Source organism: Mustelus asterias, chromosome 14, assembly GCF_964213995.1.
Source record: "Mustelus asterias chromosome 14, sMusAst1.hap1.1, whole genome shotgun sequence".
Taxonomy (NCBI): Eukaryota; Metazoa; Chordata; class Chondrichthyes; order Carcharhiniformes; family Triakidae; genus Mustelus; species Mustelus asterias.
The window spans coordinates 107,404,869-107,522,276 of record NC_135814.1 but is presented as its reverse complement, the minus strand read 5'-3'; the positions used below and the strand labels follow the sequence as shown (position 1 = coordinate 107,522,276).

General features: G+C 49.2%; 1 protein-coding gene across 3 annotated transcripts; it reads right to left on the bottom strand.

Moving 5' to 3' along the window:
- Positions 1–34,086: 34,086 nt before the first annotated feature.
- On the bottom strand, positions 34,087–70,429 carry LOC144504105 (secreted phosphoprotein 24-like). Of its 3 annotated transcripts, XM_078229282.1 has the most exons (5): positions 70,331–70,429; positions 70,077–70,201; positions 48,743–48,865; positions 40,276–40,358; positions 34,102–35,212 (listed from the first exon to the last, which is right to left on the bottom strand). In XM_078229282.1, the coding sequence occupies exons 1-4, from the start codon at positions 70,380–70,382 to the stop codon at positions 40,278–40,280; spliced, it is 381 nt and encodes a 126-aa protein (XP_078085408.1). In that variant the 5' UTR covers positions 70,383–70,429; the 3' UTR covers positions 34,102–35,212; positions 40,276–40,277. The 3 variants fall into 3 exon arrangements, with proteins under 3 accessions (XP_078085407.1, XP_078085408.1, XP_078085409.1); XM_078229281.1 differs by lacking the exon at positions 40,276–40,358 and having other exon boundaries at positions 34,087–35,212; XM_078229283.1 differs by lacking the exons at positions 34,102–35,212; positions 40,276–40,358 and adding an exon at positions 45,439–45,568.
- Positions 70,430–117,408: the final 46,979 nt, after the last annotated feature.

The window sequence follows — 117,408 nt, the reverse complement described above, 5'->3', positions numbered from 1 at the left end:
ATTGCCAAGCAACTGAAAGGACTTCCTCATAGTGTGAGTACTGGGACCTAAGAGGAGGAGGGATGTCATAATGATCACAAAGTCTGTGAGGGATCATTAATAGATTTACCCATGAGTTTTGGGGAGTGCGAGATATCTTATTGAGTGTGTGTGGAGGCTTGACCAATGGAAAGCAATCTGCATTAAGCCTGTAACTTTAGCCGGACTGGGGTTGTAATCCCGAGGTGAAGACTACCCGACTATAAGCTGCAGGAATGGCTTTTTCCTTTGGTACACAATGTTGGTGAAGGAAGCCAATGTATGACTGAATATCTATAAAATAAAGACAAATTGGATCTGTGCAGCTGCAGGTCATTCATTTTCCATTGATTATGGACCAAATAACATTAACTATTAAAGGTTAGATTGTGGATGTGACAATAAAGTGACAGCTTACTCAAAAATTGACAACACGTTTCAGATGGGCAGCACGGTGGCACAGTGGTTAGCACTGCTGTCTCACAGCTCCAGGGACCTGGGTTCGATTCCCGGCTTGGGTCACTGTCTGTGCGGAATCTGCACGTTCTCCCCATGTCTGCATGGGTTTCCTCCGGGTGTCCCGGTTTCCTCCCACAGTCCAAAGATGTGTGGGTTAGGTTGATTGGCCAAGATAAATTGACCCTTAGTGTCGGGGGGATTAGCAGGGTAAATATGTGGGGTTAAGGGGATAGGGCCTGGGTGGGATTGTTGTGGATGCAGGCTCGATGAGCCGATGAGCCGATGTGGGGATTAAATGATTCCCTGCTGGTGTTTAGGCTCCAAACAAATCAGCTCTATTCCATCTAATCCTGTGAGCACCTCCTTCTATTCATTTCTCCCTCACACACTGTTCTCATCAACAGTGTCAGGCTCTGTAATTGAGGTCTGCCCTCAGATAATCAGCCATGGATATCTAAGGAAATAAAGGAGGGCATCAAATTGAAAGAAAATGCATACAAAGTGGCAAAGATTAGTGGGAAACTAGAGGATTGGGAAATCTTTAAAGGTCAACAGAAAGCCACGAAAAAAGCTATAAAGAAAAGTAAGATGGATTATGAAAGTAAACTAGCTCAGAATATAAAAACAGATAGCAAACGTTTCTACAAATATATGGAACAAAAAGAGTGGCTAAAGTAAACATTGGTCCTTTAGAAGATGGGAAGGGGGATGTAAAAACTGGAAATGAGGAAATGGCTGAGGCATTGAACAGGTATTTTGTGTCGGTCTTCACAGTGGAAAACACAAATAACATGCCAAAAATTGATGACAAGAAGACTATGGCAGGTGAAGACCTAGAAACTATCAATATCACAAAAGAGGTAGTGTTGGGCAAGCTAAGGGGCTAAAGGTAGACAAGTCTCCCGGTCCTGATGGAATGCACCCCGGGGCAAATAGCAAATGCACTAACGGTAATTTACCAAAATTCTCTGGACTCTGGCTTGGTTCCCGCAGATTGGAAAACAGCAAATGTGATGCCACTGTTTAAAACAGGAGGTGGACAAAAGGCGGGTAACTACAGGCTGGTTAGGTTAACTTCTGTAGGCTAACTTCTGCAGGGAAAATACTTGAATCTATCATCAAGGAAGAAATAGCAAGACATCTGGATATAAATTGTCCCATTGGGAAGACGCAGCATGGGTTCATGACAGGCAGATCATGTTTGACTAATTTATTGGAATTCTTTGAAAACATTATGTGCACAGTGGACAACGGGAAACCTGTGGATGTGGTGTATCTGGATTCCCAGAAGGCATTTCACAAGGTGCCACACCAAAGACTGCTACATAAGATAAAGGTGCACGGTGTTACGGCTAATGTATTAGCATGGATAGAGGATTGGTTACCTAACAGAAAGCAAAGAGTGGGGGTAAATGGGTGCTTTCTGGTTGGCGATCAGTGACTAGTGGTATGCCTCAGGGATCAGTGTTGGGGCTGCAATTGTTTACGATTTACATCGATGATTTAGAACATAGAACATAGAACATAGAACATTACAGCGCAGAACAGGCCCTTCGGCCCACGATGTTGCACCGACCAGTTAAAAAAAAAAACTGTGACCCTCCAACCTAAACCAATTTCTTTTCGTCCATGAACCTATCTACGGATCTCTTAAACGCCCCCAAACTAGGCGCATTTACTACTGATGCTGGCAGGGCATTCCAATCCCTCACCACCCTCTGGGTAAAGAACCTACCCCTGACATCGGTTCTATAACTACCCCCCCTCAATTTAAAGCCATGCCCCCTCGTGCTGGATTTCTCCATCAGAGGAAAAAGGCTATCACTATCCACCCTATCTAAACCTCTAATCATCTTATATGTTTCAATAAGATCCCCTCTTAGCCGCCGCCTTTCCAGCGAAAACAATCCCAAATCCCTCAGCCTCTCCTCATAGGATCTCCCCTCCATACCAGGCAACATCCTGGTAAACCTCCTCTGCACCCTCTCCAAAGCCTCCACATCCTTCCTGTAATGTGGGGACCAGAACTGCACACAGTACTCCAAGTGCGGCCGCACCAGAGTTGTGTACAGTTGCAACATTTGGAGTTGGGGACCAAGTGTAGTGTGTCAAAATTCGCAGATGACACTAAGATGAGTGGCAGAGCAAAGTGTGCAGAGGACGCTGAAAGTCTGCAAAGGGATATAGATAGTCTAAGTGAGTGGGCAAGGGTCTGGCAGATGGAGTACAATGTTGGTAAATGTGAGGCCATCCATTTTGGTAGGAACAGCAAAATGGGCTATTATTTAAATGGTAAAAAATTGCAGCATGCTGCTGTGCAGAGGGACCTGGGTGTCCTTGTGCAGGAATCACAAAAAGTTGGTTTGCAGGTGAAGCAGGTAATTAAGAAGGCAAATGGAATTTTCTCCTTCATTGCCAGAGGGATGGAGTTTAAAAACAGTGAGATTATGTTGCAGCTGTATAAGGTGCTGGTGAGGCCACACCTGGAGTACTGTGTACAGTTTTGGTCTCCTTACTTGAGAAAGGATATACTGGCACTGGAGGGGGTGATTCCGGAGTTGAGAGGGTTGGCTTATGAGGAGAGACTGAGTAGACTGGGATTATACTCATTGGAATTCAGAAGAATGAGGGGAGATCTTATAGAAACAGATAAGATGATGAAGAGAATAGGTAAGATAGAAGCAGGGAGGTTGTTTCCACTGGTAGGTGAAACTAGAACTAGAGGACATGGCCTCAAAATAAGGGGGAGCAGTTTTAGGACTGAGTTGAGGAGGAACTTCTTCACACAAAGGGTTGTGAATCTGTGGAATTCCCTGCCCAGTGAAGCAGTTGAGGCTACCTCATTGAATGTTTTTAAGGCAAGGATAGATGGATTTTTGAACAGTAAAGGAATTAAGGGTTATGTTGAGCAGGCGGGTAAGTGGAGCTGAGTCCACAAAAAGATCAGCCATGGGCTAATGGTAAGATACTTGGTAGTGTGGATGAACAGAGGGATCTGGGTGTCCATGTGCATAGATCCCTGAAAGTTGGCACCCAGTTTGATAGTGTTGTTAAGAAGGCGTACGGTGTGTTAGTTTTTATTGGTAGAGGGATTGAGTTTCGGAGCCAGGAGGTCATGCTGCAACTGTACAAAACTCTGGTGCGGCCGCATTTGGAGTATTGCGTACAGTTCTGGTCGCCGTATTATAGGAAAGATGTGGAAGTGTTGGAAAGGGTGCAGAGGAGATTTACCAAAATGTTGCCTGGTATGGTGGGAAAATCGTATGAGGAAAGGCTGAGGGGCTTGAGGTTGTTTTCGTTAGAGAGAAGAAAGTTAAGAGGTGACTTAATAGAGGCATACAAGATGATCAGAGGATTAGATAGGGTGGATAGTGAGAGACTTTTTCCTCAGATGGTGATGGCTAGCACGAGGGGACATAGCTTTAAATTGAGGGGTGAGAGATATAGGACAGATGTTAGAGGTAGGTTCTTTACTCAGAGAGTAGTAAGGGCGTGGAATGCCCTGCCTGCAGCAGTAGTGGACTTGTCATCATTAAGAGCATTCAAATGGTTATTGGATAAACATATGGATGATATTGGAATAGTGTAGATTAGAGGGGCTTTAGATTGGTTCCATTGGTCGGCGCAACATCGAGGGCCGAAGGGCCTGTACTGCACTGTAATGTTCTATGTTCTATGATCTTCTTGAATGGCAGAGCAGGCTCGAGGAACCAGGTGGCCTATTCCTGCTCCCAGTTCTTATGTTCTGATTAAATCCTGTTCGTTTTTTTCAATGGGATTTTCAAATGAATCTCCCACACTCTGTGCGCTGCAGAGTGCCTCAGCGTGAAGCATGTGAAAAGTCCGTGGGCGGGACCTATTTCAGCTGGAGCCCAGCATAGAGCATAGCGCTGAGCGGGCCATTGCACATATGCCCACCTGTCAGCACTGAGATTGGTGCATGCGCAGTAGCCCCGCACTGCTGGCTTCCTGATCGGTGACCAGTACAGCAACCCCCCATTGCTGGCCCTGCAGCTCCTCCCACCACCTGATCACTGGCCCTTCAGATGTGTTCCGGCCAGCCTCAAACCCCCCAAGCCCACCTCAATCCCCCCCCCAACCACCCCCCCCCCAACCACCCCCCCCCCCACCCCCTCACTCCACCACCGCCCCCCCCCCCCCCCCCCCCCCCCGCCGGGCAGCCCTGATTAACGGATCCCCCCCAACCCTCCCTCTCCCAGCAGTCCCAACCCTCCTCCTGGCAGGCCGACCCTCCCACTCCAATGGCCAGTCCCAATCGCTGGCCCGCCCCCTTATTGGCCCTGTCCCATTAGGCCCTGTCTCCTTGGCATTTCTTTTCCGGGTCTTTTTCCGGCTGGAGGTCTGTGACCGGTGGTGTTCCGCAGGGCTCCGTACTTGGACCTCTGCTATTTGTGATATATATAAATGATTTGGAAGAAGGTGTAACTGGTGTAATCAGCAAGTTTGCGGATGACACGAAGATGGCTGGACTTGCGGATAGCGAAGAGCATTGTCGGGCAATACAGCAGGATATAGATAGGCTGGAAAATTGGGCGGAGAAATGGCAGATGGAATTTAATCCAGATAAATACGAAGTGATGCATTTTGGAGGAACTAATGTAGGGGGGAGTTATACAATAAATGGCAGAGTCATCAGGAGTATAGAAACACAGAGGGACCTAGGTGTGCAAGTCCACAAATCCTTAAAGGTGGCAACACAGGTGGAGAAGGTGGTGAAGAAGGCTTGCCTTTATAGGACAGGGTATAGAGTATAAAAGCTGGAGTCTGATGATGCAGCTGTATAGAATGGTGGTTCGGTCACATTTGGAGTACTGTGTCCAGTTCTGGTCGCCGCACTACCAGAAGGACGTGGAGGCGTTAGAGAGAGTGCAGAGAAGGTTTACCAGGATGTTGCCTGGTATGGAGGGTCTGAGCTATGAGGAGGGATTGGGTAAACTGGGGTTGTTCTTTCTGGAAAGACGGAGAATGAGGGGAGATCTAATAGAGGTGTACAAGATTATGAAGGGGATAGATAGGGTGAACGGTGGGATGCTTTTTCCCAGATCAGAAGTGACGATCACGAGGGGTCACGGGCTCAAGGTGAGAGGGGCGAAGTATAACTCAGATATTAGAGGGATGTTTTTTACACAGAGGGTGCTGGGGGCCTGGAATGCGCTGCCAAGTAGGGTGGTGGAGGCAGGCACGCTGACATCGTTTAAGACTTACCTGGATAGTCACATGAGCAGCCTGGGAATGGAGGGATACAAACGATTGGTCTAGTTGGACCAATGAGCGGCACAGGCTTGGAGGGCCGAAGGGCCTGTTTCCTGAGCTGTACTGTTCTTTGTTCTTTGTTCATTGCCCAGTGGGCAGTGCCAAGGTGCCCCTTGGGCATTGCCACTTTGCCCCTTGGGCAGTGCCAGGGGGCCAGGCTAGCACTGCCAGGCTGGCAATGTGCAGGGGTCACCGCCCCCCCCCCCTTACACCTGACCCCCTGGGGACCTCCATGTCCCCCCTTCACTCCAGTGGGGTCAGACCACCAGCTCCCCACAAGTGGGGAGCTATTGTAAACCCCGCTGGAGTGAGCCACTTCACTAAACCACTGGAGTGAAAGACTTCAGCCCCGGCCTGCTAATGACATTAAAATGGTCATTTCCTTAATTTATTCTGCTCCGTGGCAATTTCTGGTGCGAAGCTGACGATGCCAAAAATCTGGCGCCCGGAGACTCGCGGAGGCCACGGTGCCCAGCCGGAAGGCCTCAAAACGGCCGCCACTTGAGTCTCCCAGCCCGCAGCACTGGCTAAAGCAGCGCAGTGGGCTGAGAGAATCACCCCCAACAATCTGTCTGTCTACTGACACCATTCCTCTTTCGACTGAATAATGCCTCTGCTATTTCTTTTTAATATGTGGAGGCAATCTACTCAGGTGAGAGGTTTTATCTTAAACAGTTTGTTATTTTATTAATAGGGCAATCAATGCCGGTTTCAAAGTGCCCAGAGACTAACCCTCTGTCTGCTCATTATTCATGACCTCCTGGAGGCCTCCATGTCCCCCCTTCACTCCAGCGGGCTTGGGCAATCCAATAATCAATGCCGGCTAACCCTCCATCTGCTAGTTACTCATGGCAACAATGATTCTTTTTCAATTTAAATCACCCAAAACTTGATGCTGCATCATTGGCTCACATTGACTTACACAAACACACTCAGGAAAAGTTAAAGGGGTTCGAGACAGGACACGGTTACAACTTATCGGTCAATGGAAAGGGGACGTTCATCAGTTACTTGTCTGATGTGATCTGTAGATCAAGGTTGCAGGTGTGATGCGAGTCGAAGAGTTTGTTAAGGGATTGAAGAAGCATAGAAGATAGGAGCAGGAGGAGGCCATTCAGCCCATCCAGCCTGCTCTGCCATTCATCACTATCATGGCTGATCATCTAACTCAGTAGCCTGATGCTGCTTTCCCCCCATTTCCTTAGAGGTTTTACTAAATCTTCTTGAAGGATTGAAGTTGGCTTCAGGTAATTTTAAACCAATGAAAAGTTAGTCCTTGTGTAAGTTGATGTCCAGATAGGCAAGTTGGTGAGGCAGAGAAAGACTCAGGGAGATTCAGGGAGGATCGATGTTACTCAGTGTCTCTGTCTTTGTGCATTTCTCTCTAATGACTCTGAGTGTTTCTTATTTAAAGTTTCGAAAGAACAAACATGGCTATTGTACCGTGTGAATCCTCACAGTTGTAGCTGTTTTACCAGGTAAGGTAGTGTCCTTGGATTGATGATTCACATCCTGCATTAGTTTCAGGATTTGTGTTGATCACGTGAATGAGTCAAAGCAATTATTTCAACAGGGCCAATCTGTTCAAGAATGTCTTCCGATGACTCTTCCAGATAAATGTAATTGAGACCTTTTAGGCAGGAATAGCGTTTATCCTTGTGAGACTTGAGAGTCTGAGTCAGTTCCTTGGCTTGATTGTGGATTCCACACAGCACTTTCTGATAAAAGCAAAAGACTGGAAATCTGAAATAAATTCAGAAAATGTTGGATAAATTCAGCAGGTCTGGCAGCTTCCTGTAAAAAGGAAGGATAGGAAAGGTAGGATTTGAGAGCCGTGGATAACCAGGGAAATTGAGGATCTGATCAAAAAGAAAAGGGAGGTGTACGTTAAGCCCAGGCAACTGAAAACAGATGGAGCTCTGGAGGAATTCAGAGAGAGTAGGAAAGAACTCAAACGGGGAGTTAGAAGGGCAAAAAGAGGTCACGAAATGTACTTGGCAGACAGGATTAAGGAGAATCCTAAGGCATTTTATTCATATGTTAGGAACAAAAGAGTTGTCAGGGAAAAAGTCGGACCTCTCAGGGACAAAGGAGGGGAATTATGCTTAGAACCCAAGGGAATAGGGGAGATCTTAAATGAATACTTTGCATCGGTATTCACAAAGGAGAGGGACGTGTTAACCGGGAGTGTCTCGGGGGGAGGTGTTGACGCATTAGAGAGAATCTCCATTACAAGGGAGGAAGTGTTAGGTTTTTTAGGTAACATTAAAACTGACAAATCCCCAGGGCCTGATGGCATCTATCCCAGCCTGCTCAGGGAGACAAGAGATGTAATTGCTGGGCCTCTGACAGAAATCTTTGTCTCCTCATTGGACACATTGGAGGATAGTTATTTAAGAAGGGTAGCAGGGATAACCCAGGAAATTATAGGCCGGTGAGCTTGATGTCCGTGGGAGGGAAGTTGTTGGAGAGGATTCTTAGAGAAAGGATGTATGTGCATTTAGAACGGAAGAATCTCATTAGTGACAGACAGCATGGTTTTGTAAGAGGGAGATCGTGCCTTACAAATTTGGTGGAGTTTTTTGAGGAAGTGACAAAAACGGTAAACGAAGAAAGGGACGTGGATGTCGTCTATATGGATTTCAGTAAGGCATTTGACAAAGTCCCTCATGGCAGGTTGGTTAAGAAGGTTAAGGCTCATGGGATACAAGGAGAGGTGGCGAGATGGGTAGAGAACTGGCTTGGCCACAGGAGACAGAGGGTAGCAGTCGAAGGGTCTTTTTCCGGCTGGAGGTCTGTGACCAGTGGTGTTCCGCAGGGCTCTGTACTGGGACCTCTGCTGTTTGTGATGCATATAAATGATTTGGAAGAAGGTGTAACTGGTGTTATCAGCAAGTTTGCGGATGACACGAAGATGGCTAGACTTGCTGATAGCGATGAACATTGTCGGACAATACAGCAGGATATAGATAGGCTGGAAAATTGGGCGGAGAAATGGCAGATGGAATTTAATTCAGATAAATACGAAGTGATGCATTTTGGAAGAACTAATGTAGGGGGGAGTTATACAATAAATGGCAGAGCCATCAAGAGTATAGAAACACAGAGGGACCTAGGTGTGCAAGTCCACAAATCCTTGAAGGTGGCAGCACAGGTGGAGAAGATGGTGAAGAAGGCATATGGTATGCTTGCCTTTATAGGACAGGGTATAGAGTATAAAAGCTGGAGTCTGATGATGCAGCTGTATAGAACACTGGTTAGGCCACATTTGGAGCACTGTGTCCAGTTCTGGTCGCCGCACTACCAGAAGGATGTGGAGGCTTTAGAGAGAGTGCAGAGAAGGTTTACCAGGATGTTGCCTGGTACGGAGGGTCTTAGCTATGAGGAGAGATTGGGTAAACTGGGCTTGTTCTCCCTGGAAAGACGGAGAATGACGGGAGACCTAATAGAGGTGTACAAAATTATGAAGGGTATAGATAGGGTGAACAGTGGGAAGCTTTTTCCCAGGTCGGAGATGACGATCACGAGGGGTCACGGGCTCAAGGTGAGAGGGGGCGAGGTATAACTCAGATATCAGAGGGACGTTTTTTACACAGAGAGTGATGGGGGCCTGGAATGCGCTGCCAAGTAGAGTGGCGGAGGCAGGCACGCTGACATCGTTTAAGACTTACCTGGATAGTCACATGAGCAGTCTGGGAATGGAGGGATACAAATGAATGGTCTAGTTGGATCAATGAGCGGCATAGGCTTGGAGGGCCGAAGGGCCTGTTTCCTGTGCTGTACTGTTCTTTGTTCTTCCGTGGAGTGAGAAACAGAGTTAGATACTTCGAGTCCGTGGGCAGGGTTTTACGGCCTGGCTCGAGCGAGACCGGAAATTCCCACCTGAGGTCAATAGACATTTCTGTTGTCTGCCCCTTGCCCGCTCCGATTCTGTGGCGGGCGAGGCGGTAGAATTCAGGCGCGTATGTCTGCAGAAGGATCACTCGAAACATTGGCCGAAATCTTCAGGCCGTTCACATTGCCAGATCTTCCTGTCCCAATGAGGGTGCATTCAGCCAGAAGATCCCGCTGTTGGCGAAGGGCAGGCCACCTCTGACACTGCAAAACACACAGCAGGGTGTATGGAAAGTTCCGCCCGTTAACTCTGTTTTTCTCTCCAGTTGTGCTGAGTTGATCCAGCATTTTCTGTTTTCTTTCAGCGCTGTCTGATGCTCAGTGACTATTTTGTGGACAGCGATCTTATTAAAACAGTAATTCTTCTGGTTTCTCTGTTCAATGTCCACATTGAATGAGGTCCTTCTTTTAATAATAAATACGCCTTGCCAAACAGAGACCCACAATTAAGACATGATTGTAAACAATAAACAGGACTTTCATGGAGTGCTCGGGGTCCTCATTTAAGTAAACGTTTTCTCAGTTCGGAACAGCTACACAGCCTTTTTTAATAATTTAAATGGTTTGGGAAATGTTAATGTGGAAAGGGAGCTGAGTGTCCTAGTACACCATTGCTGAATGCATGAATGTAGCTGCAGCAATCAGTTAGGTAGGCAAATTATAGGTTGGCCTTCATTGCAAGAGAACGTGAGTACAGGAGCAAGGATGTCTTATTAGAGCAGTACAGGGCCTTGGTGAGATCATACCAAGAGTATTGTGTGTGGTTTTGGTCTTCTCATCTAAGAAAGGATATACTTGCCACAGAGGGAGTGCAGTGGAGGTTCACCAGACTGATTCTTGGGTTGGCAGGATTGTCGTATGAGGATAGATTGGGAGACTGGGCCTGTATTCACTAGAGTTTAGAAGAATGAGAGCGGATCTAATTGAAACATATAAAATTCTGACAGGGTTAGAACAAAGAACAAAGAACAATACAGCACAGGAACAGGCCCTTCGGCCCTCCAAGCCCGCGCCGCTCCCCGGTCCAGGATTGAATCCTGAATCCAGGATCCCCGCCCAATTTTCCAGCCTATCTACATCCTAATATCCTATCCACCGAGCTGTCCCTCACAGCTACGATGCTTTGTTCATCACAACCTATTAACTCACCCCCACCCCCCCATTCCAGACCATGTGATCTCCAGGGAGAGACGAAAACCCAGAGTGAAAACCCCAGGGCCAATATGGGGAAAAAAAATCTGGGAAATTCCTCTCCGACCCCCTGAGGCGATCGAAACGAGTCCAGGAGATCACACTGGCCCTGATCGGAAAATGCTTCCCAACCCTAGTCATTTCCACTTCCACGAACACCATATGAATTCCCTGCTCCCGAGACAGGTTCCCAACTATCCGCAGTCTCGCTCTGTACTGGCACCAGCAAGATGATCATAGAATGAAGCCTTGAAACGAGAAACAAAGAACAATTAGCCCGCGCCGCTCCCTGGTCCAAACTAGACCACTCTTTTGTATCCCTCCATTCCCACTCCGTTCAAATAGCTGTCTAGATAAGTCTTAAACGTTCCCAGTGTGTCCGCCTCCACCACCTTGCCCGGCAACACATTCCAGGCCCCCACGACCCTCTGTGTAAAATATGTCCTTCTGATATCTGTGTTAAACCTCCCCCCCTTCACCTTGAACCTATGACCCCTCGTGAACGTCACCACCGACCCGGGGAAAAGCTTCCCACCGTTCACCCTATCTATGCCTTTCATAATTTTATACACCTCTATTAAGTCTCCCCTCATCCTCCGTCTTTCCAAGGAGAACAACTCCAGTTTCCCCAATCTCTCCTCATAACCAAGCCCCTCCATACCAGGCAACATCCTGGTAAACCTCCTCTGTACTCTCTCCAAAGCCTCCACGTCCTTCTGGTAGTGTGGCGACCAGAACTGGACGCAGTATTCCAAATGCGGCCGAACCAACGTTCTATACATCTGCAACATCAGACCCCAACTCTTATACTCTATGCCCCGTCCTATAAAGGCAAGCATGCCATATGCCTTCTTCACCACCTTCTCCACCTGTGACGTCACCTTCAAAGATCTGTGGACTTGCACACCCAGGTCCCTCTGCGTATCTACACCCTTTATGGTTCTTCCATTTATCGTGTAGCTCCTCCCTACATTATTCCCACCAAAATGCATCACTTCGCATTTTTCAGGATTGAACTCCATCTGCCATTTCCTTGCCCAAATTTCCAGCCTATCTATATCCTTCTGTAGCCTCTGACAATGTTCCTCACTATCTGCAAGTCCTGCCAGTTTTGTGTCGTCCGCAAACTTACTGATCACCCCAGTTACTCCTTCTTCCAGATCATTTATATAAATCACAAACAGCAGAGGTCCCAATACAGAGCCCTGCGGTACACCACTAGTCACAGGCCTCCAGCCGGAAAAAGACCCTTCCACTACCACCCTCTGTCTTCTATGACCAAGCCAGTTCTCCACCCATCTAGCCACCTCCCCCTTTATCCCATGAGATCCAACCTTTTTCACTAGCCTACCATGAGGGACTTTGTCAAACGCTTTACTAAAGTCCATATAGACAACATCCACGGCCCTTCCTTCGTCAACCATTTTGGTCACTTCTTCAAAAAACACCACCAGGTTAGTGAGGCATGACCTCCCTCTCACAAAACCATGCTGACTATCGTGAATGAGTTTATTCCTTTCTAAATGCGCATACATCCTATCTCTAAGAATCTTCTCCAACAACTTCCCCACCACGGACGTCAAGCTCACCGGCCTATAATTACCCGGGTTATCCTTCCTACCCTTCTTAAATAACGGGACCACATTGGCTATCCTCCAATCCTCTGGGACCTCACCTGTCATGATGTGGAGATGCCGGCGTTGGACTGGGCTAAACACCTGAAGAAGGGGCTTAGAGCTTCGAAAGCTTGTGCGGCTTTTGCTACCAAATAAACCTGTTGGACTTTAACCTGGTGTTGTTAAACTTCTTACTGACCTCACCTGTGTCCAGTGACGAGACAAAGATTTGCGTCAGAGGCCCAACGATTTCACCTCTCGTCTCCCTGAGCAGCCTTGGATAGATTCCATCAGGCCCTGGGTAGATTCCATCAGGCCCTGGGCCTGGATCTAGAACAAGAGGTAACAGCTTCAGGACAGAGGGTAGGTCATTTAGGATTGAGATGAGGAGATATTTCTTCACTCAAAAGGTGAACCTGTGGAATTCACTCCCACAGAAGACAAGTCACTCAATATATTTAAGAACGAAATAGCTAGATTTCTAGCCTATAAACGTGTGAAGGGGTGTGGAGAGAGCGGGAGTGTGGTGCTGAGATGGAAGATCAGCCATGATCATATTGATCATATGTGGTAGCAGGCACAAAGGGCATTGGGATAGTTTCAGGGGGAGATGGGATCTGTACAAGATGGGATCTGTATGAGCTGGATGGGTGACACCTGAACTGGACTGGGCCTAACATTCTCATGGGGAATTTGCAGGTGCTGTTGGGCAGATTTAAACTCAATTGGCAGGAGATGGGATCATGAAAAGTAGCTAAAGTTTGAAGTTTATTTATTAGTCACAAGTAAGGCTTACATTAACACTGCAATGAAGTTACTGTGAAATTCCCCTAGTTGCCACACTCTAGCATCTGTTCAGGTCAATGCATCTAACCCGCACGTCTTTCAGACTGTGGGAGGAAACTGGAGCACCCGGAGGAAACCCACGCAGACTTGGGAAGAATGCACAAATTCCACACAGACAGTGACCCAAGTTGGGAATTGAACCCGTGTCCCTGGCGCTGTGAGGGAGCAGTGAACCCGTGTCCCTGGCGCTGTGAGGGAGCAGTGAACCCGGGTCCCTGGCGCTGTGAGGCAGCAGTGAACCCGTGTCCCTGGCGCTGTGAGGCAGCAGTGCTAACCACTGCACCACCATGCAGCTCCAGCTGAGTGCTGCCCTGAGCTGAGTAGCTCAGGGCAGAGAGAAGCTGAGATAGAATTAGAGGTGAAAACACCAGTAAGTGAGTCTGGAAGGCAGAGAAAACATTAGCTAGATAAGAAAGAAGCGAGTCGAGCAAGGCTAAATGGAATATATTTTAATGCAAAGAACCTGAGGAATAAGACAGACGAGCTGAGGGCACAGATAGGCACGTGGGAGCATGATCAAGCTATGCCTGAGGTTTTGCTGAAAGACGGGCAGGATTGGCAGCTCAACATTCCCAATGGAAGGGTATTCAGGGGCGAGAGAGAGGGGGATAGAGGAGTGGTGGGGTGGGGGGGTGGGGGAGGGTTGCAATATTCATCAAGGAATCAATTATAGCAGAAAGGGGGGGGTGATATTCTGGAAGGGTCATCAAATGAAGTCATGTGGGTTGAATTAAAAAACACAAAAGGGGCAAACTTGTGAGTATGTACTTTAGACCCCCAAATAGCCAGGAAGAGATAGAGGGTCAAGTATGCAATCAAATTTCAATACAAGAAGGCAGTAATGGTAGGGGATTTTAACTAACCAAGTGCTAACTGGGATAGTTTAAACGTGCAATGTAAGGAGACAGCAATGTTCTTAAATTGCATCCAGAAGAACCTTTCTAGCCAGTACGTAGAAAGCCCAACAAGAAGGGGGCAGTTCTGGACCTAATATGTGGAAATGATCTCGGACAGGTAGAAGGTGTATCAGTAGGTGAACATTTTGGAGATATGGCCAGAATTTTACTCTGTTGGCCTCGTGTGGGATCTTACAAGCCTTGGGCGGACGAGACAGTAAAATTCTGGAAAGTGACCGTGTTTCAGCTATATTTAGGATAGTTATGGAAAAAGTTAAGGATGGGCCAGGAATAAAAGATCTTAACTGGGGAAAGGCTAATCTTACTATAAGGTGACTTTAACTTCCCCCATATTGACTAGGGCTCCCTTACAACCAGGGGCTCGGATGGAGAGCAATTTGTTGGATGTGTCCAGGAGGGCTTTTTGATACAATATGTTGACAATCCAACCAGGGAGGGGGCTATACTAGACTTGGTATTGTGGGGAATGAGCCGGGCCAGGTGATCGATGTTTCAGTGGGGGGGGGGGGCATTTTGGGCTAAGCGACCATAATTCCTTAAGATTTTGGGTAGTCATGGATAAGGACAAGAGTGGCCCCCGGGTGAGCGTGCTTAATTGGGTAAGGGCCAAATACATCCAAATTAGACAGGAACTGGGGAATGTGGATTGGGAGAGGCTATTTGAGGGTGAAGGAATAGGGCCTATAAAAGGTGAAGACGGGAAAATCAGTACGGAACCAGTAGAAATGGCAGAGGTGCTCAATGAGTATTTTGCCTCGGTTTTCACAGAGGAGAAGGACATGGGTGGATGTACTGTGGGCTTGCGGTGGACTGAAAAGATTGAGTATGTGGACTTTAACAAAGAGGTTGTGCTGGAATCTTTGAATGGCATCAAGATAGATAAGTCGCCGGGTCCGGATGGGATGTACCCCAGGTTACTGTGGGAGGCGAGGGAAGAGATTGCAGAGCCTCTGGCGATGATCTTTGCATTGTCGATGGAGGTGGGAGAGGTGCCGGAGGATTGGAGGATTGCGGATGTGGTTCCTATTTTCAAGAAGGGGAATAGGGATAGCCCAGGAAATTACCGACCGCAGGAAATTACCGACCGGTGAGTCTAACCTCAGTGGTTGGTAAACTGATGGAGAAGATCCTGAGGGACAAGATTTATGAGCATTTAGAGAGGTTTAGTATGCTCAAGAATACTCAGCATGGCTTTGTCAAAGGCAGATCGTGCCTAATGAGCCTGGTGGAGTTCTTTGAAAATGTGACTAAACACATTGACGAAGGGAAAGCGGTAGATGTGGTTCATATGGATTTTAGCAAGGTGTTCGATAAGGTCCTCCATGCAAGGCTTCGAGAAAAAGTGAGAGGGCATGGGATCCAAGGGGCTGCTGCCCGGTGGATCCAGAACTGGCTTGCCCAAAGGAGGCAGAGAGTGTGTATAGATGGGTCTTTTTCTAAATGGAGGTCGGTCACCAGTGGTGTGCCCCAGGGATCTGTTCTGGGACCCTTGCTGTTTGTCATTTTCATAAATGACCTGGATGAGGAAGTGGAGGGATGGGTTGGTAAGTTTGCCGATGACACGAAGGTTGGTGGGATTGTGGATAGTCTGGAGGGATGTCAGAAGTTACAGAGGGACATAGATAGGATGCAAGACTGGGCGGAGAAGTGGCAGATGGACTTCAACCCAGATAAATGCGTCGTGGTCCATTTTGGCAGGTCAAATGGGATGAAGGAGTACAATATAAAGGGAAAGACTCTTAGTACTGTAGAGGATCAGAAGGACCTTGGGGTCCGGGTCCATAGGACTCTAAAATCGGCCCCGCAGGTAGAGGAGGTGGTTAAGAAGGCGTATGGTGTGCTGGCCTTTATCAATCGAGGGATTGAGTTTAGGAGTCCGGGGGTAATGATGCAGCTATATAAGACCCTCGTCAGACCCCACTTAGGGTACTGTGCTCAGTTCTGGTCGCTTCATTAGACAAAGATAATTGAAGAGGGAAAGGTTGTGGATGTAATTTAGTAATGCATTTGACAAGGTCCCACATTGCAGACTGACACAAAAACTAAAATCACACAGGATTCGGGGCGGGCTGGCTAGATGGATACAGGACTGGCTTGGTCATAGAAGTGGAGATGCTGGCGTTGGACTGGGGTAAACACAGTAAGAGTTTTTAACCTGAGTGAGTTTTTAATTTTAACCTGGTGTTGTTAAAACTGTTACTTGGTTATAGAAGACAGAATAGCGGTGGAAGGGTGTTTTTCAGAATGGAGATCTGTAGCTAGTGGTGTTCCGCAGGGATCAGTTCTGGGACCCCTGTTGTTTATAGTATATATAAATGATCTGGAGGAAAATGTGGGTGGCCTAAATGGTAAGTTTGCGGATGACACTAAGATTGGTGGAGTTGCTGATAGTGCCCAGGATTGTCAGAGGATACAACAGGATAAAGATAGATTGGAGATTTGGGCACAGAAATGGCAGATGGAGTTTAATCTGGACAAATGCGAGGTGATGCATTTTGGAGGATCAAATTTAGGTGTGAATTATACTGTAAATGGCAGAACTCTTGGGAGCATTAACATACAGAGGGATCTGGATGTGCAGGTCCACGGTTCCCTAAAAGTGGCAACACAGGTGGCCAAGGTGATTAAGAAGGCGTATGGCATGCTCGCCTTCATCAGCCAGGGCATTGAGTGTAAAAGTTGGGAAATCATGTTGTAGCTACATAAAATCTTGGTTAGGCTGCATTTGGAATAATGTGTACAGTTCTCATCACCACACTACCATAAGGATGTGGAAGCTTTGGAGAGAGTGCAAAGAAGGTTCACCAGAATGTTGTCTGGTCTCGAGGGTGTTGGCTATGAGGAGAGGTTGAATAAACTAGGATTGTTTTCACTGGAAAGGAGGAGGCTGAGGGGAGACCTGATAGAGGTCTACAAAATTATGAGAGGCACAGACAGGGTGGATAGTCAGAGGCTTTTTCCCAGGGTGGAAGTGTCAATTACAAGGGGGCAGGTTCAAGGTGAGAGGGGGAAAGTTTAAGGGAGACATGCGGGTAATTATTTTATAATTATAACATTGACGAGACTTTTGGACAGGTACGTGGATAGGGAAAGGTTCAGAGGGACATGGACCAAACGCAGGCAAATGGGACTAGTTTAGTTTAGGAAACGTGGTTGGCATGGACGGGTTGGGCTGAAGGGCCTGTTTCCGTGTTGTATATCTCTATTGCTCGATGAAACTCACCTGAACTCATCTGGCTGGTCTGCCTAGCAGCTGGTCTTAATCTGTGTAGTCCTGCCCTCACAATAACGTGAATGGATTGTCTAACGGGCTGATGGTCAGCTGTAAAGGACAGATAATGCCACGCAAATTTATTTAAACCATATCCTCGACATTGGACATTAGGATTCCCATTACAGCACTGGCGGGGAGTGAGGACAATCGCATTGAGACTTTGCACTGAGGTAGAATGCGATTGGGGCCTCTCCTGAGATATTCAGCTCCCATCACCAAACCCACCTGAGATGAACAGGAGGGGAAAATCCAGGCCTGTGTCCTTTATGCTGAGGTGGTGCTGACTCATTGATCAGATCTTAAGGCTTATGTGTTTAAACATGAACACCTTTATTGAAAGGCTTTAACTATTTACATTCCAAGTACAGTTTTGCCTGATGTTTCACCATGAAGGCTAACTGTTACGTACATCACACTGCAGGAGGTGCCATGCTCCAGTCCCACATTAACCCTCGCTCTGCCAAGAACCTCAACTTAGGCGGCATGGTAGCACAGTGGTTAGCACAGCTGCTTCACAGCGCTAGGGACCCAGGTTCGATTCCCAGCGCGGGTCACTGTCTGTGTAGAATTTGCACATTCTCCCCGTGTCTGCGTGGGTTTCCTCCAGGTGCTCTGGTTTCCTCTCACATTCTGAAAGACGTGCTGATTAGGGTGCATTGACCCGAACAGGTGCCAGAGTGTGGCAACTAGGGGAATTTCACAGTAACTGCATAGCAGTGTTAATGTAAGCCTTACTTGTGATGAATAAATAAACCTTAAAAAAAAACTTTATGATTCATGCAAGCACAAGTGTGGCCTGATGGAAACTGGCTGCTGGTGGTGAGGACACAACTTGGTGAATGTGGAAGTGAGAGAGAGTGTGGTGCAATTTTCCTGCTGCGTTGCACCCAGTGCAGATTGCATTAGGGCCACGCGGATTTGGAAGATTGTGGGGAGGGACATAATTCATTTATTGCCGATGAGAGCTGCCTCAGCCCCCGGTACCCAGGCGTAATCTGGTTCCTGCCCTCACATATTTAAATATTCATTTAAATATGCTTTGTCTGTTTCAAGCCGGCTTCTCCCTGCATCTGGGATTCTCCAACCCTCAGATGCAGTGGGACTTTGGCACTGCCAATCTGGCACTGCCAACCTGGCATTGCCCTCGGCTACTTTCTATTTAAGTGAATAACTTTATTTTTCTCTCTATAACATATTTCCATCAACCAGCATGCCCCAATCCTCATTTTGAAAACCTTCTTTATATCTAGAAATTGAACCCATTTTTGTCTGCAGCAATAATTTTCTCAGCCAAATGAAATATGATGCTACAATGATTATTGATGTGAATTGAGGGTTGTTAGGACATGAAATCTTCTTGCTAGAAACAATGGCAGGAATAAACTCCATTGTACCTTTCATAGTGTTCATAATTCTATCTCCTTGACATTAGCATTGGAGAGAGATAGGATCAGACAAGTTAGAAAAGTGTTTAATTGGAGTAAGGGGAATTATGAGGCTATCAGGCAGGAAATTGGAGGCTTAATTGGAAAGAGGTTTTCTCAGGGAAATGTACAGAAGAAATGTGGCAAATTTTCAGGGAATATTTGTCTGGAGTTCTGCATAGCAACGTTCCAATGAGACAGGGAGGTTATGGTAGGTTACAGGAACCATAGTGTACAAAGGCTGTAATGAATCTAGTTAGGAAGAAAAGAAAAGCTTACAAAAGGTTCATGGAGCTAGGCAATGTTAGAGATCTAGAAGAGTATACGGCTAATAGGAAGGATCTTAAGAAGGAAATTAGGAGAGCCAGAAGGGGTCATGAGAAGGCCTTGGCAGGCAGGATTAAGGAAAACCCCAAGGCATCCTACAAGTATGTGAAGAGCAAGAGGATAAGACGTGAAAGAATAGGATCTATCAAGTGTGACGGTGGGAAAGTTTGTATGGAACTGGAAGAAATAGCAGACTTGCAGCGGACTGAAAAGCTTGAGCATGTAGATATTAAGAAAGAGGATGTGTTGGAGCTTTTGGAAAGCATCAAGATAGATAAGTCGCCGGGACCGGATGAGATGTACCCCAGGCTACTGTGGGAGGCAAGGGAGGAGATTGCTGAGCCTCTGGCGATGATCTTTGCATCATCAATGGAGCCGGGAGAGGTTCCAGAGAATTGGAGGATTGCGGACGTTGTTCCTTTATTCAAGAAAGGGAGTAGAGATAGCCCTGGAAATTATAGACCAGTGAGTCTAACCTCAGTGGTTGGTAAGTTGATGGAGAAGATCCTGAGAGGCAGGATTTATGAACATTTGGAGAGGTATAATATGATTAAGAATAGTCAGCATGGCTTTGTCAAAGGCAGATCATGCCTTACGAGCCTGATTGAATTTTTTGAGGATGTGACTAAACACATTGATGAAGGAAGAGCAGTAGATGTAGTATATATGGACTTCAGCAAGGCATTTGATAAGGTGCCCCATGCAAGGCTTATTGAGAAAGTGAGGGGGCATGGGATCCAAGGGGACATTGCTTTGTGGATCCAGAACTGGCTTGCCCACAGAAGGCAAAGAGTGGTTATAGATGGGTCATATTCTGAATGGAAGTCGGTCACCAGTGGAGTGCCCCAGGGATCTGTTCTGGGAGCCTTACTCTTTGTGATTTTTATAAATGACCTGGATGAGGAAGTGGAGGGATGGGTTGGTAAGTTTGCTGATGACACAAAGGTTGGAGGTGTTGTGGATAGTTTGGAGGGATGTCAGAAGTAGCAGCGAGACATAGATAAGATGCAAGACTGGGCGGAGAAGTGGCAGATGGAGTTTAACCCAGATAAGTGTGAGGTGGTTCATTTTGGCAGGTCAAATAGGATGGCGGAATATAATATTAATGGTAGGACTCTTGGCAGTGTGGAAGATCAGAAGGATCTTGGGGTCCGAGTTCATAGGACCCTCAAAGCAGCTGTGCAGGTTGAGGCTGTGGTTAAGAAGGCGTATGGTGTACTGGCCTTCATCAATCGAGGAATTGAGTTTAGGAGTCGTGAGATAATGTTGCAGCTATATAGGACCCTGGTCAGACCCCACTTGGAGTATTGTGCTCAGTTCTGGTCGCCTCATTACAGGAAGGATATGGAAGCCATAGAAAGCGTGCAGAGGAGATTTAAAAGGATGTTGCCTGGGTTGGGGGGCATGCCTTATGAGGATAGGTTGAGTGAGCTCGGCCTTTTCTCCTTGGAGAGACGAAGGATGAGGGGTGACCTGACAGAGGTGTATAAGATGTTGAGAGGTATTGATCGAGTGGACAGTCAGAGGCTTTTTCCGAGGGCTAAAATGGTTGCCACAAGAGGACACAGGTTTAAGGTGCTGAGGAGTAGGTACAGAGGAGATGTCAGGGATAAATTTTTCACTCAGAGGGTGGTGGGCGCGTGGAATGGGCTGCCAGCAACGGTGGTGGAGGCGGATTCGATAGGGTCTTTTAAGAGACTTTTAGATAAGTACATGGAACTTAGTAAGATAGAGGGTTATAGGTAAGCCGAGTAATCGCTAAGGTAGGGACATGTTCGGCACAACTTTGTGGGCTGAAGTGCCTGTGTGCTGTAGTTTTTCTGTTTCGATGTTCTATGTTTCTATATCTGAATTTATTTTAAAGAAGTATGGGGAAAATGTTCAGTCTGAGAGCTATGCTGTCACTATGATGGGCCAAATAGCTTCCCTCTGTGCTGGGAGATTCCATGGTTCCCACATGGAAATCAGATATCATCTCAGGAGCACTGCTATCGATTAAATCCATTACTTCCCAACATGTTGAGTAAGGAAAGAAATTCTTGCCTGTACCCACAATTATCTCTTCCCTGCCATGCTACCTATTGGATAAGGTAACACACCCTCATTTCTGACCAATTACCGTTGTTTTAGAGCTATTCTTAGGTATTATGGTTATGTTACAAACAGGATAAATGAAGCAATTGATATAACGCCTTAAGAAACCTGTTTATTCTGAGAGAATTTAGTCACGTGACCAAAGTCTTAATTCTTGTTAAATATTGATGAGGTTGGGAAGCCCTGGTGCTGAGATTCTATAATAGAGGCAATTGCATTGATTCTCTCCTGTACAAAGGAAGGTAGGGCATTAGTCAGATGGACTTCAACCCGGATAAGTGTGTAGTGATCCATTTTGGCAGATCCAATGGGATGAAGCAGCAGTATAATATGAAGGGTACCATTCTTAGCAGTGTAGAGGATCAGAAGGACCTTGGGGTCCGGGTCCATAGGACTCTTAAATCGGCCTCGCAGGTGGAGGATGCGGTCAAGAAGGCGTACGGCGTACTAGCCTTCATTAATCGAGGGATTGAGTTTAGGAGTCGGGAGATAATGCTGCAGCTTTATAGGACCCTGGTTAGACCCCACTTGGAGTACTGCGCGCAGTTCTGGTCACCTCATTACAGGAAAGATGTTGAAGCCATTGAAAGGGTGCAGAGGAGATTTACAAGGATGTTGCCTGGATTGGGGGGGCATGCCTTATGAGGATAGGTTGAGGGAGCTTGGTCTCTTCTCCCTGGAGAGACGAAGGATGAGAGGTGACCTGATAGAGGTTTACAAGATGTTGAGAGGTCTGGATAGGGTAGACTCTCAGAGGCTATTTCCAAGGGCTGAAATGGTTGCTACGAGGGGACACAGGTTTAAGGTGCTGGGGGGTAGGTACAGAGGAGATGTCAGGGGTAAGTTTTTCACTCAGAGGGTGGTGGGTGAGTGGAATCGGCTGACGTCGGTGGTGGTGGAGGCAAACTCGTTGGGGTCTTTTAAGAGACTTCTGGATGAGTACATGGGATTTAATGGGATTGAGGGCTATAGATAGGCCTAGAGGTAGGGATATGATCGGCGCAACTTGTGGGCCGAAGGGCCTGTTTGTGCTGTGGCTTTCTATGTTCTATGTTCTATGTTCTAGTCAAAAGCAGAATATATTGTTCTTTCTGAGGGAATGTCGGCTGAAAGTGGAGACTGACTAGGCCTGATCTCAGGGCCAGGGTGAGGGATTTCCCTGAAGAATTTGCTTCTCTCTCCGGGAAGGTTGATAGAAGTATAGAAACTAGAAGCAGAAGCAGGAGGAGGCCATTCGGCCCTCCGAACCTGCTCCACGATTCATTTTGATCATGGCTGATCATCCCAATTCAATATCCTGATCCCCCCCCCCCCTCCCATATCCCTTGATCCCTTTATCCCCAAAAGCTATATCTAATTTCTTCTTGAAATCAGACAATACTTTGGCCTCAACTACTTTCTGTGGGAGTGAATTCCACACATTCACCACCCTCTGGGTGAAGAAATTTCTCCTCATCTCTGTCCTAAAAGTTTTACCCCTTATCCTCAAACTATGACCCTGAGCTCTGGACTCCCCCACCATCGGGAACATTCTTTCTGAATCCACCCTGTCTAATCCTGCATTTAGTCTCTCCTCATATGACAGACGCACCATCCCAGGAATCAGCCTAGTAAACCTTCGCTGTACTCCCTCTATAGCAAGGATATTCTTCCTCAGATAAGGGCACCAAAACTGCACACAATACTCCAGGCGTGGCCTCATGAAGTGGGAAGTTTAAGTATTGAATGAATCATTGTTCACTTTAGCCGAAAGCAGGTTACCACAAGGTATGATGGTAAAGGTGAATAGCTCAGAACCAAAGGCCTGGGAACCCCATAGTTAGTGAAATTCATATGCGGGAACACATGTTGCAACATCATTCATTGCCTAGACTCAGGATAAGGACGTGCCTGGACTCAGGACCATGTGTTTATCCAGGTTGGCAATAATCTGGTGGGAACATCCACTTTGACCCCTGTAGCAAGCATCTAGGATAACCAGGCAACCAGGAAGTGACTTTAGCTAAGATGAGAGTTTGTGTCCGGATTAAATGGGCAAAGGAGATATCATTATACTGGATGGTAAAATGCAATTGGCTGAGGTGTATGTCAGGGATTATTATTGATGTGTGTGTACTAAATGCAATTGATTTTAAATTAATGTAAGGCAGGAATGATTGATAAGAAAATCTATAATTGATCTGTTTTAATTGTACACATTAGATTCATCAGAGAGGTTCTGTCACTCTATTCCAGAGCTACTTAACCCTCTTGGTGATCTCTAAGCAGCTGCTTGTTGTGTTTTTGTTTTAAATAAATGTTACGTCTTTATACAGAGATATCTGCCTCGTGAGTTTTGTATTGTCTGTAGTTAAAGGCACTACCGGCCATCTCAATTTACCCCAAAACACCTCACCAACGCCCAATGCAATTGCAGCAAAACATCCCTATCCCGATATTCAAATCCTCTCACTATGAAGGGCAACATATCATTTACCTTCTTTACTGCCTGCTGTACCTGCGCGCTTACTCTCAGCGACTGATGCAAGAGAACAACAAGGTCTCACAGAGTATTCACCTCTTTCAATTTACACCCATTCCAGTAATAATCTGTCTTCCTTTTATTGCTAACAAAGTGGATAACCTCACATTTATTCACATTTTACTGCATCTGCAATGCAGCTGCCCACACACTCAGCCTGTCCAAATCACGCTGAAGCATCTCCTCACAGCTCACCCTGCCACCCAACTTTGTATAATCTACAAATGTTGAGATAATACATTCAGTTCCCTCTTCCAAATCATTAATATATAATGTGAACAGTTGGGGTGCTAGCGGAACCCCACTAGTCACTGACTGCCAATCAGAAGTATTATTCCAACTCTTTGATTCCTATCTGCTAACCAGCTTTCTATCCATCTCAAGACATTACCTGCAATCCCATGTGTTTTAACTTTACATAGTAATCTGCTATGTGAGACACTGTCGAAAGCCTTCTGAAAGTCTAAATAAACCACATCCATCCACTGGTTCTCCTTGATCAACTCAACTAGTTACATCCTCAAAGAATTCCAATAGATTCGTCAAGTATGATTTCCTTATTGTAAGTCCATGCTGACTTTGTCTGATTATACCACTGCCTTCCAACTGCCGAGTTATTAATTCCTAGATAATAAACTCTAACAACTTCCCCAGCACTGATGGTGATGGTGAACTCGGCAGCTCCCTGGGTGGAAGCTGTGTGAGGATTGGCTGGCTCGCCATTGAAGGAGCCTGGATACAAACCAGCATGGATGGGTACATGGGACTGGGATATTATAGCAATTACTGAAACATGGCTAAGGTAGGGACAGGACTGGCAACTCAATGTTCCAGGGTACAGGTGCTATAGGAAAGATAGAACAGGAGGTAAGAGAGGAGGGGGAGTTGCATTTTTGATTAAGGAGAACATCACAGCAGTACTGAGAGAGGATATATCCAAGGGTTCGCCCACTGAGTCTATATGGGTAGAACTGAGAAATAAGAAGGGGGAAATCACTTTGATACGGTTGTACTATAGGCCCCCAAATAGTCAGTGGGAAATTGAGGAGCAAATATGTAAGGAGATTACAGAGCTCCAAGAAAAATAAGGTGGTAATAGTAGGGGATTTTAACTTTCTCAACATTGACTGGGACAGCCATAGTATTAGTGGGTTGGATGGAGAGAAATTGTTGGGCGTATTCAGGAGGAATTTCTCATTCAGTATGTGGATGGCCCGACTAGAGAGGGGGCAAAACTTGACCTCCTCTTGGGAAATAAGGAAGGGCAGGTGACAGAAGTGTTAGTGAGGGATCACTTTGGGACCAGAGACCATAATTCCAATAGTTTTAAGATAGCTATGGAGAATGATAAGTCTAGCCCAAAAGTTAAAATTCGAAATTGGGGCAAGGCCAATTTTGATGGTGTCAGGCAGAAATTTTCAATCGTTAGTTGGAGGAGTCCGTGGGAAGGCAAGGGGACGTCTGGTAAGTGGGAGGCTTTCAAAAGTGTGTTAACCAGGGTTCAGGGTAAGCACATTCCTCTTAGAGTGAAGGGCAAGGCTGGCAGAAGTAGGGAACCCTGGATGACTCGGAATATTGAGGCCCTTGTCAAGAAGAAGAAGGAGGCACATGACATGCATAAGCAGCTGGGATCAAGTGGATCCCTTGAAGAGTATAGGGAGTGTCGGAGTAGAGTTAAGAGAGAAATCAGGAGGGCAAAAAGGGGACACGATATTGTTTTGGCAGATAAGGAAAAGGAGAATCCAAAGAGCTTCTACACATACATAAAGGGCAAAAGAGTAACTAGGGAGAGAATGAGACCTCTTAAGAATCAACAAGGTCATCTATGTGTGGAGATGGGTGAGATCCTAAATGAATATTTCTCATCAGTATTTACTGTTGAGAAAAGCATGAATGTTAGGGAACTTGGGGGAATAAATAGTGATGTCTTGAGGAGTGTACATATAAAAGAGGAGGTGCTGGAGGTCTTAAAGCGCATCAAGGTAGATAAATCCCCGGAACCTGATGAAGTGTATCCCAGGACATTGTGGGAGGCTAGGGAGGAAATTGCAGGTCCCCGAGCAGAGATATTTGAATCATCGATAGTCACAGGTAAGATGCCTGAAGTTTGGAGGGTGGCAAATGTCATGCCTTTGTTTAAGAAGGGCTGCTGGGAAAAACCTGGGAATTACAGGCCGGTGAGCCTCACATCTGTTGTGGGTAAGTTGTTAGAAGGTATTTTGAGAGACCACGACTGACCACACTGGCAAACACCACTACTGACCGTGCGGGCAAATGGCGCTACTGACAACAAGGGCAAACACCACTACTGACCACACAGGCAAACACAACTACTGACCGCACGGGCAAACGGCTGCTACTGACCACATGGGCAAACACTACTGTTGACCGCATGGGCAAACACCATTACTGACCGCACGGGCAAACACCACTACTGACCGCATGGGCAAATGGCTGCTACTGGTGACACGGGCAAACATCACTACTGACCGTACGGGCAAACATTGCTACTGACCGCATGGGCAAACACCACTACTGACCACACACGCAAACACCACTACTCACCACACGAGCAAACACAACTACTGACCGGACGGGCAAACACAGCTACTGACTGCACAGGCAAATACCACAACTGACCACAAAGGCAAACGCCATTACTGATCGTGAGGGCAAACGACCTCTACTGACCGCATGGGGAAAACCACTACTGACCACACAGGCAAACACCACTACTGACCGCTCGGACAAACACCACTACTGACCGCATGGTCAAACACCACTACTGACCGCTCGGACAAACACCACTACTGACCGCATGAGCAAACACTGCTACTGACCGCACAGACAAACACCACTACTGACTGCACGCACAAACATGACTACTGACCGTACGGACAAACACCACGACTGATCACATGGACAAACACCAGTACTGACCGCACAGGCACACACCGCTACTGACCAGACGGACAAACACCGCGACTGACCGCATGGACAAACACCAAGACTGACCGCATGGACAAACACCAAGACTGACCGCATGGACAAACACCGCTACTGAATGCATGGACAAACACCACTACTGACCGCACGGGCAAACACCACTACTGACCGCATGGACAAACACCACGACTGACCGTGCGGACAAGCACCACTACTGACCGCGGGGACAAGCAACATGACTGACCACATGGACAAACCCCGCTGCTGACCTCCCAGACAAACACCACTACTGACCACACGGACAAACACTACTACTGACCACACGGACAAACACCGCTACTGATCACATGGACAAACACCACTACTGACCACACGGACAAACACCACTACAGACCACACGGTCAAACACCACTACTGACCACATGGACGAACACCGCTACTAATCACACGGACAAACACCACGACTGACCGCACAGAAAAAAACACAACTACTGAACGCACGGGCAAACACCGCTACTGACCGCATGGTCAAACACCGCTACTGACCGCATGGTCAAACACCGCTACTGACCGCATGGTCAAACACCACTACTGACCGCATGGTCAAACACCACTACTGACCGCATGGTCAAACACCGCTACTGACCGCATGGTCAAACACCGCTACTGACCGCATGGTCAAACACCACTACTGACCGCATGGTCAAACACCGCTACTGACTGCACGGACAAACACCACTACTGACCGCATGGACAAACACCACTACTGACCGCATGAACAATCGCCACTACAGACCACACGGACAAACACCACGACTGACCGCATGGACGAACACCGCTACTGACCACATGGACAAACACCACTACTGACCACACGGACAAAACCCAGTACTGACCGCACAGGCAAACACCGCTACTGACCACACAGACAAACACCGCTACTGACCACACGGACAAACACCGCGACTGACCGCACGGACAAACACCGCTACTGACCACATGGACAAACACCGCTACTGACCACACGGACAAACACCGCGACTGACCGCACGGACAAACACCAAGACTGACCACATGGACAAACACCGCTACTGACCACATGGACAAACACCGCTACTGAGCGCATGGACAAACACCACTACTGACCACATGGACAAACACCATGACTGACCGCACAGACAAACACCATGACTGACCACATGGACAAATACCACTACTGACCACATGGACAAACACCATGACTGACCGCACAGACAAACACCACGACTGACCGCATGGACAAATACCACTACTGACCACATGGACAAACACCATGACTGACCGCACAGACAAACACCACGACTGACCGCATGGACAAATACCACTACTGACCACACGGACAAACACCATGACTGACCACATGGACAAACACCGCTACTGACCACATGGACAAACACCATGACTGACCGCACAGACAAACACCACGACTGACCGCATGGACAAATACCACTACTGACCACACGGACAAACACCATGACTGACCACATGGACAAACACCACTACTGACCACACGGACAAACACCATGACTGACCACATGGACAAACACCACTACTGACCACACGGACAAATACCGCGACTGACCACACTGACAAACACCGTGACTGACCGCACAGACAAACACCACTACTGATCGCATGGACAAACACCACTACTGACCACACGGGCAAACACCACTACTGACCGCACGGACACACACCGCTACTGACCACACGGACAAACACCACTACTGACCACATGGACAAACGCCACTATTGACCGCATGAGCAAGCACCACTACTGACCACATGGACAAACACCACAACTGACCACATGTACAAATGCCACTACTGACCGCACAGGCAAACACTGCTACTGACCACATGGACAAACACCGCTACTGAGTGCATGGACAAACACCATGACTGACCGCATGGACAAACACCGCTACTGACCACACGGTCAAACACTGTGACTGACCGCACAGACAAACACCACGACTGAGCGCATGGACAAACACCACTACTGACCACACAGGCAAACACCACTACTGACCACACGGACAAACACCACTAGTAACCACACGGACAAATACCGCGACTGATCACATGGACAAACACCACTACTGACCACATGGACAAACACCACTACAGACCACACGGACAAACACCACGACTGACCGCATGGACGAACACCGCTACTGACCACATGGACAAACACCACTACTGACCACACGGACAAAACCCAGTACTGACCGCACAGGCAAACACCGCTACTGACCACACAGACAAACACCGCTACTGACCACACGGACAAACACCGCGACTGACCGCACGGACAAACACCGCTACTGACCACATGGACAAACACCGCTACTGACCACACGGACAAACACCGCGACTGACCGCACGGACAAACACCAAGACTGACCACATGGACAAACACCGCTACTGACCACATGGACAAACACCGCTACTGAGCGCATGGACAAACACCACTACTGACCACATGGACAAACACCATGACTGACCGCACAGACAAACACCATGACTGACCACATGGACAAATACCACTACTGACCACATGGACAAACACCATGACTGACCGCACAGACAAACACCACGACTGACCGCATGGACAAATACCACTACTGACCACATGGACAAACACCATGACTGACCGCACAGACAAACACCACGACTGACCGCATGGACAAATACCACTACTGACCACACGGACAAACACCATGACTGACCACATGGACAAACACCGCTACTGACCACATGGACAAACACCATGACTGACCGCACAGACAAACACCACGACTGACCGCATGGACAAATACCACTACTGACCACACGGACAAACACCATGACTGACCACATGGACAAACACCACTACTGACCACACGGACAAACACCATGACTGACCACATGGACAAACACCACTACTGACCACACGGACAAATACCGCGACTGACCACACTGACAAACACCGTGACTGACCGCACAGACAAACACCACTACTGATCGCATGGACAAACACCACTACTGACCACACGGGCAAACACCACTACTGACCGCACGGACACACACCGCTACTGACCACACGGACAAACACCACTACTGACCACATGGACAAACACCACTATTGACCGCATGAGCAAGCACCACTACTGACCACATGGACAAACACCACAACTGACCACATGTACAAATGCCACTACTGACCGCACAGGCAAACACTGCTACTGACCACATGGACAAACACCGCTACTGAGTGCATGGACAAACACCATGACTGACCGCATGGACAAACACCGCTACTGACCACACGGTCAAACACTGTGACTGACCGCACAGACAAACACCACGACTGAGCGCATGGACAAACACCACTACTGACCACACAGGCAAACACCACTACTGACCACACGGACAAACACCACTAGTAACCACACGGACAAATACCGCGACTGATCACATGGACAAACACCACTACTGACCACATGGACAAACACCACTACTGACCACACGGACAAACACCGTGACTGACCGCACAGACAAACACCACTACTGACCGCACGGGCAAACACCACGACTGACCGCACGGACAAATACCGCGACTGACCGCACGGACAAACACCGTGACTGACCGCACGGGCAAACACCACGACTTACCGCATGGACAAATACCGCTACTGATCACACGGACAAACACCACTACTGACCGCACGGGCAAACACCGTGACTGACCGCACGGGCAAACACCACTACTGACCGCACGGACAAATACCGCGACTGACCACACGGACAAACACCACTACTGACCGCATGGGCAAACACCACTACTGACCGCACGGACAAACACCACTGCTGACCGCATGGACAAACACCACTACTGACCGCACGGGCAAACACCGTGACTGACCGCACGGGCAAACACCACTACTGACCGCACGGACAAATACCGCGACTGACCACACGGACAAACACCACTACTGACCGCATGGGCAAACACCACTACTGACCGCACGGACAAACACCACTGCTGACCGCATGGGCAAACACCACTACTGACGGCATGGACAAACACCACTACTGACCGCACGGGCAAACGGCCGCTACTGACCACACGGACAAACACCACTACTGACCGCACGGACAAACACCACTACTGACCGCACAGGGAAACGGCCGCTACTGACCACACGGGCAAATGGCGCTGCTGAGCGGCACGGTGGCACAGTGGTTAGCACTGCTGCCTCACTGCGCCAGGGACCTGGGTTCAATTCCCGGCCCTGGGTCACTGTCTGTGTGGAGTTTGCACATTCTCCCCGTGTCTGCGTGGGTTTCCTCCGGGTTTTCCGGTTTCCTCCCACACTCAAAGATGTGCCGGTTAGTTTCATTGGCCATAGTAAATTGACCCTGGTGTCAAGGGGATTTTCAGGGTAAATACACTACTTTACGGGGATAGGGCCTGAGCACGGTGTGTCACTGTGTAAATCCTCCCCGGGGGCCCTGTGCCTGGGCACAGTGTGTCACTGTGTAAACCCTCCCCGGGGGCCCTGTGCCTGGGCACAGTGTGTCACTGTGTAAACCCTCCCCGGGGGCCCTGTGCCTGGGCACAGTGTGTCACTGTGTAAACCCTCCCCGGAGGCCCTGTGCCTGGGCACAGTGTGTCACTGTGTAAACCCTCCCCGGGGGCCCTGTGCCTGGGCACAGTGTGTCACTGTGTAAACCCTCCCCGGGGGCCCTGTGCCTGGGCACAGTGTGTCACTGTGTAAACCCTCCCCGGGGGCCCTGTGCCTGGGCACAGTGTGTCACTGTGTAAACCCTCCCCGGAGGCCCTGTGCCTGGGCACGGTGCGTCACTGTGTAAACCCTCCCCGGGGGCCCTGTGCCTGGGCACAGTGTGTCACTGTGTAAATCCTCCCCCCCGGGGGGGGGGGGGCCCTGTGTCTGGACATGGTGTGTCACTGTGTAAATCCTCCCCGGGGGCCCTGTGCCTGGGTACGGTGTGTCACTGTGTAAACCCTCCCCCGGGGGCCCTCTGTCTGGGCACGGTGTGAGAGAGAGTGTGTGTGTGTGTGAGAGAGTGAGGGAGTGTGTTTGTGAGGGAGTGAGTGAGTGAGAGAGTGATTGAGTGTGTTTGTGAGTGAGTGTGTTTGTGAGGGAGGGAGTGAGTGAGAGAGTGTGTGAGAGAGTGTGTGTGTGAGAGAGTGATTGAGTGTGTTTGTGAGTGAGTGTGTTTGTGAGGGAGGGAGTGAGTGAGAGAGTGATTGAGTGTGTTTGTGAGTGAGTGTGTTTGTGAGGGAGGGAGTGAGTGAGAGAGTGTGTGTGTGTGAGAGAGTGATTGAGTGTGTTGTGTGAGTGAGTGTGTGTGTGAGAGAGTGATTGAGTGTGTTTGTGAGTGAGTGTGTTTGTGAGGGCGTGAGTGAGAGAGTGTGTGAGAGAGAGTGTGTGTGAGAGAGTGATTGAGTGTGTTTGTGAGTGAGTGTGTTTGTGAGAGAGTGTGTGAGAGAGAGTGTGTGTGAGAGAGTGATTGAGTGTGTTTGTGAGTGAGTGTGTTTGTGAGGGAGTGAGTGAGAGAGTGTGTGTGAGAGAGTGATTGAGTGTGTTTGTGAGTGAGTGTGTTTGTGAGGGAGTGAGTGAGAGAGTGTGTGAGAGAGAGTGTGTGTGAGAGAGTGATTGAGTGTGTTTGTGAGTGAGTGAGTGTGTTTGTGAGGGAGGGAGTGAGTGAGTGTGTGAGAGAGAGTGTGTGTGAGAGAATGATTGAGTGTATTTGTGAGTGAGTGAGTGTGTGAGGGAGTGAGTGAGAGAGTGTGTGAGTGAGTGTGTGTGTGAGGGAGGGAGCAAGCGAGTACCCTGAGACTGAGAGTGAGTGACCCGGAAGTACACAGTTTAAATCTCTCACACGATAATGGTTATCTTTATGAACTACTCTTTACAAACCTCCTTCTGAAAGCAGAGAGGAGTCTCTCGTTGTCTGGCTCAATGGAGACTTTACTTTTATTTTAAATTCTCAATTCATTGCTTCATCTCTGTTCAGCACATTGCTGTTTATCTTCACAGCTCAACATTTTATTCATGTTGTGTTTATTGTTGCGCCAAACCTTTTTATTTCGATATTTGCTCTTCAGCCCCTTGAGTGAAAACAAATTGGAATGTGGTTCCTTACAGGGAAAGGACAGACAAGGCTGTGAATGATTGAAGACTTTATTTCCAAAATAGATCCAATACCTCTTTGCTTATTGAGTTGTTTCCGGAACATTCCAATGACTCGCCGCTGTTACTATCGGGCTCATTTGTTATGTCCGTGCCGGATATCTGGAAATTACGCTGGAAGAGGCGTAGGTCAAAGGAAGGGTATGGATAGGGCATGGGGAGGTAACAGAAGGGTATGGATAGGGCATGGGGAGGTAACAGAAGGGTATGGATAGGGCATGGGGAGGTAACAGAAGGGTATGGATAGGGCATGGGGAGGTAACAGAAGGGTATGGATAGGGCATGGGGAGGTAACAGAAGGGTATGGATAGGGCATGGGGAGGTAACAGAAGGGTATGGATAGGGCATGGGGAGGTAACAGAAGGGTATGGATAGGGCATGGGGAGATAACAAGGATATGGATAGGGCATGGGGAGGTAACAAGGGTATGGATAGGGCATGGGGTGGTAACAGAAGGATATGGATAGGGCGTGAGGAGGTAACAGAAGGATATGGATAGGGCGTGGGGAGGTAACAAGGATATGGATAGGGCGTGGGGAGGTAACAGAAGGGTATGGATAGGGCATGGGGAGGTAACAGAAGGATATGGAAGATATATGGTTGTACAGGAAACTTGGGGAATGGGGGATTTTGAAGAGCATGAGCCGGGCAGAGGGATATGAGCGGACTACATGGGGGATTGAGGATATAAGGGGACAGGAAGGGGATGTGGTGGTGGGGGTGAGGGCTGAGGGCCAGGTGGCCAAAAAAATCATATAGAGGACTGGGACGATGTCCCAGCAAATCGAAGTGGGCCTTCCGACATTCCATCCTCACACCAGCATGTATTTATCAGCTTGAGCTTGCTTCTTGGGTTGGGGTTCCTGACTCCATCCTTGCCCCAGCTCCCGGACTGTAGAATCCTGTGGGAGCTCCTCACATGTTAGAATTCGGGGACAGGATGTTGGGAAATGGCCCAAGTCATGAGGGGAAAATCCAGTTCCAATATCAGTTGTTTTTTCATGTTGTGTTACAGAATTGAAAGAACCCAGTGACACAGAAATAACAAGATTCAGTTTATGATTCAACTTCACATCGACATGGAATATATCAGTGATTTAATGAATTGTCACATTACTGAGCAGCGAGAATATCATCAACAGCAGAATAATAAACTACAGAATCAAACATTAACAATTAAACAGTAAATTAGAATTAAATGCAAAACAATGTTTTGAAGTGTGGAATTCTCTTCCTGTTTATCTCCTCCATTTACCCTGATGTCTCCGTTCATTCTTCAATTTTTCTCATAAAATTCATAATTTAATCAACAATGTTTGAATTTTCAGGATATCGAGTGATTTGGGAAATTAAGTCAAAGATTAGCCATGACCGTGTTGAACGATGGGGTAGCAGTGAGGGGCTGAATGGCCAATTTGTGGTATTAGTGGCAGTGGACAGGTTCCGTACAGCTTCCATAGATTCAATGTGAAAAATTATGACAATTTAACCAAGGTATAAAATAATCTTGAGCAATTTCCATGACATTTTATACCGAAATCAGCCATATTTACATTATTATTTCCACACCGGTCCTCAGCACTTTGCAGTTCTGCACTTCCTGGAAGAATAAATTTGTTACAAATTCTGTCATTTACCACACTAGTGGTTCTGTTACGATTCATTGCTATCTGACGATGATTCACTGCTTTCTGATGATGATGATGATGATGATGATGATGATGATGATGATGATGATGATGCCACTGGTGGTGGCCTTTTACGTCCTTTTGTTGTCGTCGTCGTTGTTGTTGTTGTCGTTGTTGGAGCTTTTGTTGTTGTTGTTGTCGTTGTTGGAGCTTTTGTTGTTGTTGTTGTTGGAGCTTTTGTTGTTGTTGGAGCTTCTGTTGTTGTTGTTGGAGCTTTTGTTGTTGTTGTAGGAGTTGTCGTTGCAATTGTTGTTGTTGCAATTGTTGTTGGGGTTGTTGTTGCAATTGTTGTTGTTGCAATTGTTGTTGCAATTGTTGTTGTTGTTGCAATTGTTGTTGTTGTTGTTGCAATTGTTGTTGGCGTTGTTGTTGCAATTGTTGTTGGCGTTGTTGTTGTGAAGTTTGTGTTGGTACATTCTACTGTAACACTAATAATCTTGGTGGAATCCAGCTTAACTGAACTGGTGCAAGTTGCAGTTTTCTACAGATAGAGTGAGAGTGTAACTCAGTTATAATCTCCAAAAGCACAGTAAATTTTGTAATAATGAGTGAGCTTCAACAGTAGAATATTGAACAAATGGTTACATACCTGAGTGCCAGAATATTGTAACATCAAAGCGTTTTATTAACACAGGATATTGGTTAATCATCAGGGTAAATTTTCATTGCACATTAATGTGATATTGTGATAGTTTTACAGAGAGGGAGAACTTTCTAACTGTTCAGTGTGGGAGATTGAATCGTGTTATTCCTTCAGTTTCCTGAACTGCACTGTCACAGGTGGGATTTTCCATTGGGAGCGATGGTTGGACTGCTCAAAGACAGATTGTAGGTTAGGGATGGGATTCTGTCTCTCTCCCAGACCTGGAGAACAGTTGCCGGTCAGACCACGCTGGAAACCGACGGGCAGGCAGGTAAGTAATTTGAATCTTTCTTTAATATGTTTTAATTATGTTTCGCAGTTCATTATCGGGAACTTTCAGGTCCTGATTGAATCTCCCACCCTGCCAGGAGCACGTCATTCCGGCAGGGTTCAGACTAGCTCCCCACGTTCGGGGAACTAGCGGGAGACCCCACCAGAATGAAGGGGGGCAATTGCGGCCCCCCCAGGGGGTCGGGCAGTGGGGGAGTGGTGCCCCCTGAGCATGGGCACCCTGGCAGTGCCAACCTGTGCCCCCGGCACTGCCCAAAGGGCAAAGTGCCCATACCCAAAGAGTACCTTGGCACTGCCCACTGGGCATTGGGCAGTGCCAATGGGGTGGGCCCTATTGTGGGCGTGATCGGTGGGGGTCCCTCTGCCATTCTGCATGGCGATCGGTCTGGGTGGAGGGAGGGCAGTGATTGGGGCAGGCTGGAGGGGGGTGGTCTGCCGGGGGGGGGGGGGGGGGGGGGGGGCGTGCCTGACCCCAGTGGGATCAGTGGGTGGGGATATGTCGGGGTGACGGGGGTGGCGGGATCGCCACTGCTGGAGGGGGTTGGGCTGTGCATCGTGGCGCTCCGGGACAGTGGGGGGATCAGGGCTGGCCCGGGAATTGTTGTGGGGGCCATGATCGGGCCGTGGAGGGGGCTAGAGGGGTCTGCACTGCAGGGGTCTCGGGCTCGTCAGTGATCGAGCTGGCCAGCAATCGGGGAGACTGAGATGGGGGCCACTGCGCATGCGCAGAGTTTCAGAGCTGTCAAACTGCGCTCGAATAGCCCCCCCCCCTGTGTTTTTAATGAGATTCACAACAGGGACCTCTGCAGTGCACAGAGTGCAGGGATTCAGGTCTGAAGTTGAACTGACAAAACAGTTGGGATTTAGAACAGTTTTAGAACATAGAACATAGAACATTACAGCGCAGAACAGGCCCTTCGGCCCACGATGTTGCACCGACCAGTTAAAAAAAAAACTGTGACCCTCCAACCTAAACCAATTTCTTTTCGTCCATGAACCTATCTACGGATCTCTTAAACGCCCCCAAACTAGGCGCATTTACTACTGATGCTGGCAGGGCATTCCAATCCCTCACCACCCTCTGGGTAAAGAACCTACCCCTGACATCGGTTCTATAACTACCCCCCCTCAATTTAAAGCCATGCCCCCTCGTGCTGGATTTCTCCATCAGAGGAAAAAGGCTATCACTATCCACCCTATCTAAACCTCTAATCATCTTATATGTTTCAATAAGATCCCCTCTTAGCCGCCGCCTTTCCAGCGAAAACAATCCCAAATCCCTCAGCCTCTCCTCATAGGATCTCCCCTCCATACCAGGCAACATCCTGGTAAACCTCCTCTGCACCCTCTCCAAAGCCTCCACATCCTTCCTGTAATGTGGGGACCAGAACTGCACACAGTACTCCAAGTGCGGCCGCACCAGAGTTGTGTACAGTTGCAACATAACGCTACGACTCCTAAATTCAATCCCCCTACCAATAAACGCCAAGACACCATATGCCTTCTTAACAACCTTATCTACTTGATTCCCAACTTTCAGGGATCTATGCACACATACACCTAGATCCCTCTGCTCCTCCACACTATTCAAAGTCCTCCCGTTAGCCCTATACTCAACACATCTGTTATTCCTACCAAAGTGAATTACCTCACACTTCTCCGCATTAAACTCCATCCGCCACCTCTCGGCCCAACTTTGCAACCTGTCTAAGTCTTCCTGCAAACTACGACACCCTTCCTCACTGTCTACCACACCACCGACTTTGGTGTCATCAGCAAATTTGCTAATCCACCCAACTATACCCTCATCCAGATCATTAATAAATATTACAAACAGCAGTGGCCCCAAAACAGATCCCTGAGGTACACCACTTGTAACCGCACTCCATGATGAATATTTACTATCAACCACCACCCTCTGTTTCCTATCCGCTAGCCAATTCCTGATCCAATTTCCTAGATCACCCCCAATCCCATACATCTGCATTTTCTGCAGAAGCCTACCATGGTGAACCTTATCAAACGCCTTACTAAAATCCATATATACCACGTCCACTGCCTTGCCCCCATCCACCTCCTTGGTCACTTTCTCAAAAAACTCAATAAGGTTAGTAAGGCACGACCTACCTGCCACAAAACCATGCTGACTATCACCTATCAATTCATTACTCTCCAAATAACTATAAATCCTATCCCTTATAATTTTTTCCAACATCTTGCCGACAACAGAAGTGAGACTCACCGGTCTATAATTCCCGGGAAGTCTCTGTTCCCCTTCTTAAACAATGGGACAACATTCGCTAACCTCCAATCTTCTGGTACTATACCAGAGGCCAACGACGACCTGAAGATCAGAGCCAGAGGCTCTGCAATCACTTCTCTTGCCTCCCAGAGAATCCTTGGATAAATCCCATCCGGACCAGGGGATTTATCTATTTTCAGACCCTCCAGAATATCCTGCACATCCTCCTTATCAACTGTAATACTGTCTATTCTACTCCCTTGCAACCCAGTGTCCTCCTCAGCTATATTCATGTCCCCTTGCGTGAACACCGAAGAGAAATATTGGTTCAATGCCTCACCAATCTCCTCCGGTTCCACACATAACTTCCCTCTGCCATCTATAACTGGCCCTAAACTTGCCCTAACCAACCTTCTGTTCTTGACATACCTATAGAACGCCTTAGGATTCTCTTTAACCCTATCCGCCAAAGTCTTCTCATGTCCCCTTTTAGCCCTTCTAAGCTCGCTCTTCAACTCCCTCTTAGCCAATCTAAAGCTTTCTAGTGCACTACCCGAGTGCTCACGTCTCATCCGAACATAAGCCTCCTTTTTCTTTTTAACCAACAAAGAAACTTTTTTGGTGCACCACGGTTCCCTAGCCCTACCAATTCCTCCTTGCCTGACAGGGACATACCTATCACAGACTCGCAGTAGCTGCTCCTTGAAAAAACTCCACATGTCGGACGTTCCCAGTCCCTGTAATCTCCTAGTCCAACCTATGTTTCCTAATTCTCTCCTAATAGCCTCATAATTACCCTTCCCCCAGCTAAAACCACTGGCCCGAGGTTCATGCCTATCCCTTTCCATCACTAAGGTGAACGTAACCGAATTGTGGTCACTATCACCAAAATGCACACCAACTTCCAAGTCTAGCACCTGGTCTGGCTCATTTCCCAGCACCAGATCCAATATAGCCTCACCTCTAGTTGGCCTGTCTACATACTGAGTCAAAAAACCTTCCTGCACGCTTTGAACAAAAACTGACCCCTCTAACGAGCTAGAGCTATAACAATTCCAGTCAATATTTGTCAAGTTAAAATCCCCCATAACAATTGCCCTATTACTTTCACTCCTAAGCAGGATTGACTCCGCAATCCTTTCCTCAACCTCTCTAGAACTTTTAGGAGGTCTATAAAAGACTCCCAACAGGGTGACCTCTCCTCTCCTATTTCTAATCTCCGCCCATACTACCTCAACAGATAAGTCCTCATCAAACCTCCTCTCTGACACTGTGATACAATCTCTGACCAATAATGCTACCCCTCCCCCTCTTCTACCTCCTTCCCTACTTCGACTAAAACATTTGAACCCCGGGACCTGCAGCATCCATTCCTGCCCCTGCTCTATCCATGTCTCTGAAATAGCCACAACATCGAAGTCCCAGGTACTGATCCACGCTGCAAGTTCACCCACTTTATTGCGAATACTCCTGGCATTGAAGTATACACATTTCAAACCCTGCTCCACCCCACCTCTGCAATGCCGTGCATTGCAGTCCCCATCCATGCATCCCTCACTTTCAGCCCCACTACTCAGGATCCCTCCCCCCCCCCGAATCAGTTTAAACCTCCCGCCAATTCAGCACTTTTGGGAGAATCATGTGCAGTTTTGAAGTTTTGGTCTCTTCATCTGAGGAAAGATGTTCTTGCTCTCGAGGGAGTGCAGCAAGGGTTTACCAGGCTGATCCCGGGGATGGCGGGACTGACATATGGGGAGAGATTGAGTTGATTAGGATTGTATTCGCTGGAGTTCAGAAGAATGAAGGGGATCTCATAGAAAGCTATAAAATTCTAACATGGTAGATGCAAGAAGGATATTCCCAATGGTGGGGTTGTCCAAAACCAGGGCTCAGTCCAAGGATACAGGGTAGATGATTTAGGACAGAGATGAGGAGACATTTCTTCATCCAGAGAGTGGTGAGCCTGTGGAATTCGCTGCCACAGAAAGCAGTTGAGGCCAAAACATTGAATGTTTCCAAGAAGGATTTAGAAATAACTCTTGAGGTGAAGGGACTCAAAGGATATGGGGAAAGGTGGGATCATGCCATTGTGTTGGATGATCAGCCATGATCATAATGAATGGCGGAGCAGGCTTGAAGGGCCGAATGGCCTCCTCCTGCCTCCTGTTTTCTATGTTTCACCCACACAACCATTGCCAGCATCCCCAGCTCCTACACCCGCTCCCAGTCACCACTGCAAAGAAATGGATCACGCCTTCCCCATGAGGCTCCCACTAGAGTCTGCCCTGACACAGCCCCCTGGCACAAGTTGGCAGTGGGAGAATGCCACTACCTGGTCATATTCCTCTCCCCCACAGCCTATACTTACCTTCATGCCCCTGTGGAGACCCCCACAACAGCTTCACGTCTGGGTGAACCTGATGCAAATCGCGCTGACATGACATCACGTTGCTGTGGTTTGAAAATACAGCAGTGGTGGGGTGAATATATGGCAAGGGGTTAGTTAATGATATTTCAGTACATTTAAATAAATGGGGGCTTGAACCTGATGACGCCGCCAGCAACAGGTAGGGAAAACCCAACTCCTCGATCTTGCCAGACCCGGGTCTCCCACCGGCATTCACACAACGGCAAGCGCGTGCTCAAGATCACCCCCATTGTGTCAGTGCCAGAACTTAGTTACTCGCAATCCCATCTTTTCCCCATAACCCTGGAAATATTTTTCATTTAGAAGCTTATCCAATTCCTTTCCAAAGCAATTACTGAGCCTTGTCTCTACCAGGGAGGTTGTGGCATCGTGGTGTTGTCACTGTATTAATAATCCAGAGACTCAGGTTGCAGAACATAGAGACCTAGGTTCAAATCCTACCACAACAGATAATGAAATTTAAATTTGTTAAAAACTTGGACTCGAATGTCAAATGATGACCACAGGAATTAGCTTTCAGCATTGATATTTTATTTGATTTATTATTGTCACATGTATTGGGATACAGTGAAAAGTATTCTTTTTTGCGCACTATACAGACAAAGCATACCGTTCATAGGGAAGGAAACAAGAGAGTGCAGAATGTAGTGTTACAGTTGTGGTTAGGGTGTAGAGAAAGATCAACTTATTACAAGGTAAGTCCATTCAAAAGCCTGACAGCAGCAGGGAAGAAGCTGTTCTTGAGTCGGTTGATACGTGACCTCAGACTTTTGTATCTTTTTCCCGAAGGAAGAAGGTGGAAGAGAGAATGTCCGGGGTGCATGGAGTCCTTAATTATGCTGGCTGCTTTGCCGAGGCAGCAGGAAGTGTAGACAGAGTCAATGGATGGGAGGCTGGTTTGCGTGATGGATTGGGCTACATTCACGACCTTTTGTAGTTCCTTGCAGTCTTGGGCAGAGCAGGAGCCATACCAAGCTGTGATACAACCAGAAAGAATGCTTTCTATGGTGCATCTGTAAAGGTTGGTGAGAGTTGCAGCTCACATTACAAATTTCTGAGAAAGTAGAGGCGTTGGTGGGCTTTCTTAACTATAGTGTCGGCATGGGGGGACCAGGACAGGTTGTTGGTGATCTGGACACCTAAAAACTTGAAGCTCTCGACACTTTCTACTTTGTCCCCGCTGATGTAGACAGGGGCATGTTCTCCTTTACGCTTCCTGAAGTCGATGACAATCTCCTTCGTTTTGTTGACATTGAGGGAGAGATTATTATTGCTGCACCAGTTCACCAGATTCTCTATCTCATTCCTGTACCCTCATCATTGTTTGAGATCCGACCCACTACAGTGGTGCCGTCAGCAAACTTGAAAATCGAATTGGAAGGGAATTTAGCCACACGGTCAGAGGTGTATAAGGAGTATAGCAGAGGGCTGAGAACACTGCCTTGTAGGGCACCGGTGTTGAGGATGATTGTGGAGGAGGTGTTAGAACATAGAACATAGAAAGCCACAGCACAAACAGGCCCTTCGGCCCACAAGTTGCGCTGATCATATCCCTACCTCTAGGCCTATCTATAGCCCTCAATCCCATTAAATCCCATGTACTCATCCAGAAGTCTCTTAAAAGACCCCAACGAGTTTGCCTCCACCACCACCGACGTCAGCCGATTCCACTCACCCACCACCCTCTGAGTGAAAAACTTACCCCTGACATCTCCTCTGTACCTACCCCCCAGCACCTTAAACCTGTGTCCCCTCGTAGCAACCATTTCAGCCCTTGGAAATAGCCTCTGAGAGTCTACCCTATCCAGACCTCTCAACATCTTGTAAACCTCTATCAGGTCACCTCTCATCCTTCGTCTCTCCAGGGAGAAGAGACCAAGCTCCCTCAACCTATCCTCATAAGGCATGCCCCCCAATCCAGGCAACATCCTTGTAAATCTCCTCTGCACCCTTTCAATGGCTTCAACATCTTTCCTGTAATGAGGTGACCAGAACTGCGCGTAGTACTCCAAGTGGGGTCTAACCAGGGTCCTATAAAGCTGCAGCATTATCTCCCGACTCCTAAACTCAATCCCTCGATTAATGAAGGCTAGTACGCCGTACGCCTTCTTGACCGCATCCTCCACCTGCGAGGCCGATTTAAGAGTCCTATGGACCCGGACCCCAAGGTCCTTCTGATCCTCTACACTGCTAAGAATGGTACCCTTCATATTATACTGCTGCTTCATCCCATTGGATCTGCCAAAATGGATCACTACACACTTATCCGGGTTGAAGTCCATCTGCCACTTCTCCGCCCAGTCTTGCATTCTATCTATGTCTCGCTGCAACTTCTGACATCCCTCCAAACTATCCACAACACCACCTACCTTGGTGTCGTCAGCAAACTTACCAACCCATCCCTCCACTTCCTCATCCAGGTCATTTATGAAAATGACAAACAGCAAGGGTCCCAGAACAGATCCCCGGGGCACTCCACTGGTCACTGACCTCCATGCAGAGAAAGACCCCTCCACAGCCACTCTCTGCCTTCTGCAGGCAAGCCAGTTCTGGATCCACAAGGCAACAGCCCCTTGGATCCCATGCCCTCTCACTTTCTCAAGAAGTCTTGCATGGGGGACCTTATCGAACGCCTTGCTGAAGTCCATATAGACCACATCCACCGCTCTTCCTTCGTCAATGTGTTTGGTCACATTTTCAAAGAACTCAACCAGGCTCGTAAGGCACGACCTGCCCTTGACAAAGCCGTGCTGACTACTTTTGATCATACTAAACTTCTCTAGATGATCATAAATCCTGTCTCTCAGGATCCTCTCCATCAACTTACCAACCACTGAGGTTAGACTCACCGGTCGGTAATTTCCCGGGCTGTCCCTGTTCCCTTTTTTGAATATAGGGACCACATCTGCAACCCTCCAATCCTCCGGAACCTCTCCCGTCTCCATCGACGATGCAAAGATCATCGCCAAAGGCTCCGCAATCTCCTCCCTCGCCTCCCACAGTAACCTGGGGTACATCCCATCCGGTCCCGGCGACTTACCAACCTTGATGCCATTCAATAGTTCCAACACATCCTCTTTCTTTATGTCCACATGCTCGATCCTTTCTGTCCACCGCAAACCAGCAGTACAACCACCCAGATCCCTTTCCACCGTGAATACCGAGGTAAAGTATTCATTAAGCACCTCCGCCATTTCTAACGGTTCCGCACAAACTTTTCCCCTTTCACCTTTTAAGGGTTCTATGCCTTCACATCTCATCCTTTTACTCTTGACATATTTGTAGAAAGCCTTGGGATTCTCCTTAATCTTACCCGCCAAGGTCTTCTCATGACCCCTTCTCGCTCTCCTAATTTCCTTCTTAAGCTCCTTCCTACATCCCATATACTCCTCTAAATCCTTAACACCTCCTAGCTCTCTGAACCTTCTGTACGCCTCTCTTTTCTTATTCACCAGGTTCATCACAACCTTCGTGCACCACGGTTCCCGTACCCTACCACCACCCCCCTGTCTCATCGGAACGTTGTCATGCAGAGCTCCAGACAAACATTCCTTGAAAATCCTCCACTTTCCTTCGGTACTTTTCCCCAAGAATGCCTCCTTCCAATTTACCCGTCTAATTTCCTCCCTGATGACACTGTATTTCCCTTTACTCCAGAGAAACACTTTCCTAGCCTGCCTGATCCTATCTCTTTCCAATGCTATCGTGAAGGAGATAGAATTATGATCGCTATCCCCAAGATGCTCACCCACCGAGAGATCCTCCACCTGTCCAGGTTCATTAGCCAGCACCAGATCAAGTACAGCCTCTCCTCTAGTAGGCTTATCCACATACTGTGTCAGGAAACTCTCCTGGACACACCTAACAAACTCCTCTCCATCCAAACCCCTAGCCCTAGGGATATTCCAATCTATGTTTGGGAAATTAAAATCTCCCATCACGACAACTCTGTTATTCCTACATCTCTCCAGGATCTGTTTCCCCATCTGCTCCTCAACATCTCTGTTACTATTGGGCGGCCTATAGAAAACACCCAGCAAAGTTACCGACCCCTTCCTGTTCCTAACCTCCACCCACAGAGACTCCGTAGTCAATCCCTCCACGGCGTCCACCTTCTCTACAGCCGTGACACTATCCCTGATCAACAGTGCCACTCCCCCCCCCTCTCTTGCCTCCCTCCCTGTCCTTCCTGAAACATCTAAAACCCGGCACCTGAAGCACCCAGTCCTGTCCCTGAGACATCCAAGTCTCCGTAATGGCCACCACATCACAATTCGAAGCAGCAATCCACGCTCTAAGCTCATCCACTTTATTCACTACACTCCTGGCATTAAAATAGACACATCTCAGACCTTCAGCCTGAGCACTTCCCTTCTCCATCACTCGTCTAACCTCCCTCTTACCCTGTCTACATTCCTTATCTATTTGCGAGCTAACCTCCTCGCTCTCAGTCCCCTCATTTCGATTCCCTCCCCCCAACCTTTCTAGTTTAAAGTCTCTCCAGTAGCCTTAGCCAACCTTCCCGCCAGGATATTGGTCCCCCTGGGATTCAAGTGCCACCCGTCTTTTTTAAACAGGTCACACCTGCCCCTAAAGAGGTCCCAATGATCCAAGTACCCAAATCCTTGTCCCTTGCTCCAGTCCCTCAGCCACGTTGTTGTCTATCCTTACTGATTGTGGTCTGTGGGTTAGGAAGTTCAGGATCCAGTCACATAGGGAGATGCCGAGGCCCAGACCACGGAGTTTGGAGATGAGTTTCATGGGAATAATAGTGTTGAAGGCTGAGCTGTAGTCAATAAATGGGAGTCTGACATTGGTATCCTTGTTATCTCGATATTCCAGGATTGAGTGCAGGGAAATGGCGTCTGCTGTGGATCTATTGCGGCGGTAGGCAAACTGTAATGGATCCAGATAGTCTGGGAGGCTGGAATTGATTCATGCCATGACTAATCTTTCGAAGTTTCATCAAAAATGACAAGAAGTAAGACTGAAGGTTTTTTTAAATAGGAGAAATTTTTAATTATTATTGGGTACTACTTCCAGCAGTTAAAACTGGCGTCAATGGGAATCAGGGGACAAACTCTCCACTGGTTGGAGTCATACCTGGTACAAAGGAAGATGGTTGTGGTGGTTGGAGGTCAATTATCTCAGCTCCAGGACATCTCTGCAGGAGTCCCTCAGGGTCGTGTCCCAGACCCAACCATCTTCAGCTGCTTCATCAATGACCTTCCCTCTGTCATAAGGTCAGAAGTGGAGACATTTGCCGATGATTGCACAATGTTCAGCACCATTCGTGACTCCTCAGACACTGAAGCAGTTCATGTTCAAATGCAACAAGACCCAGACAATATCCAGCTTGGGCTGACAAGTGGCAGCTAACATTCACGCCACAGAAGTGCCAAGCAATGATCATCTCCAGAAAGAGAGAATCTAATAATCGGCCCATGACAATGGCATTACTATCGCTGACTCCCCCACTGTCAACACCCTGGGGGTTACCATTCACCAGAAACTGGACTGGACTGGCCATCTAAATACTGTGGCTACTAGAGTAGGTCAAAGGCTAGGAATCCTGCAGTGAATAACTCACCTCCTGACTCTCCAAAGCTTGTCTCCCATCTACAAGATACAAGTCAAGAGCGCAATGGAATATTCTCCACTTACTTGGATCAGTACACCTCCAACAACACTCAAGAAGCTCGACACCATCCAGGACAGAGCAGTTTACTTGACTGCTACCCCGTCCACACCAATGCACAATGACAGCCATTTGTACCATTTACAAGGTGTACTGCAGAAGTTCACCTAGATTCCTTAGGTAGCACCTTCCAAACCCACAACCATTACCATCTAGAGGGACAAGAGAAGCAGATATAGATATAGAAACAGAAACTAGAAGCAGGAGAAGGCCATTCAGCCCTTCAGGCCTGCTCCACTATTCATTTTGATCATGGCAGATCATCAAATTCAATATCCTGATCCCGCCCCCTTCCCCCCCTATCCCTCGATCCCTTTCGCCCCAAGAGCTATAGCTAATTTCTTCTTGAAATCACACAACGTTTTGGCCTCAACTACTTTCTGTGGGAGTGAATTCCACACATTCACCACCCTTTGGGTGAAGAAATTTTTCCTCCCCTCAGTTCTAAAAGGTTTACCCCTTATCCTCAAACTATGACCCCTAGTGCTGGACTCCCCCACCATCGGGAACATTCTTTCTGAATCTACCCTGTCTAACCCTGTTAGAATTTTATAAGTTTCTATGAGATCCCCTCTCACTCTTCTAAACTTCAGTGAATATAATCCTAACCGACTTAATCTTTTCTCATATGACAGACCTGCCATCCCAGGAATCAGCCTGGTAAACCTTCGCTGTACTCCCTCTATAACAAGGACATCCTTCCTCAGATAAGGACACCAAAACTGCACACAATACTCCAGGTGTGGCCTCATCAACGCCCTATATAATTGCAGCAAAACATCCCTATCCCTGTACTCAAATCCTCTCGCTATGAAGGCCCACATACCATTTGCCTTCTTTACTGCCTGCTGTACCTGCGCGCTTACTTTCAGCGACTGATGCACGAGGACTCCAAGGTCTCGCTGAGTATTCACCTCTCTCAATTTACACCCATTCAAGTAATAATCTGTCTTCCTATTATTGCTACCAAAGTGGATAACCTCACATTTATCCACATTATACTGCATCTGCCATTCAGATGCCCACACATTCCTATAGGAATAGGAACCAGCTGTTCTCCTTGGTTGAGGGGTCAATTGTGAGGAGACATCCTCAACACTGGTGCCCCACAAGGCTGTGTTCTCAGCCCCCTACTATACTCCTTATACACCTGTGACTGTGTGGCCAAATTCCCCTCCAATTCGCTTTTCAAATTTGCTGATGACACCACCGTAGTGGGTCGGATCTCAAACAATAACGAGACAGAGTACAGGAGTGAGGTAGAGAATCTGGTGAACTGGTGCAGCAACAATAATCTCTCCCACAATGTCAACAAAATGAAGGAGACTGTCATCGACTTCAGGAAGCGTAAAGGAGAACATGCCCCTGTCCACATCAGCGGGGACGAAGTAGAAAGGGTCGAGAGCTTCAAGTTTTTAGGTGTCCAGATCACCAATAACCTGTCCTGGTCCCCCCCATGCCGACACTAGTTAAGAAAGCCCATCAACGCCTCTACTTTCTCAGAAGACTAAGGAAATTTGGCTGTCAACTACGACTCTCACCAACTTTTACAGATGCACCATAGAATGCATTCTTTCTGGTTGTATCACAGCTTGGTATGGCTCCTGCTCTGCCCAAGACTGCAAGGAACTACAAAAGGTTGTGAATGTAGCCCAATCCATCTCGCAAACCAGCCTCACATCCATTGACTCTGTCTGCACTTCCTGCTGCCTCGACAAAGCAGCCAGCATAATTAAGGACCCCACGCACCCCGGATATTCTCTCTTCCACCTTCTTCCTTCGGGAAAAAGATACAAAAGTCTGAGGTCACGTACCAACCGACTCAAGAACAGCTTCTTCCCTGCTGCTGTCAGACTTTTGAATGGACCTAACTCATATTAAGCTGATCTTTCTCTACACCCTAGCTATGACTGTAACACTGCATTCTGCACCCTCTCATTTCCTTCTCTATGAACGGTATTTTGTCTGTGTACTGCGCAAGAAACAATACTTTTCATTGTATACTAATGCAAGTGACAATAATAAATCAAATCAAATCAATTCAAATCAAAAAATATTCTTGGGTAAGGGGCAGGAGATTCAGGGTGGTGGGAATCTGGAATGCGCTGCCTGGGAAGGTAGTGGAGGCTGGAAACCTTACAACCTTTAAAAAGTATTTGGATGAGCACGTGAAACATCAAAACATTTAAGGATATTGGACAAGTGCTGGAAAATGGGATTAGCGCACATTTAGTGGTAGTTGTGTTGGTGCAGACTCAATGGGCCGAAAGGCCTTTTCTGTGCAGTACGACTCTATGTCTCTACAACCACCACCTGCAAGTTCCGCTCCAAGACACTCACCATTTTGACTTGCAAGAATATGACTGTTCCTTCACTGTCACTGGGTCAAAATCCTGGAGCTCACTCCCTAACTGCACAGTGGGTGAACCTACACCACATAGACTGCAGCGATTCAAGAAAGCGGCTCACCAGCACCTTCTCAGGGGCAGTTAGGAATGGGCAATAAATGCTGGCCTAGCCAATGATGCTCATGTCCCATAAATGAATCAAAAAATACTTTCAGCATGTAGATGTGGAAATGTTGGAAACAAAGGATGTATTTAAATGTTCCGTGGTAGGTCATTGTGCCATGATACTGTCACAGGAAAGCTCCCAGTGTTAGGATCAATTACAACAGAGAAAGCAAGTGACTAACAGTGTAATACTCACAGCTTCCGGGACGGGGATCAGTGTACAATTTGTCGGATCTGCTCCAGAGCTTTTGTTGCACACAGTTTCCTGGATCTCAATCGTTAAATTGACCTGGAATATACGTTCTCCAAAGTTGAGTCTCTAATGAAAGGATACAGTTACATTTAATGAAGGTGTCTGGGATAACATTTTGATGCGCATCAATTGGACACGAGGCTCAAAGCTTCGGTAAAAGAAGGCTTTTATTAACTAACAATGGAACTATCAGAACTTTAACACACTATCCCAGACTGAAGAGGTCCCATCCGAACAGGGGGTCTTATACCTCTCCCAGGAGGCGGAGCCCGACTGGGATGTGCCACAACAGTAACAACCACAGGTGTATCAATCCCACCCTAGCCCAACAACAACATTAGTACAATCCCACAGTGGGAACCAACGATGGTTCACCACACATTTACAAATAATAACATTGTGTCAGACAAAAATATTCAGATATCCTGCATATCATTATGCTTTTGGGAAATATATTGGGACATTTTATTTATGTTAGAACATAGAACATAGAACATAGAACAGTACAGCACAGAACAGGCCCTTCGGCCCACGATGTTGTGCCGAGCTTTATCTGAAACCAAGATCAAGCTATCCCACTCCCTATCATCCTGGTGTGCTCCATGTGCCTATCCAATAGCCGCTTAAATGTTCCTAAAGTGTCTGACTCCACTATCACTGCAGACAGTCCATTCCACATCCCAACCACTCTCTGCGTAAAGAACCTACCTCTGATATCCTTCCGAGATCTCCCACCATAAACCCTATAGTTATGCCCCCTTATAATAGCTCCATCCACCCGAGGAAATAGTCTTTGAACGTTCACTCTATCTATCCCCTTCAACATTTTATAAACCTCTATTAAGTCTCCCCTCAGCCTCCTCCGCTCCAGAGAGAACAGCCCTAGCTCCCTCAACCTTTCCTCATAAGACTTACCCTCCAAACCAGGCAGCATCCTTGTAAATCTCCTCTGCACTCTTTCCAGCGCTTCCACATCCTTCTTATAGTGAGGTGACCAGAACTGCACACAATATTCCAAATGTGGTCTCACCAAGCTCCTGTACAGTTGCAGCATAACCCCACGGCTCTTAAACTCCAACCCCCTGTTAATAAAAGCTAACACACTATAGGCCTTCTTCACAGCTCTATCCACTTGAGTGGCAACCTTCAGAGATCTGTGGATATGGACCCCAAGATCTCTCTGTTCCTCCACAGTCTTCAGAACCCTACCTTTGACCCTATAATCCACATTTAAATTTGTCCTACCAAAATGAATCACCTCACATTTATCAGGGTTAAACTCCATTTGCCATTTTTCAGCCCAGCTTTGCATCCTATCTATGCCTCTTTGCAGCCTACAACAGCCCTCCACCTCATCCACTACTCCACCAATCTTGGTGTCATCAGCAAATTTACTGATCCACCCTTCAGCCCCCTCCTCTAAGTCATTAATAAAAATCACAAAGAGCAGAGGACCAAGCACTGATCCCTGTGGCACTATGCTAGCAACCTGCCTCCAGTCCGAAAAGCTTCCATCCACCACCACCCTCTGTCTTTGATCAGATAGCCAGTTACCTATCCAATCGGCCAACTTTCCCTCTATCCCACACCTCCTTACTTTCATCAGAAGCCGACCATGGGGGACCTTATCAAACACCTTACTAAAATCCATGAATATGACATCAACTGCCCTACCTTCATCAACACACTTAGTCACCTCCTCAAAAAATTCTATCAAATTTGTGAGGCACGACTTGCCCTTCACGAATCCGTGCTGACTATCCCAGATTAATCCGCATCTTTCTAAATGGTCGTAAATCCCATCCCAAAGGACCTTTTTCATCAATTTACCAACCACCGAAGTAAGACTAACCGGTCTATAATTACCAGGGTCATTTCTATTCCCTTTCTTAAACAGAGGAACCACATTCACCACTCTCCAGTCCTCTGGCACCATCCCCGTGGACAGTGAGGACCCAAAGATCAAAGCCAAAGGCTCTGCAATCTCATCCCTTGCCTCCCAAAGAATCCTAGGATATATTTCATCAGGCCCAGGGGACTTATCGACCATCAGTTTATTCAAAACTGCCAGTACATCCTCCCTCCGAACATCTATTTCCTCCAGCCTATTAGCCTGTAACACCTTCTCTTCATCAAAAACATGGCCCCTCTCCTTGGTGAACACTGAAGAAAGGTGTTCATTCATCACCTCGCCTATCTCTCCTGACTCCATACACAAGTTCCCACTACTGTCCTTGACCGGCCCTAACCTCACCCTGGTCATTAGAAATCATAGAAACCCTACAGTGTAGAAGGAGGCCATTCGGCCCATCGAGTCTGCACCGACCACAATCCCACCCAGGCCCTACCCACACATATTTACCCGCTAATCCCTCTAACCTACGCATCTCAGGATTCTAAGGGGCAATTTTTTTTTTAACCTGGCCAATCAACCTAACCCGCACATCTTTGGACTGTGGGAGGAAACCGGAGCACCCGGAGGAAACCCACACATACACGAGGAGAATGTGCAAACTCCACACAGACAGTGACCCAAGCTGGGAATCGAACCCAGATCCCTGGAGCTGTGAAGCAGCAGTGCTAACCATTGTGCTACCGTGCCGCCCATTCTTTTATTCCTCACATAAGAGTAAAAAGTCTTGGGATTTTCCTTGATCCGACCCGCCAAAGACTTCTCATGCCCCTTCCAGCTCTCCTAAGCCCCTTTTTCAGCTCATTCCTTGCTAACTTGTAACCCTCAATCGAGCCATCTGAACCTTGTTTCCTCATCCCTACATAAGCTTCCCTCTTCCTTTTCACAAGACATTCCACCTCTTTCGTGAACCATGGTTCCCTCACTCGGCCATTTCCTCCCTGCCTGACAGGGACATACCTATCAAGGACACCCAGTATTTGTTCCTTGAAAAAGTTCCACTTTTCATTAGTGCCTTGAAATGTTAAAGTTATTATTCAATTAGTAGAAACACAAACTGAGATTTTGGGCATAGTTTTCCCCCCAAAAAGTGTCACAACAGTGAGAAAAGGCCATAGACGTCTGACAGGCACTCCGCACTGCAATCGTCCCACATCAGTCACTTTTTTGGAGAGTGGTTTCGTGCCGGTCGGGGGGCGGGGGGGGGGGGGGGGGGGGGGGGGGTGCAGGGGGGCAATTGGGGGGTTAAACATGGTATTGAGCCCAGCTGCAGAGCACACAGGCACCATTTCGCAATGCCCTCCTGTCTCACAGTGAACTGGAAGACCCCCCTCCCTAACCTCACAGACATCTCCCCCACCCCCCCCCCCCCCCACCCCGCTCCCACCCACCCCACCCCCCCTCATCAGCGGCATGTTCCTCCACCCCTCCTGACACAGGTCGCCGGCACTGGGGCACCGGGGCAGTCTCCATGGATCCCGCTGCCTGACACCCAACATGTCCTTCCATCATCACCCCCTTCATGGCCCAGCATGATCCACTTTGCACAGCCCCCCCATCATAGCCCCAAGGCAGATCTCCCCTACACAGCCCAATACCCCCCTGTCAAAACCCCCTCACTCATCTGTGGGGAAAGGGGGCTGAGTGGGAGTTCTGAAGAGGGAGGGGGCCTGTGTGGGGTGGGGTGGGGGGGGTGCGGGGTGGGGGATCTGAGCAGGAAGGAAGCCTGAGTGTGTATCTGAGGGGGGAGGGAGGCTGAGGAGGTTCAGGCCGGATCAGCCTCACATCCGTGTGGTGTGTGAGAGAGTGACCAATGAATAGAGTGGTGGGGAGGAGGATGCCTCGCTTATCAGAGGGGCTGGAGATGCTACCCTGGACCCTTGGTGTCCAGCACTCCATGTCCTCGCTTGTGGGTAGCAACAATAAAGCCCGCCTGGTGCCATTCCCACTGGGAGGCTGATTGGATTCAGAGTCCAGAGCGCTAACTATTACACCACGGAACCTGATAAGGATGTATTATGTAGGGAAGTTTCACTCGGTGTTCATGCATTGTTTGGCTATATCTCAAAACGCTGGAATATCAGCGCTTGTAAATATTCTTGTACCGGGATTGCATCCCGATCTGAAGAAAATGTTTGCAATGACTTGTGTTGAGTGGGAGGGAAGACAGGACCGACCCAAGCTTGTTGGAGCCGTCCAGCACTGTGAACGCTCCAATACCAGAAGCCAAAATCGAGAAGTAAAGTTACAGATAATGTATTATACGCCAGCCAGTTGGGGCGGAGGACGCGGGCTGGGGATAAGGCAGCCAGTTGGGGCGGAGGACGTGGGCTGGGGATAAGGCAGCCAGTTGGCCGAGGAAGCGACACAAGTGCCTGCTTCACCTGCGGTCTCCAGGAACACTGGTCCCGGGATCCTATCCAGAGACCTTCAGCCGTGCCACCCCCACCTCCCCCACCGCCTGCACCCCCAATAACTCCCTATACCATGCACCGGCATTTAATTTAGCCATAAATGTCAATATGTGACTGCTGCTTAAAATATTGTGGAATTTACTTGTATAATTTGCTATGAAATATTATTCCTGTGATAGGATTTTTTTGCTTTTTGCTTATTTTGATTTTCTTGACCTTGTGAAGCTTCAGTTTTGCTGTGTGGTTATCAGTTTGTGGAGATGCCGGCGTTGGACTGCGGTAAACACAGTAAGATATCAGTACCCAGTATTGTTTGGAATGTAATTTCCATTCGGTCGCTGCCAGCGAACGACGAAGTACCGACCTCCTCAGAAAACAAACACGGGACACGGTGGACAGAGTACCCTTCGTAGTCCAGTACTTCCCCAGAGCAGAGAAGCGACGGCATCTCCTCCGGAGCCTTCAACATGTCATTGATGAAGACGAACATCTCGCCAAGGCCATCCCCACACCCCCACTTCTTGCCTTCAAACAACCGCACAACCTCAAACAGACCATTGTCCGCAGCAAACTACCCAGCCTTCAGGAGAACAGTGACCACGACACCACACAACCCTGCCACAGCAACCTCTGCAAGACGTGCCGGATCATCGACACAGATGCCATCATCTCACGTGAGAACACCATCCACCAGGTACACGGAACATACACTTGCAACTCGGCCAACGTTGTCTACCTGATACGCTGCAGGAAAGGATGTCCCGAGGCATGGTACATTGGGGAAACTATGCAGATGCGACGACAACGGATGAATGAACACCGCTCGACAATCACCAGGCAAAACTGTTCTCTTCCTGTTGGGGAGCACTTCAGCGGTCACAGGCATTCGGCCTCTGATATTCGGGTAAGCGTTCTCCAAGGCGGCCTTCACGACACACGATGGCGCAGAGTCGCTGAGCAGAAACTGATAGTCAAGTTCCGCACATATGAGGACGGCCTCAACCGGGATATTGGGTTCATGTCACACTATTTGTAATCCCCACAGTCTGCCTGGACCTGCAGAGTTTCACTGGCTGTCCTGTCTAGAGACAATACATATCTTTTTAGCCTGTCTTGATGCTCTCTCCACTCACGTTGTTTGTATCTTAAAGACTTGATTAGTTGTAAGTATTCGCATTCCAACCATTATTCATGTAAATTGAGTCTGTGTCTTTATATGCCCTGATTGTGAACAGAATTCCCACTCACCTGAAGAAGGGGCTTGGAGCTCCGAAAGCTTGTGTGGCTTTTGCTACCAAATAAACCTGTTGGACTTTAACCTGGTGTTGTTAAACTTCTTACTGTGTTTACCCCAGTCCAACGCCGGCATCTCCACATCGTTACAGGGAAGACCATGCTTTAATGATTACAGTAAAAAATCTGCAGTCATTTGGGGGATGGCCAGTAAATTGGCTATTCAGATCCCCATGGGAATCATAATTGTATCCTAATCTTAAACATCAAACATAAACACAAAAATAAATCATCAGTAATAAATTAGTTTTAAAAGTATAACATCAATTAAATGGAAGACACCAAAATTAAGAGAAAATGCTTTGCATATCTGCATATCTGGTGTACATAAATAATAAGTACAATGACATAACACGAGGAACTCCGTACGAATGTGATAACATGATAAGTACAAATATTTAAGACAGTCATTTTCTTTTTCCTTTTGATGCTCGATATTGATAGATTGGGAGCAATTTGATTTTTGCCATTTGCCTAAAATGAGAGATTTAGATTTGCTGCTCATTTTATATCGCTCTCAGCATACTAAGAGTTAACCCTAATAGACAACCTTCTTGAGATCATCCAGGATCCACAACAAGAGCTGTATGGTGTTAATTGGAACTAACTTCAGTTGCCATAATGCTTATTAGGTTGTGTCAAAAGTTCAGAGAGGCTTCCGACTGCTACACAGATTCTACCAAATACAGATGTAGGTATTGTGGTGAACCATCGTTGGTTACCACTGTGGGGTTATTCCAATGTTACTGTTGGGTTAGGGTGTTGCCACTGTGGGGGTTGTTATAATGTTGTTGTTGGGTTAGGGTGTTTACACTGTGGGATTAATATACCTGTGGTGGATGTTGTTATGGCACATCCCGGTCGGGCCCCGCCTCCTGGGGAGAGGTATAAGACCCTCTGCTCAGGTGGGACCCCTCCAGTCTGGATTGGTGTACTCGTGTTAGATAGTTCCATTGTTTGTCAATAAAAGCCTTCAATCGCTGAAGCCTTGTACCTCGTGCTTGATTGTCACGCATCAATTTTATTGACAAACACAAAACTCTCAACAGTAAAGAGAGTATGGAGCAAATGCTGAAACCAGAGCGCCTGACGCTGGATCCACGTGCAGTCGGTGCCTCTAACACCTTCGACCACTGGCTGAAGTGTTTCGAGGACTACCTGGCGGCCTCTGCAGCAGTTACTACGGACGACGACAAACTCCAGGTCCTCCACGCGAGGGTAAGCGACACGGTCTATCTTGCGATTCGTGCGGCCACCACTTACCCGAGGGCCATCGAGCTCTTGAAGAAACGATACACGAGACCACCCAACGAGATTCACGCTCGTTACCTCCTCGCTACACGACGTCGGCAGTCGGGCGAAACCATGGAGGACTACGCCAATGAGCTCTTGCAGCTTGCCAGGGGCTGCGACTGCAAAGCTGTGTCAGCTGAGCAGTATATGTACGACCTCGCCCGAGATGCGTTTGTAGCAGGGGTAGGGTCCTCGTACATCCGGCTTAAGCTATTGGAGAAAGGGAACCTCAACTTGACCCAAGCGATGGAGATGGCTGAGATGCTGGAGGCAGCGTCGAAAAGCTTGGCTCTGTACCCCGAAGACCACGTGGAGGCAACGTGGCAGGAGCAAGCGCGGATCCCTCCTCGCCCCACGGGCTCGCGCTCCCATATCGACCCGACGACGGCGGCAGCTCCAGGCGGCCAGCGATGCTATTTTTGCGGAGGAGCCAAGCATCCACGGCAACAGTGTCCAGCAAAAACGGCGACCTGCAGTCAGTGCGGTAAAAAGGGCCACTATGCTAAAGTCTGCAGGTTGAAGCCCAAGAACGGCAGTGCAGCCTGTGACCCTCCAGAGCGGAGACAATCTCCTTCGGCGTCGCAGTACCCGCGAGGCCCGACCACGTGCGAATCCAGGACGGCGCCATCGTGGCTGACGGAGGAGGAGGATGACCACCAGGAGTCGCTACGCTTGGCGCCCTCACCCACGTGCGATTCATGGGGGCGGCCATCATGGTCGACGACGACCAGGAGCAACCAGCAGGGGTCCTCAGTATCAACCTCAGCTGCCTGCAGTGACGTCCAAGGGCCAACGGTGGCGTCGATCTCTCTGGACCAGACAAAGCATCACAGGCTTGACTGTTCGATGATGAACATCAAGGTAAATGGTCGTACTGTGTATTGTCTGTTTGACAGTGGGAGCACCGAGGGTTTTATTCACCCTGACACTGCAAAAAGGTGTGGACTCCGGGTTCTACCTGCCAAACAGACAATTTCTATGGCATCACAGTCCCGGTCTGTACCGATCCAAGGACGTTGTATGGTAACCCTGGAGGTGCAGGGCACAATTTACGAGCGATACAGGCTCCTTGTGTTGCCGCACCTTTGCGTGCCAATTCTCCTCGGACTAAACTTTATGGTCCACATGAAGAGTGTGATCCTACAGTACGGTGGGCCACTCCCTTCGCTGGCAGTAGGGAATTAGCCGCAGCCTCCAAATTGCCCAAAGCGCCCCGCATGCAATCTTTCCACACTAAAGATTACCACACCTTCTTTATTTAAGAATCTGGTACCAGGCTGCAAGCCCATCGCTACTAAAAGTAGGCGTTACAGCGCTGAAGACCGGATCTTTATCAGATCTGAGGTTCAGCGGCTCCTCAAAGAAGGGATCATACAGCACAGTGCTAGTCCGTGGAGAGCGCAGGTCGTGGTGGTTAAAAGCGGGAACAAACCCCGGATGGTCATCGACTACAGTCAGACCATTAACCGTTATACGCAGCTGGATGCGTATCCTCTCCCGCGCATATCTGATATGGTCAATCAGATTGCGCAGTACCGGGTGTTCTCCACCATAGACCTTAAGTCCGCCTACCACCAACTCCCCATCCGCCCAGAGGACCGACAATACACGGCTTTTGAGGCAGATGGTCGTCTATATCAGTTTCTTAGGGTTCCATTTGGTGTCACCAATGGGGTCTCGGTCTTCCAGCGTGCTATGGACCGAATGGTGGACCAGAACGGGTTGCGGGCTACCTTCCCGTACCTGGATAACGTCACCATCTGCGGCCATGACCAGCAGGACCATGACACGAATCTCCAAAACTTTCTGCGCACTGCATCTCGCCTGAATCTGACCTATAACAGGGAGAAGTGTGTATTCCGTACGCGCAGGTTAGCTATCCTTGGATACATGGTGGAAAACGGGGTCATCGGCCCTGATCCAGACCGTATGCGCCCCCTCACTGAACTTCCCTTGCCCGCTAGCGCAAAAGCACTGAGGAGATGCCTCGGCTTCTTTTCTTATTATGCGCAGTGGGTCCCCAACTACGCGGACAAAGCCCGTCCGCTCATCAAGTCCACGACCTTCCCACTCACGCCGGAGGCCCAATTGGCCTTCAAGGCTTTGAAAAGCGACATTGCGAAAGCCACGATGCATGCGGTGGATGAATCCATCCCTTTCCAGGTGGAAAGTGATGCATCGGATTTCGCCCTGGCCGCCACACTAAACCAGGCAGGCAGGCCCGTCGCGTTCTTTTCCCGCACCCTTCAAGGTCCCGAAATTCGGCATTCAGCGGTGGAGAAGGAGGCTCAGGCCATTGTGGAGGCCATCAGACACTGGCGCCATTACCTGGCGGGGAAGCGGTTCACCCTGATCACGGATCAACGATCCGTGGCGTTTATGTTCAGTAATATGCAGAGGGGCAAGATCAAGAATGATAAGATCTTGCGGTGGAGAATTGAGCTCTCCACCTATAATTACGATATTATGTATCGTCCAGGGAAGCTCAATGAGCCCTCGGATGCCCTCTCGCGCGGAACATGCGCTATCATGCAGGAGGACCGCTTGAAGGCCCTCCACAATGACCTGTGCCATCCTGGAGTCACTCGACTCTACCACTTCATAAAAGCCCACAACCTGCCCTACTCGGTGGAGGATGTCAGGTCAGTAACGAGAAGCTGTCGGATTTGCGTGGAATGCAAACCGCACTTTTATCGACCAGACCGGGCACAATTGGTCAAGGCCACTCGCCCCTTCGAGAGGCTGAGTGTGGATTTTAAGGGCCCCCTTCCCTCAACGGACCGGAATGTCTATTTTCTCAATATCATAGATGAATACTCCCGGTTCCCGTTTGTTGTACCCTTTGTGGACACGTCGACTGCCACAGTGATTAAGGCATTCAGTGATCTTTTTACCCTGTTCGGGTACCCCTGCTACATACATAGCGACAGGGGCTCGTCATTCATGAGTAACGACTTGAGGCAATTCCTGCTCTCATACGGGATTGCCTCTAGTAGAACCACGAGCTACAACCCTAGGGGTAATGGACAGGTGGAGAGGGAGAATGCTACAGTCTGGAACGCTGTCCTATTGGCGCTGAAGTCCAGGGGCCTTCCAGTCTCCCGTTGGCAAGAGGTCCTTCCAAATGCGCTTCATTCCATTCGCTCCCTCCTGTGTACGGCAACCAATGCTACTCCCCACGAGAGGATGTTCTCATTCCCTCGGAAGTCGTCCTCGGGGATCTCCTTACCAGCCTGGTTGACGTACCCAGGACCCGTCCTTCTGCGGCGACATGTGAGGGCCCGCAAGTCCGACCCCTTGGTCGAACCGGTCCAACTCCTCCACGCCAACCCTCAGTATGCCTATGTGGCATATCCTGACGGGCGAGAGGACACGGTCTCGATTCGAGACCTGGCGCCTGCAGGGGACGTAGCAACTCCTGTTGCTCCTATACCCCCTGTCACGAACCCCCTTTCACTTCTTTCTTCCCCAGACGTGGCGCGGTCAGCACCGGGACCAGTGCATAACAGTTATACTCCCATGTACAGCTTGCCTGAGACTCGGAGATCGGCGCCACCACAGAAGGTACCAGGATCCCCTGCACCACCGCCTCACCAGGGTCAACCGGCCCGGGAGTCCTCGAGGTGACAGCCGGACGCTGTTTTGGAGAGAACGCCACCGCAAGCACCTGCTCCGGTGTCGCAACCGGTGTTGAGGAGATCACAGCGACGGTGCGGTCCTCCAGACCGTCTGGACTTGTGAATTTTGTATATATGTGATCTGTTTTCGCACCCCGCCGGCCTTTGTTTTTAAAGGAGGGGTGAATGTGGTGAACCATCGTTGGTTACCACTGTGGGGTTATTCCAATGTTACTGTTGGGTTAGGGTGTTGCCACTGTGGGGGTTGTTATAATGTTACTGTTGGGTTAGGGTGTTGCCACTGTGGGGGTTGTTATAATGTTGTTGGGTTAGGGTGTTTACACTGTGGGATTAATATACCTGTGGTGGATGTTGTTATGGCACATCCCGGTCGGGCCCCGCCTCCTGGGGAGAGGTATAAGACCCTCTGCTCAGGCGGGACCCCTCCAGTCTGGATTGGTGTACTCGTGTTAGATAGTTCCATTGTTTGTCAATAAAAGCCTTCAATCGCTGAAGCCTTGTACCTCGTGCTTGATTGTCGCGCATCAAGTATCTGCATGGATTCCCAACTGTGCTGAAATCAGCCGTCCCCTCCAGGACCTCGCCCTCCCCTTGGCCTCGGACAATGTCCTCTGGGACTCTTTTTTTCCAAGAAAATGGGGATTTCTTGAGAGGAGAGAGGGAGAGAGAGCAGCCAAAGGCCGGCACTGGATTGAACAACTCAAAACATAGTCTGTATCGAACTAACTGAACATCAATCTGTGTCTACAATAACCGAATAGTTATCTTATATTGTTGAAAGTTGTGCGCAGGCACAACTTGCTTCGGTGACCATGAGCAAGCTTGTTTACCTTACATTGTACTTCCAAAGAATGCAGCTAAATTCCTAGGCTGGACCCAGAATTCCAGGCTGATGTGCCCAAATTAGCTTGTTAGCTTAAAGAATATCACAAGGCAGAAATGCCTTGAAATTAAGCCTTTTAACTGGGCAAATCATACGGAGGATCCCACAATCCCTCCTTGATTGAGAGGCTGCTGTAGCCTCTGTACCTGTATTAGTGCTACTAAACTACGATAAGCACTTTAACCTTTTCTGTCCATGAGTAAAATGAGTTCTCCCAGGCCGTACCCACCCAATCTCACAGGGTGGGATCCTGCTATAGCACTCCTGCCCTGGCTTGTCCACATGTTACATGAGTTTACCCATGCGGGCAAAGGGGGAGATGATCAGGATAGTGCAGCAGTCGTGGTTCGCACCAGGATTTTCCACCTTGGCAGGAAAAGTTGCTGCTCGATGCCTACTCTGCCATCGCAATAACCCTGGAAAGACACCGCCAGTGGCTGCAGCAGCAGTAGGCCCACAACCATGAGGCCCTTTTGTGCAGCTACAAATGGACTTTATACAAATGCCCAAATGTATGGGGTATAGCTATGTACTTATTATTGTATGTTTATTTTCACGATGGGTAGAAGCATGCCCAACTAGAAAGAATGACACTGTTACTGTAGCTAAGTTGCTTTTTAGTGAATATGTTCCTCGATCGAGATTCCCGAGACACTATCTAGTGACAATGTCCTGAAGCCCTGCCCCTGGCCCTCATGGTCATGTGCTCCCATCCCAATTGTACCACCTCTTTGACACCTTATGAGATTGTAATGGGATGTCCCATGCGCTTACCTATCTCACCACCCCTCACTATTAAACAAATGAATATCCACTCCATGGACGAAGGAGTGATGGACTATTGCATCGCTCTAACCAACTCTCTTAAAGGTTTGCATTCCCAGGTCATCAAGGCTCAGAAGCAAATCACCATTGGGGGCTGCCTACTAAGTCTACCAGATCTTCGTTAAGACCTCCCGGAGAAAGCATTGCCTGGAACCTCGGTGGGAGGGACCTTACCACGTCCTGCTGACAACTCACACAGCCATGGAGGTGGAAGGGAAACCTTTGTGGGTACACATGACCCACGTCAAGCAGACATCCTCAGAAGAAGAAACTTAAACAAGGACTTGATACTGCTTGAAATGTGAATTTTTTATTGTCATTGATTGTACTGCCCTTTGCAGAGGCGTGGATTAGCAATTCCGCGATTCGAAGAATGCAGGCTGTCGCTTCACAGGGCGACCAGACCCAATGTTGGACGTGTACTCACCTCCCTGCCATCCCTGCCTCATCAGAAATGCATTTTTGTGCTCCTCCTTCAAACCCTTAAGTGATCTGCGGAAGCCACGGTGATCCTCATCCAACAGGCGCCAACGTGGTGGCAACAGCCTACAGATTTACAAGGATGCTACCGGGACTTGATGGATTGAGTTATAAGGAGAGGCTGAATAGACTGGAACTTTTTTCTCTGGAGCATAGGAGGCTGAGGGGTGACCTTATAGAGGTCTATAAAATAATGAGGGGCATAGACAAGTAGAAAGTCAATATCTTTTCCCAAAGGTAGGGGAGTCTAAAACTAGAGGGCATAGGTTTAGGGTGAGAGGGGAGAGATACAAAAGTGTCCAGAGGGGCAATATTTTCACACAGAGGGTGGCGAGTGTCTGGAACAAGCTGCCAGAGGTAGTAGTAGAGGCGGGTACCATTTTATCTTTTGAAAAGCATTTAGATAGTTACATGGGTACGATGGGTATTGAGGGATATGGGCCAAACGCGGGCAATTGGGATTAGCTTAGGGGTTTTAAACAAAAAATTAAGGGCGGCATGGACAAGTTGGGCCGAAGAGCCTGTTTCCATGCTGTAAACCTCGATGACTGTGGCCATTAAGACACCGGCATGGCTGTGTGTTTGGAGGAATTATACCCGTGGGAACAGTCGGGTGGGTGACCTTCCATTGACCTCCTGTACTTATCTTGCTGAGTATAACTACTGGGAAGGCTGGTTTCGCTTCCACAATCTGTCTGGTCCCATGACATCCTTTTGGGATTGCACGACTCACAACCCCTCAGGCCCCCACAGCCAAGGCCGAACTCCACTACAGCAAGGGTGAGTGTGATTGTCAGCAGTCACACAACCTCATCCTCAATAGTCTCGTTATCATCTGGCCTTCTGACGGCATTTATCCTAAGGGATCAGGGCCTTGTAACCGTGGGGATCGGTCCAGGCGTGCAGACCAAGTAGCCCTGAGGGCTCTACGTCTCAGGCAGACTTGTCATATCCGTTGGTATGCCAAGGAGAAATCTCCCCATACACAGTATTGGTTCACCTTTTGCCAAAACTCCACATTCTGGGACCCGACCCTTGTTCGCAATGGCTTGTTCTGGCTTTGCGGGGACGGAGCCTACAAGAACTTCCCTGTCAATTGGGCCGGCACCTGTACCATAGGTCACATGATCCCCGAGGCCTTTGGAGTCAAGCACCTATCCATCCACTCCCTCTACAACCACCTAGGATTCATGAGGCGTCAGGAACGGTCAGTTCGAACCCGCTAGCCACCCGTAGCACCGGCTTCCACCAGTTTGTCTGAGCCCTCCTCCCAGGTCTTGGGGTCTCAGAAAAGGCCAGTACTAATATTTCCGCTACTATGGAAATAATTGAAAACAGCACCGTGGATGGCATTCAGTGCCTGCAGTCAGAGATTCAGTCCCTTTCTAAAGTGATGCTTCAGAACCGCATGGCCCTTGATCTCTTGCAAGCAGCACAAGAGGGAGTTTGTGCGGCTGTCAATGAGACACGCTGCTTCTACGTCAATGAGGACTATAGGATTGAAAATGTTGGAGTGAAATCAAAGTAAAGGACACAAAATGGTTACATGGCAGAAAATGGACTCTCCGAAAGGACATTAAGAGGCACTGACTTTGGGCACAGACATTACGTAAAGAGTTAAAACCTGTAGTGTTTAAATTACTGCAGGAAACAGGTCAGACCTTGAGGCACCTTAAACTTGAGATAAAAGTAGACCCAAAACAATGAGTTTGATAACGAGATCAGCCACTGATGGGGGACATAAATGCATAAATGTATTTACTCTATGTACAATGATGTGTTAACTGTCGATGTCCGTACTTGTCTACTCAACTTGTAACAATGTGCTAACAGCTAATGTCCGTACTATCTATTATCTAACAATGTATAAGAGATGCTCAACTACCATTGTGTGATCTGGAGGAGGGGACGGAGTGTAGGGTAACGAAGTTTGCAGACGACACAAAGATAAGTGGAAAAGTGAATCGTGTGGAGGACGGAGAAGATCTGCAGAGAGATTTGGACAGGCTGAGTGAGTGGGCGAGGATATGGCAAATGGAGTATAACGTTGATAAATGCGAGGTTATACACTTTGGAGGAAATAATAACAAATGGGATTACTATCTCAATGGAAACAAATTAAAACATGCTACCGTGCAAAGGGACCTGGGGATCCTTGTGCATGAGACGCAAAAGCCCAGTCTGCAGGTACAACAGGTGATCAAGAAGGCAAATGGGATGTTGGCCTATATCGCGAGGGGGATAGAATATAAAAGCAGGGATGTCTTGATGCACCTGTACAGGGCATTGGTGAGGCCGCAGCTGGAATACTGTGTGCAGTATTGGTCCCCTTATATGAGGAAGGATATATTGGCATTGGAGGGAGTGCAGAGAAGGTTCACCAGGTTGATACCGGAGATGAGGGGTTTGGATTATGAGGAGAGGCTGAGGAGATTGGGTTTGTACTCATTGGAGTTTAGAAGGATGAGGGGGGATCTTATGGAGACTTATAAGATAATGCGGGGGCTGGATAGGGTGGAGGCGGAGAGATTCTTTCCACTTAGTAAGGAAGTTAAAACTAGAGGACACAGCCTCAAAATAAAGGGGGGTTGGTTTAAGACAGAGTTGAGGAGGAATTTCTTCTCCCAGAGGGTAGTGAATCTCTGGAATTCTCTGCCCACTGAGGTGGTGGAGGCTACCTCGCTGAATATGTTTAAAGCGCGGATGGATGGATTCCTGATCGGTAAGGGAATTAAGGGTTATGGGGATCAGGCGGGTAAGTGGTACTGATCCACGTCAGATCAGCCATGATCTTATTGAATGGCGGGGCAGGCCCGAGGGGCTAGATGGCCTACTCCTGCTCCTATTTCTTATGTTCTTAGTTGAGAAGGTGACTGCCTGCACTGTGGAGTGCCAGCGCTTCTCCCAAAGCTTTGTCCGAATAAAACTGTTTGTTGAACCTCCAAGTCTGACTCCGAAGTGGTGACTTTCCCACAACAAGAGCGATGTGCATACTATTCAGGAACTGGACTCAGTTGCTCAGGGAAAGCCCTTTGACTGGTGGGGTTGGCTCCCTAACATTGTTGGCGGTTTGGAGGCTTTCTCAAAACTCTTCTCAAATACCTTGTTGCAGGCCTGGCCTTGCTCATTGTCCTGTACGTAGTTATCCAACTTGTCTCTTGTTACATCCGTTTTATTTGCGACCCTCATGATCCTATCCACAGCCCAGTTCCCCATCTCCGCCCGACTTACAAATCAGCTGAAGAAGAATTAGAAAACTAATGTGCATAGAGCTCATGGAGGGCCCAAAAGATTATCCTTAAAGGACAAAAACGGGGCAAGGTTACAACAATTGTGAAAATTAAAGCTCCATAACTATCAAAAAAACTGTCAAATAATGGAAAATGATTATTAGCCAAACACGGCCTTCAGTCAAGTCTTCAGTAAGGCCAACACTGACATACAGAGGATAAGCGAGCATATCTAAAATCTTGTTCCATAAACACTGCATTCCAGGCTAGGACAACAGGATGAAAACAAAGAACAAGTTACCATGGCGATTCTAAATAGCAAGATATGGGGACATATTATGCCAATGAAGGATTGATTTTCTATTGGATAAGAAAGGGCAAAAGGCTATGTTATGATTGGTGGATATGCATGTCAATGAAAGATGTGAAAAATCTCTTGTTCCTGATTTGCTGTAATTGACTATAACTGCTCAGCTGTTTCTCTGTAACCTCAGAACCACTCCGGCCATCCCGTGTTGGTCATAGAGAGTTCTCCTTGTGCACAAGTAATTAAAGACCTTGCATTGGATGCATGGTGTCCAGCACTGTTTGTGTAAAGAGGCGACTGAGTGCCTTTGGATTGCTGTTACCCAGAGAACTCTGACACCAGCTAATCATTTTCAAATGAGTGGATTTGCGGAATTATCAGGTTCACGCACGCTCTGGGGTGGAATCCAGTCGGGGTCGCTGGGGTGGTTTTCACCCATCGGGGTTCCTGAATTTTGCCAATGCCCCAATCACCGGGACATTGGGATTCCCACGGGCTGACTGATAGGGCTGGAGAATGCCACCCCACATCTCCAATACTATGTGCAGGTTTGGTCTCCTTGTTTAATGAAGGATGTGTTGGGATGGCTCAGAGGAGGTTTGATAGATTGATACCTGGATTGAGCAGGTTGTCTCATGAGGAAAGGTTAGTTTCCACTGGAGTTTCAATGAGTGACGGGTCACTTGATTGACGTATATAAGATCCTGTCCAGTCTTGACAAGGTGGTTGTGGAAAGGGTGTTTCCCCTTGTGGGTGAGTCCAGAACTAGGGGGCACTGTTTTAAAATTAGGGTAAGCGCTTTTAGGACAGAAATGGTGAAAACTTCTTTTTCTCTGAGAGAGTTGTACAGCTTTGGCACTTTCTGCCTCCAGAGGCAGTGTGGTTGGCATGGTGGCACAGTGGCTAGTACTGCTGCCTTACAGCGCCAGGGACCCGGGTTCGATTCCCGGCTCGGATCACTGTCTGTGTGGAGTTTGCATGCTCTCCCGGTGTCTGCGTGGATTTCCTCCGGGTACTCCAGTTTCCTGCCACAGTCCGAAAGATGTGCTGGTTAGCTGAATTGGCCATGCTTAATTTGCAGAGAGTGGGGAAAGGCTGGCATAGATTCAGTAAGGAAGTGTGAGACACTAATCTAGACATTTCAGAATGGCTCACATTGTCACAAATCTAATTGTCCCATTGTGTAAACTAATTTGTGTATTTTCTTGGTTTCGGCTTTCTGGGGGCAGAGGGACGGGGGTTAGGGGTGGGGGTGGGGAGTGATCACAGGTCCCATTAACTTATTTGTCTTGATACAATCTCACCCTCTCATTTAGGTAGTATAAATCTTCACAGGTTCCTGTCCTTTTGTAACAAAGTTAGACAAGATTACTCAGGATACATCTATCTGAGTTCATTCCACATTATAAAATGGAACTCTGCAATCCCCACTTGTGTGGGGCGGCACGGTGGCTCAGTGGTTTGCACTGCTGCCTCATGGGACCTGGATTCGATTCCCGGCTTGGGTCACTGTCCGTGTGGAGTCTACACGTTCTCCCTGTGTCTGTGCGGGTTTCCTCCGGGTGCTCCGGTTTCCTCCCACAGTCCGAAAGACGTGCTGGTTAGGTTAATTGGCCATGCTAAATTCTCCCTCAATGTATCCAAACAGGCACCGGAGTGTGGTGACTGGGGGATTTTCACAGTAACTTCATTACAGTGTTGATGTAAGCCTACATGTGACTAATAAATAAATTTTAACTTTTTTGTAGGAATAACTGATTTGAGAATGCAGCTCTGGTTAAGGTGGTTTATGGTATCAATGCTCACTACTCTTTCCCCCTCTCTCTAAGGAACAAAAAGAAGCAGAATGGCAAGTCAAGAGCAGACACTGAGTGGAATTTAACAAACTATTTAATGAAGAAAGATTAAAAATTGTATCAAATAATTCTCTGAAACCAGCTCATGGTGTAATTTAAAACTTAAACCATTAGGAATCAAATAACAATGGCAATGTACACATATCGGTTAATGATTAATATGAGGATATTGAATCGCTTTCTCTCTCCTCAGGATTTTGCTCTGAAATGGAACTTTGCTCAATTCCTCTTTTGTTGACATATCATCACCATTCCCTGGGTACAAACAATCCTCTGCTTCTCTGCCCAAGAGGTGACTTTCACAAGTCAACCCAAACATTCTGAGGGGCACTGATTTGTCCAGAAACATGGGCTCAGGATTGCCGATTCCACTTGAAAATTAATTGGGGCATTTCTGTCATCCTGAGATCAGCTGAACCAAGGCAGGCAGGAGATGGAAACTGGAATAACCTGGTTCGACATTGCAACATGCACTATTACCACAGTGACAAGGTCAGGGTGTCACAGAGTCATAGTCATAGTCATATGTTCCATATGTTCCATAGGGTGTTCCATACATAATTGGTCACTTACAGGATTCTTTGAAAAGAATGTCAGGGTTAATAGTTACCACATGTTACTGCCGGTATTGATAGCTCAAACAATGCGTGTCCCAAAATAAATAATCAGATTTTTTTATGGTGTAAAAATATAACCGGCAGCATGAAAATAGTCCAGAAGTGAAATTGGGACCTTGGTGTAAGCCTGGAGAAAAGGTAAACCTGGTGTAAATTGGAGAATTCCAATCCCTTTTGAAGTTCCAGTCAACAATGAAAAGTTACCTGGATATTTCTAAAGCTGTAAACAGCAACAAAAGCTGCAGTGATGTGTTTGGGGTGTCCCCTTTGCAGTTTGTTTCTTTTCCCCAATCCCACCTTGTTTGTTAATGTATTTATGTCAGTTAATACATAGTTAATATATACTTAATGCATAGTTAATACATAGTTAATACAGATTATGTCAGTTAATACAGAATGGTGAAGAAGGCATTCAGCATGCTTGGTTTCATTGGTCAGAATATTGAATACAGAAGTTGGGACGTCTTACTGAAGTTGTACAAGACATTGGTAAGGCCACACTTGGAATACTGTGTACAGTTCTGGTCACCCTATTATAGAAAGGATATTACTAAACTAGAAAGAGTGCAGAAAAGATTTACTAGGATTCTACCGAGACTTGATGGATTGAGTTATAAGGAGAGGCTGGATAGACTGGAACTTTTTTCTCTGGAGCATAGGAGGCTGAGGGGTGACCTTATAGAGGTCTATAAAATAATGAGGGGCATAGATCAGCTAGGTAGTCAATATCTTTTCCCAAAGGTAGGGGAGTCTAAAACTAGAGGGCATTTGTTTAAGGTGAGAGGGGCGAGATACAAAAGTGTCCAGAGGGGCAATTTTTTCACACAGAGGGTGGTGAGTGTCTGGAACAAGCTGCCAGAAGTAGTAGTAGAGGCGGGTACAATTTTGTCTTTTAAAAAGCATTTAGACAGTTACATGGGTACGATGGGTATAGAGGGATAGAACATAGAACGTAGAAAAACTACAGCCCAAACAGGCCCTTCAGCCCACAAGTTGCGCCGGTCATGTCCCTACCTACCTAGGCCTATATATAGGCTTACCTATAACCCTCAATCCTATTAAGTCCCATGTACTCATCCAGAAGTCTCTTAAAAGACCCTATCGAGTTTGCCTCCACCACCATTGACGGCAGCCGATTCCACTCACCCACCACCCTCTGAGTGAAAAACTTACCCCTGACATCTCCTCTGTACCTACTCCCCAGCACCTTAAACCTGTGTCCTCTCATAGCAGCCATTTCAGCCATTGGAAAAAGCCTCTGAGAATCCACCCGATCTATACCTCTCAACATCTTGTACACCTCTATCAGGTCACCTCTCATCCGTCGTCTCTTCAAGGAGAAAAGACCAAGTTCCCTCAACCTATCCTCATAAGGCATGCCACCCAATCCAGGCAACATCCTTGTAAATCTTCTCTGCACCCTTTCAATAATTTCTACATCCTTCCTGTAATGAGGCGACCAGAACTGAGCACAGTATTCTAAGTGGGGTCTGATGAGGGTCTTATAAAGCTGCATCATTATCTCCCGACTCCTAAACTCAATCCCTCGATTGATGAAGGCCAGCACACCATATGCCTTCTTAACCACCTCCTCCACCTGCGAGGTTGATTTAAGAGTCCTAAGATGGGCCAAATGTGGGCAATTGGGATTAGCTTAGGGGTTTAAAAAAAAAGGCGGCATGGACAAGTTGGACCAAAGGGCCTGTTTCCATGCTGTAAACCTCTATGATTCTATGATGCTACAAATGAGCACATTTCAAGGCCCAGGTTTGCTGAGTGAGGATCGGCACCTGAACAAGCCAGTGGGGGGACGGCGGGGGGGGGGGGGGGGGGGGGGCAGCGCCAGTGAGATTTCTCTGCACTCTCGGCAGTTTGAGGCAATGGGAACTCTCTCCTCCACTCTCTGTGTGGGTCCCTACACTCTCAGAGCTCCAGGTGACAGTGGGTCACCCCTAAGGTGTCCAGGATTATGGATCTCAGAACCGAGACCTTTGCGTGATTGAAGTGCGTGACTGATATCGTTTCCCTTTCTTTGTGATACAGGTTATGGTTTCTCTGACATTAGACGCAGTTTTGTACAGAAATCAAATAATGGAGTACAATTATAGAGGATAAAACTCATTTATTTGTCGGGGGCATTGCCCTGTTATTTGGGGTCCTGGGCTCTGGTAGGCTATCTTTCATTGTAAATCCGCCTCGACTCAGCAGGAGTTTGCAGAGGAAGATCCCATTAAAAGGTTTACAAAGAGAATTTCAAAACTAATCTTTCAGGTTGAAACAATCAGTGAGGAATAGTAACAAGAGGAAGTAAATCAGTTGGACAGAAAGTGAATAATTTTTAATAAAATATATCAATTGTTCCAATATAAACAACATTAATCTAAAATGTTCCAAGTTGTTATTTTTTTACCTGTCAGCAGAGAATACAAATTCTCACAGTAAAACCCTTGCGTACAGAATAGAAGGAATTCAGGATGCTCGTTACAAGAAAAGAGAGAAAAGCAGTAAATTGGATTTGGTGCAACTTACACTTGTTACTTCACATTTCACAATGACGAAGAGGTTGCTTGTTGCAAATTCTTCATTCACCTTTCTAATTGTGGCATTTATTGCTCTCTGAGACTCTGGATCGCTAAAATCTCCACATGGAGTTCCTGAATCGGGAAGCAAAGGGTTTTAAGGGTGAATATATTTTTGACTATTATCTATTTGGGTTAACACCCCAATGATCAGAACAACAAACAGTGTAACAAAGCCATTCCTTAGCACATTGCAATACTTACCAGAAGTGTAGATGATCTGGGCTGCAGCAAAGATGAAGAGAATGGTTTTCATTTTGCCCGTATGGAGAAGGTGGTGGACACTGGATTGTGTTCCTGTCTCTGTCTGCTCTCTGCTCCTCTTCAATGTTTATATACATCACAGAGCAATAGCAGACATTATAGAACAATTATGTAATTTAACCACAATCACTACACTGACTTCACTCCCTTCATTCCCTAATAACTCTTACCAGTTGTTAACTTTGTTCCAATTGTTGCAATTTCCTGTTTTCTAATCAATATAATCCAGGCACTAAATTATTCTGAGAATTTTATAAATTTTTTATAATCAAATACAATGTATTCAAGTGGTGAATTTTCAAATGAATGAACTCAGTGGAACTTACTGTTCACGGTGATGTCATTGGATGTTCCAGTATGTGTACATCTTACCAACAAATCATCACCACATCTATTATCTCAATCATTTCCACTGCTACCTATATTGTGTCAGCATCTCCTTCCTTTGTAAACACAGCCCTGCTCTTAATATCCATTTACTATTTACATTTTTAAAAATTTTTTTAATACTTTTCCAATTTAATCAAATCAAGTCCAATTCAGAGTCTCAACAAGTTGAGACATTTCCGATCCAAGCTGACAAGACAGGGTATGCGACCCTTTACCCTGTCTTGGGCCTGATCTACATGAGCCAAGCTGATTGGAGTAGGCGGAGGTTTCCTCCTCCAAGGCTTGATCTCATTTGCATCTTAGCCAAAAGGCCGAGATGCCGCTTTTAAAAATTGCTTCACATGAAAATGAAGCTTAAATGCAACCCATTGACCTCAACCAAGTGCAGCATCCACATAACTACACTTGATCTTAGCCAAAAGGCCGAGAAGCGATTTACATTCCACTGGATGATTTTTAAGGTTCCCTTTTATGTTCATTTCCACTCTATTCTCACATTCTCTCTTTGCTAGTCTGCATTCCCTCTTTCAACCAATTGTTTTTGGCTGCTTCTTGCTTGGAGGGTTCACCTGATATAAACTGGACATCCTCTTTTTGCGTTTTGAATGGAAAATGGAATTTTCAGTTCCGAAGTCAATGCGGGCCTGACGTTGCCTTTCTGACTGAGTTGATTCTTTGGTTGGAGTGAAAGTCTTTTAGATGCAAGGCTGTGCTGCCTTTTGTCGATGAATAGCCAGGAAGTTGGTTCTCAGGTAGATTTGGCAGCTGGAAGAAGTGCAGTATTTTGGCTGTATTAGAAAGCATTCAGCTCTGATGGTTGTGCTGTTTCAGATGTTTCTCACACACACACGCGTGTTCAGGAGTATTATACTGCAGTCCCTGAAAGGTCATTTCAGTCACATGACTGCAGAGTTAACATTTCTGGGGACCGGACCACCACAGTAGAATAGCATTTGACAATCGTCATTCACAACCTAAATTCAAATGTTCACCTTTGTTCAGTATGGCACTCGGAGACTAACAACCCAAGATCTCAGATTCCTCAAATGATGGTTCATCCTTAAATAATGAGAATTTCAAACTTCATTAGTAGCTGCAGAGTAACATTGTGGTGGTTGGTAAATTGATGGAAAGGGTCCTTAGGGATGGGATTTACGACCATTTAGAAAGATGCGGATTAATCCGGGATAGTCAGCACGGATTTGTGAAGGGCAAGTCGTGCCTCACAAATTTGATAGAATTTTTTGAGGAGGTAACTAGGTGTGTTGATGAAGGTAGGGCGGTTGATGTCATATACATGGATTTTAGTAAGGCGTTTGATAAGGTCCCCCATGGTCGGCTTATGATGAAAGTAAGGAGGTGTGGGATAGAGGGAAAGTTGGCCGATTGGATAGGTAACTGGCTGTCTGATCGAAGACAGAGGGTGGTGGTGGATGGAAAATTTTCGGACTGGAGGCAGGTTGCTAGCGGAGTGCCGCAGGGATCGGTGCTTGGTCCTCTGCTCTTTGTGATGTTTATTAATGGCTTAGAGGAGGGGGCTGAAGGGTGGATCAGTAAATTTGCTGATGACACCAAGATTGGTGGAGTAGTGGATGAGGTGGAGGGGTGTTGTAGGCTGCAAAGAGACATAGATAGGATGCAAAGCTGGGCTGAAAAATGGCAAATGGAGTTTAACCCTGATAAATGTGAGGTGATTCATTTTGGAAGGACTAATTTAAATGTGGATTACAGGGTCAAAGGTAGGGTTCTGAAGACTGTGGAGGAACAGAGAGATCTTGGGGTCCATATCCACAGATCTCTAAAGGTTGCCACTCAAGTGGATAGAGCTGTGAAGAAGGCATATAGTGTGTTAGCTTTTATTAACAGGGGGTTGGAGTTTAAGAGCCGTGGGGTTATGCTGCAACTGTACAGGACCTTGGTGAGACCGCATTTGGAATATTGCGTGCAGTTCTGGTCACCTCACTATAAGAAGGATGTGGAAGCGCTGGAAAGAGTGCAGAGGAGATTTACCAGGATGCTGCCTGGTTTGGAGTGTCGGTCTTATGAGGAAAGGTTGAGGGAGCTGGGGCTGTTCTCTCTGGAGCGGAGGAGATTGAGGGGAGACTTAATAGAGGTTTATAAAATGATGAAGGGGATAGATCGAGTGAACGTTCAAAGACTATTTCCTCGGGTGGATGGAGCTATTACGAGGGGGCATAACTATAGGGTTCATGGTGGGAGATATAGGAAGGATATCAGAGATAGGTTCTTCACGCAGAGAGTGGTTGGGGTGTGGAATGGACTGCCTGTAGTGATAGTGGAGTCAGACACTTTAGGAACATTTAAGCGGTTATTGGATAGGCACATGGAGCACACCAGGATGGTAGGGAGTGGGATAGCTTGATCTTGGTTTCAGATGAAGGTCGGCACAACATCGTGGGCCGAAGGGCCTGTTCTGTGCTGTACTGTTTCTATGTTCTATGTTCTATTGTTGAGCTTCATGTTGAACTAAATATTAGTCATAGAGTCATAGAGTTTTACAGCGCAGAAAGAGACCTTTCAGCCCATCATGTCTGCACTGGCCATCAAGCACATATCCATTCTAGTCACATTGCCCAGCACTTGGTCCGTAGTCTTGTATGTTATGGCCACAGAATAGCCTCATGCTTCTCCTGAGCACAACACAAACAGGGTGGCATGGTGGCACGGTGGTGTCTCACAGCTCCAGGAACCCAGGTTCAAATCTGGCCTCCAGTCACTGTCTGTGTGGAATCTGCACGTTCTCCCCGTATCTGCATGGGTTTCCTCCAGGTGCTCCGGTTTCCTTCCATTGTCCAAGAAGTAGAAGTTAGGTGGATTGGCCATGCTAAATTGTCTCTTAGTGACAGGGGGATTAGTAGGGTAAAATATGTGGGGTTTCGGGAATAGGGTGTGGGTGGGATTCTTGCTGGTGCAGTCTCGATGGGCAGAATGGCCTCCTTCGGCGCTGTAGGGATTCAATGATTCTATGATTATCCCAGTTGTTATTTGGTAAAGAGGTATACTGATAGGTTACAGGAGTGGCAAAGATCTGGCAAATGGAGGAGAATGGGGGTAAATGTCAAATTGTCCATTTTGGCAGGAAGAATAAAAAAGAAGCTTATTATCTTAATGGGCAACAGTAAGAAGTCTCACAACACCAGGACTCTCCTCACCTGATGAATGAGGAACTCTCCGAAAGCTCGTGCTACAAATAAACCTGTTGAACTTTAACCTGGTGTTGTGTGACTTCTAACTGTGCCCATCCCAGTCCAACGCCGGTAACTCCACATCATCTTATCTAAATGGTGAGAGATTACAGACCTCTGTGATGCAGGGGAATCTGGGTTTCCTAGTGCAGTAATCAAAAAGGTTATTATACAGGTGAGCAAGCTAATAGAATGTGATTACAAAAGTAGGGAGGTTATGTTTCAGTTACAGTAAGTCGTCTCACAACACCAGGTTAAAGTCCAACAGGTTTATTTGGCAGCACGAGCTTTCGGAGCGCTGCTCCTTCGTCAGTTGAGTGGACCTGTTGGACTTTAACCTGGTGTTGTGAGACTACTTACTGTGCCTATCCCAGTCTAACGCCACATCATGTTTCAGATAAGCAGGGCATTGGTGAGACCACATCTGGAGTATTGTGCACAGAATTGGTCACCTTATTAATGGAAAGATGTAAGTGTGTTGGAAGCAGTTTTAATGGCTACAGCACAGAACAAAGCCATTCAGCCAGTCAAGCCTTGCAAAGGGAAATTTATTTTATTAACTATTTTCCAATGTGTCTCCATTTGCATACTTCAAAGTTAATGTAACCACAGGTATCCAAACAAAACTGTAATGGAGCAGGAGAGGGACATTCCGATTATTAAAGCTTGCATATTACAGATCAGCATTTAATACATCATAAATATGAAAAATGTTAAAGTAATTTTGATTTGATTTGATGTATTATTGTCACATGTATTAACATACAGTGAAAAGTATTGTTTCTTGCGCGCTATACAGACAAAGCATACCATTCATAGAGAGGGAAACGAGAGAGTGCAGAATGTAGTGTTACAGTCATAGCTAGGGTGTAGAGAAAGATCAGTTTAATATAAGGTAGGTCCATTCAAAAGTCTGACAGCAGCAGGGAAGCTGATGTAGACAGGGGCATGTTCTCCTTTACGCTTCCTGAAGTCGATGACAATCCCCTTTGTTTTGTTGGCATTGAGGGAGAGATTATTGTTGCTGCACCAGTTCACCAGATTCTCTATCTCATTCCTGTACTCTGTCTCGTCATTGTTTGAGATCCGACCCACTACAGTGGTGTCGTCAGCAAACTTGAAAATCAAATTGGAGGGGAATTTGGCCGCACAATGTATAAGGAGTATAGTAGGGGGCTGAGAACACAGCCTTGTGGGGCACCGGTGTTGAGGTTTATCGTGGAGGAAGTGTTGTTGCCTCTCCTTACTGATTGGGCATCACCTGCTCCTTAGCGCCAGGGCAGGGTAGAGTCTCAGAAGAGATGGGCGGGGGGGGGCGGTGGTGGGAGGGGGGGGGCTCACATCTGCTCCCCAACAGCCCCATGAAGCTGTTCAGGAGCTGACCGCAAGCTGGAATTTGTGGCACCTCAGCAGATTTTAATGATGGACATGAGGAAGACATTCCAATTTATTTTATTGACCTGCTGTGCACTATGGGAACTCCATTCTTCATGTGAGATCTCCTGGCTGGGAATAGGCTGAGGAGAGTGCCTGGAACTCGCTGCTAGGGGAGGTCATGGAAGCAGATACAATAGTGACTTTTTAAGGGGTGTCTTGACAAATACATGAATAGGGAGTTTTAGTTCAGTCGGGCAGTGTGGTCGACGCAGGATTCGAGGGCCGAGGGGTCTGCTCCTGTGCTGTAATTTTTTTTGTTATTTGTTCTTTGTTCAATCTTTGTTGGGCATGGGACATGTCCTTGTGGAGTTAAAAGCCAGACATGCTCTGAGTGTCGAGGTCTTGCCAAATCTCTTATTATCGTATGGATTACTCGGTGCCTGCCTGGCAGCCAATCAGCTCCAGAGGCTGAGTGATGGGAAATCCAATGATAGAAATAGGAAAGTACTGTGGCAATCAGGAGGTAGGAAAGACCAATAACCCAAAGGGAGGAAGGGCGGATGGACAATTGGGAAGGGGAGTGGGGTGGACAGCAGGAGACACCATGGGTTTGGAGGGTGGGGGTTGGCAGTGATGTCCTGGGACTGGGATGATCGATCTCCAACCACCACAACCATCATTCTTTGTGTCAAGTGTGACTCCAACCAGTGGAGAGATTTCCCCCTGATTCCCATTGACTCCAGTTTCGCTCGGGCTCCTTGATGCCACACTCGGTCAAATGCCGCCTTGATATCAAGAGCAGTTACTCTCACCTCACCTCTGAAGTTCAAGTCTTTGTCAATGTTTGGACCATGGCTCTAGTGAGGTGGGCAGCTGAGTGACCCTGGCAAAACCCAAACTGAGCGCCACTGATCATATCATTGCGAAGCAAGTGCCACTTGGTAGCACTGTTGACGACCCCTTCCATCACTTTACTGATGTTCGAGAGTAGACTGATGGGGGGGTAATTGGCCGGGTTGGATTTGTCCTGCTTTTTGTGTACAGGACATACCTGGGAATTTTCCACATTTCCAGTAGCGAGAGCTCACATTTGATAAAAGAAACCGAATGGGCATGTGGGGTTAGAATGCAGCGGGCTGCGGCTGATAAACATCAACATTTACCAGTAGCCTATTTACATGCTGTAATCTTACCTAATTCCGTGACGCAAAAATGAGCACAATTTCAAAAAGTGACAAATAATCTCTGGTGATACTTACCACATCTGTATTTTACCACTGCCAGTTCCTTCTGCCTTGTGAATTGTATTGGTGAATTCTTTTTGAGTTATGGTGTTGTGTTCCGTGTCGAGGATTGCCTCTCCCACAAGCCCGGGTAGCCTTTCCTCCTGATTTGGATTCCCTTTGTTTTGAATTATATTTTCCTTTCTTCCTGTCTTTCTTCGGTCTGTGATTTCTCTAAATCAATGCACATTGTTCATGTTTTTAGGCCAGAGAGACCATTATTGTCTTTGTGTGTGCCATTTTTAAAAAGCAGCTTCTTGATGTTAAATATCTGAAGTTGCTGACATGGTATTTAACATTCAGAATTTACTTACAATCAAACCCATGAGTTTTCCAGCTTTAGGCTTCAGTGTCTGGTCCTAAATAAGCAGGTTTGAATAGTAACATAGAAATATATAAAATAGGAGCAGGAGGAGGCCATTCAGCCCTTCGAGCCTGCTCCACCATTCATTACAATCATGGCTGCTCATCCAACGCAATAGCCTGATTCTCCCACCCCTCCCCCCGACCTCTCCTTTGACCCCCATCACTCCCAAGAGCTATATCTAATTCCTCCTTGAAGACAATGTTTTGGCCTCAATTGCTTTCTGTGGTAGTGAATTACACAGGTTTATTACTCTCTGGGTGAAGAAATTTCTCCTCATCTCAGTCCTAAATGGTTTACCCCATTGCGTTAGATTATGACCCCTCATTCTAGATTCCTCCACATCAAAAACATCCTTCCTGCATCTACCCTGTCTGGTCCTGTTATCGGTTTCTATAAGAGCCCCTCTAATTCTTCAGAACTCCAGCAAATACAGTCCTAATAGACCTGCCATCCCAGGATTCAGTCTGGCAAACCTTCACTGCACTCCCTCTAGAGCAAGAACATCCTTCCTCAGGTAAGGAAATCAAACCTGCACACAATATTCCAGGTGTGGCCTCACCAAGGGCCTGTATAACTGGAACAAGAAACCTCTGCTCCCGTACTCGAATTGTCTCACTATGAAGGCCAACGTACCATTTGCCTTCTTTACCACCTGCTGTACCTGCGCACTTACCTTCAGCCACTGGTGTACAAGGACACCCAAGTGTCGTTCACATTCCCCTGTCTCAATTTATATCCATTCAGATAGTAATCTGCCTTCCTGTTTTTGTTATCAAAGTGCACAACCTCACGTTTATCCACATTATACTGCACCTACAATGCATTTGTCCATTCACTCAGCCTGTCCAAATCACACTGAAGCATCTCTGCATCCTCCTCACAGCTCACCCTCCCACCCAGCTTTGTCTCATCTGCAAATTTGAAGATATAGCATTTAGTTTCCTCATCTAAATCATTATTATATATAGTGAATAGCTGGGGTCTCAGCACCGATCCCTCTGATACCCCACTCGTCACTGGCTGCTAATCGGAAAAAGATCCGTTTATTCCTACTCTTTGTTTCCTATCTGCCAACCAGTTTTCTATCCATCTTAATACACTACCTCCATCCCGTGCACTTCCATTTTACGCACTAACCTTTTATGTGAGATTTTGCTGAAAGCTTTCTGAAAATCCAAATAACCACATCCATTGGTTCCCCCTCATCAACTCTATTACTTACATCCTCAAAGAATTCCATGATTTCCCTTTTGTAAATCCATGCTGACTCTGTCCGATTCTACCACTGCTTTCCAACTGCTCTGTTATAAAATCTTTGATAATGGATTCTAGAATTTTCTTCACTATTGACGTCAGACTGACTGGTCAATAATTCCCTGTTTTCTCTCTACCTCCCTTTTCTAAATAGTTGGGTTGCATTAGCTACCTCCAGTCTGTAGGAACTGTTTCAGTGTCTTGGAAGATGACCACAATGCATCCATTATTTCTCGGGTTAGTTCCTTACGTATTTTGGGATGTAGGTTATTGGGCCCTGGGGATTTATCAGCCTTCAATTTATTAATTTCCCCAACGCCATTTCTCTACTAATACTGACTTCCTTCAGTTCCTCTCTCTCACTAAACTCTCTGTTCCCCAACATTCCTGGTGTGTTATTTGTGTCCTCCTTTGTGAAGACAGAACCAAAGTATGTATTTAGTTGCTCAGTCATTTTATTGTTCCCCATTATAAATTCCTCTATTTCTGACTGTAAGGGATCTTCACCAATCTTGTTCTCTTCACAAACCTATAGAAACATTGGGTGAAAGTTTACGGCCTCATCAGCACAAAAATGACATAAAATCAGGAGTGAGCCGACTGGTGGGAATGACACCCGTTTTTGCGCCGATTCCCATCTTACCAAGAAAATTATTCGGCACGATCGAGAGCGCACCCAAAACGGGCAAAACGTCAAGTTGCAATTCATCACAATGTCATGAATAAGTTTCACTCCCAATCGTCCCAGCTCACCTGCCTGAACCACCTCATTCACTGCAGCTAGAATCAGTCAGGAAAACACCTCATGTATAAAAGTCGGATTCAGGTGCTTGATCAGTGAGAGTGAGCGAGGACATAAGTCTCCGCGTTCAAACTGCTCCATGCTGCTCAGAGGGGGTTGTTTCGTGGTGGCCATGTTGTTTCTCATCAGACTCTCAGCATGAACACAGCTCAGAGCACTGACCTCGGGTCAGAGCGCTGACTCTGGGTCCTAGTGCTGGTAGCAGCAAGCTCTGTCAATGGTGGCGGATTGGCTGGAAATTCCCTGAAGTGGCAGCGCTGGAGCCTCAGGACTTGTCAAGCAGCACTGTCTGTGGCCACGGCTGCATGGGTTCTGGGTTAGTGTGCACGTATGTGTGCATGTGTGTGCACACGCGCGTGCATGTGTGTGTGCACATATGTGTGCGCGTGCATGTGTGTTTGTGTGTGTGCATGTGTGCGCACGTGTGTGTGTGCGCACGCGCGTGTGTGTTTGTGTGTGTATGGAGGGGGCATTATTTCCATTCTGCGGAGCTAGAGGGTGCCAGGGAGTGTGTGCCACTGAGGCTCTGTGTGGGGGGGATATGGGGAGTGTGTGTTGCTGGGGGTTTATGAGGGGGTATGGGGAGTGTGTGTTACTGGGGATGTGTTTGGGGGGGTATGGGGAGTGTGTGATGCTGGGGGTTTATGGGGGGTATGGGGAGTGTGTGATGCTGGGGGTGTGTGGGAGGTATGGGGAGTGTGTGTCACTGAGCTCTGTGTGGGGGGATATGGGGAGTGTGTGTTGCTGAGGGTCTATGGGGGTATGGGGAGTGTGTGTTGCTGGGGCTCTGTGTGGGGGGTATGGGGAGTGTGTGTCACTGAGGCTCTGTGTGGGGGGATATGGGGAGTGTGTGTTGCTGGGGCTCTGTGTGGGGGGTATGGGCAGTGTGTGTTGCTGGGGTTGTGTGGGGGGGGGAGGTATGGGGAGTGTGTGTTGCTGGGTGTGTGTGGGGGGGTATAGAACATAGAACATAGAACATTACAGCGCAGTACAGGCCCTTTGGCCCTCAATGTTGCGCCGACCAGTGAAACCAATCTAAAGCCCCTCTAATCTACACTATTCCAATATCACCCATATGTTTATCCAATAACCATTTGAATGCTCTTAATGTTGACGAGTCCACGACTGCTGCAGGCAGGGCATTCCACGCCCTTACTACTCTCTGAGTAAAGAACCTACCTCTAACATCTGTCCTATATCTCTCACCCCTCAATTTAAAGCTATGTCCCCTCGTGTTAGCCATCACCATCCAAGGAAAAAGGCTCTCACTATCCACCTTATCTAATCCTCTGATCATCTATTAAGTCACCTCTTAACCTTCTTCTCTCTAACGAAGACAACCTCAAGCCCCTCAGCCTTTCCTCATACGATTTTCCCACCATACCAGGCAACATCCTGGTAAATCTCCTCTGCACCCTTTCCAACACTTCCACATCTTTCCTATAATACGGCGACCAGAACTGTACGCAATACTCCAAATGCGGCCGCACCAGAGTTTTGTACAGTTGCAGCATGACCTCCTGGCTCCGAAACTCAATCCCTCTACCAATAAAAGCTAACACACCGTACGCCTTCTTAACAACCCTATCAACCTGGGTGCCAACTTTCAGGGATCTATGCACATGGACACCCAGATCCCTCTGTTCAGCCACACTAGCAAGTATCTTACCATTAGCCCAGTACTCTGTATTCCTGTTACTCCTTCCAAAGTGAATCACCTCTCACTTTTCCGCATTAAACTCCATTTGCCACCTCTCAGCCCAGCTCTGCAGCTTATCTATGTCCCTCTGTAACCTGCCACTTCCCTCCGCACTGTCTACAACTCCACCGACTTTAGTGCCATCCGCAAATTTACTAATCCATCCTTCTACGCCCTCATCCAGGTCATTAATAAAAATAACAAACAGCAGTGGCCCCAAAACAGATCCTTGCGGTACACCACTAGTAACTGAACTCCAGGATGAATATCTCCCATCAACCACCACCCTCTGTTTTCTTACAGCTCGTCAATTCCTGATCCAAACCACTAAATCACCCTCAATCCCATGTGTCCGTATTTTCTGCAAAAGCTTACCATGGGGAACCTTATCAAACGCTTTGCTGAAATCCATATACACCACATCAACCGTTTTACCCTCATCCACCTCTTTGGTCACCTTCTCAAAGAACTCAATAAGGTTTGTGAGGCACGACCCCTACCTTTCACAAAACCGTGCTGACTATCCCTAATCAAATTATTCTTTTCTCGGTGATTATAAATCCTATCTCTTATAATCCTTTCCAAAGCTTTGCCCACAACAGAAGTAAGATTCACCGGTCTATAATTACCAGGGTTGTCCCTACTCCCATTCTTGAACAAGGGGACAACATTTGCTATCCTCCAGTCTTCTGGCACTGTTCCTGTAGACAATGACGACACAAAGATCAAAGCCAAAGGCTCTGCAATCTCCTCTCTAGCCTCCCAGAGAATCCTAAGATAAATCCCATCCGGCGCAGAGGACTTATCTATTTTTACCCTTTCCAGAATTGCTAACACCTCCTCCTTATGAACATCAATCCCATCCAGTCCAACAGCCTGCATCTCAGTACTCCCCTCAACAACACTGTCCCTCTCCTGTGTGAATACCGACGAAAAATATTCATTTAGTGCCTCTCCTATCTCTTCAGACTCCACGCACAACTTCCCACTACTGTCCTTGACTGGCCCTAATTTTACCCTAGTCATTCTTTTACTCCTGATATACCTATAGAAAGCTTTAGGGTTTTCCTTGATCCTACCTGCCAAAGACTTCTCATGTCCCCTCCTGGCTCTTCTTAACTCTTTCTTTAGGTCCTCCCTGGCCGTGTGTGGGGCTGGCTATGGAGAGTGTGTGATGCTGGGGGTGTGTGTGGGGGGTGGGGGGGGGAGGGTATGGGGAGTGAGAGATGCTGGGGGTGTGTGTTTGGGGGGTATGGGGAGTGTGTGTTGCTGGGGGGGTGTGTGGGGGGGTATGGGGAGTGAGAGATGCTGGGGGGGGTATGTGGGGGGGTATGGGGAGTGAGTGATGCTGGGGGTGTGTGTGAGGGGGTAAGGGGAGTGTGTGATGCTGGGGATGTGTTGGGGGTATGGGGAGTTTGTGTCACTGAGGCTCTGTGTGGGGGGGGATATGGGGAGTGTGTGATGCTGAGGGTGTGTGTGGGGGGGGGCATGGGGAGTGTGTGATGCCGGGGGTGTGTGGTGGGTCTGGGGAGTGTGTGTCACTGAGGCTCTGTGTGGGAGGGATATGGGGAGTGTGTGTTGCTGGGGCTCTGTGTAGGGGGGTATGGGGAGTGTGTGTTACTGGGGATGTGTGTGGGGGGGGGTATGGGGAGTGTGTGTTACTGGGGATGTGTGTGGGGGGGGATATGGGGAGTGTGTGTTGCTGGGGCTCTGTGTGGGGGGGTATGGGGAGTGTGTGTTACTGGGGATGTGTGTGGGGGGGATATGGGGAGTGTGTGTTACTGGGGATGTGTGTGGGGGGGGATATGGGGAGTGTGTGTTGCTGGGGCTCTGTGTGGGGGGGTATGGGGAGTGTGTGTTACTGGGGATGTGTGTGGGGGGGGATATGGTGAGTGTGTGTTGCTGGGGCTCTGTGGGGGGGGGGGGGGGGGGGGGGGTGGGTATGGGCAGTGTGTGATGCCGGGGGTGTGGGGGGGTATGGGGAGTGTATGTCACTGAGGCTCTGTGTGGGAGGGATATGGGGAGTGTGTGTTGCTGGGGCTCTGTGGGGGGGTGGGGGGGTATGGGCAGTGTGTGTTACTGGGGCTCTGTGTGGGGGGGTATGGGGAGTGTGTGATGCTGGGGGTGTGTGGGGGGGTATGGGGAGTGTGTGTTGCTGGTGGGGTGTGGGGGGTATGGGGAGTGTGTTATGCTGGGGGGGTGTGGGGGGTATGGGGAGTGTGTGATGCCGGGGGTGTGTGGGGGGTATGGGAAGGTTATGAGGCTCAGTGTGGGGAGGTATGGGGAGTGTGTGATGCTGGGGGTGTGTGTGGGGGTATGGGGAGTGTGTGTTGCTGGTGGGGTGTGGGGGGTATGGGGAGTGTGTTATGCTGGGGGGGTGTGGGGGGTATGGGGAGTGTGTGATGCCGGGGGGGTGTGGGGGGGGTATGGGGAGTGTGTGTTGCTGGGGGTGTGTGGGGGGGGGGGGGGGGGTGGTATGGGGAGTGTGTGTTGCTGGTGGTGTGTGGGGGGGGTATGGGGAGTGTGTGTTCCTGGGGGGGTTTGGGGGGGTATGGGGAGTGTGTTTGTTGCTGGGGGAGTTGGGAGGGCATGGGGAGTGTGTGTAGCTGGGTGTGTGTGGGCGGGGGTATGGGGAGTGTGTGTTGCTGGGTGTGTGTGGGCGGGGGTATGGGGAGTGTGTGTGTTGCTGGGGGAGTTGGGAGGGCATGGGGAGTGTGTGTAGCTGGGTGTGTGTGGGCGGGGGCATGGGGAGTGTGTGTGTTGCTGGGGGAGTTGGGAGGGCATGGGGAGTGTGTGTAGCTGGGGGTGTGTGGGGGGGATATGGGGAGTGTGTGTAGCTGGGGGTGTGTGGGGGGGTATGGGGAGTGTGTGTAGCTGGGGGTGTGTGGGCGGGGGTATGGGGAGTGTGTGTTGCTGGGTGTGTGTGGGCGGGGGTATGGGGAGTGTGTGTGTTGCTGGGGGAGTTGGGAGGGCATGGGGAGTGTGTGTAGCTGGGGGTGTGTGGGGGGGATATGGGGAGTGTGTGTGTGTTGCTGGGGGTGTTGGGGGGGTTGGGGAGTGTGTGTTGCTGGGTGTGTGTGGAGGGGGTATGGGGAGTGTGTGTTGCTGGGTGTGTGTGGAGGGGGTATGGGGAGTGTGTGTAGCTGGGTGTGTGTGGAGGGGGTATGGGGAGTGTGTGTTGCTGGGTGTGTGTGGGCGGGGGTATGGGGAGTGTGTGTAGCTGGGGGTGTTGGGGGGGTTGGGGAGTGTGTGTTGCTGGGTGTGTGTGGAGGGGGTATGGGGAGTGTGTGTAGCTGGGGGTGTGTGGAGGGGGTATGGGGAGTGTGTGTTGCTGGGGGTGTGTGGGGGGGGTATGGGGAGTGTGTGTAGCTGGGTGTGTGTGGGCGGGGGTATGGGGAGTGTGTGTAGCTGGGTGTGTGTGGGCGGGGGTATGGGGAGTGTGAGTTGCTGGGTGTGTGTGGGGGGGGGTATGGGGAGTGTGTGTTGCTGGGTGTGTGTGGGCGGGGGTATGGGGAGTGTGTGTGTTGCTGGGGGAGTTGGGAGGGCATGGGGAGTGTGTGTAGCTGGGGGTGTGTGGGGGGGATATGGGGAGTGTGTGTGTGTTGCTGGGGGTGTTGGGGGGGTTGGGGAGTGTGTGTTGCTGGGTGTGTGTGTGGAGGGGGCATGGGGAGTGTGTGTTGCTGGGTGTGTGTGGGGGGGGTATGGGGAGTGTGTGTTGCTGGGTGTGTGTGGGGGGGGTATGGGGAGTGTGTGTTACTGGGGGTGTGTGTGGAGGGGGCATGGGGAGTGTGTGTTGCTGGGTGTGTGTGGGGGGGGGTATGGGGAGTGTGTGTTGCTGGGGGTGTTGGGGGGGGTATGGGGAGTGTGTGTAGCTGGGGGTGTGGGGGGGGTATGGGGAGTGTGTGTAGCTGGGGGTGTGTGTGGGGGGGATATGGGGAGTGTGGGTTGCTGGGGATGTGTGTGGGGGGGCTATGGGGAGTGTGTGTAGCTGGGGATGTGTGTGGGAGGGGGGTATGGGGAGTGTGTGATGCTGGGGATGTGTGTGGGGGGGCTATGGGGAGTGTGTGTAGCTGGGGATGTGTGGGGGGGTATGGGGAGTGTGTGTAGCTGGGTGTGTGTGGGCGGGGGTATGGGGAGTGTGTGTGTTGCTGGGGGAGTTGGGAGGGCATGGGGAGTGTGTGTAGCTGGGGGTGTGGGGGGGGGGATATGGGGAGTGTGTGTGTGTTGCTGGGGGTGTTGGGGGGGTTGGGGAGTGTGTGTTGCTGGGTGTGTGTGGAGGGGGTATGGGGAGTGTGTGTTGCTGGGTGTGTGTGGAGGGGGTATGGGGAGTGTGTGTAGCTGGGTGTGTGTGGAGGGGGTATGGGGAGTGTGTGTTGCTGGGTGTGTGTGGGCGGGGGTATGGGGAGTGTGTGTAGCTGGGGGTGTTGGGGGGGTTGGGGAGTGTGTGTTGCTGGGTGTGTGTGGAGGGGGTATGGGGAGTGTGTGTAGCTGGGGGTGTGTGGAGGGGGTATGGGGAGTGTGTGTTGCTGGGGGTGTGTGGGGGGGGTATGGGGAGTGTGTGTAGCTGGGTGTGTGTGGGCGGGGGTATGGGGAGTGTGTGTAGCTGGGTGTGTGTGGGCGGGGGTATGGTGAGTGTGTGTTGCTGGGTGTGTGTGGGGGGGGTATGGGGAGTGTGTGTTGCTGGGTGTGTGTGAGCGGGGGTATGGGGAGTGTGTGTTGCTGGGTGTGTGTGGGCGGGGGTATGGGGAGTGTGTGTTGCTGGGTGTGTGTGGAGGGGGTATGGGGAGTGTGTGTTGCTGGGTGTGTGTGGGGGGGGTATGGGGAGTGTGTGTTGCTGGGTGTGTGTGGGCGGGGGTATGGGGAGTGTGTGTGTTGCTGGGGGAGTTGGGAGGGCATGGGGAGTGTGTGTAGCTGGGGGTGTGTGCGGGGGATATGGGGAGTGTGTGTGTGTTGCTGGGGGTTTTGGGGGTGTTGGGGAGTGTGTGTTGCTGGGTGTGTGTGGAGGGGGCATGGGGAGTGTGTGTTGCTGGGTGTGTGTGGGGGGGGTATGGGGAGTGTGTGTTGCTGGGTCTGTGTGGGGGGGGTATGGGGAGTGTGTGTTGCTGGGGGTGTTGGGGGGGTATGGGGAGTGTGTGTTGCTGGGGGTGTTGGGGGGTGTATGGGGAGTGTGTGTAGCTGGGGGTGTGTGGAGGGGGTATGGGGAGTGTGTGTAGCTGGGGGTGTGTGTGGGGGGGATATGGGGAGTGTGGGTTGCTGGGGATGTGTGTGGGGGGGCTATGGGGAGTGTGTGTAGCTGGGGATGTGTGTGGGAGGGGGGTATGGGGAGTGTGTGATGCTGGGGATGTGTGTGGGGGGGCTATGGGGAGTGTGTGTAGCTGTGGATGTGTGGGGGGGTATGGGGAGTGTGTGTAGCTGGGGGTGTGTGGAGGGGGTATGGGGAGTGTGTGTTGCTGGGGGTGTGGGGGGGTATGGGGGGTGTGTGTGTCGCTGGGGGTGTGGGGGGGGGCATGGGGGGAGTGTGTGTTACTGGGGGTGTGGGGTGCGTATGCGGGGTGTGTGTGTAGTTGGGGGGGTGTGGGGGGCTGGCATGGGGAGTGTGTGTTATTGGGGGTCTGTTAGGGGGGTATGGGGAGTGTGTGTTGCTGGGGGTGTGTGGGGGGCGGTATGGGGGGTGTGTGTAGCTGGTGTGTGTGGGGGGGGTATGGGGGGGTGTGTTGCTAGTGTGTGTCGGGGGGGTGTGTTGCTGGGGGGGTGTGGGGGTTGTATGGGGTGGTTGTGGGTGGGGGGTGAGGGAGCGGGGGGGTGGGGTGGTGGGGGGGTGAGGGGGGGATGGGTGGGGGGGCGGGTGGGGTAGGTTGGGGGGGTGGGGTGGTGGGGGGTGGGGAGGCAGGTGGGTGGGGGGGCAGGTGGGTGGGGGCAGGTGGGTGGGGGGGTGGGTGGGGGGGCGGGTGTGGTGGGTGGGTGAGGGGGGATGGGTGGGGGGGCAGGTGGGTGGGGAGGGTGGTTGGGGGGGTGAGTGGGGTGGGTGGGTGAGGGGATGGGAGGGTGGGTGGGGGGGCAGGTGGGTGGGGAGGGTGTTTGGGGTGGGGTGGTGGGGGGGGGGGGGGGCACCCATTCTCAGTGGCTGTGAAAGTCACAGCCGCTTTAAAGTTTTACACCATTGGGTCCTTCCAGACCACCAGTAGAGACCTTTGTGGCACCTCACAATCATCTCTACACAAGCCGATGAAGGGGGTCACGGATGGTCTGTGTGCCCGGGCTGGCCACTACATTAAATTTAACAGATGCCCGGGCTACAGAATTTGCAGACATCGTGAATCCAGGAAGCAGGGAGCTAGAGACTACACCCATCTCGCCTTCAAGGCCCCTGAGAAAAATCCTGGAAGATTCATGAACAGAAAGGGCTTCCATTCAATAAATGTGCAATTGGTCTGTGACCATCAGCTGCACACCATCATGTCTGCTCCAGATACCCGGGCTGCGTGCATAACCGCTTCATATTGAGGAGCTCCGATAGCCTCGAGGTCTTTTAAAAAAGTTTATTTATTAGTGTCACAAGTAGGCTTACATTAACACTGCAATGAAGTTACTGTGAAAATCCCCTAGTGGCCACACTCCGGCGCCTGTTCGGGTACACGGAGGGAGAATTTAGCATGGCCAATGCACCCTAACCAGCACGTCTTTCACACTGTGGGAGGAAACTGGAGCACCCGGAGGAAACCCACGCAGACACGGGCAGAATGTGCAGACTCCACACAGACAGCGACCCAAGCCGGGAATCGCGTCCAGATCCCTGGCGCTGTGAGACAATAGTGCTAACCACTGTGCCGCCGTGTCATCTTTGAGGAAGAGCCCAGGGTACAGGGATGGCTCATGGAGGACATGGGGCACCCGCTTCAGACTTGGCTGATGATGCCGGGGTGGATTGTTGTCTATGCAGGCCCAATGGGTGAAATGGCTTCCTTCTGCCTGTATGGATTCTATGATAGGGCTCCTCAAAATGCGGTTCAGATGCCTGGACTGCTCTGGCGGGGCCCTCCAATACTGCCCTGTATGGTCCCACATTGTGGTCGTGTGCTGCACCTTATACAACCCAGCGCAGCAGCGAGGAGACTTGTGGAGGAGGAGGAGGTGGAGGCTGACCAGCCGGACGTCACTGGGGAGGAGGTCGCCCAGCAGGAGGAGAAAGAGAATGACAACTGCACCAGCCAGACGTTGGAGGGCTGGCGGCAGCAAGGGTCAGGCATGCGAGGGTGGCGAGGGAGGTGCTGATCACCAGGTGCTTTGGTCACTCGGGGCCTGTGTTGCCGCATGTAGGTTCCATTCCCCCCCATCCCCCCTTGTGTAGTCCCACAATCTCCTGCAACATTGTAACACCAGACTGGTGGGCCTGGGTACGCTGTGTTAGCGAGTTTCTGTGGCAGGCAAGAGGGTGGTGACAACTCGCTGTGCGTCATTGTGATGATGCCCTGGTGCAAAGTAGTCTGACTCCTGCCTGAGCTCCGCATGCACGCTGGCACCTGGGCCCATGTCTGGGTGGTGGGTAAGGGAGCACTCGACCCCCATACAGGACCCTGGGGCAGGTGAGATTTGTGGGGGAGGGCGGGGGGGGTGGTGAGGGAATCTCTGGTGCATTCTGGGGATGCCATGGCAGATGTTGTAAGTCGCTGCCAATGCATGCTACCCGCTGTAACCAGTGATTAATTTGAGAGCCTTGATTTTCATAGTAGCGCTGAGGGTCCTCCCCCACAGACATCAACGTGCAAGGTCCCTCTGGTGACAATTAGGGTAAATATATTCCTGTTAGTAGCTAATTCGAGACACAGGTGTGGGATGAAATAACATTTATTGTTGCAATAATAGTGCTTTCAAAATAAGTGATAACATAAAAACATGCGAATGTGAGACTTTAAAGTGCCTAAATATTCTATCTACCCAGTGTTGCCCTTCACCCGTGCCATCTTAGTGCCGCTACAACTTCTTAACCTCACGTGGCCTACCATTACTTCTTGGCATCTCCCCAGGATGTACATTGGAGGTGGAGGGGGCCAGCTGCCTACTGCGCCTGTGATGCCCTCGGCGAGCATCCTCTGGGCCTTGAGGGCCCTGGCCAGATTCTAGGTGTCACGGACGTATCCATGCCACCCTCTTCATCCTGCTGCCCCTGACATGCCCCGGTGTGAGGAAGTGGGGAGTCAGAAGGTGTAGCCACAGCCACAGTCTCCTGGCTGGAAGGCCCCGGCGTGGGCTCGAGCTCTTCCTCCTCTGCCAGGGTTCCTGTAGCCCCTGGGTCACTCATGGGACGGTGGTGCCTCTGCAGTGAGCTCCAGAAGCTCTGGTGAGGATCCCTTGCACAGTAAGAAGTCTCACAACACCAGGTTAAAGTCCAACAGGTTTATTTGGTAGCACAAGCTTTCGGAGTGTCGCCCCTTCATCAGCTGAGAAGAAGGAGCAGCGCTCCGAAAGCTCATGCTACCAAATAAACCTGTTGGACTTTAACCTGGTGTTGTGAGACTTCTTACTGTGCTTACCCCAGTCCAACGCCGGCATCTCCACATCGAGGATCCACTACAGACGCCACCCTTGCAGTGTTGGCCTGGGAAGCACACAAGACAGGCAATAGCTGGTCCACCTGAAAGCTTTGGGACTGTTCCCAACAGCCTCACAGTTGGTCCAGTGTGGCCGTCAGCCCCTCCTGCCTTCCCTGGCTCTGTTGCTGCATCTCCAGCAGCTGAGGGAGAAGTGACCTCACAGGCCCAGCATGTAGCCTGGGGCCAGCTGAGTCCTCACCTCCGGCAGGCCCCCGCATGCCAGAGGCCTCGGATGTTCCCTCCTCCACCCGATGTACATCAGCAGATGTGTCGTGCTCACGAGAGAGTGACCCAGATGCCTCACAACTAACTTGACCCATTGATGTGAGAGTCTCTGGGATGGTGAGCTGTGAGGTGGAAGCTGATGCAAAACTGGTGCCGGCCTCGGACGTCCCATCATCCTTCCTCCGAGGAGTCTTCTGAGCTGTCAGGGGCAGGATGGGTGGGTGCAGCAGTGGGGGCTAGGAGTCCAGAAGGCCCGGCTCCAGCCCGATCATGCTGTCACTGATGGTCCGCATCCCCTCCTCTCCCGCAAGCTCCAATGCCCGCTCCTCAAAAAGGAGTGAGGACCCGGATCTCAGGGACACCACCCTCTGTCTTTGCCCTCTCCCGGAGATTATGGGTATTCTTCTCCTGTGGGGACACGAAGGAGCCAATGAAAAATCTGATGGCACGAGTCCTGCAGTGTTTCAGGAAGTGGCCCTCTGAGGGAAAGGGGTGTGAGGCACTTTGGGGGGATGGGGTTGGAGGGAGGTGCTTGGGGCTCAGGGGCTGGAAGCATGCATAGTGCTGGGGGTGGGGGGATCTGAGGGGCATTCAGAGGAAAGATGTTAAAACACTTACCCTTGCTGCCCGGATTAGTTCATTCAGCTCTTCCGGTGCTGCTTCCCAGTTCTCTTGGCCAGTGCCCTGGCACTAACACATGCTGCCACCACCTCCTAGGCTGCGTTTCCATCCCTTTCCCTGGGGCAGCATCCTGCTGGAGGGAAGAGGGTGCCCTGCAGTGCCTCCACCGCCTCCAGCAACCTGGCCCGGTCAGCATCTGAAAATCAGGGGTGCGGGGTGTCTTCCAGGAGGCTGTTTCTTCCTGCACTGCTTGCCTGTCTCTCCATCCTTGGGGTTTTATGATGCTGTCCCTTGTTTGTGCAGATTGGCTACAGGCAGTTTGGATGAGTCATGTGCCTGTTAGAGCATTCCAGTGAGTTTAATGCAGTTTGCCTTGTTACCATGGAGGGGATGTCAAGGCAGCACTTGCAGGTGTCCTGATGCGGGGAGGCGGTTGTGGATAATGTGCTTCTGTGATGATCAGGGGCAGGGGAGAGAGAGAGAGGATCATGTCACTCAGCAATCGGGGGCAGGGGGGTGATGAGGGGGCTATGTGCAAGGGGGTCCCGGGTGGGGGGGAGGGGGTAGGCAGCTAAGGTGGTCAGTAATGTTGGAGGGGGGGTCCCCGGTGTCTGTGGGTGGGAGGGGGAGGCTATATCTGGCCCGGTGAGGGGAGGGGTCTGTCAGGAAAGCAGCTGTTTTTTCGCTTTTCCTGCGCATGTGCAGTTTGTGGCTCCGGTCTGAGCTGCAGGTGAATTAAGCCCCACCCACTGCCTCTAACAGCTAGGAACGGTCTAGCCCATATTTTCAATGTCTAAGTCCGTAAGATTGGGACTGAAAACTCGCCGAAAAAACGGATCAGCAAATCTCCCATTTTCACGCTAGCTGGACACTTGGAAAAAATCTTGGAAAATTCCTCCCACTTACAGTCAGTTTTTAGGCTCCTTGCAAACCACCTTTCCAGATTTACTTTTGCTGCAATTCACCCGTGCGCTCTTTCCCATTTAATAAGATCATGGCTGATCTAACATTCACTTTCCTGTCTTATCTCCTTAACCCGTATTTCCACGACTGATTAAACCCTACTGATCTCAGCATTGCAAATGTTCAGGGACCCTCCTCCACAGCTTTCTCACATTGCCTTCCCTCTTTCCTTATGCATGGGGGTATTGAAATATGAAGCCATTGAAGATCCTTGATCCACATTGAAGAAAATGTAATTGTTTCTATTGTAACCACATTAATTCCAGGAGGGTGAATAGGGCTGGAGTGATATCAAAGAAGAATCCTGTGTGAGACATGCAAATAGCGGCTGGGATACTAACAATGATGTGGCGATGCCGGCGTTGGACTGGGGTGAACACAGTAAGAAGTCTCACAACACCAGGTTAAAATCCAACAAGTTTATTTGGTAGCAAAAGCTGCTAGCTTTCAAAGCGCTGCTCCTTCATTAGGTGAGTGGGATTTCAGTGAACTGAAATCCAAACTCTAGCATCTTACTTCATCTTTCTCCATCTATAAACGCCTTCTCACAACTTCCCTCTTCAGAAATCTTGAGGAAATGTGAGTCTTTTAGAATCAGTGTACAGGGAGACGGATTACTGTGGAAATCAGCAATATCAGTGGTGATGCTTGACTGGGATTTAACACAGGATGTGGATGGTTTAGATTTGGATGACTACTGCATGTGGCAGTGTAGCATTACTGGGAAAGAGAGTGACTCATTCTCGACATCACTCATGGAGGCAGGAACATTCGGTGTACAACAAGGATCTGGTCACATTGTACGCTGCACTTTCTAAAGAATAATTTCAAACAGGAGAGAATAGCACAAATGATCTCCTTCAATAAAATAAAACTTTGCAATTGTTTAAGGAATGACATTTTAAAAAGACTGGAAGGATAGTTGGGTGCTTTTGCAGTTTCTGCTCTGTGGGGACATGCGATAAGTATCAAACAGGGACCTCATTCAGTGCATCATTTCCCCCCCACTCGAAAGCAGTATTGTCCAATACCCTCATCAATAGCCAGATATGGGTCATTGCAAACCCAAATATGTCAAATTCCATTTCTGATTATTAAGTAAATGACAAGACAAATTCACATTCACATGGATGTGTATCTTAGTCGATTTGTGCATTTATTGAAAAAATTGAAAGATAAAAAGCAGTGTTTTGAATCATTGTGCGTATTTTGCTTCCTTGCAGACTAATGCAAAAAAATGTTTACGAATTCTCAGGTGAAAGTTAGTTTTTTTGGACAAATGCAGGTGACTGTAACTGTCCTAGCAAAACCTATATCTGGTCAATGATTATCTATTGGACAACACTGAACAAAGAACAAAGAACAATACAGCACAGGAACAGGCCCTTCGGCCCTCCAAGCCCGCGCCACTCCCTGGTCCAAACTAGACCATTCTTTTGTATCACTCCGTTCATGTGGCTATCTGGATAAGTCTTAAACGTTCCCAGTGTGTCCGCCTCCACCACTTTGCCCGGCAGCGCATTCCAGGCCCCCACCACCCTCTGTGTAAAATATGTCCTTCTGATATCCGTGTTAAACCCCCCCCCCCCCTCACCTTGAACCTATGACCCCTCGTGAACATCACCACCGACCTGGGAAAAACTGTACTACAGCTTCCTCTCAACATTCTACAAGGGAGAAAGAAATGCCAAATGTTATTACTTACAGTGTTTGGGAGCGGTTTCAGCTGACATCCTGCAGGATCATTTCCAGCATCTTTTCCGACTGGATCTTCCTGGATGTTAAATGTTAAGTTTACCTGGGGCGATCGCTTTCCTTTCAGAATAATCTAATAACAAGAAGTTAGATTTTTGTCATTTGAAGGAGACACATTAAAGAAAGTTTGAGACAGTGGACGGGATTCTCCGGCCTTGCCCGGGGCTGGGATTCTCCGGCCTTGCCCGGGGCTGGGATTCTCCGGTCTCGCCCGGGGCTGGGATTCTCCGGTCTCGCCCGGGGCTGGGATTCTCCGGTCTCGCCCGGGGCTGGGATTCTCCGGCCTTGCCCGGGGCTGGGATTCTCCGGCCTTGCCCGGGGCTGGGATTCTCCGGTCTCGCCCGGGGCTGGGATTCTCCGGTCTCGCCCGGGGCTGGGATTCTCCGGTCTCGCATGCCCTGCTACTGCTGCCAACGAGAACGGAGAATTTGGTACTCAGTCACATCCGCCATTCACTGCAGCAGGACTGGAGAACCTCAGCCGTGGGCGAGGCCGGAGAACCTCAGCCGTGGGCGAGATCGGAGAATCCCAACCGCGGGCGAGGTCGGAGAATCCCAGCTGCGGGCGAGTTCGGAGAATCCCAGCCGTGGGCGAGTTCGGAGAATCCCAGCCGTGGGCGAGGTCGGAGAATCCCAGCCCGGGCGAGTTCGGAGAATCCCAGCCGCGGGCGAGTTCGGAGAATCCCAGCCGTGGGCGAGGTCGGAGAATCCCAGCCCGGGCGAGGTCGGAGAATCCCAGCCGTGGGCGAGTTCGGAGAATCCCAGCCCGGGCGAGGTCGGAGAATCCCAGCCGCGGGCGAGTTCGGAGAATCCCAGCCATGGGCGAGGTCGGAGAATCCCAGCCGTGGGCGAGGTCGGAGAATCCCAGCCGTGGGCGAGATCGGAGAATCCCAGCCGCAGGCAAGGTGGGAGAATCCCAGCCGCGGGGCGAGGCCGGAGAATCCCAGCCGCGGGCGAGTTCGGAGAATCCCAGCCGCAGGCAAGGTGGGAGAATCCCAGCCGCGGGGCGAGGCCGGAGAATCCCAGCCCCGGGCAAGGCCGGAGAATCCCAGCCGTGGGCGAGGCCGGAGAATCCCAGCCCCGGGTGAGGCCGGAGAATCCCAGCCACGGGCGAGGTGGGAGAATCCCAGCCGTGGGCGAGGCCGGAGAATCCCAGCCCCGGGTGAGGCCGGAGAATCCCAGCCACGGGCGAGGTCGGAGAATCCCAGCCGTGGGCGAGGCCGGAGAATCCCAGCCCCGGGCGAGGTCGGAGAATCCCAGCCGTGGGCGAGGCCGGAGAATCCCAGCCCGGGCGAGGTCGGAGAATCCCAGTCGCGGGGCGAGGTCGGAGAATCCCAGCTGTGGGCGAGGTCGGAGAATCCCAGCCCCGGGCGAGGTCGGAGAATCCCAGCTGTGGGCGAGGTCGGAGAATCCCAGCTGTGGGCGAGGTCGGAGAATCCCAGCCCCGGGCGAGGTCGAAGAATCCCAGCCGCGGGGCGAGGTCGGAGAATCCCAGGCCCGGGCGAGGTCGGAGAATCCCAGCTGTGGGCGAGATCAGAGAATCCCGGCCGCGGGCGAGACCAGAGATGTCTAAATAATGATACAGTGTCAGCAGATATCTGCCGTTCCCATGTAGTTAGGAAGTGGAAATATGAACCGAATTATTGGGCACATTATACTCGAAGAATCAGCGAATGAACATTCTCTTATCTACCATTTCTCTCAGCCTCTGCTCTTAAATCTCATCATTTTTATTTTTGCTTCTCTTTCTGTCTTCAGTTTTCTATTTGCAACTACTTTCAATCTATCTTTACTTCCAGCAGAGACAAACAAGAGAAATGGGTTTTGTAACACTCACGGCATCTACTTTGTGTTTGGTCACCGTGAAGCTGTTGACAGTTGTCGAGTTTTTATTCCACTTTTCCAGTGAAGCTTTGAGTGCCTCGCAAACCACAGGAAAGTCACAGCTCTCACACATTTGTTCTAAAGCAAAAAGCAGAGCAATCTTCAGATCAATCCATGTTAACACCAACCAACAGTAACTGGTCATCATAAAAAACCAAATCATTTTAAACAGTACTCACCCAAACAGTCGAGAATTTGGATAGCAGCAAGGATGAGGAGAATAATCTTCATTCTGCCTCTTTGAGAGAATGCTCCTTCTTCTCTTTGTCTGATTTTGGGTTGTGTTCAATGTTTATATACTTCAGACCATGAAAGGAATAGTACATTACTGAACAGTGATGTCATCAAACCACAGTAACTACACCAACTTGTCTTCCTTTACTTACCCTGTGGGTATTAGTTTTAGTTTTCAATTAGTATAATTTGCTGCTACACATCATTTATAGAAATTCCTTCAAATGTCATATTTCACTAGCCCTTTTCATATAGTTGATGTTGCGATTCCCACAATTAATGTAACATTGCCACACTCTGTGTGACACTGCAAGGTACAATTAAGGCAGTACATTGTCACGCAAAATGAGAACTGCAATTGTTTAATGACTGAATTCAGGAGATATTCTTGAAGATTAGAGATCTACCAGCATAAACTAAAGTTTGTTTATCAGTGTCACAAGTAGGCTTACATTAACACTGCAATGAAGTTACTGTGAAAATCCCTTAGTCGCCACACTCTGGCGCCTGTTCAGGTACACTGAGGGAGAATTTAGCATGGCCAATGCATCAAACCTGCACATCTTTCGGAGGAAACCCGGCAGACACGAGGAGAACGTGCAGACTCCGCACAGCCAGTGACCCAAAGCCGGGAATCGAACCCAGGTCCCTGGGGCTGTGAGGCAGCAGTGCTAATCACTGTGCCACCGTGCTGCCCCGGGTCCCTGGGGCTGTGAGGCAGCAGTGCTAATCACTGTGCCACCGTGCTGCCCCGGGTCCCTGGGGCTGTGAGGCAGCAGTGCTAATCACTGTGCCACCGTGCTGCCCCGGGTCCCTGGGGCTGTGAGGCAGCAGTGCTAATCACTGTGCCACCGTGCTGCCCCGGGTCCCTGGGGCTGTGAGGCAGCAGTGCTAATCACTGTGCCACCGTGCTGCCCCGGGTCCCTGGGGCTGTGAGGCAGCAGTGCTAACCACTGTGCCACCGTGCTGCCCCGGGTCCCTGGGGCTGTGAGGCAGCAGTGCTAATCACTGTGCCACCGTGCTGCCAAACTACATTGTTAAGAAAAAGGTGACGGGTATTCCTTTGCTGGGGAATTCTTTGAAATGAACTGCACAGAGGTATGAATTGAATACTTGTTAAAGAACATTCACCTTTCAGAGAAGGGAGGTTTTTTTTACTAAAATGGTGAGATTTTTGAGCATATTATTGACATGGTTATTTGAGACTGACAATTGACTTGTATTTTCAGGAGGGGTTTCTCTAGGTTGTGTTGAAGGAAGTGGAGTAGTCTTCTACTTTAATCAATGTCGGTTCCTCTGTTTGACAATAAAATACAGCAACATTCATTTTAACCACAGACCAATGATGACTCGGATTTGCCAACGCCTCCACAGGGTGTTTTCCAGCAATGGAGATTGGCTGCTGGCAGGACTGAAAGATCCTGCTGGTGGGAAGGACTGGAAAATCCCAGCCAATTTCTCCTTTTGGTGGAAATATACACATCTCGTTTCAAGAATGGGTCGATGCAAGGAATGTTACATTAGGAAATTGGTTCGAGTATCATTATCAAATATCTGTTTCTGTCAAACTACCAAATAGGCCATATGACTGTAATGAAGAATTCTTTAAATGAATGTGTTATTCATTCAGTTTCCCGGGCACACACCTAAACCACATTATTGCAGACATTCAAAACTAGCATTTTTTTATTGTTTTGTTTGGTCGCTTTTACTGTTCCCATTTACAGCAAATGTAAAGATATCATATTTTACTAATAATGTCATTTACCATGTGACTTCTAAAGACGGCTGATCATTCTTATTGTTCTCAAGACTGTGGCGTTTCATACTAAAGGCAAAGTGAAGATTTGCTCGAGTTGTTTAAGATTTTCAAGAATTTAGACAGAGCAAATAAAGAGAAATAGTCTCCCAGTGGCTGAAGGATTTCTATGATGTGGAGGTGCCGGCGTTGGACTGGGGTAAACACAGTAAGAAGTTTAACAACACCAGGTTAAAGTCCAACAGGTTTATTTGGTAGCAAAAGCCACACAAGCTTTCGGAGCTCCAAGCCCCTTCTTCAGGTGAGTGGGAATTCTGTTCACAATCAGGGCATATAAAGACACAGACTCAATTTACATGAATAATGGTTGGAATGCGAATACTTACAGCTAATCAAGTCTTTAAGATACAAACAACGTGAGTGGAGAGAGCATCAAGACAGGCTAAAAAGATGTGTATTGTCTCCAGACAAGACATCCAGTGAAACTCTGCAGGTCCAGGCAACTGTGGGGGTTACAAATAGTGTGACATGAACCCAATATCCCGGTTGAGGCCGTCCTTGTGTGTGCGGAACTTGGCTATCAGTTTCTGCTCAGCGACTCTGCGCTGTCGTGTGTCGTGAAGGCCGCCTTAGAACATAGAACATAGAACATTACAGCGCAGAACAGGCCCTTCGGCCCACGATGTTGCACCGACCAGTTAAAAAAAAAAAACTGTGACCCTCCAACCTAAACCAATTTCTTTTCGTCCATGAACCTATCTACGGATCTCTTAAACGCCCCCAAACTAGGCGCATTTACTACTGATGCTGGCAGGGCATTCCAATCCCTCACCACCCTCTGGGTAAAGAACCTACCCCTGACATCGGTTCTATAACTACCCCCCCTCAATTTAAAGCCATGCCCCCTCGTGCTGGATTTCTCCATCAGAGGAAAAAGGCTATCACTATCCACCCTATCTAAACCTCTAATCATCTTATATGTTTCAATAAGATCCCCTCTTAGCCGCCGCCTTTCCAGCGAAAACAATCCCAAATCCCTCAGCCTCTCCTCATAGGATCTCCCCTCCATACCAGGCAACATCCTGGTAAACCTCCTCTGCACCCTCTCCAAAGCCTCCACATCCTTCCTGTAATGTGGGGACCAGAACTGCACACAGTACTCCAAGTGCGGCCGCACCAGAGTTGTGTACAGTTGCAACATAACGCTACGACTCCTAAATTCAATCCCCCTACCAATAAACGCCAAGACACCATATGCCTTCTTAACAACCTTATCTACTTGATTCCCAACTTTCAGGGATCTATGCACACATACACCTAGATCCCTCTGCTCCTCCACACTATTCAAAGTCCTCCCGTTAGCCCTATACTCAACACATCTGTTATTCCTACCAAAGTGAATTACCTCACACTTCTCCGCATTAAACTCCATCCGCCACCTCTCGGCCCAACTTTGCAACCTGTCTAAGTCTTCCTGCAAACTACGACACCCTTCCTCACTGTCTACCACACCACCGACTTTGGTGTCATCAGCAAATTTGCTAATCCACCCAACTATACCCTCATCCAGATCATTAATAAATATTACAAACAGCAGTGGCCCCAAAACAGATCCCTGAGGTACACCACTTGTAACCGCACTCCATGATGAATATTTACTATCAACCACCACCCTCTGTTTCCTATCCGCTAGCCAATTCCTGATCCAATTTCCTAGATCACCCCCAATCCCATACATCTGCATTTTCTGCAGAAGCCTACCATGGTGAACCTTATCAAACGCCTTACTAAAATCCATATATACCACGTCCACTGCCTTGCCCCCATCCACCTCCTTGGTCACTTTCTCAAAAAACTCAATAAGGTTAGTAAGGCACGACCTACCTGCCACAAAACCATGCTGACTATCACCTATCAATTCATTACTCTCCAAATAACTATAAATCCTATCCCTTATAATTTTTTCCAACATCTTGCCGACAACAGAAGTGAGACTCACCGGTCTATAATTCCCGGGGAAGTCTCTGTTCCCCTTCTTAAACAATGGGACAACATTCGCTAACCTCCAATCTTCTGGTACTATACCAGAGGCCAACGACGACCTGAAGATCAGAGCCAGAGGCTCTGCAATCACTTCTCTTGCCTCCCAGAGAATCCTTGGATAAATCCCATCCGGCCTTGGAGAACGCTTACCCGAATATCAGAGGCCGAATGCCCGTGACTGCTGAAGTGCTCCCCCACAGGAAGAGAACAGTCTTGCCTGGTGATTGTCGAGCGGTGTTCATTCATCCGTTGTCGCAGCATCTGCATGATTTCCCCAATGAAGGATTTCTAAGCAGAGGACACGGGTTTAAAGAGATCGGAGAAAATCTTTCCTGTGGAATGTGAAATAGGATTTGGTGTACACGGCCCCACCAAAAGCTGGATGGGGCTTTGGAAACAAATTCAACAGGAGCTTTCAAAGAGAATTGGATAAATACTTGAAGCAGAACAATTGCAGGGAGAGGGACAAAGAGTGGAGGGAGTTTCTTTATAATATTGCTCTATAAAAAAGTTGGACTCAATGAACCCCTTCAATGTTTTTTATTCTTAGAATTCAGTTAACCTAATTTGGCCTCCAGGTCAATATTTGAATTTGGGACCAAGAAAGATATTTAGGTAAGAAAGAAAACATAAACATAAACTGGATCAAACCCTTGGTTCAGTTGGGTTGTATGTTTACAAGAAGCCAGAGAGATGGCTGACAATAAAAAAATGAGGAAAATAATTTGATTTGATTTAATATTGTCACATGTATTAACATGCAATGAAAAGTATTGTTTCTTGCGCCCCATACAGACAAAACATACTGTTCATAGAGAAGGAAACGAGAGAGTGCAGAATGTAGTGTTACAGTCATAGCTAGGGTGTAGAGAAAGATCAACTTAATGCAAGGTAAGTGTGGTAAACCACTGTTAAGCTTATTGCCTGTGTGTGACATGCCTGGGCATGCCCCTGCCGGCCCTGCCTGAGACTCCTCCCCCCTGGTCCAGGTATAAAGGTGACAGCTCCCCACCCCCCTGCCTCAACCTCTGGACCAGTTCATCGGCATGGGTGTGCTCCAAGTCTTTTGCGAATAAAAGCCTATTTGTTCTTGTATACAAACTAGTCTTTGCTTGGTTGATAGTGCATCAATTTTATTCGCAAAAAGTTTTGGGATGGAGCAGATACTAAAACCCGATAGATTAAAATTGGATCCTCAAACCTTAGGAGCCTCTAACAGCTTCGATCACTGGCTTCGAAACTTTCCTCACCGCCTCCGTCGTCCGGACCGAAACCGACAAGCTACACGTGCTCCACGCCCGGGTAAGCGATCAAGTATTCTCGATGATTAGAGATGCTGAAACTTACGAGGATGCGATCGAACTTTTAAAAGGCCAGTACAACAAACAGACTAATGTAATCTACGCCAGACATCTTCTGGCTACTCACAGACAACAGCCAGGAGAATCGGGCGACCAATTCCTGTGTGCGTTGCGAGCACTTGGTAGGGCCTGCAACTGCAAGGCCGTAACAGCCGCCCAAAACACTGAGGACTTAATCAGAGATGCCTATGTCACGGGTATCAGGTCAAACTGTATCCGACAACGGCTGCTGGAACAGGGTGGGCTAGATCTACAAAAGACTGTAGCGCTTGCCGACTCGTTAGAGGTGGCCTTCCGTAATCTCGAGGCCTACACCCCCGACCACGGGGGCGCATCGTAGACGCCGCAGTCGCCGCCACCTCTGTACTCAGGAGGGCCGCAGGCCTATGCCACGCCACGTCCCACCAATGACCCAACTGCTGCGGCAGTCTCTGGAGGCCTGAAGTGCTACTTCTGTGGCCTGGGGAAGCACCCCCAACAACGCTGCCCGGCGAAGGATGCGATCTGCTCCGGTTGTGGCAAGAAGGGCCATTACGCGAAGGTATGCAGGGCGAAATCGACCTCCAAGCCCAGTAGCGCCACGTGCGACCCACAGGGGCCGCCATCTTGGGCGCCGGTAGCCGCGTGTGAGCCGTGCGTGCCGCCATCTTGGACGCCTTCAGCCACGTGTGAGCCTTGCGGGCAGCCATCTTGGATGCTGTCAGCCGCGTCGCAAAAGCCAACGGTGGCTTCGGTTACGCTGGGCCAATCCAGGCCTCACCAACTCGCCAGGTCCACGATGGACATCGAGGTAAACGGTCGCATTACAAACTGTTTGTTTGACTGTGGGAGTACGGAGAGCTTTATTCACCCTAACACAGTGAGACGCTACGCCCTTTCAGTACTGCCAGTGAAGAAAACGATCTCCATGGCTTCAAAGTCCCACTCGGTGGATGTCCTCGGGTACTGCGTGGCGACCCTGACTGTACGGGGCACAGTGTACAAAAACTTCAGGCTCCTCGTGCTGCCACAACTCTGCGCTGCCGTACTCCTGGGGCTAGATTTCCTGAGTCACCTGAAGAGTGTCACCATGGAGTAGAATGGGCCTTTTCCCCTGCTCTCTGTTTGCAATCACCAGTTCTTAGATCGCCCACCACACACCACCTGCAGCCTCTCGACCCTTAAAGTGGCCCCTCCCTCACTGTTTGAAAATCTCACCCCCGACTGCAAGCCCATCGCCACCAAGAGCAGACGGTGCAGTGCTGGAGACAGAGCTTTTATCAGGTCTGAAGTACAATGGCTCCTAGGGGAGGGGATCATCGAGGCCAGTACCAACCCCTGGAGAGCCCAAGTAGACTGGGGAGAAACATCACATGGTCATTGACTACAGTCAGACCATTAACCACTACACGCAGCTGGACGCGTAGCCCCTTCCCCGCATATCTGACATGGTTAATCAGATTGTGCAATATCGGGTGTTCTCCACCATCGAAAACCACCAGCTCCCTATCCGCCCGGAGGACCGCCAATATACTGCCTTCGAGGCAGATGGCCGCCTCTATCACTTCCTTAGGGTCCCCTTCGGCGTCACCAACGGGGTCTCGGTTTTCCAGCGTGAGATGGACCGAATGGTAGACCAGAACGGGCTGCGGGCCACCTTCCCGTACCTGGATAACGTCACCATCTGCGGCCATGATCAGCAGGACCACGACGCCAACCTCCACAAATTCCTCCACACCGCCACTTCCTAAATCTGACCTATAATAAGGAGAAGTCGTATTCCGCACACGCTGCCTCGCCATCCTTGGTTGTGTTGTGGAAAACGGGGTCATCAGTCCTGATCCCGACCGCATGCGTCCCCTCCTGGAACTTCCCCTCCCCACCAGCCTCAAAGCACTGAGGAGATGCCTGGGCTTCTTCTCGTATTACGCCCAGTGGGTCCCCAATTATGCGGATAAAGCCCGTCCGCTCATCAAATCCACCTCTTTTCCTCTGACGGCAGAGGCCCGCCTGGTCTTCGACCACATCAAAGCCGACATCGTGAAGGCCACGATACACGCTGTAGACTAATCCATCCCGTTCCAGGTGGAGAGCGATGCATCTGACTTCGCCCTAGCCGCCACCCTTAACTAGGAGGGCAGACCCATGGCCTTCTTCTCACGAACCCTCCAAGGCCCTGAAATTCGACACTCCTCTGTCGAGAAGGAGGCCCAAGCCATAGTGGAAGCTGTACGGCACTGGCGCCACTACTTAGCTGGTAAACGATTCACCCTACTCACGGACCAACGGTCAGTTGCATTCATGTTTAACAACACGCAGCAGGGCAAGATCAAAAATGATAAAATATTGAGGTGGAGAATCGAGCTTTCCACCTACAATTACAACATCTTATACCGGCCCGGGAATCTCAATGAGCCCCCAGACGCCCTGTCCCGGGGAATATGTGCCAGCGCACAAATAGACCAATTGCAGACTCTCCACAACGACCTCTGCCACCCGGGGGTCACCAGGTTTTTTCACTTCATTAAAGCCCATAACCTGCCCTACTCCATTGAGGAAGTCAGGTCTATAACCAGACACTGCCAGGTCTGCGCAGAGTGCAAGCCGCACTTCTATCGGCCAGACAGAGCACACCTCATAAAGGCCACCCGCCCTTTCGAACGCCTAAGCGTTGACTTCAAAGGCCCCATCCCCTCTTCTGACCACGACATATACTTCCTCAACGTCATTGATGAATATTCACGTTTCCCCTTCGCTATTCCCTGCCCGGATATGACCTCGGCCATGGTCGTCAGGGCCCTGCACAGCCTCTTCACCCTTTTCGGTTTCCCTCGCTATATCCATAACGACCGGGGATTCTCCTGTATGAGTGATGAGCTGCGATAGTACCTGCTCTCCAAAGGCATAGCCTCGAGTATGACCATCAGCTACAACCCCAGGGGGAACGGACAGGTAGAGAGGGAGAACGCGACAGTCTGGAAGGCCGTTTTACTAGCTCTGAGGTCTAATGGTCTTCCAGTCACCCGCTGGCAAGAGGTCCTCCCTGATGCACTACACTCGATTAGATCACTCCTTTGCACAGCTACCAATGCTACCCCTCACGAAAGGATGTTTGTTTTCCCCAGGAAGTCCTCCTCGGGGACCTCACTACTGTCGTGGCTGACGTCCCCAGGCCCTGTCCTGCTCCGGAAGCACGTGAGGACCCATAAGTCGGACCCCCTGGTCGAAAGGGTCCAGCTCCTCCACGCCAACCCCCAATACACCTATGTGGCGTACCCCGATGGGCGGGAGGACACGGTCTCCATTCGAGACCTGGCACCCGCAGGCCCCAGGGACCACGGCGACCCACAACCCCACACCCCCAACCCCCGTATACAGCACGCCTGAGCCTCAGGAGCCGCCACCACGCACCCGACAATCGGAAGGGACTACAGACGACTTGAGCGACTACGGCCTGGCGCCTGGGCCAACACCGCGGCCATCGGAACCGACACCACAACCGGCACTCCGGCAGTCGCAGCGGCAGATCAAGCCCCCAGAGAGACTGAATTTGTAAATTCGTAATTCTGTAAATATCGTTCCACCCACCTCACCCCCGCCAGACTCTTTTTTAAAAAGCAGGGGGTGAATGTGGTAAACCACTGTTAAGTTAATTGCCTGTGTGTGTGTGTGTGTGACATGCCTGGGCATGCCCCTGCCGGTCCTGCCTGAGACTCCTCCCCCCCTGGTTCAGGTATAAAGGGGACTGCTCCCCACCCCCCTGCCTCAGTCTGGACCAGTTCATCGGCATGGGTGTGCTCCAAGTCTTTTGCGAATAAAAGCCTATTTGTTCTTGCATACAAACTAGTCTTTGCTTGATTGATAGTGCATCAGTAAGTCCATTCAAAAGCCTGACAGACACAGGGAAGAAGCTGTACTTGAGTCAGTTGGTATGTGACCTCAGACTTTTGTATCTTTTTCCTGAAGAAAGAAGGTGGAAGAGAGAATGTCTGGGCAGCGGGAAGTGTAGACAGAGTCAATGGATGGGAGGCTGGTTTGCGTGATGGATTGGGCTACATTCACGACCTTTTGTAGTTCTTGCGGTCTTGGGCAGAGCAGGAGCCCATACCAAGCTGCGATACAACCAGAAAGAATGCTTTCTATGATGCATCTGTAAAAGTTGGTGAGAGTCGTAACTGACATGCCAAATTTCCTTAGTCTTCTGAGAAAGTAGAGGTGCGCAGCTTCTTGGGAAATGGACAAGTGGAACTTACTGAAGCTCAGCGTGAGATGGGAGAAGATTATCCAGACAAATCTGAAATGTGCCTGCACAACAATGATTGTGCACTGGGAAGAGGAAGAATCAGAAATATTGCCACAGGAAATGCTGAGCATATCACAAGTGCCAATCGTTGTAATTGGACTGACCTCACAAATGAACAGAATGTGAACCAAACTTAATACAACATGAGTTTCTTCCAATCAGGATGAATGATATGAGTGAAGTGTATAGCTTCAGCAAGGATATGGTGTAAGAGCTGTTATGAGTAAATGAGAAAATGCTCTTTGGTACAGAGCTTGTGTTTAAGGTAAGTTAATATTGCTCCAGCCTGACTAACGTGGTCCAATAACCACAATACAGTCAGAACCTGTTTGTCGTGCCCCTGATGTTTCACCACTTCAGAGGGAACACCCAACTGAGCATTTCTCTTTGGATCTTTTTAGGCAGCACAGAAATGTGGTTTGCAAATCTGTGTTGATGCCATAACCTGTTACTAAAGATCAGGTATTTCCAAAGAGAGCTGTTATTAACACAGGAATGTTCTGTGCGTGGCTTGAGAGATCATGATGCCATTTATGGTGCTTCCCTCCCGGTCGAGTGTAACATTGGGAAAATATTGCTTTTCCCTGTGACTTCAACGCTCGCAGATCCCTGATCTAGATTTCTCAAACCACAATGGATACTTAGCTATTCAAATTAAAATGGTCCAGCTTTTCTTTATTCTCTTTTAAATAGATCAGATGATCAATGGAATCAATAAATTAAAGAATGCTGACATGGTAATAAAAATCAAACCTGCAAAGGAAACTTCATTAATGAAAGCAAAATGTTGTTTTGTGGGTGATGATGCAGCCCCATCCCTGCACTGCCCATTGTTCATGGAACTGTTTCATTATAATCTCTTTTAACAAAATAAATTAACTCATGGATGGGCTGACAACCCCTGTTTATATTCTGGCTGGATGTGAGGGGGTGACTGGTAGAGGTGGGTGGATCTCCCCAAGGGTGTGTGGCTCGCACTCCTCCACCCTGGAAGGACGTTGAGGTACTTTGTGTCCCTCACACCTAGCCCCTGCTGCATTGGGGCTGGCTAGAGCTACGGAGTGCCGCTCCCAGCATGTATCCAGCAGCCACCATATGTTCTGTTGGACTTGGCTCTCCAGAGTGCTCAACACCCTTCCTATGGAGAAAGCCAAATGCTGCTTTGCCAGAGCCACACCAGTAAACAGAACGTGGACGGGCTCCTCCAGCCTTTGGTCCAGTCTGTGCATGGCCTCTGGCATCTCTGCCTGATGTTCCCCTGCCTGGCTCTGCACCTTCATCAGGTTTTCTGTGGCCGGGTCCGGAGGCTGGCCATCTGAATGGGACTGAGCGGAGGGGGACTGATCTCTAACATCAGAGTGCCCGAGACTCCACCCGTCACCCTCTCCGCCGGCTGTGGATTTGTATCAGTGCCATGCTAAGCTGAAGCTAATCCAGAATGTGTACCCTCCAAAGTGGCCTTATCTGCCTCTGCACGGTTAATGGTGGACAACATGACAGTGCATCCTCCAAGGATTCTGGGGCATCATCCTCAGAGGTGGGATTAGTGCTGGTTCTCCATCTGCTCTCCCTTGTGGGGGCCCCTCATTCTTGTGGCTGGTACCTGGAATGGAGAAAAGAAAAATTAATGAGAGGGTAATCAGGCTCCTTATTAAAGCAATGTCTCGCTCAGTGGGTGCATCTGACAACAGCAACCTGGGGGCTTGTTGGGGGACAGGCCTGGTCCTGCTCCTCTCTGGATAAGCCAGTGGACTCCTCCTCAAAATGGTGGGAGGCAGACCTCCAATCTTGACCCACTCCTTTCTATTGTCGAGTTCTTGTCCTGAAGAAAGACAGAAGGAATGTGGGTGGGGGAAGTTAGGATGCCGGGGGGGTCTGGGGTAGGTAGGTTGGGTAGTCTGATGGTCATGGGGGTCAGAATGTGGGGGTCTGGGGTAGGTGGAGGGGTAATCAAGGCTAAGTCAGTGGGCAGTCACGTGACCAGTGGGAGTGGGAAGGATGGCCAAGGGTGGATTTGGTGAGGTGGTGAGTGCAGGGGTTAGCTGGAGATCCAGTCGGGGATCGGGGCAGTGCGGGGGGTGGTTGATGGTGTCAGTGCCATAGTTACCCAGTAGTTAGAATTGGTTTTAACCTTTCTAACTTTTCCTGGGTAACTATTCTGCGAGGAGAATCCGAGCCTGCCAAAGCGGCTGGAGTTCAAATGGGAATTTTGGAGCTATCCAGACGCAGGCTAATTGCCCGTCAGTGATTGGAACTTCCTGGGAATTTCCCACGTAGTTAGTGCATTGGATTTACACGGGGTCTCCCCACACATCCATCCGTATAATGGAAGATCTGGAACAAGATGTTTTTGGAACTCTAAGCGCTGGTCCTTCCATTCACCTTAATTCGAAATTGGACTGTTTGAATTGAATCACTTGAAGCACATGGACTGCAGCGGCCTCATCACCTTCCCAGGGCAATTAGCCATTGGGAATAAATGTTTGCCGAGCCAGTGAAACACACACCTAGGGCTCGATTTTACCATTGTGTTGGTAAAGTTGGTAAAGTCAAGCTTGAGATGAGTAGCGTGATCCGCGACCTCCGCACCAGTTCCCCCTTTACCAAGGCCCGAAAATAGACGCGATTGGCATCACGCATGAAATGGGCGCAATGTCAATTTAAATGCATTTGCAGGTATTTAAATTGAATTAATGGGCTGGATGCCCAAACTTACCGACACTTTCTCCTTTACCACCATGTTCACCCGTCCAGAATCGGCGTGAAACAGACATGGCCCACAAAGGTCTGTTTTGGGCGCTCAGCTTCTGAGGAGGTAAGTTCAGAGCTTCCGGCGGCTCCCTGACTCAGATCGGTGGAGGGGGTGAGGAAGGGTGGGGGGGCGGGGGGGGGGGGGGTGTGGGGGGAGGGAGGGAGGAGGAGGGAGGCCAGATCGCTCTCTGGTTGGGGGATGGAGGGTGGGGGGTGGGGAGGGAGGCCAGACCGCTCTCTGGTGGGGATGGGAGGAGGAGGGAGGAGAGGGGTCCGCTGTCACTCTGCGGGCGATCGGTGGGGGGGGGAAGTGGGGCAGGGGGTTGCGATCAGTCTGGGTAGCGGGGGGGTTGGGTGGATAAGGGGGTCAGTAATGTTGTGGGGGTGCGGCAATGTCTGTGGGGGCCAGAGGGAGGCATTATCCAGTCCGGGAGCGATCTGGCAGGGGAGCGTTTTTCTATTTTTTCTCACTGCGCAGGTGCAGTTGACAGCTCCGATTGGAGCGGCAGCGTTTCAGACAGGATAAGCCCCGCCCACAGCGCGATTCAGATTTGCGACTCTTTTTTCAGGCTGAGTGTGTATGGGGGGCTCCTGGGAACAGATTTCCAAGTCGGATCTGAATTACGCCCAGATTCAGCACTTAGAATCAAAATGGTAAAATTGGGCCCCTCGTATCTGAATAAAAGATCCCAGACTTAGCAACTGCTAAGCAACTTAGCAACTGGTTAGCATTGCTGCTTCACAGCTCCAGGGTCCCGGGTTCGATTCCCAGCTCGGGTCATTGTCTGTGTGGAGTTTGCACATTCTCCTCGTGTCTGCATGGGTTTCCTCCGGGTGCTCCGGTTTCCTCCCACAGTCCAAAGATTTGCGGGTTCGGTTGATTGGCCAGGTTAAAAAAATTGCCCCTTAGAGTCCTAGGATGCGTAGGTTAGAGGGATTAGCGGGTAAAATATGTGGGGGTAGGGCCTGGGTGGGATTGTGGTCAGTGCAGACTCGATGGGCCGAATGGCCTCCTTCTGCACTGTAGGGTTTCTATGAGTATTTTCTATGAGAAGTTTATTCCTGAAATAACCTGTGCCAGGTGCTCACTGCCAGTGTTTAGTTAGACAGGAACCAATTTCCACATTAATGAGGAAAGATTTAGAATTCTTATCCGAAATTTAAACTCAGGGATTAAAAATCGAAAACAAATTTTCCTTAACTCTGAATCTTTCCTGAAAATAGTCGTTATGTTTGAACCTGAATCTTTACTTGTGCCTGGTGATTCAAGGCCATGTTAATGGATCATTTTTTTATTATCATTACCTGCGGTTGGCTGTAAAATATCCTGTTTCACTTTCTGAAACAATAGCTTGGGGAGAGTTTCCGCTCCCATTCTTTTCAAACGGGTTTGCCGATGGAAACAGTAATTCTTGCAAGGAATGCAAATCGCGACACGACTGCCCCCACTCCTCGCCAGTGAGGGAATGGCAATTCTGACTTCCAACATCGCAAACATCTTCATAATACATTTACAAATTATTTTACACCTCAATCATACCCCGTCAGAGAATCATCTCAGCGAGAGGCCCCAATGAACATAGAACATAGAACATAGAACATTACAGCGCAGAACAGGCCCTTCGGCCCACGATGTTGCACCGACCAGTTAAAAAAAAACTGTGACCCTCCAACCTAAACCAATTTCTTTTCGTCCATGAACCTATCTACGGATCTCTTAAACGCCCCCAAACTAGGCGCATTTACTACTGATGCTGGCAGGGCATTCCAATCCCTCACCACCCTCTGGGTAAAGAACCTACCCCTGACATCGGTTCTATAACTACCCCCCCTCAATTTAAAGCCATGCCCCCTCGTGCTGGATTTCTCCATCAGAGGAAAAAGGCTATCACTATCCACCCTATCTAAACCTCTAATCATCTTATATGTCTCAATAAGATCCCCTCTTAGCCGCCGCCTTTCCAGCGAAAACAATCCCAAATCCCTCAGCCTCTCCTCATAGGATCTCCCCTCCATACCAGGCAACATCCTGGTAAACCTCCTCTGCACCCTCTCCAAAGCCTCCACATCCTTCCTGTAATGTGGGGACCAGAACTGCACACAGTACTCCAAGTGCGGCCGCACCAGAGTTGTGTACAATTGCAACATAACGCTACGACTCCTAAATTCAATCCCCCTACCAATAAACGCCAAGACACCATATGCCTTCTTAACAACCTTATCTACTTGATTCCCAACTTTCAGGGATCTATGCACACATACACCTAGATCCCTCTGCTCCTCCACACTATTCAAAGTCCTCCCGTTAGCCCTATACTCAACACATCTGTTATTCCTACCAAAGTGAATTACCTCACACTTCTCCGCATTAAACTCCATCCGCCACCTCTCGGCCCAACTTTGCAACCTGTCTAAGTCTTCCTGCAAACTACGACACCCTTCCTCACTGTCTACCACACCACCGACTTTGGTGTCATCAGCAAATTTGCTAATCCACCCAACTATACCCTCATCCAGATCATTAATAAATATTACAAACAGCAGTGGCCCCAAAACAGATCCCTGAGGTACACCACTTGTAACCGCACTCCATGATGAATATTTACTATCAACCACCACCCTCTGTTTCCTATCCGCTAGCCAATTCCTGATCCAATTTCCTAGATCACCCCCAATCCCATACATCTGCATTTTCTGCAGAAGCCTACCATGGTGAACCTTATCAAACGCCTTACTAAAATCCATATATACCACGTCCACTGCCTTGCCCCCATCCACCTCCTTGGTCACTTTCTCAAAAAACTCAATAAGGTTAGTAAGGCACGACCTACCTGCCACAAAACCATGCTGACTATCACCTATCAATTCATTACTCTCCAAATAACTATAAATCCTATCCCTTATAATTTTTTCCAACATCTTGCCGACAACAGAAGTGAGACTCACCGGTCTATAATTCCCGGGGAAGTCTCTGTTCCCCTTCTTAAACAATGGGACAACATTCGCTAACCTCCAATCTTCTGGTACTATACCAGAGGCCAACGACGACCTGAAGATCAGAGCCAGAGGCTCTGCAATCACTTCTCTTGCCTCCCAGAGAATCCTTGGATAAATCCCATCCGGACCAGGGGATTTATCTATTTTCAGACCCTCCAGAATATCCTGCACATCCTCCTTATCAACTGTAATACTGTCTATTCTACTCCCCTGCAACCCAGTGTCCTCCTCAGCTATATTCATGTCCCCTTGCGTGAACACCGAAGAGAAATATTGGTTCAATGCTTCACCAATCTCCTCCGGTTCCACACATAACTTCCCTCTGCCATCTATAACTGGCCCTAAACTTGCCCTAACCAACCTTCTGTTCTTGACATACCTATAGAACGCCTTAGGATTCTCTTTAACCCTATCCGCCAAAGTCTTCTCATGTCCCCTTTTAGCCCTTCTAAGCTCGCTCTTCAACTCCCTCTTAGCCAATCTAAAGCTTTCTAGTGCACTACCCGAGTGCTCACGTCTCATCCGAACATAAGCCTCCTTTTTCTTTTTAACCAACAAAGAAACTTTTTTGGTGCACCACGGTTCCCTAGCCCTACCAATTCCTCCTTGCCTGACAGGGACATACCTATCACAGACTCGCAGTAGCTGCTCCTTGAAAAAACTCCACATGTCGGACGTTCCCAGTCCCTGTAATCTCCTAGTCCAACCTATGTTTCCTAATTCTCTCCTAATAGCCTCATAATTACCCTTCCCCCAGCTAAAACCACTGGCCCGAGGTTCATGCCTATCCCTTTCCATCACTAAGGTGAACGTAACCGAATTGTGGTCACTATCACCAAAATGCACACCAACTTCCAAGTCTAGCACCTGGTCTGGCTCATTTCCCAGCACCAGATCCAATATAGCCTCACCTCTAGTTGGCCTGTCTACATACTGAGTCAAAAAACCTTCCTGCACGCTTTGAACAAAAACTGACCCCTCTAACGAGCTAGAGCTATAACAATTCCAGTCAATATTTGTCAAGTTAAAATCCCCCATAACAATTGCCCTATTACTTTCACTCCTAAGCAGGATTGACTCCGCAATCCTTTCCTCAACCTCTCTAGAACTTTTAGGAGGTCTATAAAAGACTCCCAACAGGGTGACCTCTCCTCTCCTATTTCTAATCTCCGCCCATACTACCTCAACAGATAAGTCCTCATCAAACCTCCTCTCTGACACTGTGATACAATCTCTGACCAATAATGCTACCCCTCCCCCTCTTCTACCTCCTTCCCTACTTCGACTAAAACATTTGAACCCCGGGACCTGCAGCATCCATTCCTGCCCCTGCTCTATCCATGTCTCTGAAATAGCCACAACATCGAAGTCCCAGGTACTGATCCACGCTGCAAGTTCACCCACTTTATTGCGAATACTCCTGGCATTGAAGTATACACATTTCAAACCCTGCTCCACCCCACCTCTGCAATGCCGTGCATTGCAGTCCCCATCCATGCATCCCTCACTTTCAGCCCCACTACTCAGGATCCCTCCCCCCCCCCGAATCAGTTTAAACCTCCCTGCATGGCCTTAGCAAATTTACCCCCCAGGATATTGGTCCCCTTCTGATTAAGGTGTAGACCATCCTTCTCATAGAGGTCACACCTTCCCCAGTACGAGCCCCAATTGCTTAAGTACCTGAACCCCTCCCTCCTGCACCATCCCCTCAGCCATGAATTCAAACCTTCCCTCTCCCTATTCCTCTCTAAACTATCCCGTGGTACAGGCAAGAGTCCAGAGATAACCACTCTGTCAGTCTTGGCCTTTAGTTTCCACCCCAACTCCATAAATCCCTGCCTAATATCCCCTTCCCCTATCCTCCCTATGTCGTGTGTCCCCACATGTACAATAACTTGTGGTTTATCTCCCTCCCCCCTAAGAGTCCTGAATACCCTGTCAGACACATCCCGGACCCCAGCCCCTGGTAGGCAACACACCAACCCTGAGTCCCTACCTTTAGTTCCGACCCTCCTATCTGTCCCCTTAATTGTGGAGTCCCCAATCACAAGGCCCAGTCTTTTACAGCCCCTAACCACCTGAGCTTTCTCACTCGGCTCACCCCCAGAGATCTGCTCTCTATGAGGACTGGTCTCCCACAACCTGCCCCTGTGCAGCAGACCCTCCAGGAGAGGTCAGGTCAGTGCATCACTCAGAGGCAGAGGGTCAGACATGACCAAACACAGCCCCTGGTACTGCTCAGGCAGTGTCTAGGGAGCAATGTCCAAGGGAACCAAAAGAGTAAACACTGCCAAAGCTTTGACAAAGGGTCATCTGGACTTGAAACGTCAGCTCTTTTCTCTCCTTACAGATGCTGCCAGACCTGCTGAGATTTTCCAGCATTTTCTCTTTTGGTTTCAGATTCCAGCATCTGCAGTAATTTGCTTCTATCCAGTGTCCAGGGGGCAGTGTACAAGGGGCAGTGTCCAAGGGGCAATGTCCAGGGCAGTGTCTGGGGGGCAGTGTCCAGGGGGGCAGTGTCCAGGGAGGGCAGTGTCCAGGGGGCACTGTCCGGGGGGGGCAGTGTCTGGGGGGCAGTGACCGGGGGGGGATTAACCAGGGGGGCAGTGTGCAGGGGGCAGTGTCCGGGGGGCAGTGTCCAGAAAGCAGTGTCCGGGGGGCAGTGACCGGGGGCAGTGTCCGGGGGGCAGTGTCCTTGGGGCAGTGTCCAGAGGGCAGTGTCCGGGGGGGAGTGACCGGGGGGGGATTAACCAGGGGGGCAGTGTCCAGGGGGGCAGTGTCCAGAGGGCAGTGTCCGGGGGGCAGTGTCCGGGGGCAGTGTCCGGGGGGCAGTGTCCTTGGGGCAGTGTCCAGAGGGCAGTGTCCGGGGGGGAGTGTCCGGGGGGGAGTGTCTGGGGGGCAGTGTCAAGGGGGCAGTGTCAAGGGGGCAGTGTCGAGGGGGCAGTGTCCAGGGGCAGTGTCCAGGGGGCAGTGTCCTGGGGGGAGTGTCCGGGGGGGAGTGTCTGGGGGGCAGTGTCCAGGGGGCAGTGTCCTGGGGGGAGTGTCCGGGGGGGAGTGTCTGGGGGGCAGTGTCCTGGGGGGAGTGTCCGGGGGGGAGTGTCTGGGGGGCAGTGTCTGGGGGGCAGTGTCGAGGGGGCAGTGTCAAGGGGGCAGTGTCGAGGGGGCAGTGTCCGGGGGGCAGTGTCCAGGGGCAGTGTCCAGGGGGCAGTGTCCGGGGGGCAGTGTCCTGGGAGCAGTGTCCAGGGGGCAGTGTCCAGGGGGCAGTGTCCAGAGGGCAGTGTCCAGAGGGCAGTGTCCGGGGAGGAGTGTCCGGGGTAAGTGTCTGGGGGGCAGTGTCTGGGGGGCAGTGTTGATGGGGCAGTGTCGAGGGGGCAGTGTCCGGGGGGCAGTGTCCAGAGGGCAGTGTCGAGGGGGCAGTGTCTGGGGGGCAGTGTCCAGGGGCAGTGTCCAGGGGGCAGTGTCCAGGGAGCAGTGTCCAGGGGGCAGTGTGCAGGGGGCAGTGCTGTATGGGGTTAATTGGAGGGGTGTGTTGGGACATCAAGGGGAGGAGGGTCACTGGTGAAACTTTGTGCACTTAAAAAAAGTGAAGTTGCTGGGCTCAGTCAAAGCCAGGTTCACCAGCAACCCCCATCCCTCCCTCCGCCCACTGTCCCAATACACCCCTCCACACAACCCCTTACAGCACTGCCCCCGGCACTGCCCCCTGCCACTGCCCCCCTGGACACTGGCCCCCCCTGGACACTGGCCCCCCCTGGACACTGGCCCCCCCTGGACACTGGCCCCCCCTGGACACTGGCCCCCCCTGGACACTGGCCCCCCCTGGACACTGGCCCCCCCTGGACACTGGCCCCCCCTGGACACTGGCCCCCCCTGGACACTGGCCCCCCCTGGACACTGGCCCCCCCTGGACACTGGCCCCCCCTGGACACTGGCCCCTCCTGGACACTGGCCCCGCCCCCAGACACTGCCGCCCTCCCAGATGCCCCCCCCCTCCCCCCCCACCAGACACTGCCCCCCCTCCCGGGCACTGCCCCCCCCCGCAGACACTGGTGGTCAGAGCCCACCCTGCCAGTGTGACATTGTGGGACCCGGCCCTGGAAGCTATTTTCTTTTCAAAGTTCCCAACAATACGACGGTTCTGAAAACTGCAAACACATTCAAGCTATTTCTCTCAACAAACAAGAGTTTCACCTGACTGCGATTTCATATTTACTTCAAAATGCCTTCCTCTGTTAATGAGTGTGTGGAACATTACTGTCATTGAAATGGCTGAGTGATAGCCTTGTGATGTGAAAGCCAGAAGATGCAGATCCTGTTCCCTTGTTTGGAGGTTTAGGCATTGACTGGGATTCACTCGTGTTGCTATCGACTCACATTGAACTGATGACCAGAGGGATTGTTGCAGATGGGAAACTTACCACTGAGCCGGAAGCTCATTCACCATCCCAGTCACGGAGGTGATGAACCCTACAGAACCTCATCTTATGGATTGTGGGAGTTCATTAACTCCCACTGCAATCCTTCCCGTAATTAACAAACTGCATTAGCAACCAGTATAAAGATGGTAGTTTGTTCAGGCATGTCCTGTTACGACACTGATCAGCCTGAGTCTCTAGATACCTCTTACATAGAAACTAGAAGCAGGAGTAGGCCATTCGGCTACTGCATTCATTTTGATCATGGCTGATTATCGAATTCAATATCCTGATCCCCTCCTTCCCCCCATATCCCTTGATCTCTTTAGTCCCAAGAGCTATATCTTTTGGCCTCAACTACTTTCTGTGGGAGTGAATTCCACACATTCACCACCCTCTGGGTGAAGAAATTTCTCCTCACCTCAGTTCTAAAACGTTTACCCTTATCCTCAAACTATGACCCCTAGTTCTGGACTCCCCCACTATCGGGAACATTCTTTCTGAATCTACCCTGTCTAACCCTGTTAGAATTTTATAAGTTTCTATGAGATCCTCTCTCACTCTTTTAACCTTCAGTGAATATAATCCGAATCGACTTAGTCTCTCCTTATGTGACAGACCTGCCATCCCAGGAATCAGCCTGGTAAACCTTCGCTGTGCTCCCTCCATAACAAGGACATCCTTCCTCAGATAAGGACACCAAAACTGCACACAATACTCCAGGTGTGGCCCCACTAATGCCCTGTCCAATTGCAGCAAAACATCCCTATCCCTGTACTCAAATCCTCTTGCTATGAAGGACAACATACCATTTGCCTTCTTTACTGCCTGCTGTACCTGCGCGCTTACTTTCAGCGACTGATGCACGAGGACGCCAAGGTCTCGCTGAGTATCCACCTCTCTCAATTTACACCCATTCAAGTAATAATCTGTCTTCCTATTATTGCTACCAAAGTGGATAACCTCACATTTATCCACATTATGCTGCATCTGCCATACAGATGCCCACACACTCAGCCTGTCCAAATCACACTGAAGCATCTTTGCATCCTCCTCACAGCTCCCCCTCCCACCCAACTTTGTATCATCTGAAAATTTGGAGATAATACATTCAGTTCCAAATCATTAATATATAATGTGTACAGTTGGGTCCCAGCACAGATCCCTGTGGAACCCCACTGGTCATTGCCTATCAATCAAAAAAAGACCCTCTGGTCATCAATTCCTATCTGCTAACCAGCTTTCTATCCATCTCAAGACATTACCTGCAATTCCATGTGCTGTAACTTTACATAGTAAAGGGCGGCACGGTGGTACAGTGGTTAGCATTAGAACCCAGGTTCAATTTCAGCCTCGGGTCACTGTCTGTGGAGTTTGCACGTTCTCCCCGTGTCTGCGGGGGTTTCCTCCGGGTGCTCTGGTTTCCTCCCACACTCCAAAGATGCGCAGATTAAGTGGATTGGCCATGCTAAATTTCCCTATAGTGTCAAGGGGAGTAGCAGGGTAAATACATGGGGTTACGGGGATAGGGCCTGGGTGGGATTGTTGTTGGTGTAGGCTCGATGGATGGAATGGCCTTCTTCTGCACTGTAGGGAGTCTATGGTTCTATGATTTTAGTCTGTTATTTGAAACCTTGTTGAAAGCCTTCAAAACTCTAAATAGACTACCTCAGTCAACTCTAGGAGGTACATCCTCAAAGAATTCCAATAGATATGTCAAGCATGATTTTCCCTTTGCTTTACACGATTCTCCAGGGAATATTGTTAATATTGGAATAAGCACCACTGGAATTGAATCGATCTCATTCAGCTTGATTTTGAGAGCACAGGTAGACAAGCCGCGCTGCATTTGTGAAACAGGGAAAATGTATGCGGCTGTAAGGAATGATGCTGAGATAAGGGGAGGAAGGACTGGTGTAAATGTGAGGCCAATCATTATTCCAAATTGTTTAGCAGCAGGAGAAACAGATCAAGAGATGACCAGGTAAATAACTCCAGCAGATGTCAAAGTGCTTGTGGTTATTCAAGGAAAAAAGGATTGTTGCATTGGAAAGTCCTGAAAAATGAAGGCCAGGGTTCACAGAGGGATCCAGGCTGCCAGATGTGGCACAGAAGGTGTCTGTGTTGGAGGTGAGCAGGAAGAAAGCTGCCATTGTACCAAAAAGTGCCAGGAAACCACCCCACCTCCCCTCTTGGCAATGCGCCAAGAAGTCTAATGACCTCATGCAGAGGGTGAAGGTTAGTGATGTCACATCCACTGCCCACTATGTCACAATCTCCATAGAGACTGTTAACCTCAAAAAAATCAAACTGATAGTTAATCACTGAAAGCATGACATGACAAGACTTCACATTAATAATTTTACTATCATAAACAAACTACAATGATGCAAAGAACCCACCCCACCACCAATCGCTGGTCTCCCTCTTGCCCCCATCAATTCCCTTGCAGAGTGGCAGCGGGACCCCCACCTGCACTGATTACCCCCTAAGCCCTTCCCCACCAGAACTCCGCCCCTATAAGCCCCGCCTCTTTGGCACTGCCCCATGCCCGATGGGCAGTGACAAGGTGCCCCCTGGGCACTGGCACTTTGCACATACAAAGGAGGCACATGCCCTGGAGACACCAACCCCCCCACTACCCGACACACTGAGGGGGCCACAATTGCCCCCCTTCACTCCAGCGGGGTCATCCCAATAGCTCCCCAAAAGTGGGGACCTACTCTAAACCCCACTAGCGTGAAATACTCTGGCAGGGTT

Bases quoted from the DNA above. Each gene is read 5' to 3' on its own strand.
- LOC144504105 (XM_078229281.1), bottom strand. From the start codon at position 70,382: ATGAAAACCATTCTCTTCATCTTTGCTGCAGCCCAGATCATCTACACT. The intron at 70,202-70,330 runs GTAAGTATTGCA...TTCCCGATTCAG, and splicing joins CCAGATCATCTACACTTCTG to GAACTCCATGTGGAGATTTT. The intron at 48,866-70,076 runs GTAAGTTGCACC...TCCTTTCATTAG, and splicing joins TGAAATGTGAAGTAACAAGT to AGACTCAACTTTGGAGAACG.